The 144,179-nt window shown below is 39.1% G+C and overlaps 2 protein-coding genes across 7 annotated transcripts; one reads left to right on the top strand and one right to left on the bottom strand.

Moving 5' to 3' along the window:
• The first annotated feature begins 53,388 nt into the window (after positions 1–53,388).
• FBXO25 (F-box protein 25) lies at positions 53,389–85,428 on the top strand. Of its 6 annotated transcripts, none has more exons than XM_080614618.1 (11): positions 53,389–53,502; positions 55,965–56,106; positions 63,041–63,144; positions 64,258–64,307; positions 66,018–66,110; positions 71,683–71,776; positions 72,491–72,675; positions 75,432–75,614; positions 77,790–77,933; positions 81,466–81,492; positions 84,235–85,428. In XM_080614618.1, exons 2-11 carry the CDS (start codon positions 55,970–55,972, stop codon positions 84,322–84,324), a joined length of 1,107 nt encoding a protein of 368 aa, XP_080470744.1. In that variant the 5' UTR covers positions 53,389–53,502; positions 55,965–55,969; the 3' UTR covers positions 84,325–85,428. The 6 variants fall into 6 exon arrangements, with proteins under 6 accessions (XP_080470744.1, XP_080470742.1, XP_080470746.1 ...); XM_080614616.1 differs by having other exon boundaries at positions 65,997–66,110; XM_080614621.1 differs by lacking the exon at positions 53,389–53,502 and adding an exon at positions 55,780–55,846.
• A 6,536-nt stretch (positions 85,429–91,964) lies between these two features.
• Positions 91,965–118,426, bottom strand: TDRP (testis development related protein; the record flags this gene model as incomplete). The annotated part of the gene is made up of 4 exons (XM_080614622.1): positions 91,965–94,132; positions 96,341–96,444; positions 105,610–105,669; positions 118,304–118,426. The coding sequence occupies 4 exons, from the start codon at positions 118,424–118,426 to the stop codon at positions 93,787–93,789; spliced, it is 633 nt and encodes a 210-aa protein (XP_080470748.1). The 3' UTR covers positions 91,965–93,786.
• Between the last annotated feature and the right edge of the window lie 25,753 nt (positions 118,427–144,179).

Raw genomic sequence — 144,179 nt, 5'->3', positions numbered from 1 at the left:
CAGCTGAAAATTACCTACTGTGTCAGCTGAACCCCTGAGTTTCTGAGTGTGCAGCCACATGTACTGATACTGCTGTGTCAGTCCCATCCCATGCTGGAGTAATTTCAGAAAGGTCATTCTGTCCATTTGGTTAGTGAAGTATTCCCATCATATCTTTTCTGGCACAAGACAAGCATTTGGAGCATGCTTTAATAACCAAGCAGCAATCAATCTTTAGAAAATCCCACTGCTAACATTTCTGTATGCCTAAGTTGCTGTACCCATATATAGCCAGTAAAATGAAATGGCCTGATTTTCAGAGATGCTCAGCTACTCCACATAAGTGCCTTTGAAAGACAGATGATTTACAAGGCTGTGCTGTTAAGCTTGTTAGCTGCTGGCTGTAAAGTTTAGATGGCTAATCTAAACTGACAGAAATAGGAATTTTGCAGAGGGACCATCTTAGAGGAGAAATATTTTAAATGACTACACACAGAATCTATATAGAGATTGTTACCTGTCTGGACTATCAGCAGGTTGGTTCCACCAGAGAGAGAAACCGATAAAGAAGTCAGGTATTTCTTATGTGTGGTTCCATTTATTCACAACAGCAACGACAAAAATGCAAGTACTCATGTTCCCTTCATATCACTGATTTAGCAGGAAAACCAGTAGACCTGTCGTCACCTTTCCAGTAGCCCATCCAGTAAAATGTGACCTCTCTATAACTGGAGACAAGGAACTGCTCCTTCTCCTCCATCAAAATGCCTCTACTTTGGAGCCCCATATGTGGAATTAAATAGTGCAATAAAGTTTCTTTCTCCTTGGCAGAAAGCCCCTTTTCTGCCTGCCCAAAAGCTCCAAGTCTCTCTTTTTCTTAGTACCATGCAACAAACACCTTTTTTTAATCTTTTTTTTACTGATTGCCTTGCTTTGTTCTCACACAATCAAACATGCCTTAGCATGCACCTTTTTTATGGAGGCTGACTGTTTCCACTGTTATCTCCACAAAGTATAGTTCCTTGTTATCTGAAAGAAGCAGTGGCTGTTCTGTCCCTGCTTGTGTGCCCACAGAAATCATAAAAAGAATCTCACAGGCTTCACTGTGCCCTGGATGAAGACCTCTAACCAGATTCTTCCTCTGTGTGAGATGTCCTCCCTCCCACAGATTTTACAGGCAACATTCAGAATATTCACTGACAGCCACAAAACCAATTCAGCGGTTTTGCAAAACCCAAAGTCAGTGAAAAAAATAATTGTGCTGAAGCAAGAAATGAAAAATAAATAATAATTCTAAAATCCCAGTTTGGGCCCAGTCTCTAAATCAGAGGGAAAGGCAGCAAAAATTATGGCTTGAGTGGGGCATTTATTTCTTTTTAATGACTAAGCGCAGAGACTGATGTTCTCTTTGTGATAAGGGAAGTTCAGAAAAATAGCAAACTGATGAGTAACTTCACTATCATGCCTGCATGCTCCTCAAAATTTTAATTATTCCAGTGAGTAGACAATATAATTTATTCTTCCCATGAGACAGAAGGCAGAGAGCAAGCTCTGTTCTTTTAATTCATTAATCTTGTAATCCATATTCCATATTTTTGCAAATCAAATTTATCCTGCATAGAAAATGTAGCCTGGCAAGACTTCACTTCAGTGTATGTGATTTTACCAATCTCCTTTCAGAAATCCTTGATCACTCCACTTTTCTGCAAACATCAAAGCAGTGATCATGGCAACTGCCTTTTTTGCTTTCGTTAGGCTGGGACTGAAATACCCCATGAGTACATGCCATGAAATAAAGATGTTGATTTGGTAGATTTTGAGATTTTGCAGCTATACAGATTCTGTGATTACTAAGGTCACCATAACTTCAACCATCTTGAGCACAGCTTAAGATCATGCCGAAGACACATTCACAGATGAAACAAAACTGAGCCTTATCGGGCCACATAGAAGCATTTATTTTCCGACTGAACTCTTTTTCTGCATATGCATTGAAAGCACTATGTATTTTCATACGCTGTCATCTAGGCAAGATCTTTAGATAGCTAGATTGTTTTAATTACCTTTCATGCTCAGGGAGTCTAGGAAATTATGATTCCCGGGCCTCTTTTCAGAACCAGGCAAAGACAAGAATTTTATTTTCATCCAAGGTTTAAATCCCATGTTCTTCTCATTTCTAGAGTCCTCCATACATAACTGAAATTGGATTCTTGTTATCATGCAGGATGTGAGTAGTTACATGCTCAGCATATCTAACATATTATGAAAATTGTTTACAAGCTATATGGTCAAGCTATAGCAATACAGTAAGTAAAAGAAGAAATTTCTGTTGGCCTGTGACTAACAATATCTTCTGGCATACCAACATTGTACTAGATAATCTACTGATCCTCCTATATGAAACATTATTTAAATACATTTTAAATGTATTGCCTTTTTTTAATCATCAGATATATGAAGAAGTCTTAATGGCATTTGTATATTGTAGCTCCCGGTCCACATTCAGCTTCTTGCTATATGTGCTAATCATATGTAAGTTAAAAGGCTCATATGTACTGACATTTCTGCAGATGGTACAGTTGAGAGGCCAAGACAACAAATGGATGTAAACATACAAAGAATAATTCATACCTTAGTTATTCTGCTTTAAATAATTCATCAGCATTCAGCCATGGTAGGGGACTTCTTGCCCATTAAAAAGATGTGATGTTTACCCTTGCCACACTGGGGCTCCACAAGCACCATAATCTCCCTGTAGATAAACTGGATAAAAAAGACTGGGCTAGATTAGATGTAAGAGATTAAACAAGGATACGAAGAAAGAAAAGATTAAGCAAACAAAAAAGAAGAACGTAATAACTAGAGGAGGACAGGTACCTGATGTGATGGTCAAAATAAGTCTCACTTTTGATATATTCTTTCCAATAATGATTTTAAGTGACCAGAACATTTTAAAACTTAAAGAGAAGATGCACCTCTTAAAGGTCCTCCTATCTTTCCTATCATCTTGTCTGGTTCTCCCCTCTTCCCATTGACATGCCTTTTCTCTCTTTTTCCTCATCATATTCAACTTGAAGCATAAGTCCCATTTCAACTTCTCTCATCAAATACAGCAAATGCACAAATATGCATTTGATTAGTCTTATTTTGTATGAGGATAGCTGCCTGAGTTAGGATTGTGAATTCCTTATGGAAACAACTATACTGGTATATATCCACGTAAGAAAGAACTAGCATAGAGATGCTGGTATAAGCAGTTTTAAATAAGCATGCCAGTCTTTACAAGGCCAAAATTACTGTAAGAAAGCAAAACTAATGTGAAGAGAACTATTGATTCCGATGGTATTGCTTATGTGAATAAGCCTCTAGATTGAGCAATCTGTTGTGCAAAATGGACCTGCTTCATCCTGACTGAAAAGAGAATGCTGTGAGTTGCAGAGTTTTAAAATCTCACTGGACTGTCCTTACAAATCATGCAGGTTTTAGAAGAAAATCCAGCAGTGATCCTTTGCAAAATACAACAAGAGAAACATCTGATTGTGTTCTTTTGGTGCACTCTTATCACTTCCAATTCTAAATTAATAGAGTTGCATTCTGTACAACAGCTACACGTTCTTGTGTTCCTAGCAGAAACCAACACTGTTAACTTAGGAACTATGTGATTAAAGTGAGAAAAAACAGTTACTTTGGAAAAGAAAAAAAAAAAGAATCACATTTATCTGGACTTCAGTTGTTGTAAGAAATGTTTCTATTTCCAGAAGTATTAGAAATGGTACTCAATACCACGGGTAATACCCCTGTATGTGAAATAAACCAAAATCATAGAATCATAGAATAATTGAAGAAAAATGGAGGAACTGGCAAATTCCCTGTCACTAAAGAAAATATCTCTAATATATCTCAAGGTATTTTTGTTAGATTTGGATACAAGAAATAGATTTAATTAATATAAAACTAATGTTACACAGAAGTACACAAAGTTTCAGAATGTAAAGCATGTTATATATGTACCATGGGCATTTAACTTACAGGTGTTCCATCCTGTTTTGATTAGGTTCTTGGTGTTTGATTTATCAGAGAAGATCATTCTAACAAGGATACAAAATCTGCCTACCATTTCTTCACATGACATTTGTGCTTCTCATGTGCAAACCCTGGGATCATTATTTATAGGTAAAGGAACTTTGGATTATCCCACAAGAATGAGACAGTTCTTCATCTGTTCATAATTTATTCTAGTCCTGCTGCTAGTTTTGACAGTTCAACCATTAGACATAGTCAGATAATAAAAGCTCACAGCATGGTGCTTATCTGTTGAGTTTAGCTCTTTTCCAATCGAGGCAGCAATATACTTCTGTTAAGTAGGTGCAAAATTCTGTGTACTGTACAAACATGTTTTTAGGTCATCTATGTGCATTACCTGCTGTTGAAACAAATATAAGCTATATATAACCAGTGACAGAATCTGGCATTTTATCTCCAAATAGTTTATGCGCACTCAGCTTCAGAACTATATTTATATATGAGATAATAAGTAAAATACAATTCACTTTTAAAAGATTAAAGGTATTATAACCCTTATATATTTTAGCATTTTGTCCTTGTAATCACAATTATGGTCACAGGTCCGAATGAAAATTAACTGTGTTAACCGACATGCTGACTAGAAGCTGACAGAAGTTATCAGTCAGTTATCAGCCAGTCTGATCTGCACAGAGGTTAACACCGCACTATTGTGCTGTTGATCAGTCTGCTTTTCCAGTTCCTTTTTTATCAAAGAATTTATAGGGAAATTTTGACAGACAGTTCAACCAACTCTACTAAACCAGGTAATGCCCATTTTTGTCTCTAAAAGAGAATACCCCGTGATTCTGGTCTTGGTCCGTGGACAATTTTTCAAGGGAGGGTGTATAGTGTGTAGGCAGCTTTCCCAATTCCCTTTCTGACAATGCTGATACAACCCCTCTTGTTTTCCCTTTTGCAGAAGTTAAAAGTACTTCTAGTACTACTCAGCCTGACAGGTACAAGACAAAGCTGGAATGCTTGATTCATCGCAGTAAACTGGGATATAAGATCATAGGATCATGAATGGTTTGGGTTGGAAAGGACCTTAAGATCATCTAGTTTCAACCCCTATGCTGTGGGCAGGATATCACACCCGAGACCACGTCACCGAAGACTCAATCCAGCCTGGCCTTGAACACTGCCAGGGACGGAGCATTCACAACTTCTTTGGCCAACTCATTCCAGTGCCTCACCACCCTCACAGTAAAGAACTTGCTCCTTACATCTAACCTGAACTTTCCTACCTAAGTTTGAACCCATTACCCCTTGTCCTATTGCTACAGTCCCTAAAGAACAGTCCCTCTCCATCATCCTTGTAGGCCCCTTCAGATATTAGAAGGTTGCTATAAGGTCTCTCTGAAGCCTTCTCCAGGCTGAACAACTCAAATTTGCTCATACTGTCTTCATACAGGAGGTGCTCCAGTCCCCCTTATTATCCTCATGGCCTCCTCTGGACTTGTTCCAACAGTTCCATGTCCTTCTAATGTTGAGGACACCAGAACTGCACACAATACTCCAAGTGGGGTCTCACAAGAGCAGAGTAGAGGGGCAGGATCACCTCCTCCAACCTGCTGGTCACACTCCTTTTGATGCAGCCCAGGATACCTCTGGCTTTCTCTGCTCAAGTGCACACTGAAGCCAGCTCACATTCAGTTTCTTGTCAACCAATACCCCAAAGTCCTTCTCCACAGGGCTGCTCTGAATCACTTCTCCACACAACCTGTAGCTGTGCCTGGGATGGTGATGCCCAACCTGATTACAAGAAGTGGAAACTCAAGACCTTGCACTTGGATGCTACTACCTATTTTTCTTAAAAGATACTGATCCCTTTCAACACTAAATGCAGAAATGCAACTTCTCTTGACTTTTTACACATTAAAGTGCTTTAGAAATGCAGAAAGTACAGGCTTGCAAAATGCGTTAAAATTCCACACACAATGTTTCCCGGGGGAAAATGGCTAGCATTTTTGCTGGGACTTTTACTGAGCAAGGCTAACCCCACTGTGATAAACTTTCATGGCAGTAAGAAAGATTCAGGTTAGGCGTTTGGGCAATTTTTTTAATGACAGGGATAGGGAAGCACTAGACAGATTGCCCAAGGACGTTGTTGAATATCCATCTCCAGAAATCTTTGAAAAACTACAGTTATACCTGATCCTATCTTGAGGCAGCCAGTTGAACTAGATGAACACTTTAGGATACTTTATTCCCATCAAATACTCTGTTCTGCAACTTGCTATGAGGAATATCAACAGAGCAAACTCCCTCAGCCTGACTGAAGCATATCCTTTGCATCTGACAATGTGCTGTGGACAGTGGAATGGAATCCAGTGCAGCAGTGGTTGAGATCACATACAGGCACCTCAAGCAGCCATGCAGGATCTCGAAGTCACATCAGCCAGGGGGGATTTCCCCTATTGGTGAATCTTCACCCTGATAAGCACGAGATACAAGCTACATGGACAGATAAACTCAGTATCAAATGGGGAGGAAGTATTGCCTGTAGATTTTGTAAGGAAAACACTGACAAATTATTTGCAAACACATGCTCATTCTGCACTTTCTGCACAGCTAGAGTGCAAGACAGATCTAGACTTTGGCTTTTTCTCATCAGCTTCTTGCAGGCTTCATTCCAACATGGATTATAGAATTGAAGAGGAACAGCAGGCTGGGAGACATCTATTAGGACTAAAGAGCAACAATGACATTTTTCAGAGGAAGCATGAGAAATGCTTCATAGGATGCCAGTAATGAGTAGGAAGCCTGCACCATACTGCAAGTTCTTCAAAACAGTGTCCAGAAAGTGCTTATTGCATAACTTTTGTATTACAATTAAATATAATCATGATGATGGCAAGACAGTGTTTAATTTTAGCACCACTAGATAAAATTCAATTGACAAGTGGTCACTGTTATGTTGAAAATATTTAGTTTTCTTTATAAATGGAAATGCTGTGCATAGTTTCTACTGATTATGTATTTATATCCTGAACAGATAGATTCCTTTATCATCCCAACTGGTCATCTTGGCAAGGACACTAAGATTTGAAGAACCCTAAATAATTAAATATTAGGACAAATGAGTATCACTTGTGGAGACTGTCATTTCCACTCAAAGTATAATATAATTTAAAAAAAAATCATGCTGGAGTATATTTCATATGCGCTGAAAAAGAGAAGAAAGGAAATATTGCCTGATCCCCATGCTGCTGCAAAAGGGAGACAGATAAGAAATATCAGCAAATATACACTGCCAAGGCAAACACTTTAACAAACCCTCTGATGCATGGCCAAAGAATTATTTATTAAAACCAAAGATGCTCTATATGAATACGGTATCTAACATCTAAATATTAAACATAGTCTGGTTTGAATACAGCATTTGGTTTATGGCAGGCACCAAGGAGAATTTTCCATTTCTTTTCCAAGGCAGGATTTCTGACCTGTCCAATGACTGATCCGAAGATAAAAGACTGGATAGTCAAAGGAGGATTAGAGTTACATTTCATGAAAACTGAAGGAATTTCTCAACACTAGCAGAATACATCTTGTATGACCAAGTACAGCAGTACAGCTCTGCCATGAAAGACTCCTTAATCCAGAGAATGTGGCTCCTTCTCTGACTCCTTGCTCTGATCTCTTTGCTATTTGCACTAGCAATTAAACTTAAAAAAATGCATTTTAATAAACCGTCAGAAAACAAACATCTTTCAGTGTCCTGTATGCACTTTGTGAGGCCTGTAACCTTCCTGTTGTCAAGGTCAGCAGCCTCATTAGCATCGCAGTGGCTGAGCTGTAGCGAATAAGCCAAGTTCACAGAACCTTTTACAAGTGCAGCTGGCTACAGCACTTCAACATTTAAAAAAGAAAAATAAAAAAAGAGGCTGATCAATAATTACTGCTCCCTCAGTAAGGCAGCCGTGAATTATATTAAACAGGCTAGAGTGCACTCAACCTAAATATTTATTTTTGCTTCATTCCTTTTGAAGCCTCTAGAGGTTGTGCTGTTGAACAGAGTGGGTTTCTCTATTTTAGACTAAAATTTTAGACTAAAAAAATAGCAAGGGTGGGGGGGAAATCAAGGAAGCATAACATATCATTTCTTGGAGACTAACTGCCTAAATTCGTTAGCTGGGCAAATAAGAAATAAAGCTGTGTACTTTTGTTTTTGGAATTACAATATTCAGTATGAACACATGTGACTGTGATATCGATAAATTGAGCTATATATGGACAATGAATAGAGATAAATAACCTTCACTAGAAATTATGTAAATCCAAGTAAGTGAGCAAACTCTGGGGACAGCCGATGCCATGAAAGTGCAGAGTTGCAAAAATGTATTTAAAAGATGGAAGGAGATGCATGTAGAGACCTGGCCTGATGGAGCAAAGTCTGCTTTACATAGTGGGCACTTTTTTTTTGTTATAATTTTGTACTGTAATCCACATGGGTGCAAACTGTACTAATGTACTGGAATACTCCAGTTTATCTCAAGTAGACTTTACATAACAGTTTTCTGCTATCTTTTTCATTTTCAGAAAGTTCGGTATTTAAAACCATAAACATTCCAACCTTGTTCTCCAAAAAATTGTCCACATTGGTTCAAATTTTTTGTTCCCCCCTCCTCCCCCCGCCAACAATAATCAAATTAAATTCAGCTTTAGTGTACTCAAGCTACCCTTTCTCCTTTTTCTCCTTTATAGTAAAGTTTGCCTCAAAGCTTTCCATGCCTCTGGCTTGGGGCTGAGCCCATACTCCAGATCTATGGCAGAGTGAGTCAGGTGAAGTGATGCCTTTCTCTGAAGAAACTCTGCACTTGTCATTCTGCTGACTCAGCAAGGCTGCAAATCCTAAAATTCAATATTATACAAGAGAATATATCACTTCACAGAAACATTTTAATAAGAGTTTTAGAAAAAGGCTACTAAACTAAGGTTCTAATAAAAAGAAAATAGAGACAAGAAGACAAAGCTATGACATATAGAAGTTATCTTTAAATTTACTATTTCATCATATGCTTAGACATTATTCTGCTGCAATAATGTATTGAACTTTTCCTGTTATTAACTCCTGTACTTTAACAATGACAGTGGCTATTTGCTATCATTATATATATGCATACAAATGAATAGAGATAGGAATTTTCTCCTTTTTTCCAGTTTGAAGTCTTAAAGCTTGTATAGCTTCCAGTTTTCCAAAGACTGAGCTTTCAGCACTTTCAGCAGTAAGCATTCCTATCAGAAAAGGCTCAGAAAATGAGGGACTGAGTTATCTTTTAATGTCAGACTGGCTTCTGTGGGCAAAACAGGTTAGTTTAGGGCCCAGGAAAGAATTATTGTGTAAATCTCACAAAGAAGGAGTATGCAGATGCTTCAGCTCACACTGCCAAGTGCATATGCTTCACCAAGAGGAGGAAAAGGAATGACGTCCTATAAAACAAGGAACAATTGTACAGGAGACATCTGAGTGTGTTTCACTAGAAGCTAGCTGCATGTTGTCCAGCCATACCTACGTGTCAGTCAGGAAGATATTTAATATCTTACATGATTTCAAAAGATCATTTGCTGAATTTGGTATTGGATAATTTTCAGTCTTTTTTTTAATTCTTATGAGAGAAAACACAGTTATGTCCCTGAAGCACAGGAATGGGAGTATAGACATCAGGAAATTCCTACTGGCTGTACCTCAGTGGTTTTATGACAGGACAACCATGCACATCATAGATGAAGCAAGAGCAGTTGTTCTTAAGATATCAGATTCTTATGAGCTTCCACTATGGTAAAAGTTTTGCTTCTTTCCATCCTCACACAGCATTTTAGCTCACAGGATGCATGGCACAGACTCCTGATAAAATCACATTGATTTGTTAAGTATTAGGTTTGCCAAACACTAACCCATAAACTTGAGATAGAATTAATTTCTTCTGCCAAAGCACTTAATCTAAATGCTGCCACAATTTAATAAGGGAAATGTTGATTTGAAGGTTGCCCAGAAAAAGGATACACATAAATATTTATTCCATTAATCTAAAAGATATCAATATTACAAAGTTATTCCAATAAAATACTTGCCAACTGTGCAACCGTTTCCCCTTCTCTCCTCCCTCCCTCTCCCCCTCCCCCCCCCCCCAAGTGTGGTGTCATAGAATCAGTAGAAAAAATCCTCCCAGCCCAGAATGGAACATCAACTAAGAAAATATGAAATCTTTAATTACAAAATTCCTCCTTCAGCATTTTGCTGAAATTATTAAGGGATTTCTGTGAACTGCAGTTGTTTTCTTTGGCATGCAAGCTGAATCTGGAGGCTTTACACTCCCTGATAGAAGTGGCTGTTGAAAACAGGGCAGAAATAATGAGGACTAAAGCCCACGAGTTGTGGCAGGCCTTTACACTGAAAACTGAAAGGGGGAGGCAGGGAATATCTTATGAGCAATGTGTTTCTGATGTTTTGGAGTAAAAGAAATAATAGAAAGATGCTTGGAAATGCCATGACAGATCTCATCAGAACTGTGAAAACCACATAGCACTCTATTTTGGAACATGAAAAAGATTAGCAAGAAAAGAAAAAATTCTGCAAAATTTGGGTCCAATGCCCCAGTATCCAAGAGCACAACCCAGAATACATACTTTTTAGTACTGCCTGGTTACTAATTCCAGCAGACTGAGAGGTGCACACAACCCCTGTGACATATAGACACCAAGACAGCAGCAGGCAATGGTCCATGAACATGAGCAGAAGCTGGGAACCAAATGTAGTTCTGCTCCTGCAGGGGCTCTGTATGAGCCCAAATCACAAGGTTTCAGATTCTTGTTTTATCTTTGCTTCTGCCCATGCACTACCTTCATCATACAGATGGAGGCTACTCTTCCTTTATCTCCTCTCCCACCAAGCTCCACCTTCCAGCATCATCTCCTCAGAATACCCTTAGGCTGAAATTTAGGGTACTGTCTTGGGAAGAGGAACCACAGCTCAGGACCACCTGTACAGTTATCACCTCCCACCATTTTTGCCACTTTTAGCTGAAACTTAATGGAAATGCATTAAGCTAATGCTGTTCTGAGGATTACCCATAGGCCTTCAACTGTGGTTTTTCAGACTTCTTAAGGATGACAGTTTGGGAAGTTCTTTTTATTTTCTTGTATTTTTAAAAGGAAAATTTGTATTTTTCTTATTTCCCTGCATCACAAAGAGCAGCATAACTGGAAAGCCTGTAGTGTGGTCGCTGAGAATTAAAATCAAATATAGCATAAAATAAGAAGAGACACAATAATAAGATACAGAAATGGAAGCGCTGGGAGGTGGGCAGAGAGTCAATTCCTGAATACTGACTACTGTTAGGTCAGCGTCTTTCTTGAGGTCATGTCGTGGTTTAAGCCCCGGCTGTAAATTAGAACCATGCAGTCTACTTCCCCCCCCCCACTCCCCAGAGGGATGGGGAGGAGAATCGAAAGAATGTAACTCCCACGGGTTGAGATAAGAACAGTCCAGTAACTAAGGTATAACACAAATCACTGCTGCTGCCACCAATAATAATAATGATAAGAGAAATAACAAGGGAAGAAAATATGATACCGCTCGCCGGAAATGAGCCCGACCGAAAAGAGGACGTGCCCTTCCGGGTAGCTCCCAGTTACATCCCCGGGCATGACGTGCTGTGGTATGGAATACCTCTTTGGCTAGTTTGGGTCAGGCGTCCTGTCCCTGCTTCCTCCCGGCCCCTCCTCCTCCCTGGCAGAGCATGAGACTCACAAAGTCTTTGGTCAGTCTAAACATCACTGTTATCAGCTTTGTTCCGAGGCTGAAAGTCAAAAACACAGTGCTGCAACAGCTACTAAAAAGGAGAAAAACTGACTGCTACTGCTGAACCCAGGACAGGTCAGAAGCCCCTGCTCCAAGCTAGCAGCTCTCCTGCCTGCAAACAGTGGATTGTGTCTGCAGAAAATGTTTTCGCTAGAAGATGGGACATCAGTGACACCAAGCCCAGTGACATGGGCTCAGTGATATCAAGCAGACAGGCAGAGAGCAGCAGCAGCCCTTTCAGGAGCATGTGTCAGAAATAGCAGAAGACAGCATTTCATCTACTTGGCTCTGTGAGCCCTATCTCCATGGAGAGGAAACCAGTCACTTTCTAAGATTATAGCCACCCCTGCTTTGTATTCCCTGCACATGCTTTGAAGAATACACATACAAGATGTCAAATTCCACATGCTGAATTGACTTGTCCTTTTTCAAAAATAAGGATATCATGAACTGCGTGCATGCTGATAGTACTTGTGGAAAGCAGAGGTATCACCCAGAGACTACTGGGATGTTCAGACATGCGCCAAGCCACAGCCAGAGGAGCACCTGGCCAGGCAAGGGAGAGTCTGGGGGTCTACACCTCCTGGGATGCTTTTCCTCCCAGGTTCAGGATGCACACATGTGGACAGGTTACAGGTGCAGAGCAAAGCACCTGCAGGTCCTGGTACTCTGTAAGAACATCTAGCATTTTCAGTCTCCATTCTACCCCCATGCTTGCTGGCAGCAGAATCACTCCAAAACACGGTACTAGCAGTGTCCATCAAGACTAAGGACAACAGCGGGCGATGTGCTGCTCTGTGAACTTTCTGCTGTTAACCAAACCAGCACAAAGCAGCACTGTTAACATAGGGTTAAGCTTTTATCCCCCTACCCTCCCAAAATGTCAGCTTACCCCATAATTGCCATTTCTATGAAGCCTGCAACTTAAGAGTTCAGTGCTATCCATAGTGCAGTAGAGGTTAAATCTCTCCCAGAATGATTTTCTTACTACTTGAACGAAACGACCACTCTCTGTTTCCCTTTACTGGCTGCCCTTTTATTGATGAGAAAGAAAACTCATTTTTAGAGTGACAAGAGAACTATTTTTCTCCCATTTATTGTAGTATCAACCTGAAGAAACTATTGACATCAATAATGTTGAACATCATGAGAGAGGAAAATCAGGCCCCAGTGGTTCACAAAGGATTTAAAGGGATGACTGGTTCAGAAAAGATATAATGCAATTTTCTATGACACCAACAATTGTACCTCTCCACCAGCAAGGCAAGCTTCTCTTTCAAGAATGGATTTCAAAATGTCTTTAAAAAGGTCAATATAGCTCAGCCATCTCCTGGTGAGTGCTAGTTAGCAGGTATTTTAGGTTAAGCAAATGAGCTAGAAGAAATCAGTTTGTCTTCTCATCTCTAATTTCAAGAAAGGCCATTTAATTGAAGTCCAACTTGTGAGGTGCTGTGATGCTGAAATCTGCTTATTTGTACAAAATCCTGCTGATGTAGCTCATATGTTTAAGCAAAACCGGTTCACTGGAACATTTTTTAAACTACTGTTCATACACAGAAGTATTCCATGAGAAAAAAGTGATTTTTCTGGTTCACAGAGTACATTTGAACTCATTCTTGAACTGCAGAGTCTACAATAGGTACAGCCCAGAAATGATGAAAAAATCCAAGGGATTCTAGCGTGACATGCCGAAATAAACCCAGACCTTCAAGAGCTGACATTAGTTATGTGTATTGTGAAGAGCTGTCACATAAACCATTTCCAATCTTTCGTCTTAATCCCACATTTTGTTCCTTTTTAGTTATTATATTAATATATTAATATATTATTATTATTTATTGACAAAATCACTTGGAGCACTAGATCATTCACCAAAATTATTTCAATGAGTTTAGTTGTAAAAAAAAAAAAAAAAAAAGAAAGAAAGAAAAGAAACCACTGATCTTATTAGGTTCTCTTTTTTCTTTTTTTCCATGCTGTGGAGCTTTTCATTAGTCAATGTGCGGGGACAAAATATATCTCCATCTATCCACGTATAAGCCTGCTTGATCCTGCCAAAGGGAGCATAAATATCCTATCACTCAAGAATGAGAACAAGTGGTAAAAATAATAAAAAAGAAAGCCTACTCTAATAACAGAGGACAATGGACTAAACGTTTTCTTCCAGAGCTTTGAGCAAAAGTCATGAAACACTTCAATTTCATATTACCTCTCTGAAAAAGGAGCCTCTCCTTTTAAACTTGATATTTCATAATGCCTCACCAAAGGGAAGCACACACCGCTATTTCCCAGGCAAGCACCTGCTGCAGCAGTTCTCATATCCATCCACCTCAGGATATGACACAAGTCTGTCACACTCCCTCTGACAGCCTCTAGTTTAGCCATCCCTCCCCATACATACATGCATGCACACATACTCCTTCCTGCCCAGGTTACAGGTAGAGTAAACAGCAGTGGCACGAGATATTTATGCTTAGGCAACTAAATTCTCCTTTAACTGGCTTGAGGGTTGGGCAAGCTATCCTTTGGCTCTGCACTAACTAGATCTCCATTGATTATAGTGGAATCCTTAAATATTCAGTGAGTTTGTACATACATATAAGTGCCTTAACTTCTGAACTGAATCCCAGTATGCATTCTTAGGTGTAAAGCTCTGGACAAAGTAGTCTCATCATTAACTCAACTTATACCTTTGAGGTTCTAAACAAAAGCATGATTCAGCTTTAATTATGCTATTTTTGTAATGTGTTTTGAAATAATTTGAAGGCAGAATACTTCTTGGTTTTATTGTTAAGAAACAGACTGCAAACTAAGAAAAGAAATTAAGATTCAAGCCAAAAGCAAAGGGTTCACCATTCCTTTGTGAGACAGACATGTTAAGAAAATAAACAGCAATATTTGATGGTAAAGAACAGCTAGCAGAAAATGGGCAGATTTCCCGTCCTCTCTGGTATAAGTTGCAGGAGATCAGCTGTGAGCACCTGAGCTCCTCTCCTGAAGGGTGCTGTTGTTCCTTGTCCTTGCTGCAGCTCATCAAGGTACCTTCAGGAGGCTAACATGCGAATGTGCTGTAACCTCCTCTGGCCCTCCCTTCAAAATGCCACTTGGTGTAACACCAGCAAGTCAGACTACACCTTGCATACTGTCTGCTTTAGTTCTTTCCTGATAAAACCAATTTAAAGACCAAGCCCCAGCTTGTCAATGAAACTCAAAATAAAAGGTATGACTATTGGGCAGGAACGGCAGCTGCTGTGGGTTAGCCAAGAGGGCTAGCCTTTGGCTCTGGTGCCACTTATGTTTGTGTGGGGTCCAGAGATGGTGATGCCGGTGGAGCCAGTCCTTGCCTACCACAGACACCTAGGGAAGCACAGCCCAGACGTACGTGTTTAGATCTGACCAGTCTGGCAGAATGCTTCCCATGGCAGGACTGTTCTCCTGTAGGAATTTGCATCTGCTGTACTTATATAAGTTGATTAAAGGAACTGTGATTCACTTGAGTTTTGTTCCATTGTAAATAAAGCCAAAGCCTTAACCACAAACACTTTACATGTGCTATTTAGCAGTGTCTAAGCTGTATCTCCAGTCCCTTCTGGCTGTTTGCAACTAATCCAAGATTCATTTATTACCATTCCATGTGCCTAACACTATCCTGCTGATCTATAGAAAAAAAATACATAGTAAGCAACAACTGAATATTATAAAAGGCTCCCACTTTTGCTGTTTAATGCATTATCTGACTCATATATCTTTGGATTACCACAAGGTTTCTAGAAATTAAAGTGCTGGAACGTGACTTGCATGGTACACAAGGTTTTCTGGTAGGCTTACAAGGTATCAAAGGATCAACTCAAATTTATGTAAGATGTAGGACTAATAAGTGGGAAAATGAGTGTCTGGTTGTTTAACTGCTTACAGCTGGTGCATGCATGCTCTCATTTCATGTACAAGCACTTTTTGTACTGCTGTCGCAGGCTGAGAGATTTGGGGTTGTTCAGCCAGGAGAAAAGAAGGCTCTGAGACCTTGGAGCAGCTTCCAGTGCCTAAAGGGTGCCTACAAGAAAGCTGGAGAAGGACCTTTTACAAAGGCATGTAGTGATCGGACAAGAGGGAATGGTTTTAAACCAAAAAAGGGTAGATTTAGATTAGATATGAGGATGAATTTTTTCCTGTGAGGATGGTGAGGCCTTGATACAGGTTGTCCAGAGAAGCTGTGGATACTCCATCCCTGGCAGTGTTCAAGGCCAGGTTGGACAGGGCTTTGAGCAACCTGGTCTAGTGGAAGGTGTTCCTGCCCATGGCAGAGGGGGTGGAACTAAATGAGCTTTAAGGTCCTTTCCAAGCCAAACCATTCTATGATAAGAAAATATTTCTGCTTTTTATCCTTTACTGGTAATGTTAAAGTCAAACAAACAAGACACAAAGAAAACTTTTAGCACTTCATCATTCATAAATGAGACTGATTCATAAGCTTGAATTTCAGTCTCAGCACCCAAAGCGTGAAGCAGAAAATTCCAAGGGCAAGAGGCTTCAGCCCCACAGCCTGCAGCCTTAGCACCCGCTGCTGCCATCTCTGCACATCATGCAGCAACATGTGTCAGATGCACACAAGAGAGTTGCCCTAAGCCCTACCAAAACCCTTTAGCTGAACAGATAAACTATGTTCAAGCACAAGTGAGGTATAGTTGATTTTGGAAGCAACTGTCAACCTAAAGACAGCACTGTGGTCGAAGGTACAGGATTCATTGCCCTGCAATTTGAAATGTTTGTGGAATAACCTCAACAGAGGCATTGACTAATACAGTTTCCATCCTCCTTTTTATTTAGATTTTGTCGCTGATTAATTAGAAATAAGCAACATCAGAATTACTCAATACACTTTTCTTAAAAAGACATGATTAAGTAAAGCATTTAGCATATCAACATCACAGACATAACACATTGCATTTCAAGCAAATGCAGGACAAGGTAAAATTTTCAAAAGCGTGCAAGTCTCACAGAGATCTGATAGGGCCAGTTAAGAAATATAACTGGAGTTCCTAAAATTATGAGTGCCAATTTCCCATTTCCCAAGGGATTTCACACCAAACCAAATAACTTCATTAAAGACAAATAAAAAGGATACAGAGACTGGAATTCGGCACTTTGGGAAACCACTCTGACAAGCATGTAACTTATTGCTTCACTGCGGAAAATTATGACCAAGGTTGATCTGAAAGCAATATTTTGAAACAAAATCTTTGGTTATTTCAATGGCAGGCTTAATGGGCAGGTTAGGGGAGAAGCAGGATGGTGTACATATGAGGAACTGAAGAACTTTCCCCTTTTAGTTACTAGGGCTACCTATGAGGGACAGACATTAAAATACACAAAATTCATAGCTCCTACCTAAAAATCTGGAAGACTTGTTTAAAGATGTCTTAATTCTTCTGATGTTATCTTTTGAGAAATCTCAGAACTCTGGGCAAATTCCAGACACGTGGATGTCAAAAGGAGTCAGGTATGAAAAAGGTCTGATGAAGAAAGATAACATGTAGGCTACTGCTTCAGAGTAACATAGATAATTGGCACAGTGGTTTTTAATCAACATTTAATTGAGTACATACTTGGAGCTTTTCAGGTTAATTTGAACACTTCTAGAATTTGTGGATCCCCTTTTCCCATTCTGTCTAGTATTTTGTTACCTTCAGATCTGAAATAATTTACTAAAACAAATCTTATAAACACAAATTTGTTATTGACAATTATGTTGCCTACAGGACAATTTTAGCAGTAACCTGTGGCAGTGGTAACTTAATTCACTCTGACAAGGGGGAAAAAAATGATGCATCTGAATCTCACCACACTTATGTAAGGTTGTCATGGTGTCTCTGCTCCCTGAAAGCCAGATCTGAGGGAGGGCTCTCATCCCAAACATACCATCAGTCCAAACCTACTTCGCTGTCATCACTTTCAGTCTCTGGCAATAACTAGTAATAAGGTGCTTTTGTAATTCTCCTTTCCGTGTTTATATAAAACATATTTCCGATGTGTATGATATAAAGGGTTGTGCACTAAGATTTATACCACTCCTTAGCAGTTTGCAAAGAACACAATTCTCAACAGATAAATGATCTGTTTATTGTCAAGTATCAAGCTACTCATTCGATGTTGCCTCTAACAAGTGTTTTGTTTACTGTCTGGCTAAGTGCTAACTCTGATATGCCCTGGGGACATCAGCATTTCCAAATCCAGCTCTTTGGAATATGGCTTAAAACTATTTTCCTATAGAAGATAACCAGGTGAATACATTTGATTTTGAATGGAAGCCCCAGAGAAAAGTGCCAAAAAGTAAAGGCATGATCTCAAATGACATTCTGATCCTTCAAATGCAATTGTGAAGGTAGATGTTTTAAATATCTGGGTCCCAGCTGGCAAAGCTGCATGAGTGTCAATAGCTCTTTGGCCAGTGGATCATAGGACACCTTGAAATTACTAAGCAAATTATCAGTAACTGGAAACACCTGGGGTTTTCTTCTGTATCCTTGTTCCAAACACACTACTTGTCGGATCTTACATTTTAATATGATAATTGGTATATTCTACTTTTACTTATAATCTCCCCATTTTTTCAAAGCATTATCAAAGCACCTGACAGGCCAGAGAGATTGTATTCACACAAGGGGGACAGCCCCAGACAGGGTTCACCTCTGCGGTGTCCAGGGTGCCAGGACAGGCTAAGGGTCAGAGACCTTTCAGAGCTGACAACAGAGACTGTCAGATGGGACAACTATTCCTATGTCTCTTTCCCATGGGCCATTTGCTGACCACTGCACCTTCCACCATAAGAATTTTAGAAAAAAACCTTATATTTCAACCTTATATTTCAAAAAACCTTATATTTCAAATTCCTTTAAATTTCAACAGGTATCAAATCCTGGTTTTGGCCATTTATCCTCAGCTACTCAAAATCATAAGAAGTAAGTTAAAGTGTTTGGGTGACTAGCTTAAAAGCATGGTATTTTCAAAATAGTACTTTGTTTCTTGCCTTTTTTATATTTGTCATCTGAATTTTGAGACTTGCGACATACAGTTGAAACTTTTTCCTGTGAGAGCTTTCTTTAATGTCATGTAATCATGTGGATACAAGTTTTGAGTTGGTGCATTAAAGGTATGCCATTAAAACAGAAGTAGCAGGGAGGGAGGTTTTCTTCATTTTGAAAGCTTTCAGCAGTGATGAATCTTCTCCCTGTTCCAAATCCTATTCCTGAATGAATGCCTGTCTAAAAATAGTGTTATTCAATGGTACCACAAAACATTGTGAGAGTCTTGTGGACTCCTAACCCTTCCTTTTAGTGGGAGTTCTTACATACAGTTTAAATATAAGCAATACTAAACACATCCATGTTTCCACTTCCAAAGTGCTGTTGTTTATGCTAATTTTTGCTTTCTGCAATACATTATAAAAGAGACATTCTTCCTGTATTATCTCCCAGAATTTTTATTTTCTCTTCTTTCTTGTTGCTTTGCCCTTCTAGGCTATCTCAGTGGGGTGCACTGTGACTGCAATGCACCAAAAGCTCTCTGAAATTAAAAGCAAATAAACAAACTGGGTTTACATTGAAGAAAACAATGGAAAATTCCTATTAATATGAGAGAGCGAGCTTGCAGAAAAGATATGTTACCTGTTATTTGCCAAACTTCACACTTTCTTTTCTGCTCAGCAAGAAAAATAGCACTGTGCTTTGTTTTCCTGATCGGTGACCATGTTATCATAATAATACTTTCTTTTCTACCATCATAAAATGTTACAAACAAGTAACTTAGAAAATTGGTAATACTGCAGTTGCTCCTTGCAATTGCTCTCACATCAGAATGTATCACTACTAGCCACATAACTAAGCCCCAATGTTATAGTGGAAATACCATTAGCCTGAAATTATAATAAAAGTTTTCAGGGTAAAGGGACATTTTCATCTCCCACAGCTGAAATAAGTGTGATCACTGACTTTGACCAATAAAATAATAATTTCAGCTTCATCTGTAAGCCTTTGATAACATAACAGACAACTCTATTCTATTTGCCTTTAAAATGCCGGCACAGACATCAGTCATAAATCAGACCCCTTTTTCTACAAATATAGAACAAAAATTATAATCCTTGCCTCTAAGTTCCCATGTTCTAAGTATAGGTATTACTTAGTGATGACAAATATAAATTTGGCTTCCTACGTGCTCTGCACGACACTCTCTAAAATATATAACCATGGCAGTGATATCAAGCTACATCTGTCTGCAAAAGGAAGTCCCTAAGGTAGGAAATTAAACACCTCCAGATTTTCTCTAAGTGCCTACCAGCCCACCTGTGATTATTTCTCCAAGTTGAAAAAGAATGAAGACAAAACATATCACTTCCATTTCATTAAATGAGGAAAATTACCACAAAATAAGTTTAGATGACCAGAGAGGTTCAGAACATCCATGCCACTCCTTTAAGGGCTTGCTGGGTGTCCTGGGTTTAGCAGTAGCAGTCATTTTTTCTCCTTAGTAGCTGGTGCAGCGCTGTGTATTTGACTTTCGGCCTGGGAACAGTACTGATAAAACCGATGTTTTTAGTTGCTGGTCAGAATGTTTACCCTGACCAAGGACTTTGTGAGTCTCATGCTCTGCCAGGGAGAAGGGGAAGCCGGGAGGAAACAGAGAAAGGACATCTGACCCAAACTAGCCAAAGAGGTATTCCATACCACAGCACGTCATGCCCAGAATGTAGAACTGAGAGTTCCCAGAAGGGCTGGATCACTGCTGCATGGGGCCAAGGTATTGGTTGACGGGTCGTGAGGTGTTGTATTCTCTTCCCTTGTTATTTCCTTTATCATTATTATTATTGGTGGTAGCAGTAGTGATTTGTGTTATACTTAATTACTAAACTGTTCTTATCTCAACCTGTGGAAGTTGCATTCTCTCAATTCTCCTTCCCATCCCTCTGGGAGTGGGGGGAGGAAGGGCGGGAGTGAGTGAGCGAGCTGCCTGGTTGGGTTTAAACCACGACACTGGGTAAGCAAAACCCTCTTTTTTTGTTGTTGTTGTTTTGGGAGTTTTGGAGTTTTTTACCAATGAACATGTGTACCTGAAGTGACCCATATGGAAATTCTCTACCTTTATAGAATGGTGGTCCAGTGGCTTGCAAAAGTCCCCAGTAGCCTCAAATTTGGAACACAATTTACACAGTAGGCCAGGCCAAATCCTGTCACATCTCTGAAAGATTTGCAATAGCAATGGTACAGGTAAGGAATTCAGCACGAGGGAAGAAATATTTTATGCAACTGTGCATATCAGCATCTAGAGCTTTCTTTTACCTAACTGTTCTTGTGCAGCTAATCCAGTGCCTCAGAAAGCTTTATTGCACTTGGAAGAATAAAAGGGAAGGTTTCTTATCTCTTTAGTTTGCAATTAGCTCTCTCTTTTCTAAAGTCTTCTGCCTTAGTAAGTTTACACCTTCACAAAATTGAGTTTAAAATAGACATAAGATATAGAAACACCTGCTGAGATGCCAGGAATTAATCTGTGCTCAGAGTATTTCTCATGAGAGGTTTTCTTTGATCCTTCCCCTGAAACCTCATTGTGGCTAATACTTGAGCTACGGTGCAAAGGAATGCAGGACCCAACATTTCCCAAAGTTCCATAACAACAAAAATGCAGTCCACAAACACATTTTTGTATAAATTGTTTGAATACTCACAAATATATCATGGAAGGTGCTTTGTCTACAGGTAAGGACTGCAGAGAATGAGTTCCCAAAGCTGAGCACCAGGAAAATTATAATCAAGTTCCTTCCGCAAGTCCTACTGTGTCTGTATGAATTTCTTTTGGGAGTTACGTCACCTCTGAGTGATGTTTTAACGCAGTGCTTGTCTTACTAGAATAACTTCCATTTCTACGTGCAGAGAAGTCACTTTTAATTAATCCCAGACATACAGATAAACTTGCTCAAAATGAAGTCATTCCCCAGGTTTGGCAGTAGGTTTCCTTAAATAGTGATTGAGGTGCTCAGTGAGGGGCAGAAACCCACTGCGTATTGGGGAAGTGGACCAAATATTGCATTACAATAATTAAACAGGTTCAATGAGCCCAGTATTCTAATTCAACAGAAAGTTCGATGCCAGTTTCTGTTGCAAGGTAGCTAAGAGCTTATGTTAGATACTTAAACATGAATTAGCATGCCTGAAACAAGACATCTGTGCTAGTAAACAAAATGAGTCCACAGACAAAACCATGCAGTAAGCCTCACACCCAAAGAGAGAAGCTTTCTTCCAATCCAAAATTGGGTCTTAGTTGCTGGGATGTGATGGTGTGGCCTGTGGTGTTCCCTGAACTATACCTCAGTGTCATTTGGAAGAGTTAGATGTCTGACTGTGTCCAGTCCTTGGAGAGTTTACTAACATAGATGTAGCTTATGCATCTAACTTCAGGAAGTATATTTTTCATTGAATCCATTTGTTGGTAAGTGTTTCTACAGAGCCACAGTACATGTTCAGGTCTTTGCTATTTTAAGGTGTCTTATGCCGAGAAGGATGTGCTGACTCTGAAATTGTGTTCAGGAATTGCCAACTACTACTTGGTCTGGGTCAAATATTGCCAAGAAAACATTCTAAGAATTTAAGAATCAGAAGATCTAGTTGCTATAGCCAGGAATATACTCTGGTATGGCATAATTTATAAATATAGATGTAGCCAGAGACGCTGCTTTTATCCATACATATACACCAATACTAGGTACAGGCAGTTAAACGCTACACAAGACAGGCCTTTGTTAAGTGATCTTGGTCCCTATGTTCAATTTCTACAGAAAAATTAAATTCAAGAATGAATTATATGAAAAAAAAACCAATCATAGAACATAATATTTTTCTGTACAGGAAACTTTCTCTAGCCAGGGCTTTGCATTAGCAACAATAAAATTACATAACTGGTCTTTTTTAAAGCTAAATATTTGCTTGTACATTAAAAAAATAGATGGTGTACATGACATCTATCATAACAAAATATTTTGAACACAATAACATATAAAAAGAACATCTTCAGATTTGGAGATGTCAAATCAAAGTATAATGAAATCTGTGGGAAGACCGATACATACTTCAGTAAATGCAGGTGCTAGCTTGCAGTTCCAGCAATTTTAAATATCCAGTAACTCTATTAGCTAAGTGGGAATTTCTCCAGACTTGAAGAAGTGTGTTTGAGAGCTAAATTCAGTCCAAAGTATTTTTTATACTGTTTTTATAATCATGCCAAAATGCCTGGCATGAAAAGAATCAAGATATAGGAATTTCCTACCATTATTACAGACATTTATTTAAAATATTATATACACTGAAGATAAAAGCAATATACATTGTCTCTGGTTTTGGCATATGCAGTTTTGTCTTGAGTTCTTACTAATTTTAATATAAAAAATGCACAGTTTCTAGGCCAAGCCTTTTCTATACACTATATCATATCAACCAACAGGAAAAAAAAATAAAGATATAAGTTACAGATTTTGACTAGCACATTTTAAAATTTCTGTAATAAACATTGTGGACTGAGAAAGGATCTTGAAAGATTGATTGATCGGATCATCTGAGCCAGTAGAGTAAAACAGGTGAGAGCTTCCAAAATTAAGACATGAAATTGTATTTCAGAACTGCAGCATTGTAAAGGTCACTCCTATAATCTACCATAAACCCTATTATAATATACTACAGGCTATCTTTTCAAACAGTGTGTAACCACTAAGGGAGTACTAGTCAGCTGTCCACGTTCAAAATAAGATGATGTATTGAGTAAAACTTTGGAGTGGTTTTTCCTGGCTCTAGCTCTCTTCAAGGGATGGAATATGCTTTCTAGATGTGCGATTTCGTATAGCTGAAAAGTTTTATTGCAGGACAGAGCTAAAATCCAAAATGGGTTTGACAAATTGGAGAAGTGGTCTGAAAACACAGGTACAAGTGCAGAATATTGCTTTTCTGAAGTAAAACTCATTTGCAAAAATACAGGTATGTATGTAACCAAGTACATACTCTTTCAAAAAAGGGTTTAGCACTGAAACCAACATTAAGATGAAAAATCAGAAGTGCCATGCTAGTGGAGGAAAGCTGTAGTGGCATCTATAAACAGAAATATGCCTCTAAAGATGTAAAGAAGTAATATTTCTGTTCTACTCTGCTTTGGTAAGACTTCATTGGACAACTGTACCTAATTTGCGTGCCAGCATTACGGTAAAAGCATAACAACAAGCATGCAGCATAAAAGCTACCCACTACAGTTGCTCCACTGGGATGCCTTTTTGAGTGTGATATTTAACTATTTTTATGACCTTAATTTCATAGTGTTTGCCTGGAAGCTGAAGAGGATGTGAAGAACCCTCACTGCATCAGTAATTTCTTGTGGCCACTGCTTTTTATGAGAGCAATAAATTGCATGAACATATAAACACTGCTTCCTGTCTTAAGTATTCCTCCAAACTTGAACTGAATAGCCAATATACTGCCTGCAGCAGGATAAGGCTAGAGCTAAAAATGAAGCAGACCCAAAAATGCTTTCATTAGTCCAGAAACCCAAATCCTCAAAAACTTTGGTTAGAAAATTCAGCATTAACTAGATTGCAAGTCCTTCTCCTCAGATTAACTCACTTCACTTTAATTTATTCCATTGATATTTATATTGAAGATAGCAATAAGGAAATAATGCAGTTACTTTGAATCCTATTTCTTCCAAGAGAAAGATTTATCTTTCTACTTGCCAAATGAGCAAGTTTCTGATGGTTTTTTTCTTTGTTCAGGGCTCTGAAGCACCCTTGATCTGTGGGGCAGTGATAAGAGACTCCACATTCTTACTTTTTTTTGTGTAAACCTTTGACAGCTTGCAGAGAGAGGCAGTTACAATGAAAAGCATGTTAGCACACTGAGCATCTCTCTCTATTGTACTGTCTTGAACAAGCCATTTCAGTTCTCCATGCTGCAGTGTACCGATTTGTACAAAGGACAGACCATACTGTGTTGTTATACAGGCACAAATGCTTGTGGCTTCAAACATTCAGTAATGTCATAAATTTCACTGAACAACTGCCAACTACTTCTATAAAGTCCAACTGAAGCACTGAAAAGGAAACACACATTCATTTTGTGTTTGAAATGTAAATGGTGTTAAGTTCTCTTCAGGTGAAGAGGAAGATTATTTCCCTCTCTCCCTCTTGGGAGTTTATAGATGCTTAGCATTTTTCAAGTTTTTGTCCAGTAATAGCACGAAAACTGTAAATACAGGGGAGTGAGCAAGCGAGCGGCAGCGTGAGTCTGAATTGCCAACGGGCTTAAACCACGAGAGTTTCTGACCATCATGTGGTCCAATGCCCCTGCTCAAGAATGAACAAATTATATCACTTACCCCTGTTCCGTGCAGTCTCCAGGCTTGGTCAGAAAGGGGAAAAACTAAGATGCTTTGAAGTGCCCTGAGCTTAACTGTGGCCACAGTTCTTATATATAAATGAAGTATATATAAACCAAGGACAGCCATATATATATTATATATATATACTTATATATATATACATATATATATATATTATATATATACATATATATACTGGATATATATATATCTCTATATATATACATATATATACATATATATATGTATATGTATATATATATACATATACATATATATACATATATATACTGGACTGTATAAACAAAAGTATAGTCAGCAGGTCAAGGGAAAGTGGTTATTCTGCACTCAGCACTTCTGCACCTGCATCTGAAATATTGTGATTTCACTTTTGGCCCCCAATACAACAGTGCAAGGACAAGTCAGATAAAGCCCAGTAGAAGGTTACTTCATTGGTACTTCAATCCAAAGATCTGGAGCAACTGATGTACAAAGAAATGCTGAAGGAACTGCAATTGTTTAGCTTGGAGAAGAGAAGGCTGCAGGGGGAACCTAGTAAAAGTCTTCTGCTTTTGAAAGGAAGTTTATAGCGAAAATGGAGCTACACTCTTTTTGGAGTTGCACATTGAACGAACAAGAGAGGATGCGAGCTGCAATAAGGGATATTCCTAACACATATGAGGAAAAAAAACCTCTGCAGTGAGGGTAACTTGAACAGGCTGCCAAGAGAAATTGTGTAATCTCCATCCTTGGAGATACTTAGAACTCAGCTAAAAACAGCCCTGAACAAACCCCATCTACCTTCAAAGATAGCTCTGCTTTGAGCAGGAGTCTAAACTAGATAACCTTTGAATGTCCCTTCCAAAGTGTGTTTTTCCATGAGGCTGGTTTTAAATATTTACCATGAAAATGGGCACACGTCTAACAATCATTTGTCTATTTACCTGCCTAGCAACTACTATGGTGCAGCATGAATGTCAATGCACAGGCACAAAGAACTTCAGAGGCAGGATCCTGCCTACGGCTCACAAAAAAAGTGTTAGGCCTTGATAATTACTAAAACTCTACAAGTCCATCATAATTATAACCTACTGTTAACTGATACTGTGCAAAATGTCTGACTAACAGCAGAAGTCCTTAAAATTAACTAGAAGTGGACTAAAGACAAAATAAAAAAGCTTTGCAGAACACTCAGGTTTTACAGGCAGAGAAATTTATGGCAGGGAGCAGCAAGAGATGAGGCCATTCCCTAAGGAAAGATGAGCTAGGAGCCCAGGAAGACTGCACCTCCAGCAGCGCCTCCACTAACCAGGGCACAGCCCCAGAGCATCACTGCAGCAGTGCTGGTAACAGGGTGCAAAGGCAGTTCCAGACAGTGAGGACATGAATCAGGTCCATGTCCCTCCAGGGACTATCAGGAGACTAAGGACACAGACAGTACTGGAGACAAGGCTGTATCAAAGGTCCAAGATCCACCCAGGAGGCAGGAGCAGAGACACAGCCTTTCCACAGCACAGCTGGGGCCAGGACTGGATGCCCAGACCTCAGCTGAAATGGAGCCCTCAGGCAATGATGGGTATTAGGCTGAGCAGGGCCAATACTGCCTATTAGTGCTCTCAGAGCTCAGACAAACTCATGCTTTAAAGGTACATCTTGTCTAAAGCTATGTGGCTTCAGTCTGTAATTATCAAATCATGTTAAGTAAAAAAAGAAATGCTGGGTGGATCTGAAGGCCATTTTTCACAATGCAGCAGCAGGTGAAATATATTTCTATCAACAGAAAAATAACAACAGTGTGATCCCATTAAATAAACTTTCCTACTGCTCAGTAATAAATCAATCCATTACATCTAATATTGACAAGATTCCTAAATCCCTATGTTTGCAGTGGTGTCTCACAAGTCAGACCTATTCACTCTAATATTAGAAACTGATTGACATCTTGATTTTTTTTCTCCATTGCAGCTTGTGCACTGTGGTCACACAAGAGAAATTGAAAATGCTGTCTGGGCCAGATTCATTTCAGTAGAGTACACATATGATAAATTTGACCAGCTGTCATAGATTTCTCAACTTATTTTAGAGTAACTTCAGCAATGTTATATAAGCTTCCTCAGAAATCAGAAACACTCCATCAATTGCTATACTTAATTCCAACAGATTAAATGTTGAGCACCAGCTCTGGCACTGGTTGGAAATGTGACTCTTACTGTATCCCCTACACATGTCAAAAGAACATTTCACATATCATAGCAGCATCATCCCTAGCAGTAGGAAGTTCCTCCTACCCTCCATACTATATATAGATTTCCATGTTCATCTGGTACCTGAATCTGGTCTTCCTTGAAAGCACCTTCACTTTTTATTGACATCCTTGAAATCTCTGTGCTATGAATTTCCATGACACAGCCCCAAACCCCTATCTTTAGGGATGGTTCCTAAATGCCACAAGATCAGTGAGAGAGTCCTTTCAAGAAATCCTGAAAAATGAAAATTTGAATGAAAATTTGTTAGTTTGAGTCTATGCAGAACTCTTGCCATGAAAATACAGCAATGCTTCCCACCATGAGATAAAGTTATTGCCTGTAAGGGTGAGCATATGGGTAATGAGCTAAGAACTGCTTGAAGTTTCTTTTAGCAAAGATCACAAACTGAACCAAATCTTCTATAGTTTAGCAAATAGGAAAACTAGTTTGTTGTTTCCTAGCTACTTAAAGCTCCTCTATGGCTTACTGTTATTATTGTTGTTACTGCCCCATGGACACGTATAGCCTCCCACCAACTTTCATCTGGAAGGTAGGAAGGGAAGAAGTCTGCACTGACTGTGGGCACCAGCACTTCTGAGTTTCTTCAGGTACCAGAGAACACACCGGTTCTAGAGTCCCACATATCACAACTGCACAAGACCATTCATCAGCTGTCTGAAGTATCTTGCCTCCATGTTCAGGTCGGAGCATGTAAATAACAAGCCCATGTGGCAGAGTTTCCAGCCCCACTATGGACCTCAGCGCTGAGTTTAAAGTATGCTAGAAGCCCTCGCTCCTCTGGGAACATTGGTGCTGCTGCTGCTGCTTTTCCTTCTGGGCTTCCAATACACATGACATTCATTCACTAAAGGAAGTTTGCAGCAGTGCAATTAAAAGTTAAATTTTAACCATTTAACTGTTAAGCTTCTTGTCAACTGAAATCAGCATCCTTTTTGCAAAATAATTTTTCACTCATGCTTCCTTCAGGCCACTGGCTTTTCTCAGTGGAGGTACGTTATCATTCTGTGATACAGGTATGCTGGAATCCTGATTTCTACATTTATTTACAAGAGTGCTTGCAGTTTCCTGAGAACAGAACCCAAGGCACATGGCCGGAACACAGTTAATGACTTATCCTCCACTCTAACCTCCTTTCAACAAGTCCCTTTTCAAAGTGACACTTGCCATTCTCTGGGGAGACATCTGTCTTTCCTGGATCCAGCCACTCTCCCGTGCAGCCAAATTTGGAGTTATTCTTTGACTTCCTTCCCTACAAAAGGAACAAAGATATCTTAATGCCCATGTCACTCAGCCCCCCTAATTTCTTCATTCTTTAGCAACTACTCCATTAAATTTGTTTTTGCCAGTACTGTAAAAATCTCTGCTTATCTTTTGGAGAATTTTGTGCTCTTAGCATCAGGGACTGTCTGGAAAGCACAGGTAAAGTCTACAAAAATGAATCAAACACATTATTATTCATATTAGTCTCATAGAATCACAGCAACTATAAAAGACCCTAAATTCTTCTATTCCACTATCATACATCAAAGAAGGATCACCTGTTCCTGGATTATTCCTGGTAGACATCTCTCTAACCTATTCTTAAAGTTCTTCAGAGATAGAGATGCCATGACCTTCCCTAGGCAACTTTTCCATCCCTTTACTATTCATATGTTATAAGCCTTCCATGGTGTATCACCTGAATTTTCTGATGTAATTTAAGCCCTTACATCTTGTTGCATACATGTATCATAGACACAGAGAACAAATAATTTCTTTGATCTTTGCTGAAGACCCTTACTTATTTGAAGTTTGACACTCATTTCCCTGCCTTTCTCCCCTAATAATCTCTTCTTTCATCTAAATAACTCTTGCTTGTCTAGTATTTCCTTGTAGGTTATATTTTCCAGACCTCTGGTCCTTTTTTGTGGATCTCCTCCTAAATTTCTTGTTTTCTTCTCCCACTAACTGGAAGCCTCTGCTTCTGCAGAAACCTCACTAATGCTGTGTAAAGACAAAGGATTACTTCCTATGTCTTGCAAGCTGTACTTCTCTTCATCTGGACATCTTCATCGAAATGAGGTGCATTAAGTATGTAGCTATCATAGAATCATAGAATCATAGAATCATAGAATAGTTAGGGTTAGAAAGGACCTTAAGATCATCTAGTTCCAACCCCCTGCCATGGGCAGGGACACCTCACACTAAACCATGTCAGCCAAGGCCTCATCCAACCTGGCCTTGAACGCCGCCAGGGATGGAGCATTCACAACCTCCCTGGGCAACCCATTCCAGTGCCTCACCACCCTCTCAGTAAAGAATTTCTTCCTTAGATCCAATCTAAACTTCCCCTGTTTAAGTTTGAACCCGTTACCCCTTGTCCTGTCACTACAGTCCCTGATGAATAGTCCATCCCCAGCATCCTTGTAGGCCCCCTTCAGATACTGGAAGGCTGCTATGAGGTCTCCACTCAGCCTTCTCTTCTCCAGGCTGAACAGCCCCAACTTTCTCAGCCTATCTTCATATGGGAGGTGCTCCAGTCCCCTCATCATCCTCATGGCCCTCCTCTGGACTTGTTCCAACAGTTCCATGTCCTTTTTATGTTGAGGACACCAGAACTGCACACAATACTCCAAGTGAGGTCTCACGAGAGCAGAGTAGAGGGGCAGGATCACCTCCTTCGGTGAGTCACGAGCCTGCTGGTCACGCTCCTTTTGATGTAACCCAGGATATGGTTGGCTTTCTGGGCTATAAGCACACACTGCAGCCAGCTCATGTTCATTTTCTCATTGACCAACACCCCCAAGTCCTTCTCTGCAGGGCTGCTCTGAATCTCTTCTCTGCCCAACCTGTAGCTGTGCCTGGGATTGCTCCGACCCAGGTGTAGGACCTTGCACTTGTCATGGTTAAACTTCATAAGGTTGGCATCAGCCCACCTCACAAGCGTGTCGAGGTCCCTCTGGATGACATCCCTTCCCTCCAGCCTATCAACTGAATCACACAGCTTTGTCATCTGTGTGTGCAAGGGAGTAGCAGGATAACAGGTCACTTTCATTGGCTTTCTTTCATTAGCTCTTTCTTAGCCTCAGGTTTGTCTAGCATTCCATTATTTGAATTATGAAAGAAAATCACAGAGTGAAGTGCTGGACAAATTCCAGTAAAGATGAGAAAAGTTGTAGCACTCGATACTAATACAATTGTCAGAGGCTTTTTAAAGCCAATAATAAAAAGACACAGAGAGGTCTGAGTTACAATGACACATCCATAACTGGAGGTTTTGTTAAAAAAAAACTGAACTTGAGTTTCAAAGATGCCTGTTCCCTTCTGGGTATGTAAGAATTACATGCAAGGAGTTCTGTTGGGAAAGTACTAAATCATAGAATTATAGAATGGTTTTGGCTGGAAGGGACCTTCCAAGATCACCTAGTTCTATCACCGCTGCCATGGGCAGACACACCTTCCATTAGACCAAATTGCTCAAAGCCCCATCCAACCTGGCCTTAAACACTTCCAGGGACAAGGCAGCCACAGCTTCTCTGGGAAACCTGTGCCAGTGCCTCAACATCCTCAGCATAAAAAATTTCTTCCTTATGTCTAACCTAAATATACCTTCTTTCAGTTTAAAAATATTACCCCTTGTCCTGTCACTACAGCCCTTTTAAGTATTGACAGGCCGCAATATGGTCTTCTCAAAGACTTCTCTCCTCCGGGTTGAGCAGCTACAACTTCCCAACCTTTCTTCACAAGTAGAGGTGTTCTAGCCCTGTGGTCATCTTTGTGTCCCTCCTCTGGACCTGCTCTAACAGGTTCACATCTTTCTCATACTGGGGTCCCCAGAGCTTGACTGCAGTAATCAGGGAGGTCTCAGGAGTGGAGTAGAGGGGGAGAATCAACCCTCTTGACCTGCTGGCTACAATCACTGCAGCTGCAAATGAAATTTAGTAGAATCCACACCTGGCTAAGGCCCTTTATTCTAGTTTATAGTAAAGAGAATTACCTGAACACATCATTCCCATGTGACTAGAAAAATAAGCCCTTAGGATCTGGAAGACCAAAAGAAATATTGCTAATTGGACTAAATAACCAACAGTAATGACAGAAATCTTGGCAGCAGTTGAATACAATTTCCAAAATGAATGCTATGAAAAGACATGTCCTCTATTATTTTTGCCAAGTTTTTAATTAAAAAAGTGAGTCATACTTCATGTAAATGTGCTTCCTAATTTTACTGACTCACTGGATTTAGTGAGCAGGGAAAGAAACCCGTTATCTGAAAAGTTCTCAGACTCATACTCTGGCTTAAGGCCCCTGGGCTAGACCTGTTAAACGAGACTGGAACCTAAACATTTGATAGCAGGTTCTGAAAATAGGAACCTACATTTTAAATGCATAATCTCTATGCAGGGAGATAAACATTTATAAAGGGTATTTAAAATTAAATACAATTGCCTATAGCTTATCAGTAGGACTTCATCAGGGTAGATCTTCACAGAAGTCTCCCTTTTTCTGGAGCTGGATCTTTGCTTTGGGGCCATAGGGATGTAGTACCAGGGATCCACACCTCAGCACCATCTCTTAAGCACAAGTATAACTATTCTTCAAATACTAGGCAGGAGTCACTCTTTTCTTTCAAAAAAAATGCCAAATTAGGAAGGGCCCAGAAAGCAGGGAAGGAGGCTGCACTGTCTACGATTCCTTGCTTTATGGGAGTATTAATAAGGATACGCATGTTGGTGAAAAACGCTATTATGGTACTGAGTGATGTGGAAAATTCTTCAAGTAATTAAAAGTGAATTTGCATTTATTTTCTTCCTTTCAGCTGAAGTTTAATAGCTCAGTTGTCAGCCACAATATTTGTCAGCAAGTGAGACAATAACCTAGGAACCAGAGATTTACAGAAACAGTTTAACTTCCACATTCTGTGTCTGCATTTGCATGCTTCATACTTTCTAGTAGCTTGGCCAAGTGACAGATATGAACAAAGGAAAAGTTGTTTCAGTGGAGTTCTTTTCCACTTCTGAAGAAAGCATTACCTCTTCTGAGCACTGAATTTTCAGGAAGGGCAGACCTGACACGGAATTTATTTGCTTGAGTTAACTCAACAGCTGGCAGGCAGCTAAGGTACATTTTGCTACCTACAGTGCTAGTTCATGTGAGTCAAGTGTAACCGAGCTCTATTTGTCAAAGGCTGTAACAGAACAAGTTGCAGCACAGGAAGCAGACATATAAAGCCATCAACAAGAAGCTGAAACAGGTAACCCCATAACCCCATTGCTAAGGGATACTTCTCAGCTGGAACTTGGTGACACCCTTTGGGAAGACAAAGTGAAGCTAAAGATGAAAGATGGTGTGAAGATGCTTTTATCCTTAGCTAGGTCTGAACTGCTCTATAATGAATACAGTTCTTAACATCGATCAGAGCATCCAAAAGATGCTGAAACTAATGATTTCCTTATTTCACAGCCTACAGCAGACAAGATACCATGCAGCTATACACACTATGAGATAAGCATTTTCTTCCTGAAATGTCCTCTTCCCGTCCTCTCTGCCCTAACCTGACTGCCAGCATTTGTAGAAGGTTCTGCATTGAATATTACATGCTTTTGTCTCTTTATTTTATTTTTTTTTTTCAACTTTTGAAAAAAGGTAGAAGGCATTGACCAGAACTGGGGGTTTGGAGTTCCTGCATTTTCATACAGGCATATTCAGATGCGGTCCCTCTCTTGGACTTACAATTTCAGAAATTAAATGGGTGATGTTTCATGGCTTAATGGGTAATGGTGAAAAGTTTAGCTGATAACCTGCTTCACAACTATAGAAAAACTCCACATGATGTGAATTTATTTCCCAAACTCACCAGAGACTTGGCTTCTGAACCATTTCTTAGTCTAAGAAATATGGCTTGGGTTTTGCTTTCCTCACTTTTATTCACAATGGTAGGAAGCCTTTAGCAAACAGGTGGGTCTTGCAGTCTGCTCAAAAGGAAATCTCTCCATGGCTGTATCTAATTTCTTTTGGCTTCTCTGTTTTAACTGAATCACAAGGAGACTTAGAAAAATGCTCTGAAAATACTCTACTACATTTTACAGTTACAGGAAGCAATAGTTCAGCAGTCCACACAGCATGAAGAAAGCAACCCATATTCTTGTACTCAACACGTACTCATATTCTCAGATATTAGGCATATCTGAGGCTGAAAGAGCAAGGAATGGAGTAAAGCAAGGAGATTCAGGATTTTTCGTTAATGGAACAGCTTGGATGCATGAAGATGAAACCACAGATTGAGCATCAGAGCAATCCTGTTATCACAGTGTTTGATAAAAATCCTGCAGTAATCAAGTTACTTTAATGCTGGGACTCTCATGGAAAAGAGAGCTAGTCACAACAAATGTTGCCTAGAGTAAGAAAAGCAGTGTCAACAGAGTACACAACATCGTGTGGATAACATTATTTCTCTCTCTTGTATGTCTGCTTTAATACAATGCTTAATTACATACCACATACAGTTCTTCTCAAGCTGTGCTCAGGGCCAAATCAAGGCAGAATACTGAAGGAGGCTCTTATCTGTAGCAGCATCATTTTTTGAGGGAGTAAGAAGGTCTGTAGTGAATGAGGCAGGGTACTTCTGGAGGAAAAAGGCTGATCTCTAGCTTAAGGCAACTGAGTCTTTTGCTTATCCTTTTTGCTTTGAGGCTCCTGGCAATTGTTTTGTCTTCATTTCTTCCACAGAGTTCCTGTGTGATGCCAGGCTCCCTCTTAGCTAAGTATTTTACAAATTATCACTATGTTCTTGTTTTCTGTTTTTGTTACAAGGTAGAGGCTTGCCAAAAACACTAACTGCCCTTTTTCCCTTCCCAAGCCAACCAATTTAGAAGACCTGCCTCAAAAGATAAGAACCTTATACCTTTTCAGAAAAAAATGCTCTTGGTATGTTCTGCCTTGAGGGGACACCTGTATTTCTCTTATACATCATTCTTCGTAAAAAATTCCTTTGTTTTCATTGAAAATTTCCAAACAAAAATCAGGAGAAGGCTGACACTCAACATTTACGCTATGACTGTATTAGTAAATCAAATACTCCAGAGGCAGTTCTCTAGCATTGAGAAGCCAAGTATCACAATATGGTTTGCAGACATACCAGTAAAGTTTCTTACATACAAAACAGAATGGCCACAGCCTGAATGTTTCTCTGGCATGGGCTGACTGAACTATGCCCTGACATCATCTGAGAGACTGCTGGTTGGCATGGAAAAATATCTTTTGCCAGGATCCAGGCTAACAACAGTATAAGCAGCCAAGTGCCCTGGCTGTAAAGGTTTACACCTTCAGGTGTAAACATAGTCTGCAGGTTTCAGCTTGGGTGGGTACAAGTAGTGACACTACAATCATCTGAGAATAGCACCTGATCATGGAAGTATGATACATGGAATCACAGAATCATAGAACAGTTTGGCTTGGAAGGGAGCTTAAAGATCATCTAGTTCCAACCCCTTGCCAAGGGCACACATTCCACTTAAGAAGGCTGCTCAAAGCCTCATCCAGCCTGGCCTTGAATACATCTGCAACATGTGTTACATATTACAAATGCAAGTATTGATCATCCTGCCCTAAGTTACTTCTTTGGGGGCCTTTTTCAAACGGCATTTCATATTCTCTTAATGAAGTTGCCATACACGCTTTACAAATTTGAATTGAAGCACCTTAGGTCATTCACTATTTCTATTTCATTCAGTTGTTTGGATTTGGTTTTTTTAAACACACAAATTCATAAAGTAGTAAACCAGTTTGAAGTCTGCCTTCCTGTGACAATGTAATCTGAAGTGCTGTGGATGACTTACATTGATTCTGCATTTATATAGTGGTTCAGTACTGCTATAATTAGAAGGATTTATTCCATGAAATAGAGTAAGCTATATCTGAATTAAGTGCTTGATTAAATCTCTTCTGAGAAATTTGGTGTTTAGACATGCTAATAATAGGATAGCAGATTTAACATTGTTCAAGCATTGTAATTCCTACACTGCTGTTCTTAATACACAAACTGCACAGACCTACCATAATAAAAATACCACACACCTAAACAGCACTTTTCTCTATGAAGGATGCCTAAACATTTTACAAACTATCCATCATTCCTGAGTACAGATATAAAGGTTTTCTGGAGTTGCCTTTAGCATTTGATTAATGGTAACAGCTCAAGTCAGTCTGAGTCCAGAAATAATATCATACTACCCAAAATGGGCAACAGTTTACACATCCAAGATAAAGTTATTTGAATTAGACTCCAAGGCAGTCAGTCTCTTGAATTTGTATTTCAGCACCTTCAGAAAATGGCATGGATTATTTCATATGTAAAATTATTTAGGACTATGCTTTCTATCAGCCATTCCTCTTTACTGGCACAACAGCCTTCCTCTCATTTTGGGGGTCTCATTCGTTGCTAATGAATTCGAATTCCTGGGCTGTATTATCATTTCTGGGTTGGACAGTACTCACAACTAAAACCTGAATAAATGGCTACTGGAGCTGCACTGTTGGCTGATTCATCTGAATGAGCAGGATCAGACTTGCACAATCACCAGCGCTATCTACATTAGTCCAGTTTCTTCTCAATGTGCTGGATGGATGTAAACAACTTGGTTGCTGGGAGTTGTTAATAACACAGTCTGAAGTGACTTGTAGCAGCTACAAAAAAAGTTACTGAAAAAGATAGCTAATACTACTTTAGAGGTCTGGGTTTTGTGGTTCTTTTTGTTTGTTTGCTTGTTTTTAATTTGAATTCAAAATTTTTAATGACAATTCCTAAAGAGTATAACATGCTTGACACTTACATGCCCTTATGCTAATACATTTCTTAATGCATACGGGAAGTGACATCACTAAGAAAGCACATATGACAGTTATTCCAGAGGAAATGCAGCTTTAAAGCAGAATACCTATGCTAGATCAAGCCATGTGATGATGGCCCATGGAGGATTAAGTAACTTAACCATGGACAATCAGTAAGATAACAGCAAAACGAAGAAGAAAATACAACACTGTATATATGATAAATGCAAACCAGCCTTCAAAGAGGTAACTAAATACAAATAACTGATTAAGGATAAAGAGTATTACGTATCTTTCTGTTGCAAAAGTAGACCTGGGATGCAACATTTAATTTTAATGAAAAATCTGGGACTGTATTTATGATTTAAAAAAAAAATCACAGATCATTAGAAATTATTTTCTGAGGACATCAAGTTAATTAGCTATGGTATTTGTATGCAAGCAAGCCAGTGCAGATTTTCTTGATAAGTATCTGCATGAGCTCATGTCTGCAAGTCAAGTGAAAAACCTAACAACAGAAAACTTATTTTTGTTTCTATATGAGAGAACATGGTGGGACATTTGTCTGAGACATCAGACACCACAATTACCAGTCATTTCAGAGCTTACTGAATCTGGATGACATCTTACTGGATCCCTTTTATATTAATGCTTACTTGTGATTAAGGCTGTGTGCAATATGTTATATTGTTTCTCTCTTCAAATTACTTTAGTGCATTTCACTCTCAAGTATGCAAATGTCCTCTGTAACCTATAAAGCTTCAGGACTGATTCTTCAAGGCCTTGCACCCTTCATAGCAATAATTCACTTCAAATATAACAGACAACACTACAGTCTTGAAGACATTTCTGTGCTAGTCCAGACACTGAAACCTCTCCAAACCCATCTCTGCTATCTAATCTTGACTCCAGGGAACTATGGATTACTTGAGGATTACCATCACACCCCATGCACACTGGAAATCTGCCTTCTAATCTAGAATTGCCAAGAAGCTTATCATGTTCAGAAGGAGACAAGACCAAGCTATTCAGTAGAATAAGAGACTGTATTTTCCAAAATTTCACTAAAATCATCAAGTCATCCAGGTAAGTGAGTTTGATTGCAAAGGGAACCTCCCTCATGACATTTCTGGCCTGCTTCCTCTTCATACACCATTGTGGTACCATTAAGAGAGTCATTCCTGATTTACTCCAGTAGGCAACCTAAAGAAGTGTGACTTAAATTCACCTGGTTTAGAAGTTGTCAACCCAGGTGATCCAGGTGATCTTAAACAATGAGAAAGTAACTGAAGCCCATGGCAGGGAGGTTGGAACTTGATGATCTTAAAGTCCTTTCCAACTCTAACTATTCTATCATTCTATGATTCTATGAAGCAAAAGAAGTTCCATGGGCAGAATTTTCAGTCCTCACAAGCAATTACAGCACTAGTACTGTGTAAGTGTAAGCAAAATCATCTCCTTTCAAGTATACACTGGAAGTAGATGCTCTTCAGAACTTCTTAACCTTCTAGAGGCAATACGAGCACAGCTTCAGAACAGACATTGCTGTTTGTCCTCTCTGTTCACACCTGCCCTCTAAACAGCAAACCGTCAGTTCTGAACTAGTTGAATATGTCCATAGAAAAGCCCTTTGAGGAACACTAGCAATGCTGCCACAGCACAGATGATCTCTTATTTCCTACCTCCTCAGTTTGGAGTTTAACTTCCAGATTGGTTCCTTAATTCATTGTAATATATTTGGTTCCATGATATATGTAATTAGACAATTTGACATTAAGAGAGCAGTTTAATCATCTTGTGCCTTAACATACTTCAACAGTTCAGGCATGAGGTGTTTGGGTTTACTTCTATTTTACTTTCAAATCATCATATTGTAAGCTTTAATCAGATGTGTAAAACAAGACCTGTGATACTGTCAAAATATTTTCTTCATTTCATCATAAATATTGTAATCCAAGTCCTTAGGTCCCAACATATAGCTTTGGGAAGCCAGCTATACCCTGCAAGATTTGGGAACTGGAATATTCTCTGTAAGTTGTACAGCAACAATAAAATGCCTTATACAAGTTATGCAAATGAAGGCTTCAAATAAGGCAGGTACATTAGTATATGCTAATATCCCACTTCTGAAGGATTTGCACGTGATTTATGCCAAGCATGTTTTTCGTTGAATCATTGTCCTTGGAGATGTACTAGCCTAAGAGTTAATGTACTTCCTACACCTACGAAGAGAGTAGCTCGTGTAGACATGTATTCAACAGGTCTGCTCTTGTTCAACCTGAAAAATCTCCTTCTGCATAGACATAGAAAAATTTCTGGAGTATAGCTTTACATTGCCCAGGAGAATCTTCCTGCTATCCCCAGACATCCTAGATTCTCTTCCTTCCCCTACTAAAGGGATCGTTTGAGCTTTACCATGAGTCTTCTGCTCTTTCTGGAAGTGAGTGTGCAGAACCTGTCTCATATGCAGACACATTATTCACCAGACAGGAATAATAAAATTGTTCATATCTGAAGGAGGACAGAAAATAAGCAGGTATTATCATTCAGAATCAAATGGAGATGTGTCCTGAAATACAAAGGCTCACATCAGGATTTTATTTTTCTCTCTGTGCACCATTGCCACCAAGAAGCTTACAATATCTTATAAATACCTCCTAAGGACTGAAAAGAAAGGCATTGTCAGGAAACAGACATGACTGCAAAATCATTTTGACAGGCTTTGGAAACTAGATTTTGAAAAACAATAATAATAATAGGATTTTTTAGATAGAAGCAAATCCAAGGACAGTCCTGGGAGGGCAGGGTTGACACACCACATGTTTTTGCTGGATTGAGACTGTGAATGCTTTAAATATGAATAAATGCTTATAAGAGTTAAGAATTATTATTGTTGCACATTGATAAAGAAGTCCTTTTCTTCTCAACAGTACTAATAGCATCTGCAGTGCTGAGACTCATAAAGCATTACTGTTGGCTTTTAGGATGATTCATAGGCCTATTTCAATAGAGAGAAGTATCTTAGCATAGCATTGGGAATCAGCAGTTAGTCCCTTCTGATCAGGGCTCTGATATTATAGCCTTAAGCAGTTCACTTCATCTTTCTGTCTCATACTCCACATCCATGAAATATGAAGTTACCATATTCACCTAGCAGTAAAGAAACATCATTGTTTCTCTCCTCCAAAAATATTTCCCTTAGGACATACCTTACCTCAAAGTCACATGGGAACCAAGAGTTATCCTGTGGATTTTGAACCTTTGAGTCTGGGTTAAAAGTTTTCCTGTCCTGGATGCTACAGAATTTTTCCCCCACAGAAATACCTAAGAGCAAGCTCAGAACCTGGATCCTCATAGCACAGACCTGAATGTACATAATATGGATGCTTAGTGAGCTTCTGCTTGAAGGTAGAAGAAGAGTCCACTTAAAAGACAATATAGATGCAGCTCTTGCAGCTGGGAAGACTGCCTATGTTCCTATGTGCCTATGTTTCAAATGACTGTATGTATGTATGTATGACTTTATACCCAAAAAGCAGGTAATTTTCATTCTGCCCCCACAAAAGATCTCTTTATATTCTTTTATTGTGAAGCCACAAATACTGCTGTGGTTTTAGTCCTGTAGAAAACTCTACAGTGTGCTAATTCAGTCAATGCCCACTTTGTTTTACAGTAAACTCATCCATAGCCCAGAAGCATATTCTACAAAAGAAATTAGTATTCCTTTCTAAATCATAGCAATATTAAAGGGTCATATTTATGAATAGTCTAGGAATTTTACTCCACATTTTCTTAACCCTTAAATAGTCCATTCTTCTATTCTTCAGAGTTCCAATGTTTCCATTTACTGCAGAAATCATTTCATAGTAACACATATCTAATGACTCATCAGCAGTCATGGGATGTTGACAGTTATGGGATGCTCCACAAGTGACACCATTGGGAACCTGGCAAGTTCAAATGAGAATATACTGGATCTTGCTGGGAGGGAGGCATTTATCTAAAAACTAATCACAATGAGAAATATATATATATTCAGAAAAATTATCCTAAATCAATGAACAGTGAGGATTGGGGGAAGTTTCCCTGAGCAGCTGGGAAGTTCTATACAACTATATCCATGCTATCTCCCTGACCTGGCATCTCAAGTACATCAGGAAAGAAAAGGGAATGGCCAGCATCAAAAATTCACATCCTTCTGTTCCTCTGCAGTGGATAATGACACCAACCAAATGGTCTAAAAGGTTTAGACTGCTGTGAAAGAAATGCAGCTGCGATCTCTGCTCCCAAACTAAGACTGCAAATTCATCTCTCTGCAGTCTTTCATCCTTTTTTGTTATTTTTAATTAAATGAGTCATACAGCATAATGTCCCTACTACTCTGCTTCAGAGCTGGAAATGAAAATTTGATTCATAAATTCTACAAATGTATTTGATCATAAAACAAAACTGTTTTCAAGCCCCACAAATGCAATAATTTGTTTAGGCAGCTGAGGAGCAAAGGAGTGGAGCCTTTGACCTTCAGACCATCTGTAATCAGTCAGGAAAAGCTAAATTTAGCCTTTGTTTAGATTTATGAACCTCTAATATATATTTTTTCATGGGAGGGCAGATTCTACCTCAGAGTAATTATAAGCTTTTTCTATTAGATTTAGTTCCATTTCTCCAGGTTCTGTATCTTTATCATAGAAACACATGGCACTCTAAACATGCTTCATTTTTTTTTCTAATTTCATGCAAAATCTATTTTAAAAATAATCTCTGTGATTCTCCTTCATTCAATTCTTTGAATAATTATTTTTACTGGTTGACAATCCACTATTTCTAATGTATACTGTTGCCATCTAGTGTCAAAAAACAGTGGTGCATTTAAAGTTCTATTTTCCATTTTACGGGGCTAAGCACATATTTGTGTATCTCCACTGATCTTTAAACTAGTTTGATTCTCTCCATATCCATTCTTTTCACCTTATCAACCATTTGTGATAAAGGCTACCCAGCTCCTACCATGTCTACTGCACAACTTCTCCAAGGTCAGATAGTGGGAATCAGTGCTTTAGCTTCAGTTCCACTGGGCTACCTCGGCATTGTAACAGCTTGGAAACTCAGTGGGAACTGAAATTGTTCCCCAAAAGCTGGGAGGAATATGGGAGGCCCTGCTGGAAAATGAAAGATGATCACAGAGGAAATGAATGCCACCTAACAAGACATATTTACAATGTAGACATTTACCTTTTAGGCTCCCTGTCCAGCTATTGGAAAGATACAGGCACTCTCTGGGAACATCTAATCTCATCCTAAAGTAGACGTGTAAAACCAAATTACTGACGTGCCCACCAGTGTATAGCCAGCAACAGGTAGCAAGCTCAGGTGGAGATATCTAAACTAGAGATGGCTAAAGCCAGATGAGATGAAACCCTCCTCAACTCACTCTCATGAGGTCTGGAAAGAATTTACTAACTGTTCAAATTTGGACTTGAGCCTGTCATTTAATAGACCTGTTCTGAATATTCCTCATGAGTGGTAATAAGATTTCTGAGTTATGTGCTCACTGAGGGCATCTAGTATCCTCTAAATCTTTCCTAATCATTTCAAGAGAGGGCTAGAGAACACTGGAGGAGGAAGGACAATTTGATTACATTATTGATTGAAGTGAAGATACAGCAAAGCTGCCAAGACAATCCCTTTAGACCTGGAACCCCAAAGCACAATACAACCCAATAATTCATCATAATGGCAAGTAACTAGAGAACAGGGATCCAGTTGTGGCATTTAGAAATATTTAGAAAAAGTATAAAGGGTTTTATTGGGTTTTTTTGGTTTTGTTTAGTTTGGGGTTTTTGTTAAGCCATCAGTTTTCATAGAATTGAATCTATACTAAAAGAGAAATTTTGGCTCACCCTAGCCCACTGGAGTCTTGCCACTGATTTTAGTGAGATGACGACTGCATTCTCAGTGTTGCTGCTGCCTACCCTATGAAGTAGCTAAAACTTATAGAGCACATGAAGGACAGCATACAAGGTGAAAGCCTAAGCCAAAAGAGAGAGTGTCTTGGAAAGAGTAAGATTCAAGAAATGTGCAACTTTTTCCTCTCTTTTCTGTCAAATGTTCCTGTCTGACTATTAAATGTACACTCCCAGGTCTCATAATTCCCATGACTCTCCCCACATGTGTTTAAATTTCTGTTAACACAGCTAGTTCTGCTTCCATATGGCACAGCAGTGGCACTCAGTTGCTGTGATTAACGCTAGGCATTGGCTGAGAAGTTAAATGAAAAGGCAGGTTTTCTGCTGAAGCAATTTGTCAGTGAAGTACTGCAAGCCATATGTTTCTCTATCTTCTTCCAAATATTTGTGCTGATGTTGCTAGAAGGCAACTCCATCCAAGGAAAGAGAAACACATGATAGATTGTCCTGTGATAGATTAGTAGAAGTATATAGTACTTGTCTAATGCATTTTCATCCTCTGAACTCAGTGCTTTACAGCCACTGAACTGCTGCTGCTACTAGAATTCATCAGGCTATTCTTCCCATCACCAGGACAGCCAGTTTGTGGGGCCCATTACAATCCTGCAGTGCTGGAAGCTGTGAAGGTTTTGCTAACATCTATCTCCTTATGGACTTGATGCTCAAAACATATATACCCTACATTAAATTGTATTTAAAAAAAAAAAAAAAAACAAACTTTAGAATGGATGGCCTCAAGTAAGTGTAAATAATTTCAAATTGGTTTAAATTAAATACATTTTCTGATATGAAATAAAATAATAAAAAAAAACAGACTTACTTGAAAAATCCTGTCTTTATCTCTTTATGCCTGTAATTAACCTGCTGCCTCTCTTTCTACCACACTTATATCAGCTAGGATACAATAAAAGGTGAGGATAAGGATGTGCTGGTCTTAGATAAGGAGGATAAAAACCATACAGAGTACTCTGTCATCTGTCTCATTCCTCCTTCTTCACCCATGGAAAGGTTCTGTCAACTTCTGGATTTGTGTTACAAGCAAATGCAGGTAGCTTAATATCCTTAACACTGAAGAAGGCTGCTAGATCAGAACATTCCAAGCACAAGGTGAACCAGGTCTCAAGAAAATCATGCCACATTGCTAGCCATGTTGACTAATCAGTTAGGGCATGATTATGGGTGGAAACTCCCTTCAGCATCCTCATGGGAAAGCAGCAGATTCACAACAGCATTGTCAGTACTAATTTACTTTCTGTAATCCTAATCATATGGAGACAGGCTGAGAAAGTTGGGGCTGTTCAGCCTGGAGAAGAGAAGGCTGCATGGAGACCTCATAGCAGCCTTCCAGTATCTGAAGGGGGCCTACAAGGATGCTGGGGACGGACTATTCATCAGAGACCGTAGTGATAGGACAAGGGGTAACGGGTTCAAACTTAAACAGGGGAAGTTTAGATTGGATCTAAGGAAGAAATTCTTTACTGAGAGGGTGCTGAGGCACTGGAATGGGTTGCCCAGGGAGGTTGTGAATGCTCCATCCTTGGCGGTGTTCAAGGCCAGGTTGGATGAGGCCTTGGGTGACATGGTTTAGTGTGGGGTGTCCCTGCCCATGGCAGGGGGGTTGGAACTAGATGATCTTAAGGTCCTTTCCAACCCTAACTATTCTATGATTCTATGATTCTATCCTATGAAAAGTATTAAGAGCTGGATGTTCCAGAAGTGCAGCTGCTGCAAGAGCTGTGGGATGTGATTGAGGCCGCATTGAGAAATAGATAGGAGCTATTTCAGAAGTACATAACCCAAATCTCGCACCCATATCTGCAATCACTGGGCTCCATAACTTGGGGGTTTCACTAATTCTGGGTAAATGTATTTTGGCAAATAGCTTTTCCAGTGTGACAGAGACATAACGTTACAGAATAACATAGCCTTTATTCAAGAGATGATGCAGTTCCTACTTCTTACACAACAGCAGCAATTTGGGGACAGTCTTCAAGCCACCAAATTCTGACTGAGGTTACTGAGCCCAGTTCATCTCAGAGATGTAATCTCTGCAGCACCACTGTATTCCAGTTAATGTCATAGGATTAACACTCCCTAGAGAAGGTCGTTTCCATAAGAAGCACGGAAGTGATCAGTAAAAGAATAAACATCAAAAATGGTAGTTATATCCATATCATATATGAAACGTCATCTGTCACTAGAAGAACTCAACACAGTCCAGCTTTAAGGATTGAAAAAACACTTTTCCCCTGACCCTCTTACCTCTGTTATGCCAAACACATTTTGGTCAAAGCCCAACTCTGGAGCTGAAAGCTCTAGTATCTCAGTTATAAATGACTTCTTCCCTCATATTTTTTTATTAAATTAAATGAATAAAATATAACCATGTTATAAAATAGAGACACAAAAATAGTACATGGCATGCATTTACATTTTAGAACTGTCAGCAAATTTAATCAGGAAATTATCTGCTTAATATAAATGAATACAGGAAAGTGATTAACTGTTTTTAATTTAGCAACAACAAGTTGTAATATCTTTCAGACAGGTAAATCTGAATTATGTGCTAACTTTAATGATCAATAAGTAACTGATGCATCCTCCCAAAGCTGAATAATTAATGTAAGGGTAGAGGTTAACAGCAGCAATTAATGATTACTACAAGCATTAATATGTTCTTTCAAGCAGATTGATTTAAATGTGATGAAGATTCCACAGAACAGAATTCTATGGGGTGCAATCCTGCTGCCACTATCTACACAAAATTCCTTGTATTTTCTGTTGTTTTCACAACTGCTGAAATCACAGAACTGGATCTTTATAACAAACATAGAATATAAAGGATCTGACTGGGCCACCTTTAAACAAGTTAGCTATATCTTTAAACAAATTGGCTACATCTTCACTGTATTTTATAGAGTGCTCCAAATTCCAGTTCATCCCAAAGACACACTGTTGGTGAGTAGGAGTGACTGCTAACCTCCCCCATAATATGAATTCCTCAACTTTGGGAAGGTGAAACAATTATGTAACGATAACTAGAAATAGCCCATTGTTTCTGATTTACATACTGCCTTCACATGCAGCCTGCCTTCTGGTTGTTTTCTATGAAGGATACTTACAAATTGTCCTTCAGGTTGTCTTTGCAGCTGGAATACCCAAAGCCTGCATAGTGTCAGATTCACATAGCAGGTGATGTGTTCTCCCTGACGTTTTAAGCACTCTACACACTCAGCTTCCTTTGGGGGATACTAGTGGCATACATCTGAGACACTTGTACATTACACTAGATGTAAAAGAATGCCACTTCATCCTAAAAATCATTTTCCAGCTGCTTAACATGACATTGTGGATGCAGTGATTTGGTACCATTTTGTTTTCTCAAAGGTCCCACAGGATGATCTAGATGCTAAACACCATCTTTTCAAAAGAGCAGAGAATGACAACAGTCTGGAAAGAAAATATTGTCCAGGGCAGCCTTTTTCTCAGATCAGAACTGGAAAGAACAAAAACCTCTACAGAACCCAGAAACCAACTGAAAGGACACAGACCACCAGCCCACAGCCATCTGCTGTGTGCGCACAAGTCCTTTAGGATTTTACTGAGGAGCAGGGTGGGATATACACTGCCTGAAATTAAGAAAGTCACAATAGGAAGAAAGAATCAGAAGGAAGGGAAGAAAAAAATGTGAATCAAGGAAATGTGGTTCCTGTTCCATTTTCAGAGTTTTAAAGACATTTATTCATCCTTTGGGTACAAAGAGGTGATCATCACTGCAGTAAACGTTATGTCCATTTAACTATGGTGTTTGCAGGAGAAAAATGTGTAAGTGATTCTTGCCTCTAGATGGTGGGATGACTGTACACCTAGCTATGCAATGCCAGTCTAAATAGCATTCCCAATGCTATCAGCAAGACTATTCACATTGTTTACTGGTATTTGCTAACATAAATTCCCAATTTGAAAGGCATATTGCTCACTTCCTACGGTTTCTCTAGTCTAATATGGGTGTTAATGAGTCAGTTTCATCTTAACTTACCAGGTTTTAAAAATTATTTAATTCTTTGCATAAGGAAATCCACATGTCTTCCAGCCCTATGTACTTCTGAAAACGACCATGTTTAGTTTAGTTTAATTATAATCTTCCTTTTTCTATCAAAATGTGAGGAAAAATAATTTTGTTACACACAAAGCCTTTAACTGTTTCCTAAAAATTCCTGCCCATTTCTCTACATTTTATATTTAAACTATCTAATAAAATCATAATCAATTTCCATTAAACGTGAAGAAATGCACACTCAGATGTGACTCTGAATAAAATGCTGCCTTTCTTTCTTCCTTCTTACAAGGCAAAAAAAGAAAAAATAAAACCAGCAAGAAAATAAACCTGAAATCTGCGCAGATCTTTCATGACTGTTTCTAGTACTAAACTGGCACTGAATTTAACTATGAAGTTTAGAATTGTAGTTGCAAATATGCAGTTGCTTTTCTTCTGTATAAACAAGCCTGATTCATTTCCTTGAAATAAAGGTCAAAATCTTCCTTGACTCCCTTGGAGCTTGGATGGCATTCAAGGAAGGCTGTCATACAAACGGGTATTCATACAGTAATCAAAGAACAAATAATCAAATGCAATAAGTGCAACCTATAAAGTAAACCTATTTTACTGGACAAACTCACAATAACAATAAAAAGCTACTATTTCATATTCTTCAGTGGGAAATGTGAATTTAGGGATTGCAATTGTGACCAATACTATGAATAAGATTATAAAAGTATATTGTGCTCCTATTTCACAAAATGTATTACTTTTTCAGACTTCCTCTGGTTAGTGCTTCCACAGGGAACTCCTTACAACTACAAATCACACAGGATTACTAATCATGAGGACTACTAATGATGAGGCATAGAATTACTGATCATGTACTAATCTCAAATAGATTTTTGAGTAGTTAAATAAGCTGTAAATATACAATATATACACCACATATTATAGAGAAACCTCCATAATAGTCGACTTTCAGGTTTGGTTTCACTCGTTAGAATCACTTATCTTTGCATCTTTCCAAGAAAGGAGAAAATTATTCCAAATTCCATCACTCTAATACCTTACCAACAAAAGGCTTTGTCAGCTTGCTTGCTGTTTCATGTCTGAGTCAGACTGACAATCCATTGCTGCCACTCTCCTTCAGCAGCACTGCAAATTATTCTTGTAAAACCAAACAGCATTATGTTATTTATAACCGCAATGCTTTTCTAAAAAAACCCTAATAAGCAGGCTTACCTGTGCACAAAGATTAGAGAAAAACATTAACTTCCAGCTGCTGCGAGGAGGTGGTGCATTTTAATATGACAGTGACTCCCTCTGGCCAAAGCCATGAACAGCCTTGAGCTTAATAATGAACTCTCTCTCTTTGAAGAGAAAGCCATCACAACTCAGAACCTCCTGAAAAAGGAGAGAGTAAAAATGCGAGGTTTCAAAGTCATTACAGGTCACCTGGAAAGGATGAAAGCATAAACTGTATCTATCCATCTATCTTTCACTATTAATGGCAGCCATAACATATCTCAAAGAAAGTAGCCATTAAAATCCAATCTGATACACAAATGTTGATGATGACTCAATGCCCCAAAGCTGTTAAAACTTCTTGTCAAAAAGTCATGCAATTTTGTTCTTGTTTTAAATCTTAGAATGAGGTAATAAACATAACCCATGCTACTAACTACATTTGTAATAAAAAAGGAGCATCAGGGCAAAGGCTCCATCCCACAGAAGCAGACACACACACCAGTAGAATTTACAATGCTCCAGTGCTCATCATGTGATTATCCCCAAATCCTAATTCTGCTACCTACTTCTACAGAAATAACAATTTTTATTTCAGCATCTCCCCTTCTTCCTTGTGCCCCTACCTCCCACCATATTCTTCCTCTCTTTCACATTGTCAAAACTGCAAGAATAAACGACATGGAAACTGAAAATGACCGAAAGCTGAAGAAATTAAGCTGCTCAGTTCAACATGCAAAATTTACCAGAGATACATTTCCAGTAAGAAAGGAAGACTTTGCAGTTCTCAAAAATAACAAAGGTATTGTATCAAAGTAGTCAAGAAATTGATTAGCTGGTTTTAGAAATTACTCTGGAGTCTACTGTGTCAGTGGAAAGAAACATTAATTTTAAGGGTCTTCAATCAGGCTTTTTATTATACAAGACATTTTTTCTTTCCTTACTGTGCATCTGCAGTTCACTTCAGAAAGCAAACCTGAAACACAATGTTTAGGAAGCCAGAACCACATTTCTTTGACATCACTGAGCCGAAGTGCAGGAACTGAATGTATGTGTAAACCACAAACACATATATTTTTATCTTGAATTGCTGTAAATTAGGATTCTGCATCTCACATAGATGAAACATTTAGATAAAAATGTGATTGTTGGCTTTCTTTACAATTATTGATTGATTTCTCACATTGATTCTTTTCTCACACTACCATAAACAAGACAACATAAGTTGACTAATAGAGTTGTTATTTAAGGACGCTTTACCAGTATAAGCAAAAGCTAAGTATAGTTCACATTGGTTTGGTTTTTTTTTTCTTCAAAATGCTTTAGTTTTTATTTCCTAAATGGTCAGGTTTATGCTAGTAGTGTTACTGTTACATCAGATATAGCTTCTGCTGATGAGAGAAAGACATTATCGATAGCATTAGTAATTGGTTTTACACAATTCCATTAAGCAGTGGTTATATCACAGGCATAGCTAGACGGGATAGAAGCACACTATAGACAGATGTTGCAATTACAAGTAGATATACAAAACAAGGTTTGTAGGGAATTTCATTCTGTTTTTCAGACCACTTCTACAAGGTAATCTTTAATTCTTAGTGTATCTTTTCACATTCCTAAAGATCCTGCCTGTTTTCTAACATCTACGAATTTACGATACACTCTATTCACAAGAGAGATCATGTTAGTTCCAGATTTTTCCACCAGAAGTTAAAGTTAAATTTACAAATTATAATTTCTTGTTTCTATTTTTCTTTTCTTTTTTTAATAGACACTCTATTTGCATTTTCTCAGCTCTGCCACTTCCGCAATCCTCCACAGGTTTTCTGCTAGTATCTTTAAGATGTCTTACTGTCTAAGTAACCCGATTTATCAGGTCCAGACAAACTGATGAACATGAACATCTAATTTCTCTGTTGTCTAGTTATCTTTCACTGGAAACCCCTATTTCTCTCTATCTCTGCCTGCCTATGGAAACCTACCTTTCGCAGCAAGCAGTTCTGTCAGCCATCTCCTTTAGCTGAGCATTTTAGTAAACACCAAGCATATCACTCTGCTGAACAGTAGACCGATAGTTCAATACTTTTCTAAGCCTTCCTAGTACCTCTAGTAGATTTCATTCAGTTCCCTGCAGTGAGATTCAACTACACCATATAGCCCCCTTCATATACTGATTAAGCTTCTCTTTCAGATTAATTAGATTTCTTTGTTCCAACTCTTCCTATGGGAAAAGCTGAAAGGAAGAAAAGAGGAAAAGGAGAATCTTTCTCCTATTAATCCTACAGATTCATTTTATATCTATTTTAATTATAACAATATTGTCTCCAGTTTTGATCCATTTTGTCCTTGAGCTGTATGTCTCTAGCTTATGCTGCAGCAATCACTTTCTTTGATGAACATATTTGAAACCACTGATCCAAAACAATTTATTGGTTGTATGGATGCATACAAATAAGGCGAAAAGCTGGTAAGTTATGAATAAGACAAGTCTGCTTCTAAAAACTGCCTTTTTCTCATGTAAGGTTTCAAGTAGAAGGTTAGAAAATCTCTTGCCATCCTTCATTAGCATAAAAGCAATGAACCTCACTTTTATAAGTAATTTCTTGCTGATTTCTACAGCATGAACTGCCATGAAATTCCACCTCATACAGCAGATTCCTAAACGAGTTTGTTTATTTTCTCTCTCATTTATACAGGCAAAGCTCATATTCTTTGAAACATGAAAATTTCTTTTCCACAACTTAGTTCTGACCTCACATTTCCCCCACTGTGAGTGAGCTAGTTGCAGTATCCAACCTGTCATTGATCAAACAGTGTAATTTCTGCTGGTGTCCCAGTGCTTTCAATTAAAGATTTATCTCAAGATATGGTACATGCTGCTTTTCAGATTGTTTCTCTGGAGTTTAACTAAAATCATGCTTTTCTCTCTTATTTTGCCTTAATGTTATTTCCCATCAAACTGTAACCTTTTTTTTTTCCTAGAATAATTACTAGCTTTCAAAATTCTCTGCCCTACACTATATAGTGTTTCTCCCACCCAAAATAAATGTTTTTTGCATTTGCCAGCGAATTATTGTAATAAAATATATCTCATATTAAAATTCTACATCCAACATTGGTTTGTGAATCTGCTGGAAATAATTACATCTTTGAATGCAATTGTTAATAACCTACTGTATATCTGTGAATTCAGTTTTTTCACAAAGCTCATGTAAGAGGTTTCTTTTCATAAAGACTTTCCATTTCCCAGGGTCTTTGGAGAGCAATTTGTCTTATTACTTTACATCTCTGTGGACCAGGAAGAGCAAAGAGGGATCCTGGGACTGTCGAGGCAGGGGCCTCACCATCCAGGGGCTGCTGCATGGAGCAAGCAGGTAAGTGCAGGCTCACAGATGGTGGCCAGGTTCTGCCAAGGTCCAAGGTCAAGCTGGGAAGTCAGCATGCAGGTCTAGTGGGGGCCCAGCTCAGCAGGCTGCATGGCCAAGCCAGGATGGGGAATCGCTCTCCACTGTTCCCATGATGAAGTGGGATGCCCTGGGCTGCACCACCTCTGAGCTGTTCCTGAGCCCCAGCAGCCAAGCCTCCAGGAAGGAGGATGCTCTTGTATGCACCTATAGTTATCCTAACACTCTTAAATACTTATCTTCTCACAGTCTGGGAGAGTGATAAACCTAATGAAGGAAGAGCAGCACCATTACCTTTTGTTTTGGCAGTACTAATGATAAAGATTTAATAAAAATAATGCCAACCACAAATGAAACTTCTGAAGAACTGTGTAATACACGGGAAATCACACATTGAGCAATATTTTGGCCAATGAGACTTTTGTCCAAGCTTTGCTCTTTCTTCACAGATTGGGAGCTCTCCTGAAAAATGGAACTATAAAGCAACTGGCTCCTTGGAAAAATGACAACTGCTTGAATTATGTGTTCTTTTCCATTTGTTTTTTTTTTTTTTTTTTACCTATAAAATATTATGACTTCCATGTTCATTGTAGCAATTAGCTCCTTTCTGCTGTCTAAAGATTTTATTGCTGCTGTATCGCGTTCGATTTCTTTTTGTTAGCATTAAATGTTGCTAAGTAACTGAATCAGGCTGTGGTATTATACAGCATAAATACTCCATTCTTTGAAATGTGTATAGAGACTACTCAGCAAAATGAAAATTACTCTCCTGAGGGAGAGAAGGCCATTTGCATTTATCACAAGGTACATTTTAAGAAAAAGTGAAAGGGAATCCTATAAACATGATGCCTATTTCCAAACCAGGTATCTCAGGAAGTACTAATACTGACGAATATTGTTTCACCTTCTCCATGAGGTTATCCTAAGCCACACTAAGTAACACTGTTTATTTTGCTTTTAATCATGTGTCTCAGCACTTACAAGCAAAGTAACTTAAAATCAAAATAGATCGCCTTCCTATCAGTGCAAACTCATTTAGGGAATTCACCTTTGCTGTGACTTATTAAAAAGAAATCATACTCTAAATAATTTAATAGAGAAGATGGAATTTGCCATTTTATTTAGGTCTTCTAATTTCATGTCAATGTGGCAATGATCTGGTGTCTCACCTGTACTACTCACATGTACCTGCTATCAACAATAAGGGCAGTTGCAGAACAGGAGACCATAAGGGTTTAATGTAATATTGACTTTACATTCCTCTGAAACAATCAAAAGTAATTAACAGCCACACTGCAGACCAGTTTGTTCAATTTCGACTGCAAAGGCTTAAACTGCTTTAGCATTAAATAAAATGTAACAGAGAAGGTCCAGATGAGGACTGTGGCACCAGAACAGAAAAAATCATATAAAATTTTATGAAGAATATCTGAAACAGAATGCTGTCAATCGTTATTAAATTACTCACAAATTGTTTGAGCTGCTGAGATTGATTAGAATAGTGGTCAAAGTTTCCTCTTTTCCTCTTCAAAGTTTCAAGTTTCTATTATGTTATTTTAATATTTCACATCAGCAGAAAATAACACATTCTCTTTTGCACATTTTTAACATAGACATGTGCTACACATAAAAAAATATTTCAAAATAACTTTGTCAGTCTGCTTGGAACCTAAATACCCCAGGTGAATTTTTTATAGGTAGGAGCTTGGACTCTCAAGATTGCAACTCTTCTTTCCATGGGAAATATGTCTAAATGCGTTCATTTGAAAATGTATCAGCTTTTGTTAAAAAAAAACCCACAAAACAAAAACAAAACAAAGAAACCCAAACAAACAAAAAAAAAAACCCACCGAAAAATCACTAAATATAAAATACTAAACAGCAAAAATGCTTCTGTTAGAGAGTACAGAGATCTTAAATTACACTTGCCGTAGAGCGGATGGCTTCACACTAACTATGGGCAACAATCACTTTACATCTGCTTGTTGATTAGCACAGGATTTCTAGACATTTGGATTGAAACCACATGTACACAAAGTCTTATAATAAATGGTTGGGTACTAAAAAGCAACACAAGTAAAATCCACATTGTTGCAGTTTTCTTTATGTGTAACTAATATGAACATGCTGGAGCCAGCAGGTAAAATCCTGTAACAGCTGGGTATGAGCAGCAGTGAGTATTCACGGAAGAGAGCTCTCAATTATTAATGTACCTCAGCTATTGATGACCAGCATAGGTCAAACACAGGGTCACAGCGGTCACAAGCCCCACTCAATCCCCGCTCCCCCCGACCCCGCCGACCAAAACATTGACACGTGCGCCTCTCCCCCCCCCCCCGTCACGTGACGCCTCCGGCCGGGGACGCCACCACACCCCTTCCGCCAATGGCGTAGGGCGCTGCCGGGTAGCAACAAACGCGGCGGCCGACAGCCAATCAGCGTGGTGTGGGGCGGGGCGAGCACAGTCCCATGTTACTTCCGTCAATAGCGGAAGCGCGGTGGGGAGTGGTGTTGCTGTACTGAGGTGAGCTGGGGCGGGGGCCGGCATGGTCGGGGCGGTGGGGTCAGCGGTGAGCGGCACGGCGTGCGAGCGGGGCGGTGGCACCGTCTGTGTGAGAATTGAGGCTGAGCGTGGGTACGGCCTGACGGGTTTGGGATTCGGTCTGAGGGGTGTGTATAGCTGGAGTCGTGTGGGACGAGGTGTTAGGATCAGGGCGGGCACAGGGGTTTTGGAAGGAGCTGGGGCTAGGAGTGAGGAGCAGTACGAGCTGGGGAAGGTGTCTGGAGCCTGCCTGGAGGAGTGAGGTGGTGGCAGTATCGATAGGCTGCAGGGGAACTGGAGCAAACATGGCTTCACTAAAGGCAAGTTGTACCCGTCAAATTTGGTGGCCTCCTACAGTGGTGTTACAGTATTGATGGATAAGGGAGGAGCCACTGATGTAATCTGCTTGGGTTTTTGCAAGGCGTTTGATACTGTCCTGCACGACATCCTTGTCTCTAAACTGGGGGACATGGATTTGACAGAGGGATGACTTGGTGGATGAGGAACTGGCTGAATGGTTGGACTCAAAAGAGTTGTGGTCAACGTCTCGATGTCCAAGTGGAGACCAGTAACGAGTGGCGTTCCCCAGGGATTGGTACTGGGACTGGTGCTGTTTAATGTCTTTGTCAGGGACTGTCCCGGGTTCAGCTGCAACAGTTATTTTTCTCATTTTAGCAGCTGATGCAGTGCTGTGTTTTGGCTTTAGCCTGAGAACAATGCTGATAACACCAGTGTTTTAGTTGTTGCTCAGTAATGCTTACTCCAATCAATGACTTTTCAGTCTCGTGCTCTGCCAGTGAGGAGGGGCACAGGAAGCCAGGAGGAAGCAGAGACAGGACACCTGACCCAAACTGTCCAAAGGGATATTCCATACCACAGCATGTTATGACCAGCATATAAACTAGGGGAAGTGTCGTGGTTTAAGCCCCGGCTGTAAATTAGAACCACACAGTCTACTTCCCCACCCCCCAGAGGGATGGGGAGGAGAATTGAAAGAATGTAACTCCCACGGGTTGAGATAAAAACAGTCCAGTAACTAAGGTATAACACAAATCACTACTGCTGCCACCAATAATAATAATCATAAGGGAAATAACAAGGAAAGTGAATACGATACCGCCCGCCGGAAAAGAACCTGAACCCAGGACAGGGAGTTACCTGGAAGGCCCAGGTTGCTGCTTGGGTTGGGCTGGTGTCAGTTCGCAAGTGGTGTGCAATTGTATTGTGCATCACTTGTGTTTATTGTTGGGGTTTTTTCCCTTTCATTTTTAGTTTTATATTATCTCCCTTTGTTATTTCCCTTATCATTATTATTATTAGTGATAGCAGTAGTGGTTTGTGTTATACCTTATTACTGGAGTGTTCTTATCTCAACCTGTGGTAGTTACATTCTTTCAGTTCTCTGCATCCTGCTGGGAGCAGAGGGGAAAGTGAGTGAGCAGCTGCGTGGTTCTGAGTTACCAGCTGGGCTTAAACCATGACGGGGCATGGTTTTCCCTCAGGAAGTTTGCCAATGACACCAAGCTATGTGGTTTGGTTGATACACTGGAGAGAAGGGATGCCATCCAGAGGGACCTTGACACACTTGTGAAGCTGGCCAGTGCCAACCTCATGAGGTTCAGCAAGGTCTTGCACCTGAGTCGGGGTAATCCCAGGCATAGCTACAGGCTGGGTGGAAAATGGATTCAGAGCAGCCCTGAAGAGAAGGATTTGGGGGTATTGGTTGATGAGAAGCTCAACATGAGCCAGCAGTGTGTGCTCGCAGCCTAGAAAGCCAACCGTGTCCTGGGCTGCATCAAAAGAAGTGTGACCAGTAGGTCGAAGGAGGTGATCCTGCCCCTCTGCTCTCATGAGACCTCACTTGGAGTATTGTGTGTAATTCTTGGGAGAGGTGTTCTAGGCCTCTGATCACCTTCGTGGCCTCTCCTGTGAAGAGAGGCCCAGATAGTTGGGGTTGTTCAGCCTAGAGAAGGGTCTGGGCACACCCTAGTACCTAAACGGGGCCTACAGTAAATCTGGAGAGGGACTTCTTACGAGAACATGTACTGACAAGACAAAGGGGAATGACAGAGGGTAGATTTAGCTTAGATATTAGGAAGAAGCTCTTTCCTGTGAGGGTGGTGAGGTGATGAACAAGTTTCCCAAAGAAGCTGTGGCCTGCCCTGTCCCTGGAAGTGTTCAAGGCCAGGTTTGATGGGGTTGTGAGCACCGTGGTCTAGTGAAAGGTGTCTCCACCCATGGCAGCAGGGGGTGGGACTAGATGATCTTAAGGTACCTCCCAACCCAAACCGTTCTGTGATTCTACAGAGAACTTTCTTTCCTCAAGGTAATCTTTTTTTATTTTTAAGGTTAAAGAGAAAATTGAAACATCCACTGGTTTTGCAACTTCTGCATAATTGCATACACAATACAATACACAAATAATCTTCTTGCTGCTTCTACAGAAACCATGCCGTTTCTGGGGCAAGACTGGAGATCCCCTGGATGGAGATGGATTAAAACAGAAGATGGATGGAAACGATGTGAAACCTTCAGTCCTGCACTTGAGGATGAGAGTAATCAGTTGAAGGGTATCAGTCACACTGTGTAAGTTTATTTTTTTATTTTCTTAAAAAAAAAAAAAAAAAGAAAAAGTGATTCTGCATGAGTTAATAGCAGGTGGGAAGACAAAGATTGACTTAATTTCAGGCTGCAGATGTTTGTGGTAGATGATATCATCTGCATATGCTAGAAGTATACAAATGCAACCATGTGTTTAGTTTAGTTAGACAGACAGGAGACCCCTATGGAGATTTTCTGCCTCTTGTCATTGCTTTGCAAGTTGCTTATTTTATGCAGATGAATCCCATCTTATGTTGTATATCTTTAAAAAAAAATCCAACCCTGTCAAGTATTACTTAAAGCTAAGTGATACTTACAAATTGCAAGTGCAACAGGCATATTGAAATGTTACCTGGAAATAAATGAAGACTTTCTGTTGACTGGGTGTTGGATTAGGACTGTTTGCTTAAGGCAGTCCAAAATACACAGTAATCATAATTTTATGGTAATTCTCTAACACAAGATATGACTGTGTATGCTCCTGTAGAGGAGGTGAGAAAAATACTAGTTAAATAAAGTAATAGCAGATGCCCACAGACTGATGTGATATTGTGATTATCAGTAGCTCTGTCTGAACAAACTTCTACTTGGCTTCTCCGTGAAGAAGTAACTCTCAAGGATAGCATTCTTGATCTTAAACTCCAGTGTAATGTGCTCATAGTGAGGAAAGGGAACTTTCAGTGTTTTGTTGTTAGTCCAGTAAATGATACAGTAACTGATCTGATTCAGAGGGAATTTACTGGCAAGCTAGGACTTGCTGTAGTTGTACACCTGTGTATTCTAAATTTGTGAAATAAACTTCAAGAGGGTTGTCAAGCAGTGAAGAATTATTAATCTCTTCTTGACCTACTGTTAGTGCTTTTTTTTTCTTTTTTTTTTTTTGCCAATGGTCTTACTTGGACTTCTTTTTCTACGTAGTCTAGCCACTCTGGATACAAAAAACTACATTGTCTGGAAGACTGTTTAGTAAGCCTCTGACACAAAAGTGGCCTTAAATACGCCTGAAAAAATCTTTTCTTTCCTCTTTCATATATCTTTAATAATATGGTTGGCAAATGAAAAGAAATCTAATTTAACTTTCATAGCCATTTGCAGTTACTAAGTAATTCCATCTTGTAGGTTGCTTCAATTAATATTGTTTGGCAATTCAACATAAGTGATCAGTGTTTTTATGGATAACATTAAGACCTTTGCTCTTCTGATACTAAATAAATACATATATATGTTTTCAGAGATCAAAATGAGGTATTTTTATTGCTTCTTCAAGACAGAATGCTAGATTATTTTTTTCCCCCCTCTTAGACTTGAAAGAACTTACTAGTGATCTCCTTTGGAGTTGTCTTGCTAGAAACAATTTTAAGTTAGCTCTTTTTTTTTTTTTTCTTTTTTTTTTCTTTTTGTTTTCTTTTTGGAAAGATGAGCATTAGAGTTCAGGACTGAAATAGGGACTGGCCATGAAGTGCTCTGTCGGTGGGGTGGAAAAGCTTTCATGATTTGGGTGTCTTAGGCTAGTTTGCTAGTTTGTCAGAATCTCAGACTCTGGGACCAACCAACTGCATGGCAGATGCCCTCGTGTTTAGCAGTTCCCCATTTTCATCTTACCCACTGCTTGCTTAGCTAAGCCAAACCACACCATTGTCTTTAGCCCTGTTTTAAATTTTATGCTGCTTATGTCTATTCAGTTAAAAATGTATATTGTCTGAACTTAGAATACAGAATTGAAATTGGTACTTCTTGACAAAGTAGCATTACTTAGGAGTAATGTCACTACCACTTGAACTTTGTATCTATGACTACAACTTGAACTTTGGATCTATGAGTTAAACTTTGCTGCTAAACAGCAATTAATGTCTATTTGCACAATATTATAGAACCTTTTAGGGTGGAAAGGACGTCTGGTTATCATTTGGTCTAAGCACAAAGGAGGGCCAGTTGAGGCTGGATTGTGTAAAGCCTTGCCCTGTTGAGCTTCATGCATTTCCAAAAATGGAAATCCCTCTGGATTCATGTTCTAAGTTCTATTACTTTCACTGTGATTTTTTTTTTTTCCTTTGTTTGTTGTTGTGCTGTCTCCACCCCGCAATCTCAAAAGAATTTCTCTTATTACACGTTGTGTTCATTACCGCTTGACTTATTACTGCCCACCTCCTCTAGCCTTAAAGTCTAGCTCTTATTCATACCCTTATATTAGATATTGACAGTGATCAGATTTCCCTTCACCACCACCTCAACATTGAACAAGCTCTCTTCTTACCCTCATGTGTCATGTTCTCCAGTACTCAATCACCTTGATAACTCCCCACTTGACTTGTTCCAGTATGACAATGTTTTATTGTATCATTGAGAACCAAACTAGACACAGTACTCCGGATGCCGTTTCTCATGTCAGATGAAGGAGGGTGATTACTTCTTTCAGTCTGCAGGATAAGCTTTTGTTAACTCCGACTAGGGTGGAGTTGGCCTTGTGCAACACAAGGGCACACTGCTGACTTGTGTTCAGCTTGATATCCACAAGACCCCTGGCTTCTTTCCTGCAAACCTGCTTTCTATCCAGTCTATAGCCAGCATATACCTGGGCATGGGATTCTTCTATCCCATGTGTGGGGCTCTGTATTGAAGTACAACAGTGTACTGTGTCTTGCTGGCTGGTTCTGTGTACCATTTTAAGCTATTTGGGAACAGTTATCTGTGTATATTGGATAGACAGCTCAGCTTAGGATATTTATTAACATGATGTAGCACTGAGTAAGAATGAGGCTTGATAAAATTCTTCCTTCCTTGTGAAAGAAGCATAATAAACAATACATAAATACTTACTTGTCTCTTCTTAAACTGCTCTGTGAAGAGGGATCATGGTGTAAGCTAGTCTGGCTGTCCTAACCCATTAATAAATAATATTTTTCATCAAAATATTTTGTAAAATCATTGCTAAAGGTAGTACTTGAGTATTTCATTCTAGGGAGCAGTTATGGCAGTTTTCCTTTAAAAAGAAATAAACTAAAGATATGTTGTTGACTGAAACAGTCTTTACTTTTACTTCTGTTGTCTCTTGTGGGAGAAAATATAGCTACTTAGTTAGTTGCCAGACTTTCTTTAAACTATTGCAAATACTTTCTTTTCAGAAATTAAGAAGATCGTATCACCAACAGATTCACAGATTAACCTTCAAGATGTAAATAACTTACTTGAAAAATATGTTCCTATTAAAATAGACATTTTTACCTTATTATCTCAGTTATCCAGTGATGTGATGAATTAATCAAAAAAGGGTGGATCCCATGATAACCATGCTTGAACAAACAGAATCACTTGTGTAGGAGCAATTCAAATAATTTGAAATAATGCTGCAATATTTGCACTTTAAATTAGTTCAATTTATGGCAGCTGAGGTGGGAAAAAGGTGACCCTCAGTTCTGTAGCTCTTACTTGGATAATTAATGTTATGTAACAGGTGGAGAGTGCCTTGTATTCAGGGTATGCAGGAGCTGAAAATGTGGTTGAGGCAGTGCTCGCTTGAGTTCTGTGCGCTGAATTCTGGGCATGACTACCTGCAATTTGTGCCTATAAATTCTAGCACAGGTATTTATTTCCAGTGCTGTGGCACTGAATCCTTGAAGCTTGGTGGGAGAGAGAAAACAGCACTGCCTTACAGAATTGTATATAAATACTTCTCAGTAGCCTGCAATTTAGGAGTAAAGCAGTTTTATGCTTTCTTTTAAGGTAAAAGAAAGCAATAACCAGACTATTTTGGTTCTATGAAAATCTATGACTAGATTTCCATAATGGTGATAGTCCTCTTTTTGCTTGTCAGGCTCATATGAGATACTTGGGCTGGCAGGGTAGTTATTTAAGCCTGGTGTCTCTTGTCCAGTTCTGTGAGACAGTGTTCACAAAAGTGGTTTTGGCACTGAAAAGAAGTCCTCAGATTTGAATCTAGTTTTAGATAATTTTGGCATTTAACAAATATTTTGTAAGGTTACTTTGTGCAACTCAGGATTTTCTATGGGTCAAACTGTAAATGGCTTTCAGTCTCTTCTAAAACACTCAGTGTGCTTCTGTAGGTAATTGCATGACTTGAGAGCATTCCTTTGCTCCAAAAGACGCAATGACTCAGAACAATTGAAAGGTCAGATAGCCCTGTCTAGTTTTCCAGCATTTTAAGTGTCATACCAAGAGGTTAAATACTGCTATGAAATTACTTTTTTGAAAAAGCCAGAATTCTTGGATGCTTTATGTAGGCTACTGTAGTCCTAAGGACACCAGGTGCTTTGCTTTTGTAAGCTTTAGAATAATTTAAGTGCATTATCAAGACGAAAGTGAGAATAGCTGTGAATTGGCAGTATTAAGGATGTATTTAAGTCTTTCCAGGTGCACTCAGATGTCATGTGTGGTATTATGGTAAAAACATTAAATTAAGGCTTCTATTATACCATATGGCAGGTGCAGCACTTGATTTGGTTTCTTGTAGCTTAGCTTGATGTTAAGGGGTTGCTTGTGGAAATGGTGGAGCAGCTGTGTTACTCATCAAGCAGCTTTCGAGGTTTCTGAAAGGAAGGCTTACAGATTCTGGGGATGTGCCTGTATTTCCATCCCGTTCTTCTGATGTCTGTGGCACCCTTGTTGCCATGGTGAGAGACTCAAAATTTGTTGAGAAGAATGGTGATGGTTACAGGTAAGTAGGGAAAGACTCTTCACGTAAGGTGAGACAGAACATGAAGTAAAGCCTTATATGAGCAGATCCTCAGAGAGAACAGTTAAATTCATCTTTAAAGTGACATGAAGAATTCCAGGAATGTCACAGGTGAATTTGAATGTCAGCAGAGGTGTTTGAAATAGCCCTCTTCATCCTCAAAAGCCCTTCTATTAATTGACTGTCCTTAAGCTGCCTTGTTTATTTGATGCTTGAGGAAGTGTATATTATTGGGGGTGGGGAGAGGAGCTTTAAATCACTTCAGGAATGTTACTGACCTGGTTTGCTTTCTAGGGACACTTCCTCTCCTCTTTGGGAACAAAAGAAGGAATCCTGCCAGTCACTTTCCTCTTGTAATGCAGGCTTTCAGGAGTGCTGCCTCCCCCACTCTCCTAATTGCACTATATCAATGCTCATGGGTGTTTCTGTTCTCCCTGCATTGTATTGCAGAGTATCAGGCCGTAGCTCTCCAGTCTTTTCTGTTGTTAGGATGATAAAACTCTTTGGGCTTTGGACTCTATTTCTGATTCTTCAGCAACTTCTCAGTTCTGCAGTAACTTCTCACAATGCATGGTGATTCAGTCAATATGCAAAAACATAATTAATCATTTATTGAGCTTTACAAGAGAATTAATTTGTGATAGCTTTGGAAAAATCCTAATGAATTGGACTGTTATGTAATCAAAGTAACTGTTAGTGTTGATGGATTTTGTCAGTTACCGGTTCCTTTTCTTCAAACTCTTTTGCTGTTTGACCGGATACAATATTTGGCAGTGTTGCATAGAATAATGAAGTTGAGTCATTATCCTCTGCTTTAAAAATGGTAAGACATGAACTAAGGCCCTCTCTTTGTATTGAGGTCTGTCTGGAAGCAGAGGTATGTTAGCTTCTTTCCCAGGATTTAAACCGAAGACGAAACCAATTTTCTATTTCTGAATCTTCTTAACTTGTGTATTTTTGAGCTGAGATAGCATTCACTGGTTAGAGCAATGAAAAAACCAAGGCTTTTTTACAGTGTTGTTTAGTCATCCTCTTTAACAGATGGTTCAAGCCTTAAAATTTTAATTGTAAAGCTAGTAGCACAGGCTAATAGAATTTGGGTTTTTGCCACTTAATGCCCAAATACAAGTTATTTCTGAATAAATGGGTGTCCTTCAGTTTTAGTGTTCAGCTGTTGCTAGTGAAATTTGAAGTTCTAACTAACATTGATAGGTAGATTCATCTGACAAATTCAGATTAAAAAGATAGTAATGAGTGGGAGAATTTTTGTATAGAACCTTCTGGTCCAGGAATAATAATGGGGAAATGAAATAGTCCTACAATACCTCAAAAACTTCACTACTTCATATCCTTAGTTATGTTGGTTATCTGTGCAAGACTGTGGCCTTCATAGGAAGTATCTTTCTTCTCAGTGCTAGAAAAATGAGCACCCATTCTTATCTGTATTGCTGGTCCTTCTAATTATCTGCAAAAATGGAAAGCAAAACTTTCTGAAACTGCAGACATTATGTAGCACAGACAGCTTTTAAGCGTATATGGATTTTGGAATGGGTAGTTTATCCAACTAAACCTTTTTAATAGTTTCTTTATGTGCGTTTGTGTGTGTATGTCTATATATATACACTATCTATGTAATCTTTAAGTATAGTCCTCAGTGTTAGGTTTCAAGTTACCTGTCAGTGGCATGAGTAGGAGTCTGACATCTATGTTACGTACAATGTTGCAATTTAGGCATTTGTTAAAAGAAAGACTTCCTTTGCCCCCAGGTTGACAGTAGTAAGAGAGATGTCTGTCTTTGCTGGCTTTCTGCCTGTACAAGGATGTGCAATAATTCTGCATTGACTTTTACCTGTGTGCACAGTTTTTCAAGGCTTGGTCCATTTCACATAATGAATTTTTGTACACCAGAGCTTCGCAGACAGGCAGTTACCCACTTAGTGCTGTCTCCTTAGTAGTCCTTCCTAAATGTCAGTAATGACTTATTAAGGTGCTCATTAGGAAGATACTGTTGTGTATTTAATAATTTTGACACAAAATTCAACCCCACTGAGAAGAAAAGAACAAGACAGCTTCTTGTAAGATAAATGTTGCTATAGACCACCAAGTAGGACATGATCATTAAAAATATAACTTTTATTCCAGCTGGGAGACTTTAATGCAGAGAATTATGAGCCATATGCATCTTATATATGTAATCACTGCTGGTTTAATTAGATGTGTTTATTTCAGCATCATAACTGGTGATGATGAGGATGAAGCAATATACAGTACTGAAGATTGTGAGTTTGCAGCCAAGAAAAGGAAAAAAGATCATTGTACGAATAACACACAATGTAAGGCTGGTTTTTCATTTATTTTAGGAGACTTCTGTAGGTTCAGCAAAATTGTATAATAGCCATTAATTTATATTCATCTATAGAGTAGCCTTCTATGTGTACTTCTGTATTGGGAACAAGTTCTGGTGTCACAAGTGATACATTTTATTTGAACTATGTCATTGATCATCTATGGTGTGGTTTGGGTGGGTTTGTGGTTTTTTTTTTTTCCCAAAGAGCCAAAGGTAATTGATTTAAGAGTAGTCATTCTTGAATGGTAAATGTCTTCTGATACTAACCACTATTTTGTGGACTAGTTTTAGATTAAATTATTCTGGATGCTTTTGGGAGCTTCTTACAAAATCAGCTTTCTGATTAGTGATACAACTTCAGAATCAGTTAATACATAAATGCATTTTGTAGTAACACCTGCAGCTCTTGGTAAAGACTTCATCCGTATTTAACGTCTGGAAGAAAAATTATCTCCATTATTTATATATTCCCAAAATTGTAACAGAGATGGTCTTACAGAAAGCTGCAAGCTTCCCCAGGCTTTTCTAAGCTTAAAGTGTTTTGAAAGATTCAAGTGACTTATATTTTAGAGCATGCTTTCATTTGATGCCATGCTAGACTTCTGCAAGGTGAAGGTCTGCCTAGATTAGTCTTGTATAATTGACTTCCCTGCAATATTCTGCAACTCGTTCAACCAAGTGAGTACAGAGCAGGCACCTTTAAAGAAGAAAAGAGATTAGAGGGTTGGAGTGGTCAGGAGCAAAAAGGTTGTCTATTTCTGTACTTTAGTGGTTTAAGTGCTAAGGAGCCTGTTGGGTTAAAAAAGATCAGGCATTTTGTAGAAGAAATTGACTGTTGTTGGTACACAGTTGACAGAAGTTGTGCTACATCTGCCAATTCTGTGCCAATTCTGATTTATAAAATTACTTAATTCTTCCTTTATTTTTTGAAGTACATAACTTTTGAAAATTTCTAATCATCCTCTTCAGCTTTTATAAACTTCCTGCATTAAAACTGTTCTACCATCACTCATATCTTATGAAGCATTTTATTGAGCATGGTCTGTTTTGTTCACCTTTCTAAAGTAGAAGCCTAAAAATGCTTATATTTTTATTTTAGGTTTTTATCGTGAAAAGTGGATCTATGTTCATAAAGAAAGCACCAAGGAGGTAAGTCCTGCATGCAGTGGGTCAATTCCTACGGTCTTTGTGCTTCTTAATCAACAAAATTGGGATGGTTACAAGTAATCATTAAATCTTTTCCAAGTATTTGTATAAATCCAGAAGCTTAGAGTAAAAAGTTAAAAGTTAAGTAGCAGAATGAAGAGTAGCAAGGAATGAGCATACTTGAACCAAAAAATTCAGAGCAACAATTTAAGCTAATCTGAAACTAATTTAGAGGTACTGTAATTTTCCGTACAGGTTATAATCTTTCTTGATTTTGAAATGGCTGTTTCACAATGAGGAAAGTTGTTTGTCAAACTGGATACTGAATTTTAGGGCAAAATGACAAAAGTAGGAAGGTCTTGATAAGAAACATGTGAAGCGTGCCATGGGAGAGCACTGAAAATAAAGAAAATCAAAACAAGCTCGGGTATATAGCTGAAATGAAATAGGAGATGCTCTTTGAGTCATTTTGTCATAATGCGCCATTGAGAAAGGTAGAGCTGAAGTTTCATAGAAATCTGCTTCCAGCTGTTCAAGGAAATGTACCTTATGTTAATGTGTTTAAGCATAACAGTTCAGCCAGAGAACAGCCACAAATATTTAAATTTGAACATTACTTTTGTTTTCTGTAAGTGCTAATTCCTGCTATTAGCCAGCCAAGTTGTGCATGTTGTAAGTATGCAGCATGCTTGGGTCTTGGGTGTATTAACTTGGATGAGCAAGCAGTGCAATCATGAATTTGGTCATTAACCAATAGACAGCAATTACTACCACTCTGCAGTGAATAGTTAATTGTCTCCTGTTGCTGGATTTCATTGGGTTAAGTTGTACTGCTGTCTTTTCATCACATAATTTACTGAGGAAGTCTGTGTAGGAATAAAGTTCAGATAATTATTTATCCCTCTCCTCCCTTGTGCTGAGGAGCCATACTAGCACACTGCTCTGCAAGTATCTGTATCACCAATTATAGGGTTTTTCTTCTAGTCTTTTTGTGTTCACTCCAAGTCACCCATGTGGCTTCGTAGCTCTAACTGTACTTGGCTTATGTGACCCCATGTCATTTCAGGCTGCTGCTACCACCTTAAGTAGTTCCACAACTCAAGCCTCTGAAACTTCCATTTTCACCTTAAGACACCTGTGCGGAAGTATCAAAAGAAAATGCAATTGCTCTTAGTACCTAAGGAAAATTGTGCCTAAAGTTTTAGCGCACAAAATAAATTCTAGATGTTGAGACCATTTGTTTTTCCAGCCCCAGGAGCAAGTAGCTGTGTTTCTACCCTCAAATATGAGCATAAACTCAGACAGTTAATGCTTACAGTTGTAAACTCAGGCTGTTGTACAAACAGCTCTCCCTTGTGCCAAGGCAAATAGAGAATGTGATTGTCATGAAGAGAGCGCCAGTGTGTGCCCATGCAATAGTAGAGTAGATTCCCAGGGCACTCAAATAGCAGTGATTAGAGATTGCATGATTAGTATGAATTTAAAGGCCTTGCTGTCAAGTCATATTGCCTACGCACCTGTTAGTTCCAAATAGTGTATCTGGTTTCATTTGTTCTACAAGAAAATAAATAAATCTTTAGTCTAGATCCATTATATTTCCAGGGAGCATAGTATACATAAGCATCCGTTGCATAGCAGAGTAATTAATAGAATATTTTCCTCAATTTTGTCTTTGTTTCTCTCCATTTAAAGTGTGTTTATTCTTCCTCTCAGAGACATGGCTATTGCACTTTGGGAGAAGCTTTTAACCGCTTAGACTTTTCAAGTGCAATTCAGGACATCAGAAGGTTCAATTACGTGGTCAAAGTAAGCTCTTTATTTTATATGCCTGTTTTAAAAATGCTTTTGCTGATGTGCCTATGTGTACAAAAGAAATAATTTTGCCCTGTACAGCAGATTATTTGTGACTGTAATACCATGTTCACATGTAATTTATACTGATGACACAACTTCAAACTGAGCAATTTTTCTTTGGAGGAAATTCATTATATTGTTCTGTGAAAGCCTATAGCCTGCGGAGGATGGTGATGGACATTGTGATGTGTATTTACAGGGAAACACTGGTGGTAGTTTCACTTGTTGTTCATCAGTCTGGGTGGTGAACTCTCTTTAAAGGCAAAATAATTCCTATATAACCCAAAATAGTAAAGCATAATTCACCTTAAATATACTTTACTACATTTTAAATGTGTTTAAAATAGCAATTTCCAGAAGAATCTTTGATTTGTAAGTATTCTGCAATTTGTTTCTTCTGAAGCTTCTTAGCAGTCCTGTGATTCATGGCACACTTAAGCTAGGATGAGATACAGATGCTGTTGCCTTTCTTGATATCCCTTAAAGTTGAACCTCCAGCCTTAATTTCCTCAATGTCTAACCAGTTACTCCTTGGAAATACCTGTTGTTGGAGATACTGATCTTTTTCTAGCCCAAGTTTTTTGTCTTCTAACTTGAAGTAGTAAAGTGCTTTTTCCAACTCTTGGAGAAGCTCAAAATGTGAGAAGTATCAGGACTACAATTCAGTTCAGTGGTAAGGCTGTTCACAAATTATGTAGTGATTGGAATGCATCCATCTTGAAGAGACACAAATTAAATAAACACAACCTTGCCGCTATGTTGTAGAGTATTTGGAGAGAAAACACTTTCTACCCATCCTTGTAAAGCTGGGACAATGTTTCATACTTCCAGAAAAACAAGAGATGTGGGACTGTAGGAAACAAAGCAAAAAGGATTTATTTCCAGGCCAGTGGTTAGGGTGCTTGCTTGTTTTATTCCCTTTGCAGTTTTGTTTTTTTTTTTTATATATGTAGCATTGTGGTTTAGAACATTGCTTTGTTTAATGCTGTTTTGAGAGCAGAAACAAGAACCTTGATCTTTCCCAAGGCTTTTCAGCCTCAAACAGGAGTAATTAAAAAAGGCACCTAAAGAAAGTGATTTGTATTATAACTTCAGTGCCAAGTGAAGATGCCAACCTTATGAAGTTTAACCTTATGAAGTTTAACTGTGCCAAGTGCAAGGTCCTACACCTGGGTCAGAGATTCAGAGAAGAGATTCAGAGCAGCCCTGCAGAGAAGGACTTGGGGGTGTTGGTTGATGAGAAAATGAACATGAGCCGGCAGTGTGCGCTCGCAGCCCAGAAAGCCAACCATATCCTGGGTTGCGTCAAAAGGAGCGTGACCAGCAGGTCAAAGGAGGTGATCCTGCCCCTCTACTCTGCTCTCCTGAGACCTCACTTGGAGTATTGTGTGCAGTTCTGGTGTCCTCAACATAAAAAGGACATGGAACTGTTGGAACCAGTCCAGAGGAGGGCCACGAGGATGATCAGGGGACTGGAGCACCTCCTGTATGAAGAAAGGCTGAGAAAGTTGGGGCTGTTCAGCCTGGAGAAGAGAAGGCTGTGTGGAAACCTCATAGCAGCCTTCCAGTTTCTGAATGGGGCCTACAAGGTTGCTGGGGAGGGACTATTCATCAGGGACTGTAGTGATAGGACAAGGGGTAACAGGCTGAAACTCAAACAGGAGAAGTTTAGATTGGATCTAAGGAAGAAATTCTTTACTGAGAGGGTGCTGAGGCACTGGAATGGGTTGGCCAGGGAGGTTATGAATGCTCCATCCCTGGCGGCATTCAAGGCCAGGTTGGATGAGGCCTTGGGTGACATGGTTTAGTGTGAGGTGTCCCTGCCCATGGCAGGGGGGTTGGAACTAGGTGATCTTAAGTTCCTTTCCAACCCTAACTGTTCTATGATTCTATGAAGTGCCAACTGTAGTGCCTCACTTGAGTGGTGAATATGTAGAATGAATCCAGAACTAGAATTTTATGTGGTTTTCAGATGCTGCAGTGCTTGAGCTGGGTTGCTCAAATGTTTTGATTGGAACAAAGTGCAAAGTCTAACATTGACCAGCACATTGACTGGTTTCTCTTCTGTTCATTAGCCAGGCTTCAGATTGTTGAGAAAGGTGCAATACTTTAAAATTCAGAAATTTGGCTTTGTGATCCAGACCAGTCCTACAGTCGTGGCAGATCTGAAGAAATGAGGATGGATTTAAAATAGCAGGCATGCTTCCAAAATCCATTTGACATTTTAGAATTTATTTGCAAATTCTTAAATTTTTGGGGTTTTATGGTTACAAAAACTTAATTATGTCTTTGCCTTGATTTCTCTGAGGTGATGCAGGCCATCTGACAACAGATGTACAGAAGCGGTACATTTAAGACCTTAAAAGTTACTGAGCTGCTAAGAAATAGGATCAACATGAATGACAGCTGCTGCTCATACTGTAGCCATAGAACTTGTTGACTTGAGAAACTTTCGTGGTGTTGTATCTAACAAGTTGCAACATCTGTAATCCAGTCCAATCTGTAGATGTCAGTAATATGTGAAGTTGCAACAGATTTATAAAATGGATACTTAGTCTGCTCTATCAGGTTTTAAGCCAGTCTGCAACTGAGAAGTGGGTTATCCCATGCCCGTCTGCTCTACACAAGTTCTCATTACTTCACTGAAGTTTTCAGCGGTGGTGATGTTTTCTGTAGATCTCATTTAATGCACTGCAGCAGTTACTATTGCTTTTCCTCTGAGAGTTATTCTTAGTTATACATGAACACGATGATTACTTCTATGTGCATTCTGCTTGTTTCAGTTAAGATAGCAGGATATAAATCAAGAAGGCTTCTTTTAAATATCAAGCTGTACTGGATAGCATTTGTTTGATCCCAGACCACAGAGATGATCCATTTTGATTCTCTAACTATTATTAAATCATTACTAAAAGTTAAACAGACGTCTGTCCAGTACCCTTTTAGGGTGCGATGTGGGGGAAGGAGGTGGGATCAGCTGTTTTCCTATACTTGTTTGTGCTGCAGTACAGAATCATAGAATGGTTAGGGTTGGAAAGGAGATCATCTAGTTCCAACCACCCTGCTGTGGGCAGGGATGCCTCACACTAGATAGAGTGATCATTTCTTATGCCTGATACGTTAAGTTTCATATGGATGGTCTTTTTAAAAGATGTTGCCATTTGAATAAACAGTTGATCCAATCAAAGTTAAACTCTCTAGTAGACAACATAAGCCGTGGCTATGTACGGTAAGACTGAACTCATGTCGTATGCTTGTACTGTGCACTTGCTAAAATTGTCTTAATCCTACCATATTAACCTTCACTGAAAAGGTACTCTTCATTAAAATGAGCCAGGTGGAATTTGTTTCTTTGATTTGAACTTTAGTCTGAGTCACATAACTGAATTTTTTTAAATTAATCAAGAGAAATGTACGTACTTGCTTGAACTGGCAAACTGCCAGAGACCTCTGTGTGTGCTCCAAATTATTAATCAAACTAAAAGGCTTTGAAAATGCCAAGATAAAGGTCCTGATAGCTAGTCTCAAAAACTTTATAAATGGATTGCTTGTATTTAAACACATCAGGAGAATTATTCCCTCATTTCATAGCACATAACGCTTTGTCAGGGATCACACAGAGAAGCCAGAAGGAGCGTTATTAAATCAGGGAGAGAACAGGTGTATTCTCTCTTCTTCCAAAGGAAAATTAATGTTGAGTGTACTGTCAAAGCAATGTTTTAGAAATGAAGATACAAAATAATTTTTGGCAGGCTTTGTCCTTGTCTACCTCTGTGCCAGTAGTTGATGCTACACAACACAGATCTGCAGGTTAGTGTTTTGAGCACTCTGTAGGGGATGCTATTTTCTGCTCTCAGCTTTCATTTTCTGATGTATTAAGAACACTTGTTCTGAACTCTGTGTTATGAATAGCAATTGTAAAGCTTAGTGCCACACTTCTAAATAGTCCTTATCAGCTGAAAAACTGAATCTAAAATGTAGAAAGCAAAGATGTCTGAATGGAGCAAGGGCTGCCTCTAGTAGACATAGCTTGAAAGTTGTGGCTGCCCCATCCCTGGCAGTGTTCAAGGCCAGCTTGGATTGGGCTTTGAGCAACCTGGCCTAGTGGAAGGTGTCCCTGCCCATGGCAGAGGAGTTGGAACTAGATAATGTTTCCAACCCAAACCAGCCTATAAGTCCTATGATTCATGTGCAGCAAGAACTTAAGCTATTCTGGTTACTTGCCCCTAGACCATTCCCACTGCTCTCACTGTTCTTCTGGTCACAGTGGTTTCAGAAAGAAATGTGTGGACAAATAGGAGATCCTTATTATATAATTAAGGGAAGGTTACAAATTCAGTACGTATACTGCTCGTTATTAGATTACTGTGGTTTCTTCTACCAGCGACCTGAATGTGAGAGTAATACAGATTTTTTTTTTTTTTTTCCCCAGTTTAGGTAAAATACAGTTTTACCTCTCCATTAGCAAAACATAGTGCACTAAGTCCATCACACCTCAGTTTGGCCAGTGTGATAGTTTTACTCTGAAGTTGAAGTCTGGTAGTTGGTATCTGTTCAGAGTGATGCTCCTCGTGACCCAATCTGTCAGGGGGTTGTCATGGTTTAAGCCCACCCAGCAACCCAGAACCATGCAGCCGCTCTCTCACTCCCTTCCTTCCTCCCCCTGCTCCCGGAGGGATGGGGAGGAGAATCGAAAGAGCGTAACTCTCACAGGTTGAGATAAGAACAGTCCAATAACTAAGGTATAACACAAATCACTGCTGCTGCCACCAATAATAATAATGATAAGGGAAATAACAAGGGAAGAGAATGCAAGCGCTCACCACCCGCTGACTGATACCCAGCCTGACCCGGGCAGTGATCTAGCCCTTCCAGGTAACTGCCCCCAGTTTACATCCTGGGCATGATGTGCTGTGGTATAGAATACCTCTTTGGCTAGTTTGGGTCAGATGTCCTGTCTCTGCTTCCTCCTGGCTTCCCCTCCTCCCTGGCAGAGCATGAGACTCAGAAAGTCCTTGGTCAGAGTAAATATTACTGAGCAACAACTAAAAACGTCAGTGTTACCAGTGTTGTTCCCAGCCTGAATGTCAAAACCACAGCACTGCACCAGCTACTAAGAAGGAGAAAAATGACTGCTACTGCTTAACCCAGGACAGGGGTTCAGGATCCAGCCACATCAAAGAACACATTTTTATTGTGAGCCTCCAGAAAGAAATCCCTCCATTGTTTCATTACAGCTTATAAGGACCATACGTGTGGCGCTGCATCACAGACATAAACAGTAGTATTTGTATTTGAACATTTTGAAAATGTATATCTCTTCATGAGTTCTAAATGGGCTGCCAGTGGGAATGCCTAAAACTTTCCATGTTTTTCTTACTTTGTTTTCTGAACTCTGTAGTCATGTTTTCACAAAATAGGGTTGCAGTGCTCCAAGCTGTTGTAGGTGAATGTACATACTGAAAGTGTGTTTTGAAGACCTCCTTTACTTCTGTCATTCTTCTGACTTAATTCTTTGTCCTAGCTTTTGCAGTTAATTGCAAAATCCCAGTTAACTTCGCTGAGTGGTGCAGCACAGAAGAACTACTTTAACATTTTGGACAAAATTGTGCGGAAGGGTAAGACCTAAAGTTTTGTTATCTGGTTATTCAGATTTAATCACTGTGACTAAGCTATCAGTTCTTTTTTTTTTTTTTTTTTTTCCCCTCTTTATTACTATTTTCACATTGTAAGACAAAGAAATAGCAATATTTATGTAGTGAAAGGTTTCAGTCTCCCATCCCTCAGTTGCATTAAGTTGTTCTTTCCTGATTATTAAATCATGTCTGTTAAAACAGATTGTTGCTGTTAAATGACAGTTAGATTCTCTTCAGAAACTATTAGTTGCAATTAAATTATACTCTTTATTAAATGTGAAAGTTTTTAAATTAGATAACATGGGTTTTTTTCAGTTTGCATGATGCACTGAGATTTAAAGTACATAACTGCTTTTCTTTATTGGTTGTTTAAAAAAACTCAGCTATTGCGTAATATTGAAAAATTTCTGATAACCACACTAAATGGAGATGTAATAACTATCGACTTTGAACAGATGAAATCAGGTTTGTAAGTACTTGTTTAGCATTAAGTTTATTAAATGTGTAACATGAAATGTTAATTATTGGAACAGCACTAATGAATGTCATGGTTGGAGTTAGGGCAGCTGTTTGTACAACAGCTGAGTTGTAATGATTTCCTCTTAAAAAAAAAAAGTGTTGATTAAACTTAAGCTAACTATATTAGCTGGGTTAACTCAGTTAACCAAAATTGTATTGTTTTGTTTCATTTTCCAGTCATGGAAGACCAATATAATCCACGATTAATCAAAGATCTTCTACAGGATCTGAGTTCTACTCTCTGTATACTGATTAGAGGAGTAGGAAAATCCGTGTTGATAGGGAACATCAATATTTGGATTTGCCGATTAGAAACTATCCTTCTGTGGCAACAACAACTAAAAAACCTTCAGATGAACAAGGTATGTTATTAAATCCTGCCAAAAAAGTAATTGGAGGGGGGGAATTATATTGAACAGTGTTCACTCACAAATCATAAATCAAAGTTTCACTTGTTTTATTTGGTTTTACAGAAGTAATATGGACTTATTGAAGTGTAATCAACTTCATTTTTTAATGTTTTAATAGCTCTCTTCTAATGAGAGCTGCTGCTATAGTGCTGGTTTGTGGTATAGATGTCATTGGTTTTTTTCACCCAAATGAATTTCAAAATGATTGTCTATGGTTTACTACTTCTTAGTAGAGAAAATATAGAGAAAAAATACAGATTTTTAATTCCAAAGGAAATGTTGTACAACTAAAAAAAAAAAAAAAAGTAATAGATTCATAGAATAGTTAGGTTTGGAAAGGACCTGAAGATCATTTAGTTCCAACCTCCCTGCCATGGGCAGGGACACCTCACACTAAACCATGTCAGCCAAGGCCTCATCCAACCTGGCCTTGAACACCGCCAGGGATGGAGCATTCACAACCTTCCTGGCCAACCCATTCCAGTGCCTCACCACCCTCACAGTAAAGAACTTCCTCCTTTTATCCAATCTAAATTTCACCTGTTTAAGTTTGAACCCGTTACCCCTTGTCCTGTTACTCCAGTCCCTAATGAAGAGTCCCTACCCAGCATCCTTGTAGGCCCCCTTCAGATACTGGAAGGCTGCTATGAGGTCTCCACACAGCCTTCTCTTCTCCAGGCTGAACAGCCCCAACTTTCTCAGCCTGTCTTCATACTGGAGGTGCTCCACTCCCCTGATCATCCTCGTGGCCCTCCTCTGGACTTGTTCCAACACTTCCATGTCCTTTTTATGTTGAGAACACCAGAGCTGCACACAATACTCCAAGTGAGGTCTCACGAGAGCAGAGTAGAGGGGCAGGATCACCTCCTTCAACCTGCTGGTCATGCTCCTTTTGATGCAACCCAGGATACGGTTGGCTTTCTGGGCTATAAGCACACACTGCAGCTGGCTCATGTTCATTTTCTCATTGACCAACACCCCAAGTCCTTCTCTGCAGGGCTGCTCTGAATCTCTTCTCTGCCCAGCCTGTAGCTGTGCCTGGGACTGCTCCGACCCAGGTGTAGGACCTTGCACTTGGCATGGTTAAACTTCAGTGTTACAGGGGAATGAAAAAATCAGAAATAAAATATTCAAGGGGAAATTTAACAGCTTTATTCATTAGCACAATTGCTTTTTGTAAAAATGGAATAATGACTTCAGCATCTGGAGTCTGATCATGTGCTGTTCAATGCATGTGGTATGTGCTGTTCCAGCTTTTTTTATTGGAAACTTCTGATAATAAGCAGGCATTCTTTTTAATCTGTCTGGGTTGCTCCTGGAGGAAGAAATGGTGCATGATACTGCTCACAGTAAAGTCATAAACCTGTTTGGTCCGTTTTCTTTCAGCTATGAAATTTTGAAATTGCCCTTGTGCATTCCAGGTATCTGAATAAGACAACTGATTTTGGAATAGAAAGGAGAAATAGGGAACCCAATCTCAGCAGTTTTCATATGCCAAGCAATGACTGCATAGACAGTTTTGAGACACTGCAGTTGCTGTGTTTGTTTCTTTTCAGCATGACACTTCCATCTGAGCTTTTTTACATTGGTTGAAATAACCAATGAGAAATCTTGCATCTGTAATACTCACATATTCCTGAACAGAACGACAGTCCCAGAGATGTGTATAACAGATAAGTGACACAATGGAAAGTCTAGTCTATAAGTGAGATGAATAGTTGTGAAATAAACTGATGGAAGTGAGAGCCTGCTGGAGTATGGTTGCTGAGCTGCCAGTGCCTAATGATGGGGCAGCTCTGCTGGGTGGGGCTGGCAGCTGCCCACACTGCCTCCTGCCCTGCTGGGCTTTGTGCCCCCTGGCAGTGTAGGCTCCAGATTCAGTCATGCAGGAGTTGTGCTGTAGGTTACACCCTTAAAGAGAAAGTTCAGCAGAGTTTCACTCCCAATGAAAACAGTTTCTCAGATCTCTGATCTATCACCCCCCACCCCCACCTCAGAATTCTGCATTTATGTATGTGGGCAGCTATCTCCAGACTTCTCTGCATGTGACTTTCATAATGTTTTCATTCTGTATTTCTGTTCTTCAGCCCTATATAGAATCCTAGAATGGTTTGGGGTGGAAAGGACCTTAAAGATCATCTAGTTCCACACCCCCCACCCCCACCCCACCCCCTGCCATGAGCAGGAACTTCTTCCAGTAGACCAGGTTGCTTTGTACTAAATTCTCTAGTCTTAAGGCAAACTGGCATTTGCTCTGTTTCATAATAAAAATTGAGAAACTGTAGTTAGCCTACAAATTATAAATGATTGGTGCATACCTTTATAGTTAGGGTTTTAGCATACTTCTCAAGAGTCAAATTGAATATATCATAGTTTTCAAGACCTTATACTCTTGAATTATTTTGAGAAATGTTTTAAAATTATTTGAAACGTAATAATTTATTATATGTCTATTTTAACAGTAGAAAAGCTATAAGATATAAGATACTGCAGCCTGTAGCTCCTTCTGTACCTTGAATCATACAAGTTTTCAGCAACAGCAGTTAGAGAATAATGGTAGCCAAGTGATAAAGTATCAGAGAATTAACCATAGATATCACTCAGTGGTTTTGTGCTAACTGAAGTAAGACCTGAGATACCTCTACAGGGAGGATCTTATTTATACCTTACACTGAAGTTTTTGTAATGAAAAGTCTTCTTACTTCCAGCAAGTCAACAATGGTCTTACGCTTATTGATCTCCCTCTTCATACACTGAGAAACATCTTACACAGGCTCTCTGATGGCTGGGACATTATTACTCTGGGTCAAGTGACCCCAACTTTATACATGCTCAGTGAAGACAGACACTTATGGAAAAAACTCTGCCAGTACCACTTTGCAGAAAAGCAGGTAATAAACTCTATCAAAATGCATGAATGTGGCCCTTACCTTTGCAATATAGTATACTATGAAGTGTGAACTTGCACTTTTTTGAGATAAAAATGTAACGGTGTGCAGTAATGGTGAAAATGTTCTGGTTTGGGGGCTTGTTTCTTACTGAAAATGATATTCAGCATGTCTGTGAGGTGAGGATAACTTTTGGGCTCTTTCTTTACATTATTTAAAAGATTGTCTACTGTAAGATGTTTTGTTTTAAACCACACAGTCCCCAACAGGTGCAGTAGAGGATTATCTCTAAGGTGTTTCTTCTTTTAGTACCTAAAGTAGAACTTGTTTTACTAACCAAGGTAGGCAGACAGACTAGCTCAAACTTTTAGACTACACAACAGTCTGGTCAAGCCAACATTGTATTTTTGCATAAAAGAATAGAACAGACACTTGAGATTTTGAAATTAAGGGCAAAAGGGAAAATGGTACTTTTCTGACACTTCTTCAAAAAAAAAAAAAAGCATTGAAGTAATCTAGGAATGCCTCCAAAACCATTTTCTGATGGTAATATATGCTGGGGCAAAATCAGACCACAACATAGTTTAGAGACAACTGCAGTTGTTGTGTTTGTTCTTTCCAGCGTAACATTTCTATCTGAGCTGTTTTACGTTGGTTGAGGTAACTGATGAGTTAATCATCAGTTCTTCCTCATCAGAGCTGGAGGAAGAACTTCAAAAACCAAGGACATTCCAGACAGGAGGAAGTGAAGATATACATTCTTAAATCTGACAGGTTAAAATGGTACCGTTTGTTCAGTGGCCACCAGCTTAAGTATTACTGTAACAGGAAAGATGGAAGTGAGTATCAATTAACCTAATGTGCAGTTGACCCAAATAAGAATTTGGTTAGATGACAGGCTTTGGAATGAACTTCATGGAGAATATAGACAGACAAAGGCAAACTGAAAATCTTTCCTTCAGAAGCAGCTCAGAAGAATGCAAGGTGAAGTTATAAGAAGTTTAAGTTTAATGTAGCACTTGAGTAGATTTTGAGGCTAGATGAGGTAAGCTTTTTGAACAGTGACAAAACTGGTGGAGAGGTAGCTGGTATACTCTGGTAATGCTGGGGAAAAGATAATTTAAGCATTTCAGTAGAAGCAGCTAACCTTGTGCCTTATAAAGGGCACTTGTACGTGGTGTTTTCAATGTATTTGTAAATATCCATATTCCATTTCTCATTAGGTTATTAATGATGGGCATCTAATGATTTAATTTATTTTCCAATATAAAATTCTGCTTTTTCTGTGTAAAAGTGTCCTACCTTAATAAGCTACAGAATCATGGTAGGTTGTTCTTCCTGTCCTCTGCAGTATATTGTTGAACTATTGTAACAACCACAAAACCATACTTAATAGCTGAAGAGCACTTTTTCTGGGGGAAAAAAAAGAGGACTCTACAGAAGGAAGCTATTATGAAACAAAGTGTATCTGAAGTCAGAAGGGCAATGCTATTATGCCCATCTAGGAGTTGTCTTCTGAAAAAAGAAAGCCTTTAATGTATGAGTATTAATCCACTGCAAGTGGAACAGAAGCCTTTACAAATACATACTTAGTAAACCTTGGTTGTGTATTAAGCTGGGAGGAAATAGCTCAATTATGCATCTTTACATGTAGATTATGTCCTCGAAGTACATGTATCACTGTTATCTTCCTAGAAAGATCATAAATAAATATGAAAAATAATCATTTATTTAATATGAAAGAAAAAGCGTTATTTAAATCCCTGGTTACTGTCTTGACAGAAACCCACTGTTTGTAATGCACAGTCATTTTTTTAAATCTCACTCCTGACTTTTTTTTTTAATATAAAATTAATTACTTACCAGCTCTAAATATTGTTTTTGTTATTTGGTTCTTGACTATAATTAGAATCATTTCAAGACAGTGGAGTTGATCAATTGTGTATGGTGTACGTTTTTCTTGGCAAATATGAACCCTCCTATTTTTAGTGGTTTACTTTTTTTTTTTTTTTTTGTGGCTAGGTATCTTTCACTGCTTTGCAGATGTGTGATGTCAGATCACTGACTTCAAAGAATTCTAGTTACAAAACTCCTGTTTAACCACCTTTTTTCAAAGAGTTTTACCTGATTTTACAATTTTTTTTAATGATTTAAAAAATATATTAATTTTATGTCTAGTTTTGTAGGCATTTGATTCCATCAAAGGAAGGTCACATTGACTGGAAGCTGATGTACTTCGCACTACAGAAATATTACCCAACAAAGGAACAGTATGGGGACACCTTGCATTTCTGCCGCCACTGTAGTATTCTGTTTTGGAAGGTAAGAGCTTTGAAATAGATAGTCAGAAATAAGTTCAAACAGCTACTGGTAATCATCCGAAAGGAGAATTAGTAAGATCATCTTGTCGGCTTTCTCATGTGAAATGTGATCAGACAACTAATATCTAACTTCTAAATAATATATAAAACTTCCATATAAAATCAGTATTAAATTCCAAAGTTGTTCTTTATCTAGCATTCTTATCTCTTGGTATCTGATAACCTCAGTACTTAGAATTGCAAGGAAAAGTGACATGTGGAAAGAGTTGCGCTCTGTGTCTTCTTGTATCTGTTTAACCTCAGGCAAAGCTGTTAAGAACTTGTATGAAGTTAGCAATTTTATGACATCTGTTTTCTAATGATGGCATTGCAATCCATGTGTCTCTAATGAGAATTTATTACTATGCTACTTCTAGCATATTGATGTAAAACTATTTCTGTAGTCTTGTTTCTATCCCTTATGAAGCTTGAAGGAATGTTTGAAACTCCATTCAAAATGCAGTGATTTTGATGTTTACCATGCAGCATGTTCTGTCTTATGGGATGATTTTAATTTCTGTAGGGCATTTTCAAGTTTAGCTGTGTGTGAACACATAGTCCTGCTTTCGCTTTGTGTTACACCATAATCTAGCCTTCTAGTTAGTGAGACTTCTTTAATTTTACAGCTGAAAGACGAGATCTCTTAGTGCTAAGTGGACAGCAAAGAGAAATAAATGTTTGAGAAAACTTCTATTTTAATTGACAGAAATGAGTTGTTCTAGTGTTGTCTTTCTGTGACTTTTAGGAGGAGTTGCCATGTGAGTGTGGGGCTTTTTTTTTTTTTTCTTTTCCTGTAGAAGAAACCCCTAGGCTTTTTTAACAGGATGAGCTGGCTTTCATACAAGCAGCGTGTTACTGAATGATGTTATCTTTAAATTGAGTGTTCTTGACATCATAGGAGCTCTTCCAGGTACTAATATGTTTTGCGAAATTAATAGTAGGAAGGTAGGTAGTCAGAATTGGCTTCTTCTGTGAAAGGCCTGGGCATTTGCTGAAAAACCTGTGTCAAGGATGACTAAGAACTATTGATGACAATGAAATAAGTCTTTAACGTGTTGCTCAATATGTAAATTTTCTCTTTGAAAATGGAGAAAGTAGCACAGAGCATGGATGCAGGTGAGGATTTCTGGTATCAGATTTGTTTGGCTCATCTAGCTTTGCTGTGTAAAGGGATAATGCTTTCTAGAGTAAATTTCTCTCTTCTAATTTTGGTATAATTGAAAGCATAGCACTTTCCTGTTAGGAATGACTAAAATGCATTTGGCATTAAATGTTTCATTTTGGAGGTGGCGTGTGCCAGTAAGAGGCAGTGAATCTGTACAGGCAGATGTCTCATTACCTTGACTACTCCAATCTACTACTGGAATAATAGCACTCATTTTGTGTTTTTATATTTTTAGTGAAACACAACACAGTATGTTCTGAAGGTACTTTGTTTGGATTGGTGAGCAATACCTACTAGATCACCATTCCAGTGCTGACTGCCTCATCCTGGAGATTTGGACAGGTCTTAAAGTGATGGTGTGGTTATAGATTATGTGCTTCTGTATTAAAATTATGTAGCAGGTTTTTAGGATTGGCTGTCTTAACAAGAGCACAGGCAGCAGGTTGAGAAAAGTTATTATCCCTTTTCACGTAGCACTGTAAATTAGACTGCACTTGGGATACTGCATCTGACTAGGGGTTCCCGGTACAGAAGACATACTGATAAACTGGATGATGTTCAGGTGAGGGCCAAGTAACCAGGGAGGCTTGAGGACTTGTTCTGTGAGCAGAGACTGGAGAAGACTACTTCAGAGGAATCTAAGAGCCTGCCATGAGAACAGCTGAGCAAAGGAATGGTTTGACCATAGAGGTTGCGCAGTTTCAGTGTCATACTTGATTAGATAGATTATTAAATACATATGAGTGGTTGATATATAATTATATTTATAATGTACAGATTGTTGTTCTCAACTGAAGATTCTACTCTGTCTAATTCCCTTGGTGTGAAGCAAACCAAAAAAAAAAAACAACCAAAAAAAAAAAACCAAAAAAACCTAACTTTAAAAAAGAAATCAGTTACTTTACAGGGAAAAGTAGCAAGTGTTTGAATCTTTAAAAGAACAGAAGCACTGGGTTCTTCAGGTAGTTTGTGATATGTAAAAAACCAGTTTCTTCTTTTAATGGCACACTTCAGAAACTGCAACTTTGGCTTTCAAGGGCATTTAGAAGAACTTCAGAGAGCTGAGCACTTCTTGGTATTGCATCTTCCCTCTCCCCCCACCCTTCAAGAACAAAGTAAAACATTGGAATAGCTGCAGAGGAAAAAGCACTTAAGGGATCAGAACATGGAGAAGACTAGCAGAGGTTAAAAGTAATTAGCTAGCTAATAAGAAATGTGACTGCTCTCCATAGATTATTCTCAGAGATGGAGAAGGGATGAATAAACATGAGACTACTTAGAGAAATTATTTAAGCTAATGAGCTTCCTTGGTGCAAATAAGTTGTAGAAACTAGTAGGTAAGCTTAGGCTGAGAGTTGAGTTTCTAAGCAGTGAGTTTCTGAAATAGCCACAAAGCACAGGCCTAGCTGGTGATGAGAAGCCTTCTCATAGGTTTGTGAAATAGATAATATAATTGCTGGCAATATGAGAGGGCTACACACAAGAAATTCTTTCAGTCCTGCATTTTGTGTCCATTTAAAGAAGGCCTTGAAAAAGAAAGGACTGGTGGCTACTGAATTGAATTAGCGCACAGCTGAAGTAGAGAAATGACTTTTCACATTCCAGTTGGCTATAATAATGTTACTGTTACTTTTAACAAATCTGTAAGAGCTTTTCAGGAAGTGGCATTTGTATTCCTGTATTTGTATTCCTGTATTTGTTTAAAACCTGTGAACATAGTAATGCTAAAAACAATATGGAGACACCTAAATTCACTGGGGGAAATAAAATGATATAATAGAACATCTTGTTCTCTTGCATGTTAAAGGAGGGAATGATTATATAAACCTCTTCGTATTACTGTCTTTCAGATGTAACTTCTTGGATTTGTCTGTAATGAAATTGTGGAAAAATACGTAATTTCAGTAGTGTGAAAGTGATGGCAGACTGATTATTGACTGATGCTTCTGTGAATGGTTTTTTGTGTATAATATTTCTTCTGTTCCACTAGGCAGCATTACAGTTGTGAGCAGTTCTTTTATTTTCTTAATTCACTCAGTAGTACGGTTATCCCAGAGGTGATCACAGACTCTGAAATACCTTTTCTTCATTCAGTATCCTGGGCTTTATGTGCAATAGTGGGATTGTTTTTCATAAGTGATAATGCTTCACACTTGGTTTTAGTCTTCCTGGGGCTTGTGCTGGTTTTGGTTCTCCAGCTGCTCGTGATTTGCCACAGGAATAGAAGACTGTTTCTAAATGGTGTGTGAACATTAGCTTCAGTAAACTTTAACTCTGCTTCTTTTACTTTATGGCTCTCCCTCCTGCTTCCTTGTTCACGATCTCAAAGGACTACCACCTTGCTTTGTTACTCAAGGTATTTCCTGTGTGTCTCATCTGTTTTCATTGCTGACTGTTCTGTCATGTCAAAATGAATAATGTGTCCATTTCTAATTGTTTATACTGTTTTTGCTTTGATTCTTTTTTCCCCATGTCAGTTTAGCAGCAGGAATACTTTTTTTCCCTGTTAGATAAGTTAATGCTGGCTTCCCATCTCAGTTATTCATCAGATTTGGTTTTTTATTATTGCCATATTCCCTGTTGATGCCATTTAAGCTAGGGACCAGAATTCAACTTCCAATTAATATATGTGCATAGCATCAGTGACATCAGCCAAATTTTGCTGAGAAGTCAGTTTATCTGCACTCAGTGTTTAAAAACTCTTTCTGTGCTCCCTAATGTATTTCATTCAGTATTTAAATCTCAAAAGAGTAACAGGAACCTCAGATAACTTTCTTTAATGCAAAGGTACTAAAATTGATTTTATTCCATTTGGAATGCTGCAGTCCTACATACTTTTAGGAAAGCAAGTCCCCAGACAGACTGCGTGTGACTTGGGAGAGTGGGGAGAAGCAATTATAATGTTGCTTTATGAATGAAGAAATGCTGGAAATGATTACACAGCAAAGGACTATAGCTCCAAAGGTGTTATGGGAGCTTCTTAATGTCCAGTTATGATAACATTTGAGGAGGAAAACAAACTACATTTACCAGTAAACACTCCTGGTGCATTCTCTTGTTAATTTAGAAGAGTTCCATTTTAGCTTTAAGTAGATGCACTGAAAATCAATATTATTTGAACACTATTTATGAAATGTAGTTTCAAGGGAAATAACATCCTTTGTAATTACAGGGAAGTTGTGCTGCTGCTTTTCAGTCATTATAATTTTTTTTTTCCCCACTATAAAATTACTGCTGTTCTTGGTAAGTAAAACCCCCCAAGAACTGATCTTACTGAGATTTTTATTTGGCCTCTAATTGCTGACTGAGCAGAGCTTTCGGAAGTGTTTTTATGATGATGTGCAGAGTGAAGCAGATAGCATATTACAAATTCTGTCTAAAATATTTAGGAGTATAAGCAAGCACTAAAAGCAGATAAATCCCAGCTTCTTTTCCAGAATCCTGATTCTAATGGTGGTTTTCCCTGGAAACTAGGAAAGTAATGACATGACATTCATGTGGCAGCAGTTAGAGAAGATGATAGTTCATTAGCAACCACCTTTGAGCATGTTTCCTGCTATGGTGAATCTTCCTTGCAGAGGTCTTCTCAAGATGAAGGTGTTAGCCTTCACGCTTCTGATCTTAGTCTTCTGTTCTTTCTGATCTGCAACTTCCCCAGATAGGCAGTTCTACCTGGGGTCTAATCTATTTGTTCTCTTGTTTCCTTGTTTGTTTTTACCTCTGTCATGAATTTAACAATTGGTTCTCAGGTGATGTTAAAGCAATTACGTTTAAAATGTGGGAGGCTGAGGAGGTGATACCACATGATATTTTCATGTAGTATAGACTTAATGGCCAAATACAGATAATACATCTATTAAAAAGCTGAGTAGTATTTAGAATTTATTTCACCTAGTGTACTTGGTGTTGCAAAGACTTTGGATGGGAATGTGGCATCTTTGACAGCACTTTCTCTATGTAGGTTTCCAAGTGAGAAAACAATTTTGCTTACAGGTTCTTTCTTTCTATTAACTGAATTGCATGTAACTTCATTTCCTATGGAAATGAAAGAAGTGAAGACTGCAGTGGTCTGCAATCTACTTACCATGTATTTAGTCTAGTTTTCTTGCCCCATGTGGTGAACTCATCAATACTGGTGGGAAAAGGAGAGAAACCCTTTAAAGGGGGCTATTGTAAGGTTCAGGAACTGTCCCAGGAAGGATTATTGTAAGGAACTGTAAGGACAGTTCCTGAGCCTTAACAACATTGCTGATCCAGCCATTCAACCTCTCCACTGAACTGTGTAGGACCCTGTTAATACATCTGTAGCATTTCTTTCCTTTAGAGGGTCCTTTCTAACATTTCATTTGATGGAGAATTTGACTTAAATAGACAATTGTGCTGAGTTCAAGTTTCTGTAATATTAAAGAAAGCACTGCAGGCTTAGTGAACTTGTAATGGCAAAGCCTTTCCATCCTGTCTGTTTTCTGTATTCCCAACTTGCCTGGATGCAAACACCTGTTTTAAGGCAGTGCTGGCAGGGTGGAAAAAGGGAGGAGTTAAACAGGGAGCCGTGGGAGGAACAAGCAAAGCAGAACTTTCATGACTGGGACTTCAAAGATGCTGTTCAGGAGTTCTTTCAGGAAGTGTCTGCTACTCTTCCCTTTGAAAGCACAGAGCTCATTTTCTCCCTGAAGTAGCAGTTGATTGCAGATTTTCATTAAACAGATAATTTAGGTTCAACAAAACAGCTGCTTTTTTTTGTTTTTAATCAAAAAATAATGGATAGAGAATATGAGAGATTTTTCCAAGTGCTCTAACTCAGATATTCTGGTTCTGGTAGGATGAGAGAGGTTGGGTTTTCTTCTGACATCTGAAACTCCCCAGCACTACCACAGTCAAACTGGAAAAGCCTGTTTTCTTAACAGCTTAGTCTAAAACAGTTATAGACAAATATGGTGAATTCTTAAAAAAAGTGAGTTCCTATCAGTTTGTTTCTAGTGGAAGTAGTTGCAACTGCCTATATGTGAATTTTTACCTTTTTTTTTCTTTTAATTGGGGGTGGGGGGAAACTGTGGGTGTGGAAAGAGAATTTACTGTTTTCTCCTTTATTCTGCAGGATACGGGACACCCCTGCACAGCCAGTGATCCAGACACCTGTCTCATGCCAGTATCTCCTCAGCATTTCATTGATCTCTTCAAATTCTGAGATGTTCAGTAGCTGTTCTCCTGTGTTTGTGGCCATTTCTGTGAAGAGTCAGGCAGGATGCATTATGCTTTTTGTGCAATATATTTAAGTGTAATGTTCTATTGTAGTTTAAAACAAAAAAAAATGATGTGGGGGGAGATTACCAGATAGGTTTATTTGGTGTATTGCTTTTGGGTAGAAAAGAGCTGAGGAGAAGGAGACACATTAAATAAATTTCTTTGTCAGGAAATCCACAGTGGACTTCTTTTCAAGTCCAAGAAAGATCATTTTAATCTCAACTTTAAATCCATTCTCTTGGCGCCTTAATAGTTAGTTAAAATTATGTGAGGGAGTTTTGAAAATGTGGTGGAAGAGCTGAGCTACTTTTACAGGGACCAAAGGAGGAGTTTTCTGTTAGTCCTTCTTTAAGCTGCTGTTTTCAGAACACCTCCATGTAATTTGCACTATATTAAGAATAAGCCAATATTCTCTTGGATTCTTAATATATCACTTACCAAGGTGGCATTAATCATTGTGAGCTAGTGAATGAAATATAGCTGTGCTTGAATCTGTTGTTGGACCTATGAATGAAGGAAATCAGCCAGTCTTTGTACATATATTACACAAAAGCATTTATTTTTCTTAAGGACTTTAATAAACATATAACCTATCTCAGCACACCCTGTGTAACTCGAGATCTGGGGGTACTGCAAAGTGATTTTTTTTTTTTTTATGGTAGCTACAGCCTTCATTTATATTGTCTACAAATGCAACTGCATTAATTCATCTTCTAAGAAGAAGATGTTACTGAAATTTATTGAGAATGGAGTTGCTTGTTTCTAGACTGGTACCTTGGCAGGACATTTTACTACCACCAGGCACCCTGACAACTCTTTACAAGTTCTGGGAAATCCTGAGTGTCAGTCTGAGCTGAAGCACCTTTGGCCAAATTAATCAGATGCTAAATTCTCCAGGAAACTATTTTATTCTATCCTGTAGAACAAAATTAATTGCTTGACTCTAGGCAGGTAAAGGAAAAATTAGGGAAGTTTTGGGTTTGTCTATGAAACTTAACAAATAATATGTAATTTACAGAAAAAAATAAATCATGTACTGTATTCTGCACTTGCTTGGTCTGAATCTAGTTTTGTACAGTGTAATAAATCACATTTTTATCTATTATTCTTAGAAGTTTCCTGTGCATAGAGATGAATCAACTTGAATGTGGTAAGATCTGTAGTAGTTGGGAATGGAATGAGCAGCATACAGGCAGTCCATGTGAGACTGTTGTGTAGCAATTGGCTGAGTTAGCACTTTTTTTAATAGGATAGCTGTACTGTTATTAGGCTGTGCAAGAGGAGGAAAATATTTATTTCTTCAGGAGAGGAAACTACAGCCTTACCATTGGTGGATTTTTCAATACAGGGTTTTACGTGTTCTTTACTTTTTTTTTCTTTCTGCTACGGCTACAGTAATGATCAGGTGTGGAACTAATGACATTCATTCTTACTCCTGTTCATTCAGAACAGTGCTACATGCCTTACTTTCTCAAGCACTGTGGTAGCCACTGGATGTGGCTTACATGTAGACTTGCTTTCCTGGCTACCCTATATGACCTAGGTAACCTTGACAATGGATGGTGATGGCTGGCATCCATTAATCACTCCTTTAATATGGTTACAGTTTTGCTACCCTTAATGAAACTTCCTGTAAGTATTATTTATATAGATGCTACCTGCTACCTTTGAGAGCTTTAAAGAAAGTTTCTAAAGTCAGAATCATCTCCCTCTACCGTCTGATGCAGCCCAGGATACCATTAAACTATTTGTGGCAAGGGCCTACTGGTTGGCTCATGTTCAACTTGGTGGTCACCAGGGTGCTCAGGTCTGAAAGCCAGCAAGATGAGTTTTTATACCTTTCTTCCACATCAGAAACCTGTGCACACACGCCAAACAGCATTTCAATGCAGGGCTTTTACAATTTATTTTTAATCTTAAAGATTTTGAGTGCAGAATCACACTGTCATGAGCACTGTTACAAGCTTTTAACACTGGGCAAAACCGAGCTTTAGGAGTAGTTCCACAAGCTGCTTAACTATTTAGTGAATATATTTCTTAGGTTAGGCAAATACCAGAGCTTGATTAAAAGTGACTACATGGTCTGAAGTTACTGGATGCAAAGAAGATAGATTTTACTTATGTCACCTAAGCAAGTCATGTTGATGGATTGTTTTGATCTCTTCAGGACAATAATCTTGTTAATGCCTCACTTGTAGTAAAGAACATAATTTGACAACTCTTTACACCAGCACTTACTCATGTAACCCAAAGTGTTTGTTGCAACCAATGAGAAGGGTTATGCCTTAAAGTAAAACGTCCACTCTGGCCTCCTGTGTGCTGGTTGTTACAGGCAGAGGCAGGCATGTGCCCTCTCCTAAAGCAGTTGCAGTCAGCCAGTCAAAGTCACCAATCCAACCAAAATGAGAAATTACTACTTCTAGGGATAATTTTCATGGAACCATTCTTCCTTGGGCCTTTCAGCTCACCCTGTGCCACTCCCATAGAATACTTACATTTTCTCCAGTCCTCAGTCCCTATTTAATGTTCAGGTACTCACCTGAGAGAAGCAAAGGGTCAGAGCATCACAGCCCACTGCAGGCAGCACCTGCCCAGCTGTGTGGCAGCATATGACCATGTGCAAGTACTCCAGCATGTGCCTCTCTAGGAGAGGTTGCCAATTCAGTAAAAAGATACCACCATTAAATAAGGCAAACAGTATCAAATATTTGGAAATGGCTGGTAAATTACAGTATTAGCTGTAATAGGCTCACACATGTATGCTGAGGCTAAGTCTGCAAGGCCCCTTGGCACAGCTTCTGAGTGCTCAAAAGAGGAATCCAGGATAAGGTCTCACTCATTCCAAAATTGGCAACTTCTAAGTGATGCTTGAATTTCCAGATTTACAGGCTTAGAGGTAATAAAACAGACAAAGAAAATCAACCTCTAGCATGTAATTCCTCCCCTAAGGGGAAAAATAATGTCCTGACATTAATGGGGAATTATCAGGGATTTCAGGGAAGGGGGAAGGCTTTCCAAGATCTCAGGAATGTGTGAGAGCGCAGCGAAGAGGAGGTGACTGAGAGTACAGTCTCTGAAGAAGCAGGATACTGGTTGGAGCTGTTTAGTTCAGCTATAACTTCACTAGTTTAATCCCACCATCACCTAAGTTCTTGCTGCAAGCTGACCTACTAATCCTATGTTTAAAGGCACAGTTTTCTACCACCTGCACTTGCCTAAGTTGCTAAATTTCTTATCAATTAAGTTTAACTTGTAAGCATATTAACATGGAATAGATCTGGAGAAGTGCTTGCTGTGAGTTACAGAACATCAACGTTAAAAGCATCCAAACCCTTCATTTTGTCCCTGTGCACAGGGGACATTCTTTCCAGTTGCTCATCACAACCAAAAATCCTGTTCTTGAATAGGGTAGCTACGAAAAAACACTAAGAAAGAGGACTAGCTGTGTGTTAGTTCTGATTCTCTAAACTCTAAACCCCCAGCCTAATAGTAGATACTGAGAGTAATTCCACCCGTCATCCCCTCCCCAACACCCTCAGATGTTCTGGACTCCTTAACTTTTCTTTATACTGTGCTTCATTCCTTCATGCCAGAACATCCACCTGATTCTTCACATCTCTTGGAAACCTCCCCCCCATCCCCAGTGCAGCCGAGTCTCACCGCACAGGTCAGGAGCCCAGATCTTCCATCATGGCTGAAACTGCCAACAGGCTGTCCACCTCGACCACAGCACTTGGTTCAACACACCGCAACAGCCATGCCATGCAGACAGGGGAAGACGCTTCAGGAGACAGGTGAGTTTAGAAAACAAGAAAGAAAAGCAAGTATATTTCACTAAATCCCTCATTTTCAACATAACCCTGTGTACAGCATTCCTGTGTGTGTAGTATGATTCTGAGAACCTTGTGCTCCATCCTATCACACAATAGTTTACTTCCTAATGGGAAATGATGCTTGACTTTGTTTTCCTTTGTTTGTCCTGTCAAATGTTCAAAAGATAAACTGTTTGCAGGCATTAAACTGAAGGCAAGTCTGCTTCAGAGTAGGTGTCCATCACGAGAGGAACAGCAAAGATTAGGTCCCTATGTACATCAGAGAGGATGTTTGCCTGTGTGACCCAGAAAAAGTTAATAGGGGACAAGTACAAAAACCAATGCAAAGAGTAATTATATTAACTATTTTGCACATAAGAACGCTTTAGCAGCAAAAAAATAGTAACATACCAAGTACAGTGTTTAGATTCTAGATGCATGAGTCTCCCCCTTCCTTTCTCCAGCACAGACACACCAATGTTTTCTCTACTGCTCCAATACCAGCAGCATTTTGCAGTGTGATCTTGTGGAGAATCGTAAGGCTTCTGGACAAACAAGTTGTCAAAGACAACAGCATTTGGGGGTTTCATATGGAGCAAGTCCAGAGGAGGGCCACAAGGATGATCAGGGGACTGGAGCACCTCCTGTAGGAAGAGAGGCTGAGAAAGTTGGGGCTGTTCAGCCTGGAGAAGAGAAGGCTGCGTGGAGACCTCAGAGCGGCTTTCCAGTATCTGAAGGGGGCCTACAAGGATGCTGGGGATGGACTATTCATTAGGGACTGTAGTGACAGGACAAGGGGTAACAGGTTTAAACTTAAACAGGGGAAGTTCAGGTTAGATGTAAGCTCTCTACTGTGAGGGTGGTGAGGCACTGGAATGGGTTGCCCAAGGAAGCTGTAGATGTCTCATCCCTGGCAGTGTTCAAGGCCAGTTCGGATGGAGCTTTGAGCAACCTGGTCTGGTGGAAGGCATCCCATGGCAGGGGGGTTGAAACTAGATGATCAGGTCCTTTCCAACCCAAAACATTCTATGATTCTATGTTTCAATGACAGAGATAAAAGCTAAGGTAGCCCAGTAGACATCGCTAACTTAAAGGAATGGTTCTGTATTAAATCAGAGCTGGTTTACTACATACCTCAAATAATTAAACCAGTCAATTCTCAGAAAAATTCTTTAAACTCAACTATTCAGTCTTCTCAGTACAAGGGGTTAGAGCAACTAAAAAGCCAAACATCACTGATTAGTTTCAGTAGTGGACAAACTTGTCTTACAAAATACAGCTGTGTATTTTTCTCTGCAGTGAGTAATGCTTTTTCTTTTCCAATAGCAAACTCACAGTTCAAAATGTTATTAAGCTTTCACTAGTGTAATCTGGGTCTCAAAAGCATAAAAATTGAAGTGCCAGCCAAGCTTTTACCACATTATTATGGACTTGAAAAGATTATAGGTGCTTTGTTGCATCTTTTAGTAAATACTAGACAGAGAAGGAAAATTTTCTTCCCAACTACAGAGCAGGTATTCCTTTATTCAGTACTAGTGCTAAGATTTAGTAAATATCATCTGAAAAACCATCTTCTCCTTACACTTTTGTTTACTGTTACATATTTCATGTCATTTTCTATTATTTACACCCCTATTTTCTGATTGTTTTCATACTCATTATTTTGAAACTATAGAAGCAGCATCTTTTCCTGCTATTATGCTGGTTGCACTTACAATAAATGCAACTCTTTCCTTTCAATTTCTAAACTGTATTTTTTGCCTTGCTGTCTGATTTCCTGTCTTGTATGGTGCAGAGCAGTCATGCTACAAGAAATTGAGAGACTCAGACAGACATCTAATGATACACACCTTTGCAAACTACCACCAGCAACTTAAGTCTTTTAGGACATTATTTTTCTACTTCATAGTGCTGGTTTCATTTCCCAGGTACTTCAGAAACCAACTATCAAGCATGCTGGGGGAAAAAAGTGAAAAACAGTAAGAATCAGACTGGTTTGGTCTGGAAGGGACCTTAAAGCTCATCCAGTTCCAACCCCCTGCCATGGGCCGGGACACCTTTCACTAGACCAGGTGGATCAAAGCCCCATCCAACCTGGCCTTGAACACTTCCAGGGATACAGTTCACACACTCTGGTAAGGAACATTTTGCCTAAATGTTCCCTGCTAAGTCTATTTAGACAACAAGAAAGCCAGCAGACCAGAGTGGAAGAGCAAGAAGCAGACAATACACTTCTTTCTATAGCGCTTGACTGGTAACAGGGCTGCATTTCACTTTTGTCAGAGTCCAGGACATGCAGGTCTCACCTCGTTATGGGGTCCGCATATGCAAGACAACAGGTCTTCCAGTTTACATGTAGCTGTTGAAATTTAGGGAAGGAATGCTGCTCTGCCCAAGCTTTCATAACAGCCAATAAATGAAACAAAAATAAGAGTAAAGTTTAAACCAATAAATACCAGTTAAACAAAATATTTGTAGTTTGTCAAAACCAATGAATTCTTCCCACTGTGAAAGCAGTGTGTGATGCTTTAAGTCTAGGATGCTGCAGCTTCTGAGACAGCATGATTTGGACAAACATAGCTATTACTCCCTTGGCTGTATTCTACAATGATGCAAGTAACATCTATGCAGATGGAAACAGATTCATACGACAAATAAAACAGGACAAAAAAATTACCAAAGAATAAGGCATTTCAGTTCAAACTAAATCTTTATTCATATGGAAAATACTACTTTTCTTTTTTGCAAATGATGCTAATAAATAAAAATACTCAGAAAGAACTTTGCTTAGAGTTAAGTGAAGTGACTAGTTACAGCCACACAAAGCTTTTAATTCCCGTTAAAACCACGCCAACAATCATGCAGATTGGCTACAAGAAAGCAATATAAACTCTATTTTATTCTGTGCAATCTTATCATACAGTCTTAATGCTACCTTCTTCTAAACCATTTCACAAAGATTGAAATGCAGTTTCAAAACAAATATTAAGGGACATATTCTACACTTATTCCACAACGGAGCTGGGTACAGCTTAAACCCATAAATGTATAAGAAGTTAAGCATCTAAAGAAGGTAAAAGAAAGCAGACCCCATTCTGAAAATTCAGACACGCTTATAGACATAAGAGAAGGAAAGCTCACACCCGTGAGTTCTCAACAGACAAATACATTATTAAAGCATAACAATAAATTATATTAAATTTTATAACGTTCATCCTTAGAATGGTTATTTCTGAGGAAATCACACTTAAAAAGCACACCAAAATGTTCAGCACTAGGAGCTAAACTAACTTTATGTATCTCAATTTCCCACTTGGATGCAATTTTGTTTTATAACAGGCTTCAGCTTTGTGGTCATATTCTTTATCATATCAATTTAAAAATAAACTGAAAAATGTTGCTGTGCATCAAACACATCATCAAGGTGAGAAACAGGCACTTAACAGTATAATGTGCAAGGCAAAACCTTTACTGGTCACAGTATAAATAGTTTCTTCAGGAGGGAAATTAAAAGTTCTCAGCCCATCTTTGAGAACAAAATATTGGAGGGCTGTTTGCAGATTTTTTCCTGTTCTTTTATGTCAGCACCAAGAACCAAACTAAATACTAACTTATGCCTTAGAGGGTATTCCATAAACTATAAAATGCAGCATACTTTACCCAAGAATAATAATTCCTTCCTATAATTAACCTCAGCATATGTACTTGCCAATGGCAACTACAGAGTTTACTCACAGACTAAATGATGCAAGATAAATGCTACCCCTTTCTCCTCTATTAGTATTTTTTCTAATACATAATGCCAATTTTAGAAATATATTTGCCAGTTACAAGATCCTGTTTTGCAGCACAGAACACTGATGTTCCTTTACATAAACTTAAGAACAATGTTTTTTAACATCCTACTAATACCAGAAAAAATAACAAAAACATTTTGCTACCGTTTCCCTCCAGGCACATCTCAACAGGAATCTCCAAAAAAAATAGCTATGCAGGAACTGCAAGGTGGAAAATTAGACATGGATTTGAAGAGAGAGGAGAAAGAGAGCTAAGAAAGGAGTAATGTGGCAGAAACAGAAACAAGGGACAAGCTCAGAAGAAAATTGCATGCATCCCTTTTCGTCAGTGTAAGCTTCTTGCAAAAACACATGTAACAAGACATCCATTATATAAAGGTATAGGCTTTCCTGAAAAATGCTGATTTTCTCTGAAATGCTAACCTGATCTTCCAACCGTACCAGCCTCGTTGCTAGGCAGTCAACAAGTCTTCAGTTCTGTTACACCAGTTTAACAATCAGAAGAGAAAAGGCCTGCTGATCATTTCTTATGAAACTTTTGGTTTAATTCTTTTTCATAAATGTTAAAGTAGTATTTATATAGGATATAAACAAAATGGAAACCAACTTTGGATCTGGCATCAGCCTCACTGCTAATGAGAGACAATATGCTAGAAAGAGGCACTTTTAGTATTCTTATATACATTTCAAACCTCAAGTTTAACACTTCTCCTTCTTTTACCAAAAAAAATAAAATAAAGTATCAGTAGCTAACAAGACAGAGCTTTATAACAACGCTTCGGAAGTTGTGTGCATGCACATAGTAGTAATGGCTCAGTTACTCAGTTACCCTGAAAACACCAGAGTATAATTCAATCACTGCTTATGGGGCAGGGCAGGAAGGAACAGCACAGTACAAAGCCAGAAAGTTGTTTGTAGCACAAGGACCAGCTACAGTAAAAACGAAAACATAAGCCCTCCATAAGAAGCAACTTATCCCTAGATTCGGGACTACAGATACTGAATTATCGAGATCTTCTTATACTCTACTCACTGCTGCTTCCCAAATTTTCAATCATTTTTGGCATAACATGCATCTTAAAAGCTAAGCAGCTTAGCTTTGTCAAACAACGTTCAATATCAAAGCAAAAACACCAAAACAAACCTCTGGAAGACCCCATTTGACCTGACTATTGGTGAAGATCCTGTGATGGAAGGAATAACATTAGAATAGTATTTTCCCATTTCATACACAGTATAGCACATTGTGACAGTTGAGCATCTCATGTACACAAGCTGAAGCATATGCTGAGGCTGAAGATTTGAAAACAGTCTACTATACAGTCTTAAGTATAAGGATTCCCCCTGCAAGTGACAGATCAGTATTCTTAGTTAAAAATGGACAGCATCAAAACTAAAATTTTGAGTGGCCCTCAAACACCAGAAAAACCCCAAGACATCAAGCCAGTAGAAGCTCCTACATAAGGCAGTCAAATTTACAACCAGTGTATACATTCACTAAGGAATAACATTTAAGGTTTTTTTTGGTAAAACCAACAATCCAACATACTGCAGAGTCTGAATGTGAAATATAGGCACAAAATAGATTCTCTACTTTTCTTCAGTGTGTAAAACATAGCTATTTAACAATGTAATAAGAAAATTTACTATCAGGTGAGCAAAAATTTGTAACAATCTGAGTAAAATAAAGTACTGTATAAAGGTGCAATATTGAGCAGATTTGATTTTGGTTTAAACATACAAGTAAATCATGGAACCCTTCTCTTCTTATCTATAAAGTATTTCATACTATCAGTATCATTCTAGTTCTTCCCAATTGTCTGTAAGGTTACCTTTGCTTTGACGTCTAATACTAACCAGCTTGCCAGCTGATTTGATACTCCACCTGGAACTGTTTCCTGAGCTGGCCAGGTTGGTGTATTTTGTGGAGCCTTTGGTTTCATCTTCCCAGCCTGACCAGGCTGTATAGTCACTTAAAGCAGTTGCTGCATCACTGGTAGAGTCAGCAGCGGTAATCTGCGGTGGTTCCCATCCCTCAATCTCATCCGGTTTCCTAGATGGGACATTCTGCTTTATCACCAAACTGTCCCAAAAACCTGGCTTCTTTTCAGACTTCATCTCTTCCTTTAACTTTAGGTTTGTTCTAGAAAGTAACAATGATGAGGTGATTAATGCCTTCATTTAACAATGCATGTAATAGTTATTAATAAACATTTGATTGATTTATTATGTTTTACAGTAAGGAATGCTCATCACACAGCTTATGACAGCACATTCATTACTGTCAACTTCAGGGAAAACTTCATGCAAACCTAAACACAGTAGAATCTTACAGTGATAAATCATAAGTGGCCTGAGTATGGCTGTTTCCTATTATAAAAGAACTTATTCCTCACCACCACAGGGTGAATTGCAAAGAACTGCCTTTGGAAATGTATGAAGCATTTTAGCATGCATTAAAACAATTTAGGACTTTAACCAAAAAAAACCCAACCCCAAAACAAACCCAGAGGTAGGACAGTAGAAGGAATATGAAAATGTTTTGTCTACCACTAGCTTTAACAATCACTTACTGTGTTTCTCAGTTTCTTCTCCTGTTATCACCTTGCCAGTCCAACCTTATACCCTAAAGTAGCTGATGTACATAGTATTAAGACTTTAAAGATACCAGGATTTTTTTCATAATGAGTTGCACTGTATTTTGAAAACAGCTATTTCATATTTCCGGTAAGAACTCCCAAAATTCTCCCCCCGAAACCAAGAAAAAACAATCTTTGTTGCAATTTATCTCTCAAAGAGACATTTGAAAGGCTACTTATATTATTACATTTCTTATCCCATTAATAACCTTCAATCTGAATTATTTCTTATCTGCAGTGTGGAGTATTTAACATACAGAAGGTAAAATGTTTATCCATAAGTTGATATGCAGGGTTGTGTAGGTAATCAAATAATGGACCACAGGGAAAGGCTGAATACCAGTGGTGAAACACACAACCTTCAGGGTTCAATGAACTAAACAGCAAATTGAAAGCATTATCTGCTGATAAATGCCTCAGCCACAAATAAACGATCACTTAAGTATTTTAAATATTTCTATTACAAGAGCTTTATCAATTAAAGCATGATGCTATCATATTTAAATAGAAGCAACTGAACCAATACCTTTAAAATTATTTCTCCTTTACTGAATTTTGAATTTAAGATTATTCAGAATTTCCATCTTGCTAAAGCCAGTCAGAGACTCTGAATGCTTTTCTCATATTGTGAGTAGCACACATGAAAAGTTGTATTTTTCTTTAAAATAAAAGCCCTGGTATATAGTTACAGGAAAATACCCCCAACCTTAAAATACAGGCAGTTTTCATAGTAATGCTAAAACAGCTTTCCACATTTGTGGTACCTCTGTTTTCATACTTCTGCTCTATTCATTGGTTTACTTGATTCTTACGTTCAGCATTAATTGCAAAAGACCCTTAAAGCAACCTAGCATCTTAGTAATGCTCATAGCATTGTACAGGCAAAGTAGCTGGCAACTTCTGGGAAGTTTTATTGAACAGGTTCAAATGAAAACGGAAATGTTTGTATTTACATTCTAATTTGTTTATACATATCTACACACACAGCTGCACGGATGTATACACTTGCACTCTGAAATACATAGATTTCAAAGTAAACTGGAAACAAAATACACTACAGCAAGTCTTATCAAAGCTAATATTTGGCTGGAACAGCAATACTGATAGGGGGCACATTTTTTTCCTGATTGTAACCAAGGTAATTAGGTAGCACATGTAGGTAAAGCCTACCTATACTTGTAACAGCAAAACATTCTGTCTTGGGGAGGGATCTGTGCTGTAGCAGAACTGTTTCAAGTAAACACCTCAGTTTTACTGAGGAACGTGTGCACGTCCTGGTATAGCTACTCCACTTAAGCTTTTTAGGTGTAGGCAAGACCTCAAAATAAGAAGTAAAGCATGTAAAAAAAGGGATTTGTAAACTCACCAGAATTAATCCTTAAAAAGAAATAAGGAGGTTATGACCCTCTTACTCAGAAACCTTTACTCCTTTTCTACAGGAAAAGATTATTATGCAGCTAAATTCCCCTTTCTTCCTGACAGACCTAAAAACATTATCAACAATATCCATCCTTTCCTAATACAGCATGCCTGACTTACTGAAAGCTTAACAGACACATAATTTTGAAATGCTCATAAATCCTGCTCTGCGATTTAACTTCCAGGAGTTGAACACTACTTGTTCTCAGTGTCTATCTTAACTATTTTGCACAGCTATTTCCTATTCCAGTTTCTGTATTTTAATAGCAGAGAGACCAATTGTTTTTACTCACCCTTTGGATTTTGGAGATTTGCGTCCTGCTAGCAATTGCTGTTCATCATCTTTATTGAACATAGACGTCACTTCCTTCCAACCCCGGAAACTTGCACCTTGAACCTACACACAGAAGTAAACATCCTCATGAATGTGAATTACAGAGTTACAAGCACAGAGTAGGGCTACCCTTGCTGACTCTAGGTGGCTAACAGACAGCAGTGGCCCTCTTATCTCTGCTGGGCTATGCTGCTAGGAACACAGTGGCTCTACACAGATTGCAGAGGTTGGCCAAAGAACAGGCTGCGTTAACTGCAACAAGAGCTCTTTCCTGCTGAGCAAAGAGTATAAAACCTTGCTAGTTTGCAGAGGCTGGCAAGTGATGTCGGTAAGGACAGCTGGGCTCCTGGATGCTATTCTGCAGGCACAAGCTGCTGGCTTCATTTTAGTATATGACTGCAAGAAGCGAACCTAGGCAGCTCAGGAAACAGACTAAGGAGCTGTGCTAAACAAATGAAACAAACAGTGCTAGAAAGGGCCACAACAGCCAGGACTGAACTATGAAACTTTTAAGATTTAACCTGCTTTTTACTCAACACTCCTATTTTCAACTCACCAAAACTATATCTTCTGGCCTTGCAAGCAAAAAATCGCAAGAGCGCTGGCTCACCAGTGACATATAACACTTGGCACTGGTGCACTACAGTGTGTTCTCTAAATTTACTGAGACCATTAAACATGTAGCATAAATTACTTTTTCAGTTTTGTTAGAGGTTTGATTCGCTCTCCCCAAAGTGGAAAGAAAAGGTATTGGGGTTTGCATTCTCACAGCACACTTAGGGACTCTAATAGAAATGCATGCATGCATGCTGCCCACATGAATATGAAAGCTGCTGTTCTATCAAGCAGGGTCTAGTAAGAATGGCAGGATGACAGTCTGTCAGTGGTACTTGATTACATTAAAAAAAATGCAACAATATCTTATGAAGTATAATAAACAATCAAAACAAAATTGTAGTTGTCAACACGAGTGAAGGCTCATTCATCACCTATTATTATGCTTCATTTTTTTTGAAGAACTTATTGGTGCATATTAGTATCAATTTGACATTTATATTTTAATTGATTACAGTTTATAAATGGTACATCCACACAAACGTGTGAAACATCACCTGCAAATTGAGCACAAACACCCAATAGGAATACAGTGTTACTGCTAACCCTTCACTCTTCAGAAACTCGCAATCTCTACCACAGGAGTAAACCAGCACCCTTGTTATCACACGTTAAGTCATGGAGTATTTCCATCTCTTGTTCTCTTGTTTCACTATGTCCTGTACCTTCACTTCTCACCCACCTTTCCTACTCACACCTGAAACACCTCAGCTGATCTGACTCAGGAGACATAGCAGGTCCATTTTAGGATCAGGAGGAAGGTCTGACATAGTTTCACTTTGGTTAGATACAAACATGTATCCATCTTTGGGCAAAGCTCTGGAGAACTCTGAAGATGAAAGGCAGAGCAAGATGAGAATAATTCCCAGCTCTTGTTCATGGGATATGGACAGACTAGGTACACGAGAACTAGGTTCACCACAACCCAGGCCTCTCTTAGCTGCTCTGCGCACCTCCTCCTAAACTCATGCCTAATCTTACCATAACCCACAGCATTCCTTGTGACTTCACAAGAAAAGCAACACTTTCTATATATATTTTTTCACTATGAGAATAAAGTGAGTGCAGATTATAATAAGCAAACCCTTATGTTTAATTTAAAGTTTATTTTTGATTAAGTTAAAAATATGTAAGCAGTGAACTTCAACTTAGTGTACCTATGGCAGACTCACCATACCCATCTCACAGAAGACTGGTACTGTCAATTGTATAGAACAGAATCACACAAGCTGCTGATGATACCTTGCTATACAAAATTCTTGTGCTTAAACTACCAGCCCCTCCAGGCAGTACTCAACATTTAATGCTTCTGTGGTGTAAATAATGGTCTAAACCCTCAGTCAAGGCCTAATCCCATTATCTGGTTTTGTTGTTTGGTTAAATTCTGTAACAAGTTTAACATGAGGATTTGTAACTCCGATTTGGCTTCGTTTCACTACAAGGCACTTCATCCACAACAAACTTTCAAAAACAGGAAGAATGCCCAAGAAGTTACCTGCTGAAGCCATCAGTTTAAAGAAAGAAAGAAAGGGGGAAAAAAAAGAAACTCTAGAAAGCACTTAGCTTTTCATCTGTTAAAAAACACTTCATCTTCCGTTCTCTTACTCAAACTCTACTATTTCAGACCTTTTGGGAAGGAACATTTGCTACCGTAGGCAAACCCACAGTTAAAAGCAGCACATAATTCTTACTGCTTAAATCCTTTAGGCCTTTAAACTGGAAAAAGGCCCAAATATACCTCAGTGATCTAATTTATACCGAAGCATGTCTTTCTTCACTAATGATGTTTCCTCAAACCACTGAACACATAATAAATCTGCAGATTAAAACCAAACCAAAACAAATAGCCAGCAACAAAAAAAAAACACCCAAACAAAAAGGGCCCTAACAACAAATAAACACCTTGTTACTGTTTTTCAGACAGCAATTTATTACAGAGAACTAGTTTATTTTAAATTATATGTGCCTTTATAGAACAGCATTGATGTAAGACTATTTGGAGAGAAGCATTCATACATACACTTAGTGTAGAAAAAGACTCAGTGTAAAAAAAGAATATACCTACCCATACACTTTCTTTTAATCTAGAACCTCATACATACTTCACTGATACAACTCCAACCTTTGCTGCAGTGCTTCAGACACACAAGCAATCCTCCAGCCAGAAAAACAAACAAACCCCACCAAAACTATCTCATAATAAAATCCTGTTAATATCTTGCCACAAGCTTTCCATATTTTTAACTTCAGATATTTTAAAATTTAATTTCATTAAGTCTGATGCTGACTAACAGATATCTTTAAGAACAATTATTAGAGAAGTTCTATTCAGCATCAGGCAGACAGTATGTGCAGGTCTCCAGATAAAATTTACAAGCTCTGCACTCTTTCTCCCTGCATGTAAATCAATATGTATGTTCCTATTGTATCATTCCTTCAATATTTCCATAAATAAGTAGGCCCACAATGGATCCATGGCATTCGGTAGGTATATATACAAGGGTAATAACCACGTAGCAGATTCTGATATATTCTTCTCTCAACTAGTCCTTAGAGGAAATGTATCCTAAACCTTTAAGACATACTTCCACTGTGTATCTACTTGAGGTTTCCAAAGCAAGCACTGCCAGGTTTATCTACATAAGAGCATCAATGTCTAAGCAGACCATATTTTGCTAATATCTGATAAAGCTCATTGCACAAAGCCTATTGCATATTAAATGTACTAGTCTGAAAGAAACCCCATAAGTGCAAGAGTAAAACCAGGACCTCTGCCTACCACACCAGCACGGCTCTTCTGAAGCATCTTTTCACTCAACTGAAAAGGAGCGAACAGCTCACTCTTGATAGTCTTCCCAGTGGTACAATACTTAAGAATATAAACCTTAACAAAAGAGGAGGTCAAATACTTAATTTGCACTTCCATCAGCTTTCTTCTAACTACTGTTTACAGAAACAATCTTTGTGACTACAGCTGTCATATAACTTTGTCATGTGCCAAAAAAAAAAAAAATAAAAATCCCTCAAAACAGTCTGCTGCATTTCTGTATCTCCTTTCAGTATCCTTAAAGACTTTCAACCTTCTGACAAGCACAACCACCACCAATGCAGCTGGAACACCTACAAACGTATCTGCTGGTAGGTACAGGTCAGGAATGAGATCTTCAAGTCATCATTCTCTAAAACCATCATTTTGACATGCAGCAGCTGCATAGCCAGGGAATCATCACTAAAAAAGGATTAAGTGATTTCAGACAGCAGATCCATAAATGGATACCCTCTATTTAGAAGGATGCACCCTCCAGTATCTCAAAACAATGATTCTTGATGTTAGGGAAAGAGGAACTAGAGACTAGCCAAGCTGTGCTTTTCCTCGAGCAGCATCTCCCACTGCCACAGCCAAAGACAGGCTGCCAGAGCGGATGGGTTAGTCTCTTGATTCGGAGAATTTCTTACATTCTTGCAGAGCACATGGAGAAACACCCAGATCCCAGACCAATTAGCTTACTTGAAATGGATGTCCAAGAAAGCTCAGTAAGTAAAGAAGAGATGATGTTTTGGTAAGCTGACTCCTCACCACCCCAGAGATTTATTTTATGTAAAGAGATTGGAAAGTTATGCAAAGTATGAAAATACAGTACTGGTATGGTGTAAAGCATCAACCATTTGCAAAAGTTCTGTATGTCATTTTTATGATGGAACTGTTTACACAAAAGTACTAATCCTAAATTTTCAAAAAAGTTTATATACATAACTGACTAGCTTGTATCCTCAAACCTGTAAAGTGTTTTTCCACGTGGCAGTGGAAAAAGAAATAATTCAACATTCAAAGTTCACAGACCTACAGAGTCTTTACAGCTGGAAGGACCTCTGGAGATCATACTGCTCAACCATACTGCCCAAAGCAGGGTCAGCTCGAGCAGATTGGCAAGGATCACATACAGGCAGGTTTTGAGTATCTCCACAGCTGGAGAATCCACAACCTCTCTGGCCAACCTTTTCCAGGGCTTCACTGCCTTATGGTGAAAACATTTTTTCTGATGTTTAAGTGATATTTCTTCTATCTCAGTTTGCAACCAAGAAAAGAGCACTATTAAGAAGGACTAGATTTGTTATATCAGATGTTAGAAAGTCAAAACGTTTAGAGGACCAGGTTGAATGCTGCAGTCTACAATTTTTCAAAAATGCCAATGAGAAACAAAGCAGAAACTTCTGAAGATGACATATCAGTATTCTGTGATGTAGGGTTACACACTGGTCTCATACCAGTTTGACTGCGAGAGCATAAAGTATGCGCATCAGAATAAAGTTTCTCCCATACCTTCCATTTCAGATTGTGAAAATCCATGCTGCACAATGCCATGTGCAATCACCTAAAAGGATCAGTAGAAGTAAAACTGCACATATATTAATCCATCAACTCATAGACTACTGCAAAACCATCATCATCATCTGCACCAACAGGTACCTAAAAAGCTCAAGCCTAGAGCACAGATTCTTCCCTTCAGTAGAGGAAATTCCAGTTTATGAAGTACTCATTCTCCACCACGAGAAAGCTGCCATTTAATTAGCGTATCTTCTGACACTGGGAGCACAAGTAGTCACTTCTAGAACATCATGTAAAGGATGCAGTCTGTATCCCTAGTCTGCTGTTTCTCCCCCTCACTCCCCATCCCTCTGCTTTGCCAGTATTTGTGCCCATCTGTCAGGCAGATTCCCAGAGAGAACTCTCACAAGGTGACAGATCTGGTTTTGCTGCTGAAAAAGGTTAATCCAGTCCATCACCTGCTCACATTAATACTGCCTTACTTACCCTACTGTTTTGTACTTCTGCGATGATGTGAAAATAAAGTCTAACTCACTAAGCCAGCAAAAATTTAACACATTCATTTTAGCATTCTTTTGGGTTTGTGATAAGAATCAGCTCATAAAAGATGTCAGAGTCAGTCACCAAAGAATGTGGGAGTGACGGGCAATAGTACCTTTTTGTAGCGGCAACTACTCTGTCAGCTCAAGCACCTTCTGGAAGTTGCAGCCATCTATTCACTTTCTTCCATACACGTCTTAGTACATACAGTATGGCTTCCCCTAAAAGTTTCACTCTGTAAGCTCAAGCTTTATAGTGAGGCTTTTCTGCATTTTTTACCTGTACTAAAGTGAATCAACAGTATGTAAATTATATATGTTGACTACAGTTTTTCTTTCTTTAGCTAAAACAGGGAACAAAATGTCTACTGACATTTTACTTTATATATATACATATATATTTTACTCTATAAACTGCCCCAGAAAGGGACAGCTCCTCTTAAATTGGAAGTCTCCTACAGAATTGAAAGGTATTATTACCAAAAATTACTTTAGATGTACCATTTTTCACCACATCAACAAATTCTAGTATTTTACATGACATTCAGCTTCCTAAACTAGGCAAAATGGCAATGAAAGTCAAAGTCAAAGAGTCTACTGGCAAACAGTAAAGCATCACTAAGAAGACTTTTCAGGTAATTTTACTGTCAAAGGTACATAGTTCCTTATTAGAGCTCTACTGGAGGGCAAGAAGGTTCATGGAAAATTAGGCTAAAATCCAACAAACAAGGAATACTAACAGTTTGATATAAACTAAAACAGATCAGTCCTCAAAGCAAATTTTAAAAGTACATTGCACAAAAAAGCATGTAGATACAGATGAACATAAACTAAAGAGGAAGACTAGATGTAAATTAACTGAAAACACTTAAATCTGTCTATCAGGTGGATGTGGTTAATATACACAAACACAGTATAAAGGGGAAAAAAACCAACCAAACAAAAAAACCCACAGAATTCAATCAAGTCAAAGAATAACAGCAAGGATTTGGAACACCATGTTACAGGTACAAGACAAGCTGTCTACATTTCAAAGCAAGAGATTCAAGTGAGTTTGAATTTTACTCTGATTCTAAAATGGTACTGCTTTATGTGTGGGTACCAGTACTTTCAATATATTCCTGTTAGACTTTCTTACTTTCCAACTGCCTGGCCAGGAGGGCTCTGGAGCACAGAAGTCGTTCTCTGTGGGCTAGAACAAGCCACATAACAGTCTTAGCAACCAAAAAGAGAAATTAAAGGGGATTCTTGCTGTATACCTGCAGTGAGAATCAGCATGGTTAATGCCATTGTGCATTTAAGCAGCTAATCCCTAAAAAGTCACTGCTCAGCATGTATGAAATGAGATTTCCAGAAATTTATATTTTGGCCAAGTTTTAGCAGAGCTTCACAAGTATTTTCACAGAGGATTGACAACTGGTGAATCAAAACCCTCCAGCAAAGCAGCAGCACTCCACAAATCACTTGCAGAATTTTCTTTATAAAAGTAAACAAAAAGAATGGATTTTCCTCTTGACCTTGACTGAGAAGAAACAGTTGTTCTACAGCTTCCCTCCTTCCTCCCCCTGAAAAAAATCAACCTAAAATAAAAAGATAGACATGGAATTTTCCATCTATATACACCTCACAGCTCAACGAAGTTACAACTAAGTGGTTTGTAATTAAAAAAATGTCGATCAGCTTGTTACCACATTATAGGAAACCTGTTGCTAACATGCAAGAATTTAAACAACAGAAAGGTAAAAAAACACCACTTCCTTCCCCCTCCTCCCCCCCCAAAAAAAAAAAAAAATTGTCTTCCAGATATCAAAGCATTTGAGAGGGGATTTCTCAACCAGCTACTGGTGTGCACGCCAACAGTTACTCTATTCTGTGGTGTGCATAAGCTGAAACTCCAGAATCTGGCCCTACCAGAATGTCCCAACATCCCCAATTTCATGACTAAAATTATGTGTTTTGTTTCTCAAAACTCCCTTTATCTTCTCAAAAGCTGGCTAATGGCAACTGTAGATGTAGTCTCTGCTGTACTTTTAACTCAGAATGCAGGTGAGACCCCCAAGATTAGCTTTGCAGAGGCCAAAGGGCCAGGCACAGCATGAGGATGGGTTCCAAATCTCTCTATTTTGCGGAGCACCACTAGGGGGTTCACAGTTTCTCACTTCGAGATGTCATGAGGCTTTGTAACCAGCTATACCAGCCTTTCAGGAGAGCTGTGAAGGAACTAGAAAAAAAATCAGCACTGTGGTTAGCCTGTCCTCACTGGGCAGCTTCCTGCTTGAGCAGAAATTAAGACTATTTTCAAACCTCCACCTCTAGCCATTAGGACTAGCTCCCACTTTTGCACCTCCAAATCTAGGCCAAAGTCTTTGCAAATGGGCATCATGACTGCCTTAAAACTCAGGTTTTAAGAGACCAGGAAGGCTGTCTCCCTGAAGGGCAGATATACCTTTCATCCACTGCCATCTTCTTCAAGAACTTTGTTGCTCTTCCCCATACTCCTTAAAAATGAAGACTATTTTACCCAAGACATGCATACTGAAAAGGCCACACATGTAATTCATCGGTCTTCTATTAACATATTAAAGATTTTGGAATTTCTAGAATACCACTGTGCTGACAACTTCTAAGATGACAGAACAACCAAATAAAATACAAAAGTGCTTTCAGAAACAACAATAAAGAAAGGATGAGGAGAAGGTGCTTTTTTGTGAATACATTTTTAAGACAAGAGAACTTTGCTTTAAAACATAAAAATATCACAGCTCAGTGGTCTGCCTAGTAACTTTTTAAAGTCAAGACACACTCTTTGCAAGCCTTCCTGAATGAATGACTAAGTAAAGGCCAAAAATGTTTCCATATAAAATAGATCACTTTTAGAATTCTTTTCCTAAACATTCATCATCCAGCATAATTTATGTTTTCATAAATAAATAATGCATTTCTTCTAAAAAGAAAAAAGTATAGAACAATCTGTCTTCTATTTTCAGTGAAAATCATGCTGCAGCTGAAGTAGAACAAAAAGAAGTAACAGAGACAGATGTTCAGTTTATACATATTAATGTAAAGTATCCTATTACACTAATGAACCTATTTTTAAATGCTTTTCTCTTTACCTATGGAATTTCAAAACAAGCTCTAGCATATCGTAACAACTTCTAGTTCTTTCATCTTCTACTCATGTATTTAAAGAACATTAAAAAAAATTCCTGGACGCATATCAAGGTAAAAAAAAAAAAAGAAAAAAAAAACAAACAAACAAAAAAAAAAAAAACAAACCTTGCATATCTACTTTTCTTTTCCGAAAGTGATACGAGATAAAGTCCTTAACCTGTTGTGGTCAGAGAGCCAGCTGAGCTACACAGAATGGAATAAATAACCCAAATCTCTTCTAGTTTTCATGTTTTCATTGTTGGCTACAGCTAAAGTTTAGTGCTTCCTTAGACTTCAGTTATTCCTGTGGCATCTTATTTTCATTTTGTGTTTCAATATCTATCATAGGGAAGAAAAAAATTAAGATACCTTCCCTTCCCCATTAATGAAACAAAACAAGGCAGCTTTCTAGCTAATACTGCACTGCTGATACTACTTCAATGAGAATTCCACAACCAAGGACCATACTTAATTATAAAATCATCAGTGAAGAACATAAATATACTCCTTAATCAGGCTGTAAAGACAGGTAACTTCCTAACATCCACTGACTGAAAAATATATAAAATGTTACACTTCCAAAGAACATGTAATTACCTTTGTTGCAAGTTGTGACACTGAAGATGAAACTTCATCATGAAGAAACTGGTCTTTATTCTCAAAAAAGGATAAAGACAAAAAAGGCCCAAAGTCAGTTTTGGTTGGACAATTAGCAGTGACACATTTTAGAGTATTCATAAATGCTTTTGTTCAGCCCATCATAAAAGAAAATTGACAAAATGTGATCACAACGAGAAACTAAGTGAACACCACTACTAAAACAGGAAAAGTTAACAAAACTACACTTAGAATGATGAAAAATGTCACACCAGATGCGAAAACCAAAATCAAACCCTTACAAAACCACAAACCCCACACCCCAAAGAGAGATCAAGAAAACATCGTCATAACAATTTTAACACAATTAAAAATAAAATATCTACACTGATTTTCTGAACACCATACTAGGTAATGGTCTACACAGTCTCTGTAGGCTGGGGGGAGATAAAGCATCACATTTACTGAACTCAAGGACAGACTTTGGCCCACATCCTTTCCCCTCCGTTTAAAATTGAAGATTTCTGAAGAAAACTAGAGTACTAGAGATGCTCATGAAGGTAACTCCGTAGGGTAGCATTTCTGTCCATCTCTAAATTAAGCCGGTGTCTTAGTACACTCAGGCCATTCTATTACTATCAATGTTCTTCTCGAGACTGGCCAGGTAAGATCAGTGTCAGGAGTACTTTAGAGGCCAAAGAAAGATACAGAAGTGGGGTATAGCATGCAGAAATGATGTAATTTTCACTTTCTTCAGCCTGTGTTTTCATAAGAAATACGTTACTTTTTTTTTTTTTTTGCTTTACATATAACTGCAAATGCAAACAGTCCCCAAGTACAAAACAAGGCCAGCTATCTATAACTGAACCGAAACACATAGTACCCCAGCTCCTACACATTACCACGTAGCTCCTTCACTTTGCTAACAGCATCAGAAAGAAGTGAGAAAGTCAGCATGAGAAGCATTAGATATTTCTAGTCATGTGGGGGCTCAGAGCTTTGTCTAGAACAAAAAGCTTCAAATCCCATGCATCTTTTTTTTTTTGTTATATTTATTTTTTAATATTTAAAAAAGTATTTCTATTTATTTGCCTACTAATGTTTCCACTTACTTTACAGGCAATACTTTATGTTCTAAAATGGACAAGGATAGAGTTAGGAGCATTTCTAGAACAAGTATGAAGACCATCACACTATAGTTCAATAATAACTGTATGTTGAAGCAATCTGTAGATAGATAGCTTTACTTGTTGGGGCGAAACACAAAGTCAAGAACTCCTATTATCCAAAATGAGACTATTACTTCCTGTGGATCTTAACAAGTTATTTAACTTCTGGATTTTGGTTAGCGGTCTTTAACAGAGGATATTATTGTAGATGGGATACCAAAAAAGAGTTAAGATCTTTCTTCTCTAAAATGAAGTTAAATTAAGCCCACCTTTCCTCTCTTTAATTTCTTTCACTTTAAGGAAATTGTTGGCAATGCTTTAGACAGAAACTCACACACATACCATTTCAGAAGTTTTCTTGTTTCTCCTCAACTCTGTTAGCTCTCAAACTTTTGGATTAAGTTGCAAAGCTTTAGACTTAACACGATGGCATCTCTGCTTGGACACAGGGTGAAAGCTAGAGAACACTTCATCAGATTTGTACAAATCTTTCCAAGAATTAAAAAAAAAATAAAATAGCAAGAACTAGAAAAGCGTCAAGAGGAAGCATGGTAAGAGGATAATTCATCTCAGACATCCAGAGCTGGCAGAGCTACCATTTCAACAACCAACAATATCATCTCCAGAACACACAATACACTGTTGGTACCTCCCAAAGACATAGCACTTCTCATTTTAATTCTTCAAGCTCTTCAAATATCTTAAGAAGGATAATAAAAATATGAAAGTACATAGAGACTTCATGCTGTGCTCTTTCATATTGTGCAGATGTACTACAAAGAAGAGAAAAAATGGACGTGTGAAAGCATATAGCCTCTAGCAAGCCAGAGCACAATGAAGTAAGAGCGTGAAGCAACTTTCACAGTGAAAATTTATAGGGGAAAACCGAGAGAGGCAAAGAGGCAATGAGCACCTCATAATATAATGCCAGCATAATAAAATGTGAATACCATTGTTGATAAAAGAAGCAATTCACAATAAGTAGATGACAAAAAGAGGTATTTATTTGTTTTAAAAGTGTGACAACTAAGGCTGTGTTTCCGTGCTAATACACTGCTGCTTCTCATGGTCATACAAGGTGCTGCCCCATAAGGAATGAGACAGTAGTCTACAGTAACTATGCTTGTGCAGCAGAGGCTGGTGGTAAGAGACAACACAAAGTTGAAAGATACAAAACACAAAGATTAAAAGATATGAAGCCCTCAAGAAAGCAACTGGTGTGAATGCAATACCTAAAATGCATTTTTTGGAGCAGAAGACCTATTATGTATCCATAGTATTCTTTTAAGATACACTGCCTAAGAAAATGAGACTTGGACAACAGTAGTGTGCTTGTGATGTCCATCTTTACATTCCATGTCCTCACTGGGAAGAGTCAAGGAGAAAAGGCAAGAAGTCATATACCACCCACCTTCACTTGTTACTCACAGAATAATTTACATTTTTTAGTGATACACATTAGTACACCCTCTTCCGATACATATTCTCTACTTTTGTTGCCATTCTGAGATGAGGGATGCTACGATTTGGTTTTTCAAATTTTATTAAGGGGGCAAATTACTGTACAGCTACACATAAAGAATGTAGATGAATTTTCTTTATCATGCTGCCTAACATGCTGACCTTCAACACTTACAAATTATTTCAGTATATTTTAGTCTGGGAGGTTTACAGTTCATTTTTTACTTCAACTTAAAAGAAAAATATAGACCACATTATAGTATTTAGTAACTAACAGATGAATAAATGCTAACACTAGTAGGAAATGCTGATCATCAACTTGAATAGCCTTCCAGTTCTGGCAGGGGAAGGTTGGTATGCACAGTATGTTTTCATAAGGAAACAAGTGCCCTTTTGTTGGACATACTGCAAACCATAAGGTACTCAAGGGATTAATTCAACTAGCACACAAACCTTTTTGTACAGAGATCAAAATTGTAATCTACTTCCCTCAGCTTCCTTTGTGGTAAAGTAATTAATTTAGTCTCTTTAGATCATTCACTTTCATAATTCAGGCCAAGATAAGAAACACTGGACATCAAAGTGTTAAGGCAAATAATAGCATCACCTCACCCTGCATGCCCTTCTTTTGCTATAGTACATAAAATGGTGTATTATTGATTTTCTCTACCCAGTTGTGGAACCTTTCTATTGTACACACACTAGCTGTCAAAGCCAAGCACATGTAAGAGTAAACAAGCTATTATTAAAAGAGTAGGTCCTTTTGGTACAGATTCTTGCCCTTATACTGACCTATTACATCCTCTCTGCCTATCATCACATCCCACCAAGGACTGAGTGTAATTTAAAGTCTAGGTTATCATGCCTGTAAGTGAAAATTAGATTATGAACCACAAATGTATCATTTAAGTGGGAAAAACCCCAAAACAAACATCACCTCAAGAGATACAAGCCAGGGTAGAATTTAACAGAATTCCCAGTACCCCACAAACCTCATTAAGTAATTCAGAAATAGAAAGAGGAAGGTCAAAAAAAAATTAAAAAAAAAAAAATCACTCAGGAAATCACAAACCTGAAAGTTAACCTCTGAAGCTGGAAAGATTCCCAAAACACTGATTACAAACCAAACAGTTGAACAACTATATATACACAGCCTAGCCAGAAACAGGACACATTCAGAAGAGGAGATCACACTGCCAGATCACCATCTTAAAACACAGCTAACAAAAGAAACCTTTTCCTTGGGTTTGAGTAGGATCTTGCTGTAACATCAAATGAAATGAGCAGATGTCACTCTGCCTAATTTTAGAACTGAATCAAAACCAATGCAAAATACTCTAAAACATGGGTGAGAAGAAAGACATCAGCTGAAGATCAGTGGCAGTGGGCCTCGTTTTCTTCATTGCACCTATAATACACACCTGGAAAAGATCAATGTGTGACCATATGCTTTCTAAGTCAGGAAATTGAGGCAGCAGTGATCAAATATAAATGGGCACTGAAACCACCATACTATTTTCAACTTTTCTTTTAACATTACTGAAAAATAAAGCTGAACTGTTCCTGAATACTCACACAAAACTGAACATGCTCTTTAAGGAAAAACAAATTTTGCAATTTTAACAAATAGAGGATGCATTACGCAGTCATACCTAGCTTTCTTCTAGGACACAAGACTAAGTGTCCAGTAAACATAACTCCATGCTAAACTGTGAATTGCCTCTGCTTCCTTCTGGCAGAGATAGGCTCGACTGAAATCAAGATTATTTCATTAGTCTTGTCTGTATTTCATCTACTGCTAGATTTCAATCTTCTATTTTTATGTCCCTAAAGCAAATGAATGAATCAAACTAGCCATCAGGGCAGTTGGCGTAAACTGAAAATTTCTTATTAACGAAAAATGTTAACCTGGGCATTTCTGAAGTCTGTTCATGCTCAAGACTATTTCAGTATTTTAAAATCTTTTTTCTCTTTGATAGAAAATACTTTTCCACTCCAGACTGCTCACTACACTTAAACCATCTACATTATGACAACAAGCCATTTTAAACGGCACTATGACTAAATAGTGACAGTGACTCCTATCCTGAATGTTTCTTCTGCCAGCCTTGGACAAAACTGAAAATGCTTTGTCCATAAATTAGACATTAGGAAGAAATTCTTTACTCTGAGGATGGTGAGACACTGGAACAGGTTGCCCAGAGAAGCTGTGGATGTCTCATCCCTGGAAGTGTTCAAGGCCAGACTGAACGCGACTTGGAGCAACCTGGTCTAGTGGAAGGTGGCCCTGCCTGTGGCAGGGGTTTGGAACTAGATGATCTTTAATGTTCCTCGTAATCCAAACCATTCTATGATTCTATGATAAAGAAAAGGAAAGTGTAAAAATCTAAGTATGTTAAAGAATTACACTTTCATCTTGGGATATATTTAGTAGACAATAATAATTTTGAAACATGATTCTAAAAAATAATTCATCAGACCACTGACTTTAAAAGTCTGGATCGCTATTTCAGATACAGCCAACAACACATCCAATGAATTTAAAAATGTTTCCATCTTCCAGGCCCTAATCTTTTTTAAGTACCTATTATTCACCAGACTGACTGGAAGATGAAAAACAGATTTCATATATTTACACCTTGAAATTAGTATTAATACTGAATAAATCAAAATTAAGAAGATGTTCTTTCCTTCAGCATCCACAGCTGTCAAGAACTCATTTAGCATTTTTACAAACTTTGTTCTATTCAACCACTTCAGTTATTGCTTCAAATTCCACTACATTTTAAAATAGACTAAATTATTTCCATATTTTTACTGCCAATTGATACAAATGGGCAAACATACTGGAGAAGATTAATTTCAGAATGTAAGTATTTACATAAGAATACTTTTGTAGTTCTGTATTTTATTGGCATTACAAAGAGAAACATCAGAACACCAGATTCCAGTGCTCTCTGTTTCTACATCAATACATGAGGTTATTCTATTAATTGTTCACATTATTGTGCATCTCTGTAGTAAGTGGTTATAATACATCTTATGCAGACTTTGCTTCTCTGAAATATTTTTGGAAGAATTTTACTAAAGATTAAGCACCTTAAAAAATTTTAAAAAGCTCAGCTCATTAAGAATTTAGTTTTACCCAACGTACAATCTTTCAAATATGTTTCAAGAAATGGAAACACCTGTATTAATATCAAAATACCATCGGTGTCAATGACAAAATAAAATTAAAGTTAAATAATAAATTTTACTTTAGTTGCTGCAACAATTCAAATATTCTAGTGAGGTTTTCAATTTTTATGAGATTTCTGACTGAAAAATCTGAAAATTATTTTTAACAACTTATTCATACTAGAAGTTTGTATTTGCTTTTTTCTGATCCAGAAAACAAACCAACAGATGCTAACTCAAAAGATAGTACCTGACATACATTTTTTATTCAGTCATGGCATTTTCAGTTAAATTATGCATCTTTAAAGGTACTTGCATGAGTATATGGCAATATTTTCATAGTATAATTTCTGCAAAACAGGTTGAACACATTATTTTTGCTTATAGTATTCACACAGACCCATCCTGGAGCTCTTCACAAAGAACCAGTGGCAAAACTTGTTGGTAATGTATCTCTGATGATGACAGAACTGAAAGATAGTGTACCTGGCAATGTGTTCAGTAACTTCTAATAACTCTACTTATGTTACAGATGTCCTCATGCAATCTGGCAAATAGTTTCTATCAAAGCAAGAAAAAAAAAATATAAACCTATTTTGCCAGTAAAGAATTAACAAGATATAAAAGATATATAATTTTTTTTCAAATAGCACATTTTTTAGCTCGCATATAAATAGTAGCAAGTCCAGCGCTGCTAGGAGAATATGGCTCCAAAACACCTTGCAAACCTCCATGAAGACGCAACAAATAGCTTAGGGAGAGTGGATCTCAAGCAGTTATGTGGAGAAGACAGTGGTTCTGTGGATCAGTAAAAGGGGATAATTCTGTATTAGACTGGAGGAGAAGACAGCCATGGCTCATGACAAACTGAGGCAATCAGAGCTGGTAAAGCAGAACTGGCTGGAGGAAAGATACAAGAAATGATAAAAATGACAAATGGGGGAGAGGAAGGGGATGTACTAAGGAAAACCTTGAAAGCAAGGACAGAGATTTAAATGTAAATTTCCTGAAACAAATGGAGGCCAGCTGAAGAAACAGAAATCAAAAGATGAGGAGGACTTAAACTTCATGCCATAAGCAACAACATTAATATCAGCTATGGGATCTGCAGCGACTAGGGGATAGGGAAATGCACCGTAAGTATTAGGAGCTGCAGAGGAAGTAATCACCGTCAAGATGGGAAGTGAGGGTCTGCACAAGAATTTCTTCTGTCTAGACAGAAAGAAAAATAACAATGTTATAAAAAAATAAAAAAAAACAAACTTGGATTTTATAGAGGAAACAGCAGTAAAGTATCAGACACAAATTCTCTTTTGCACAACAGATAAAAACCACTGACAACCTCCAGCTTACAGGCTTGACTGAAAGAAAGAGATACTGATGCTGCCTATAGCTGGAGACCAACCATACAGTAAGTGCTTTGTAGGACTTCTAAGAGTCAGGATAAACCCACAGCAAGAGGATAAGAGGTGAGAAGATCTGATCCAGGTTAACTGTGTAAAGATGATGGTATAAATGAGGAAGTGAAGCATCTCAGAAATGAAAGAGATTAAAAAGAAGAAAGCCTAAAGCCCCAAAAGACACAGCCACTTCTGTAAATCTCCAGGAAGACTGTAAGAAAGAAACAGGACCCACTCGAGAAGCTGCTGAAAGATGAATGTGACAAGAAGGAGGAAAAGCAAGAAAGGCAGGCCAAGGGAGGGCTCAGGAAAGTCTCTGCTGTCAGTCCCACAATCTAATGCTCAAGACTGATGACAGAATACAGGTGATGGATTTTAGCCAGGAAAATGTCACTGAAATGTCACAAGAACAACTCTGATGAAAGTTAAAAACAGGCTAGCAGAGAGAAGAAGGTATGAAGGAATTACAAAAGTACTGCAGCAGAGCCTGAGACACACTGAAATGGTTAGAACATGAAGGAAAGGCATTAGCTGGATTAACACTGACTGCTTTATTTTTTAATTAAAAAATACCCTCATTCAATGTATTAATAGAACATAAGAAAGGCTGCTCAGCTCTCATCCATTCCTGCAGGGCCTGTCTGAGTTCGACTCATTCCAAGATGAAAGCCAGTATTAAAATTGTACCAGAGACTTAAACATCTTCATTAAAATAGGTAACTAACATTCTATATAGCCAACTTTAAAACATCCACTGAGCAAGTCTAAACAAAATTCAGAATAAAACATACTTTTAAACATATTCTCTTTGAACATAACAAAAAATGCTATCAGGGAAACAGATCAAGGCTAAGGATCTGAAATATTTTTACATGAAAGATAAAGTTGCATTAGATAATATAGGTCAGCCTAACAACCTAATATACAGATGTATTTTGAAGTTGAGTATCATTTGACATCAGAGCTACGTGAAATATTGACACAGCATTGACATCTTTCTGAGGACTGATGAGATGATAACAAGGTTTCATGAAAGAGAACTTCGCATGACTGCCACATCGCCTTCCAGAAGCCAAAACTCAACATTTTTCCCCTTCCCAAAAATATAACTAGTTTGAAACATAATGATTATATTACAAACTGAATGGAAGTTTGGTGTGCATCACTGCACATTTCTAGCATATTTTGAGAGACACACACACACAAAAGCCACATTAATTTCATTTCATAACCTATATTAGTTGTGTGTGTTAAGTTGCCTTCATATATTAATTGTAACTTCAGCCATTAAAGCACCTTCATTGCATGAATTAAATACTACTTATGCTTCAAAGCATAAATTAAAATTAACTTCTAAGATTCAGTCTAAAACTGTCTGGTCTAAAAAAAAATATACAATAATCCACACATTTATTTACACAAGTACTGTTGCAAAATTTACTTGTCTTTCTTATCTCAGGAAACACCTTACTGTTTTAAGTAAGTGTTAACAATTCAAAGCACTTGTATGTATGCAGGAACTTTTGCTAAAAAGTGGCCAGAGGCTGACAATTCCCTCCCATTGCAATTTTCATGTTCTAAAATTTGTTTTTGTTCTCCCCTGGAACAAAATCAAACCATTTTGTATTCCACAAAACCAGAACTGTCAAAACTTCTCTTTTCAGATCAAACTAAGCTTTTCTATTTAAGAATTATAAAATTCTACAAATTCGAATGTCTGCTTGAGTAAGCCCCCATCAGGCTTCATATCTAAGATGATTAAAATTTCTGTAGAGTAACAAAAGGTGCTTTGGGTTGTTGTTTCTTGGGGCTTGGGTTTTTTTTAACTTACAGTAGCCTAGCTCTTTGTTATTGTCTGTTCCTGCAATGTCCTAATTATTAGGTTGCACAGTGAGAACTCCTTCACTCCTTCTCAGCTTTAAAGAAACAGCTTATAGCACCAACATCTCATTACTCTGGAACACTTTTAACTTGGTCTGTTTTAATGGCACAGATGTAACTATCCGTTTTTTTCTTTTGAAGTAGAAACTTTCAGCATTATTTATAGCTTGAATGGCACAAGCTTAAGGATTTTCTTCCCATTTGCCCATTAAAAATGAAATAAACACACAATATATCTGTTGAGGAAAACAACATATCGTAAATCAAAGTAAAAATGTGATGACTGTGGTTCATCTCTTTTACCAAATGATGTATCAGAAAAGAATCTAGAGGAAATTAAATCTAACAGTAGACTTCTGCATGAAATCTAATGCTGGGGTTTCTTAATTTACTAAAAAGCACTCAAATTATCTGGATTTTGGCTTTCAAGACAGAAAATTAGGAAAGCCCTGGATTCTGTTCCTCTTCATGAGGTAATCCTCCATTCACAGTTTAAGCAGGCTGTACCATGACAGCTTCAACAGAGCAGAGGCTGAAGAAGACTGAAACTTTCTCATGTATAGCTAAGGTACCAAAAGAACTCACTCACCAAAACCCTCACTCCTCCAAGCTCTGGTGGTGCTACTGTCCTCCAAAATTAGGGGTCTGGACAATGCAGGTCAGGACATAGCAGCAGCGAAATGCAGATCATTACCAAATTCCCCTACACATTACCGGATTTCACTCTCTTGCAGTCATTTTACTGGGAGCAAAACCAGGTTCTGATTAAACCTCAAAGATGTCAAAGACTAAAAGGAAGGTCCTAGAAATGAATCAGCTATAACAAGTGGAACAAGCACCTCATGCTTTCTCCTTGACACCTGTCCAAGCCATGTTTTAGACATACTGTACCTATGGCTGACCTAGAAGCTGCCTTTGATAGATCACGAGTATTACAATGACAATCAAGTGGCCATAGTTTTCCATATAGTCTATCCTTTCTTAAAGTGCACATAAACTCTAAGATAACTACTAATTTAAATATTTTGAGGAGAGGGGTTGGATTTTTTGTTTTGTTTTGTTTGGGTTCCCCCCCCCGCCCCCCCCCCAGTTATCCAATCTTCTTGACTTTAACAGACAAAACAACTAATAGCTTGTGGTCTCCACTTTCTTTGCCAAACTACACTACAACCTCTCTAACTTTTTCAAATCCTTTATCTTAATATTTCACTTAGTGCCTTAGAATAATTTATTTTTCCCCTGCCACCTCCAACACAAAATCAACATCTTTTATTTTCAAGTGCCATTGGTAATAGACATTGAGGGAGTTGGAAAGGAATTTTCTTAGAATTTAGGAAAATGGCAAATCATTTGCACCAGAAACTATTGTCATCACCACTATAAATTGAGACTGCCGCTAATGGAACAGAGGCCCTGGACAGTAAATACAATTGGACAGGACAAAACCAAGCAAACAAACAAAACCCCCAAACCCAAAAAAAAAAAAAAAAAAAACCCAAACCAAAAACAAAACCAACAAAAAACAAAAAACACACCAAATCAACAAACCAACAAAAAAACCCCAACCAACATCTGTTACTAGAGTAGAGGTTTGGGAGAATTGTCAGAATGAGACATGATTCTGAAGAATCATTTTCTGACTGGGAGGCTAAGGTCAAGGAGCCTCAAAGAGGGTTTGGAGTATTTGCAGTAGAGAAGAGCAGCAGTGGGATTTACTAACTAATTTAACTAATTTACTTTTAGTGGGAAGCTAACCTTTGGTGTGCAGGGAGGTTTTCAGGAGGTTGGCAAGTCTAGGAGGGCTGTGGATAGCAAAACCCAGCAGCTTAGTAAAAGCAGTGGAAGTTTCCAAGCACCTGAGGATAGGAACTGTAGTAGAGAGAGGTTAGATGTTGTATGAGAGTCTGCAGGAGATACTTCAGGTGGCCTCCAACACCACAATCCCTCTTCAATCCCTCAGGGGGGACTCCAAAGTTAGCATCTGTTCTTCCACTCTCATAGGAGAAGATCCCAATCATCCATATGAATCCATATGACAGCTGCTGCCACACAAGTAGCAACAGCTAGAGCTCTAATGCAAACTGTGCAGGGGAAAGGACAGTGCTGAAGAATGGGGTTGATTGAAGAATAGGGTTGTAAATAAGTAACCTCAAGAACGTTAGGCTTTGTTAGCCACTATAGAGAAAAGGAAATTATTAAGATAAGCTTTGCCAGAACCATCTGGTGATTACTGGTATGACAACGATCTTCAAACAAAGTGATGAAGAAATAATCACCAGGGGTCCGAATGCCCACTACCACATTTTTGTATGCATACAGGAGGCATTCTCTAAAAAGTATGATGTAGTGTATGTAATCTAATGAATATGTATGTTTAAGGACAATGTAATCACACCCTGGTTGACGCTTGCGGGAGACACGCTTGGAGGAGCTATCCCCCGTGTCTCCCGGCGCCGCAATAAAGAGTAACTGCTTGTCAACTTAAAACTTTGTTGGCGAGTTCCTGGAGTTTTCTCCGAATCAGTGCAAAGCAGGACTAGGGAGCAGACTGGTGATTTTGCTCACTGGAAGATGGAGAGAATAACAGCTACAATTGGGAGCGGCAGCTGCCACACATGCTGACAACCCATAGCAGCTATCAACCAGAAATTCAAGTAGAAGATAGATTATCCAGATGCCTACCTTGCTTGGAAGAGCTGGAGTGTGGGACAGTCATAGGGCAGGAAGCTAGGTGGGTTTTTGTACTTTCTTTTGAATACAAACCTCACCAGTTTGTGGCCCTGGGCAACTGCTTGTGCTATATAGGCAGGTCTCCTGCAACTTCTCATACATCTACAGATACTCCGTGGCAACAGAAGATCAGTTTGGCAACAAAGCAGTACTGGCCCATGTAACAGTCTTCCGAGCTGGACTGATGCCTACTTGTTGTTAAGTTTTTGAAAGCAAGTCAACAAAAATTCTTTTAGCCGTTTTGCCTGATACTCAACCGATACCTTCTTTATCAGGCTGTATTTATTAGGCAACCAGTACTTTGAGAAGGTCACTGATGATATTTATCATTTAACAATGAAAGCTTTCGAGTAAGATTACGGCTATTTAAAGATAACCAAGTACCACTATTGAAACTATAGAAAAAGCAATTCTGCCATAACACCAGTGCTTCACACAAACACGTACGCATCTGCAAATGAAGATCACGTTCTTGCAAATCACTGTTTAATGTATTGTGCTTAACAGATGGATGGCGGAGTCCCTGCCTAAGGCTGGGAGAGAAAGTACCCTGCAGTATGAAGCCACTGGAACGAAAGACAGCAAGTCTCAGCAGTGCCGGAGGCCGGCTGCTGGAAGAAAAGAGGGCAGGATAGACCAGTGAGCACCCCAAATTATGGGGTGACAGTTGCACGCTCCGAGCAAGCACCCCGTTCTCCAGCCACGGCCAGGCTACCGGCACATCCAGCGGTGGGAAAAGTGATTACTCATGCAGCCGTAGAGGAGCGGAGCGGGAGCACGGCGTGGGGCCGAGCCTCACGACCCCTCCCCGGCCGCCGCGGGGCTCTGCTGCCGCCGCCGGCCGCCCCCACCCGCCGCCGGGCTCTGCGCTCCTACCTGAGGGGCCGCAAAGGCGGCGGCGGCGCAGGCGGCGGCGGGCGGCGGGCCGCGGGGACGCGTCTCCTCCTCCTCGGGCGAGTCGTCCAGCAGAACTTTGCTGCTCTTGTTGAGCTTCCACATGGCGGGCGCGGAGGTGGCGGCTCCCGTCTCCCTTCGTCCCGGCAGCGAGAAGGCCAGGAAGGTGCGGGAGATGCCTCCGCGGCCCCGGCCGGGGCGGCTCGGCTCGGCAGGGTTGTCACCCGGCCGGGGGCTCCCGGGGCTAGAGGGAAGGAAGAGCGCTGCCTGGCGGTGCCGGGAGCCCGCCCCCTGTGAACGCCTCGCCCGCCGGCCTGCTAACGGCCCCGGCCCCGCCACCCGGCCTGGCGGCTAAGGGGAGCCGGGTGTGAGGAGTATCCCGCCCGCGGCGGCAGGGGCGGGGGCGCCTCCTCCCCACTGCGCCGCTCCTCACCTGCCGCCGCCCCCCGCCCGGGCCGCCTCTCGCCGCCGTCGCGCTGCCATGTTTGCGGGGCGGGGGCAAGGGGGGGGGGGGGGGAGGGCTTCCCCGTCGCTCCGGCAACCGGCGCGGCGCCAGCCGAGCTCTGACAGTACCGGGCCTCGGGCGGGGGTCGGCCTTCCTTTACAGTCGGGCCCTGGCAGCACCCCGGGCCTCGCCCCGCAGGGGAAGAGCCGCCGCAGCTGGCACGGGAAGGAAGCCAGGAACAAGGTCCCGCTGGGGACCCGTCCAGATCCCGCCGAAGAGGAGCCGCAGGGTGCAGTGGGTGGTGCGGATGGCGCTGCCCAGGCAGCGGTGACCGGGGAATATCGGAGCGGGGTACTCAGAGGTGCAGTTCGTGGTGCTGGGGCAGCGGTACCCGCACGGCGCCAGGGGCGGCCCGACACCACCTTAGCTAGTCCAGGAGTACCTGCCGAGCCCCCCCCGCCATGGGTTGGTATGGTGCACCTCAGGAAAGACAGGCTCCTCAGCTTTGCCTAGCAGTCTGGGCCGAGACAGGCATCACAAGTCTTCCCCTTCCCGCCTCCCTCGTCACGCGGAGCTCTGCAGCCAGCGCAGAAAAGCCTGGTGCATCCGGCTGGAGTACAGAATGTCCCAGTAGCTCCCAGTTCAATGGCTGAACGATACAGATTTAATGCCCTATGTACCACCTGGTATTTTCAACAGGTCTCATTTTCAAACAGGTGGAAATGGCTTCAACGGCTTTGAGCAATCTGGTCTAGTGGAAGGTGTCCCTGCCCATGGCAGAGGGGTTGGAACGAGATGATCTTAACATCTTTTCCAACCCTAGCCATTCAGTGATTCCATAATTCTATGTGCTACCACATTTTTTCGTAAAAATCCCCACCCAGACACTCATTTATCCATAATTTTCAACACGCAGTTAAGGTTAGATGCCCAAAGAACCATGGAAGTATGCTAAAAAGACATTTTTGGTTGTTCTGCTTGCTTAACATTACTGTGATTTAATGAAAGACCATAACCCTCAAGCATCCCTCAAGAAAGACCTGCAAGTCTTCTCTGACTGCCTGATCTGCTAGAGGGCCACACAGCAGCAATTTAGCCACAGCAATGCTTTGCTGAGGGTGTTTTCAGCTGCAATGCGCTCCTACCTGCTAAGCCAGAAAAGGGCTTACCCCAGGGCTGGAACGCCAGCTCCCACAGGCCTGCTGCTCCATGTGCCACCCGTGCATAAGGGAAGTATCTTTAACTCCCTGTCAGTGGCATATGGACACCCACAAAGTTTACAAATCAATGAAAAAACACCACTTTTTCTGTAATAAAACACCCTAATCCATAACCACGAACTTCAGAGGCATCGTGGCTTCAACTACAATCTAGCTTCTGTACTGATTAAGGATTTCTGTAATGGTTTAGGAATGCTGTGTAGCTAACTATAATTTATTACCTAACTGCACAAAAGACACATTCACTTCACTTGAACCTGAAGTCATGGAATTTACACCAATTCAGTTTTAGACCTCGGTCTTGAAAATGAACTTTGCAAAATGATATTGATGTGCATAAAGCAAGTGTACAAGTGTTTGAAGGACTGGAAAAGCCTATAGTTTTACAATGTTTACACACAAAATCCTCTTCATCTCATTTTCAATTCCTTCTTCTGCAAGACTAAAACCAGAATTCCCTTTCACATCTTGTGTTAATATTAACTACATCTCAAGAGGGTAAGAGATGAAACACATTCTCAGTTATGAAAGACAGATCAAGTTTAGCATGGTTTTCTTCTAGAAGGCTGGGTCAATTTATAACCAGATCTTTAACCTCTCGCGCCTTCTTCAAATTTATAAACAGAAATATTCAGTAGGCTGAGCTGAGAATTTATAATTTTCTTTGACACTTTTGAGTAACTTTAAGTAGCAAACCACAATTTCATTTGAGTATTGTATTTAGAGCACTGAAAAAATCAAACAAGTTATCAGTCACCAAGTGACTATTTCAATCCAGAGCCTCCCTTATGTTATTTTTTTTTACAGTTACCTGAAACACCAGCTCTACCATTAGGCTTAAATCCTGCAAATACTTATGATTCTGCTCAGTTTTGATCTCACAAATAAATCCATACAGCGCTCCCAATACACACAAATAAAAATTAACTACATGGTCTTTTTTAGTTTTATTAAGTTTTTAATTTATTTCCTTAGGTTTTCTCGTAAGATTTGGATTTCAGTGTGAAATCTTGGCTTTACTTTGGTCACTAAAAATCAGACTGGTTGACCTGAAAGAGGTCAGAATTTCAGTCCACATTTTCTATTTGTCTCCAAGACCCAAGGCATGGTTGAGCATTACCTCTTGTTCTTATAAAAAGAATATTACTTTCTGTTCTATAGACTTTGTGCTTACAAATGTATTATTTCCTCTTAAAATTAATTATACACATATAATCCAAAGATTTTTCCAGACTAATAATCTGACATCCACAGACTGGTACTGCCTAGGATGAAAAAGAATACAAAACAAATACAAAGTTTCTTCTTCTAAGCAATTACATTGTCATATTTCCCTCAGTTGCATGCAGCGAAAGGCCGTGAAATCCCCTTTTAGAAACTCCTTGCGTGGTGTTTGAAATGTTAAGAACATCTTTAGAAATATCATTATGAGGAAAAATTGATGATTTTTTTCTGAAGGCTCATCCTGTCTCCCTTAAGACATGCATAAATAGAGTAGGGGTAAGAAAAAACAAGAGAAGTGGCAGAAAATGCAGCCTTCGTCTCTGACTCCCATGTTTCATGTTTTTGAAAATGGGAGACTGAACTGTTTTGGAAGCAAAGCCAGACAACGTAATTTTAGCAGACACTTCATGACCTGGCAAAACATGCTACTGAAAAACTTGTTCCTCCTTTCCTCTTTTATGCCAGGCTCTAACCGAGGGGAGAAAGGGTGGAGTTCTTTTGGCGGACTACACCAGGCTTTCAGGAGACAGAAAGTCAAAATGGGAAAGGTAGGAAAGAGCAGTAAAAAGATGATCCTCTGCATCATACCATGTAACTGCATGACTTTTAGTGGCTTCAGTGTTCATCAGTGACTTCAGGCTGCAGGCCCTTTGGATGCTGCTTACAGGTATACCCACAATAGTTTCAGGTGCTGTATCTATCCCGATAGCTCTCAGGGTTTGCCTTGCAAATCCTTGTTGCTATTCATGGTGTCTCTCACTCATCTGTTCCACAATCAGTATTTTATGTAAGGGTTCTACCACCCTTTACTTGACAGACCAACCTTGCCACGGATGCCTGTTCTGAAACGCTTGCAAGCTGTGCAGAAGTGACCACAGCTGCAGTGCTGCTGCTCTAAACAAGAAGTAAAAATAAACCCAGGGACAGTGAGACACACTGCTTTGGAGACCACACATCCACCATTGCTGCCCCACCAGCAACCTCTCAGCTGCACTTGGCACTCAGAGTGTTTAACCAAGCTTTTGGAGACTATTGGCAGCAAGATGAGGTTCATCGCTTCCCAGCAGTGCTAGGCATGCACCACCAGCATTAGAGAGACAACATTCTCCTCTCGCGGTGGCCCACTGTTAGCCATTTTATAGTGAAAACTCTCTTTATGGCACGTTTCTAGAACATAGCACGGGCATTGGAGTATCTGTATATCATTTCCTGGATTCCTACCACCATTTAGAAGCAAGTGTTTTTCACTTTCTGGAAGCTGAGAGTGCCAGCCACCTATGCTGGAATTCATCCTATGAAATTTTAAATGCCTAGATGTTCATACCAAAGTTCACAAAAATAAGCAACACCAGGGCAACATCTTCCAAAATGCAAAAGGGGAGGAGATTCAGCAACTAGGAATAACAGAGTCCAGGGAGGGCAAGACTTTTTAATTTGTGTTTTCCCCCCTACTTTCTAGCAGCTCCCTAGCAATACTTAAAGCTAAAACACATGTAATATGTATGAGAGAATACATACCGTGTGATATGATACGCAATTTTTATGCATATGAATTCTAGATTGTAGTTTCTCGCTACTCGTGTGGTGAGGGACGGAAGCAGTAGTTCCCTCCGAACTAGGGCTGAGACATAGAGCATTCATGGAATGCGGGTCATCAACGATTTATTGCGCAGTTAGAATTCCTTATATTTGCCGCCCAAGCACCTCCCCAGAGTCAGCTGGTTCCTGTCCCTCCTAGCAGCTTCCCATCCATGCACCAATCCCTACATAGATGACTACAGTACATGTAGTACAGTTCTGCAAGTCATCACAATGTCCAAGCTTACTCAAATAAAATAGTTCTATTTCACCCTTCTATACACATGCATAGGTCACATTTGTTACAGAAAAACTGTTCTAGAGCAATTTGAGGAAGGTTGCATTTTACATTTTTGGAACTTTGTGTGATTTTGGAACTTAAGTGCAACTCCCAATTAATGTAAGTGGCAAAATATAGCAATTTTAAGAGCCAGAAAGCACCCTAAAATGGTCTAATCTTATTTTCTAAACTCTTACACAACTATTTTAAGCCTTGCCAATAGAAAAGTGAGGCCCAGCCCTGTAAGGGGAAGGAAATCTTTTGTGCCTAGCCAAACTCCATTCTTACTGATGGCAAAACCAATTTGATTTAAAATACTGACAGGTACAAGAAAGCTGTTTGTGGCCTGGCATATAACTTATTCAATGTGGTCCTTTGTCCAAAGAAAATGCATAAGAGAGAAAAGCAACATACTTCTGGAAAATATATGTATTAAAATAATTGACAGCTGGTTGAATCAACTGGAAGTCAGTTCAAGAAATACCAAAAGTCTTAGAGGAAACACATTTAGTGCATTTAAATGCATGCTAAATTAATTTATATTCTCTCATTACAATTTATTATAGAGATTTTATGTCCCCAGGGATGACATAGCAAAAATAGAACAAGGTCAGAACTGATGATAATGATTTTTAGACACAGAAAAATACTCCTATGAATATAGATTGATACTATGCTTTAAACCAGAAATCAGCAAGAAGAAATGGAATAAGTATATGTAGAAACAGACTGGAAAGGTAAGTAGACCTAATAGAATTGCTTCTTCTTATCAGATAATAAACAAGGAGGTATACATTTAGTTAAAAAATAGTGCATTTATAAGTGAAGAGGAAACAGATATTTTTCAACTGCAATTTCACACTTTCTGAACTCATTTCCAAAGGATGTTATCAAATTAGCATTCTAGAAACAGGAAGCTTATGGGGGTAACAAGAACATTAGGTAACACAACTAAAACCAAAAAAGCGAACACAATGTATAAGACTCAGATTTCAGGGAATATACTAATTTTCACAAGCTAGATATTAATAACGAAACTTTATGAGAATATATTCTATTACTTTCTTCTACAGGATTTCTTGCAATAGTGTAAATCAATTCTCTACTGGAAATAGGATATTAGATAAAGTATACCACTGGGACATGCAAACTCTCTGGTATTGCATTCCTTTTCTTTTCCACCAGTGTTTTTCCAAACTTTTTCCTAGGAACAGAAGAGTTCAATCAAAATGACCTGAAACAGTGCTGTTCTCTGCAATGCGTACACCGGATTGAAGTGCACTCAGAAGATTGCAAGTACTAAAATTTCATTGTCCGCAGGAAACAAATGTGATAGTCTGATGCGGGTGCAGTTTCCATTTTTTGGAAGTGCACTGCATTTTGTATTATGTTGGTGTCATAGTTAAACCCAGCCATTGGTCAGAAACAGTTTTTCAAGACATTTAGTTCATTGAAAGTTTTGACTTATGAAAACCTAATGAAAATGCAAAATTGCAATACTAACTTTTGAATATTGAAACCTCAGGGTATAGTGCTCATGAGAGAGATAGCCCAGACTCACACAAGAATAGTAAATGTAATAGAACATGCATCATCCTCTAGATCCTCAGTGATCTGCTTTGCAGGAGAACTAGTAAAGAGTTAAACCTAAAGAAAACTCCCTAGCATTTTATTTGAGCCAGTAGTAAAACTTTGGTAGCAGATTTAGGCTTTGTCTGCCTGGAGAAGTGGTGATCTCAACATGATACACCAGCACTCCAAACAGGCAGAGCTCTTCTACTGCAGATAGGGCCTTTTGTTTTGTAGTTCCACTGTTATCTGAGCAAAACAAAGTGTATTGGGGGAAAAAAGGGGACTGATTTGCCTACACACAGCTATCTTAACAGTGCAGCTGCTCTGGCCATGACTGACATCTTTGTACTAAGGGGGTATGACAGGCTGTAGCAGAGAAAGACTCAGTTTTCTTTGGGGACATAGTTCGTACCTGTTGCCTTACAGTTTTGGTCCAAATATACAGCACAAGGACTCCGAAAAGAGCAAAGCCAACCTCCATGTTCTTTCTTTGCTCAGAGGGTTGTGAGGCCAGTTCTCACAAAAAAAATTTCTGACAGACAGAAGAAAGTGATTGGCAAAGAAAAATACTCCAGAAATATTCCAGTTCAATGCTGCTTCTGCTGGTTGACATCGGCAGTGGAAAGATGACAAAGGAAACTACTCACTGTGGAGGGAGAATCTCGAGACACCAGTATATGACTCTCCTGGGGCCAATTATTCTGCAAATGTTTTGCAGTGATGCAGCAAGCACATAAGCTCTCACTAGACCATGCAGGAAGGAGCTAAAAAGTTTTCATTAAGTCCTATTTAAACCATGTTAGCTGTCATTCTCCTTTTTAGAGCCAGGTGCTATCCAACCATAACCAAATCTTCAGGCCCTCTGAGCAGAGAAAGGGTTGGAATAAAAAAGAAATACAAGGAGAATAGAAAGTTGGTTTGGGGGGACAAGAAAGGTTAAAGGAAATGTGTGGAGAAGGGCAGCCTCCGACACTATCAATCGCTCCTGGAATGTGTCCAGGGAAGTGATGGATGCTGCCCGCCAGTGCTCTCTACGTTGACATGAGAAGATGAGAGACTAGAAGCAGGTGACGCAGTTGGCACAGTCACCCCTTTGAGTTTTCTTCTAGTGCCATGAAAGGCTACTTTGGCCATGATCGGGAGGAGACTGATGAATAGGTCTTGTGTTTATTGGCCATTGTGTAACAAACATCCCAAGTGATCATTAATGAAAATGTGTTGGAAGAATACGTGTTCTTTAATCTAGCCAAGACTGAAATACTGTTCTGCAATAAGAAAGCCAGGAGTTTTTATAACTCACATGTGATTTAAGAAGAATTTTGTTTACTTGTAACTTCTACCATTTCCTGACATTTAAAGTGTTCTTTATTTGCTATATTAATAATGGGCTTTGGACATGAGAAAACAAATAACATGCTTCTTTTATAGTGCAGTTTCAGTGCAATGATCTGAAAGTGCTTACTTATGTATTAGTGAATTAATCCTGAAATATGTATCTCTCAAATAATATCTTCATAGTTGGAAACTACATCTTATCTTTTTCCTCTTTTTCAAAGTTTGCTATTGCTGTAATCAAACAACAAATCATGATAAATAATAAAGTGCTATATATACTGGAAGCCAAAATACATAGATTTTCCTAGCGAGGTTTGTGAAATCTGTTACTAAGCAAGCAGCAATTTCCTGACTTTGCATTCTTGCTGTTTATCCACTAGCCCACTTTCTTTCCCAGTACCACAACTACACTAGCAAGTATTGTTGCAGAACTGCCAATAAGTAGTCACAGACTGTATACCTACAAATACCTTTCTTTAAGAGATCAAACCCTCAAATTATTCTCATCTGAGTGATGCAACCTCCCCAAAACCACGTAAGCTTTTATCCAGCCTACAGCAGTATAAAAGCATAGATGCTGCCTCATTTACATTTTTCCTAACAACCTTCCAGTTCCACAATGTCTTGTTCCCTCAAAGCACTTTTCCTCTTGCAGGTTTGATTTATGTTGCCATAGGATCAATGTGATATGAAAATTTAATATTTGAGAAATACACTTTATTTCTCCACTGCTAGCCCAGACTGCAGGCAAGCAGACATTGCTGACATTGCCTCACATAAATTGGGAAGACACTTAAATACCATGGTTCTGTCGGGAGAGAAAGAAAGAGTATTAATCTCCTCACCCTAGAGAGAAGGGAACGTGTGAAGCTATTTATGGTGCAACTGTAGAATAGCCACATTTATGAGGAAAACAGAAGAGATGCAAACCAAAAGAATGAGAAGCAATATTGCTAAAAAAGACAAACATCCTTTTGAAACAGTTAAGGAATACTTTCTTTAATATGGCTGAATCAGGCTAAAAGTCCATTTGCCCCAGCATCTGGTCTCTGACAATGGTGTTCAAGAAAAGAAACAAGGTGCAGAGCAAGTTTAGGGTGATACTTGCCCTGGCATATCCTGCCAGCATCAGCTTCCTATTCTAGAGGCCATATCATCATCTTCAGTTTTAATAAAACCTCGTGGACTTTTCTTTCATGAGTTTCCACTATGGATTCAGCTTTTTACAATGATGCAAGCCTCACACAGACAACTTAGCTTGTAAGCAACAGAATGAAAGGAATGTTAATACCATGATAATGCAGGACAAGGTTACCTCAAAAGACCTAGTCATAGTCCTATTGGTGGAACAATGCTGTCTGCTAGAAATGTTTCCTGTGTATTGCCACAGGACAGCCCTGTGCCTATCTGAACAGCCCTCTAGTTTCCACCTACCTCTGCATACAGCCAGAGTGCCCAGTACTCAGCTATGTGCTTGCTTTAGCAAAGACTTTCAAAATATGATGGAATTTAGAGTAATTTAACTTTCTATTGCTGGCAAAGGATAAAGGTCTAGTCCAAACTACTAAGCATCTCAAGTCTTATTGTCATTATAAGATATAGACATATAATCTCTTACCCTATTAAACATTTCACAGTCTTTAATCTGTGAATATGAGAATGCCAGTGGAATACAGAGTCCAGAATTTGAGAAATATGCTTGGTTTCTAATTTACAGAAGTATAGAATTATACATCATACATAAACATATTATGGAGGCATATAATTTTAGCTAAATCATAGAATTAATTGTGGAATGGTTTGGGTTGGAAAGAATCTTAAGATCATCTAGTTCTAACCCTCTGCCATGGGCAGAGACACCTTCCATTAGACCATGTTTCTCAAGGCTTTGCCCAACCTGAACTCTGCCTGTCCTTGAACTCTGCCAGGGATGGGGCAGCCACAACTTCCTTTGGCAGCCAGTTCCAGTTCCTCACCACCCTTACAGTAAAGAACTTCTTCCTTGTATCTAACCTGAACTTCCCCTGTTTAAGTTTGAAAGAAAGAATGCAGTCAAATGCACTGACAAATTAAAAGTTTGAAGGAACTTGTAAAACTTATCAATATACTAGCTGAGCAGGAAAACTGAGCCAATTGTGTGGCAGATGGAGTTACAGTTATGGTTCGTGAAATTGTATCCATGTATTTTCCATAGAATTCAGTAGCATAAGACTTGCTATCCATGGGAGTTGAAAGTTCTAAATAATTTTAAAGCATGTTATTATCACCTCAATGTGAATCTCTTACTCAGAAGAAAGCATTTTGCAATTAAGAATTTTGCTTACTATACTTTGGAAATCTTTAAAAAGTAGATTAAATGGTATTTATCCCTCATATTTATAGTCTTGGTTTCACTCTGTTTACTTTGCTTCTGAAGTAAATTATGCAAAATTGAATTAAAAGTGCTTTAATTCTGGACCAGTGTCCACACAGTATTAAAGGGAGCTGTATTAATATACTTCAAAGTCACACTTGTAGTTAGTTCAAAACATTTTCCTGAATGTGCCTACATGATCAAGGCTGGTGTGACACACAAGTACAGTAAACTGATGTAGCCCTGGATAATGACAGAGTAAGAAAAAGGCCTATAAATATTTCCACAGAAGTTATTACCAATTTTTTATTATTAATTAGTTTTCTAATAAAGTATGCAGGAGTCAGTAGCATTTGCCTAAATTTGCCTAGAGTATTTGCCATTCCTACTAATTTACTTTAGCATGAAACAAAAATGTTCCCACGCACAGGCCAAGATGCTTTTATTCTATGCTTAGACCAACTTGCTGGAATCTTGGCTTCATTGACATGGTTAATAAAAGTTTTCATTGACTTTAGCAGAGGTGTGTTATAATTCAGAATAACTTGATACAGAAGGGAGAGAAAAAAAACATATGTACAGCGTAGGAATACCAGTGTAGTCTAAACAAGTATTTAGCAGATTAGCTCTTGGCAAGACTTTTCTCTATGGATAGATCAAGACATTTGCAATTTGCAGTTTCCTAATCCATTAATAAAAACACTGATAAACCACCTAAGTAGTTTTATTCTCTCTTATGCCTTTGAGATTGATATTGAAAAACAGATTTTGTTAACCAGTTACATATCAGAAGAGAAAGATTCCCTCTAGTTGGTTCAAAACCTAGCTAAAGGAGTTACCTTTTTTCCTCTCTCTTCCCTCTTGATCATAGCAGTAACACCAGATATATAACATGAAAAGAGAACTTGCATTTGTCCCATTTCTTCTGGCGGAGACTTACCTAAAATGTTTCTGAAGGAATGAATGTTTGAAATCAATGATGCAGATTTTAGTGGATGCTGGACCAGGCTCTTAAGTTTTCTTTTGGTAAAATTCAGATTATTTTGTAGTTGGGTTTTTTTTCAATAATTTGACCTGAATAGTCCAAACAACTCTATAAATGGAAAAAAACAAAACCAAAACCAACCAACCAAACAAAAAAACCAACAAAAAAAACCCCACCACCAAACCTTTTAAAAATCCTGTCCGAACACTGAGGCAACTCGCACTGGAGCTCCAGCCCTCTGAAAACGCTGGTCCAGTTTTCTGAGGAGGTTTGGGTTTTCTGTCTAGTGCTGTAGATATAAAAAGTAACCAGGATTAGAGTTCATAGCAGAAGCATCTCCTAATCATGACATTTTTCTTAAAGTTAGTCCTTGGACACCATCTCATAGAAGCAATTCTATTGATTTTCTACATACTTTATCCATTTGTGTAGATACTCTACATTTAAGAAACATAGATAGCAGTTTATGTGGCTGTCTGCAGATTTGCTTGTCTCTAACCACACCTTTAATTCTTCTGAAACCAGAACTCAAATACAAAGGGCTTCCCAAATCATTGGGTTTTCAATAATCAGTTGCTGTTTGTCATTGTACTCAATACACTAGCATGTAAATCCAGTGTGGATCACCAAGGAAACTGGCAGCTTGTTGCCTTACAATTTTCATAGTGTACCTCCAGTGAGACATAAATCTACAATAACTGAGATTTTCCACTTTTTTTACAGCACTTAAAATTTTAGTTCCAAATGAATTTTTCCCCAGGTGTTCTCTTGTAAAATGCTCAGTCATGCTTGACAGAAAGGTTCACTGTAAAGCAGATACAGGTGAGATGATAGTTACTCTTTAAAAGCTTATAGTGCTTTGTGTGTGTTATGCTTAAGGTAGGTCAGGTAACAGAGATTTTGTCCCTTATGTTTGGGACTAAGGGAATATAGAGCTTGCTTCAGCCACAAGGGGTTTATTCCAATCTAGGAATTCAGTTTAGGCTAAAGCTGCATAGATTTATACTGGCTGAGAATTTGCTTATGCTGTAAGAAGCCTACGTTGATTTAGAGAGTTCAGAGATTTTAACAAAGGCTTCAATTACCTTCTGCATATAAATTTGCATATCAGTACTTATTTTTCATAAGAATTTTGTAACTTAAATTTGCATAGTTTTTATTTAGATTTAAAAGAATGTAATTTAATGGTTTTTTTCATAGCTTTTTGTTCATTTACTTGATCCACTCATGGTGATTTTACATGTTAAAATATTACAGTTATCCAGTAAAATCACTGTCTTTTTTAAATTCCACCATATCCTCCTCCCAGCTTTAGTAGTCCCAGTATGTAATTTGCATAAATCCTTTTGCTTTTAGTATCATGATAATTTACTATCTAGTGGAGTTTTACATTCGGTCAGGAACTTACATCTATTGCTAGCAGTGGGAAGCAAAACCCCTATCAGTTACTTGGGATCAAGAAATTCATATGCTTCAGGAAAGGTGAAGATCAATATCAAAGCTAGTAAGTTTACATTCCTATGAGGATAAATGTTTAGAGTTACGAATGGCATTACAAATAATTCCCTGTTGTGTGTTATGTGGCTGTATACAGCTGTAATCTCATAATCCTGCTTCAGCAAAACTGTTTTTCAATCTTCATGTTAGATTTGGCAATCGTTGATCTTGAAGATAAGCAGCCGTTATGTGTGTGTGCACAAAGTCAGTCATCCTGCCTTTTGCTCTCAAGAAATATCTAGTAAGTAAAGTTTCTTTTGTCTTTCAAAGCAAATAACATCTGGTTTTGTGGGGAGTGAATGCCACATGTTTTAGTCATCCTGTGCAAGGTTTCTGGGTGAGTTCAGCAGAATAGGAGCCTGCAGCTGATCAGCTTGCCACTGCCTTTAAAGGCAAATACTGAACTGTTTCAGATGGTGTAGGATAACTCAGCTATCAAGCCACCAAATTAATCAATTTATACATGACCGATTTTAATGCTCCTCTTTTGTTTTCTTTGCAAAGAAAGAATTGGCAACCTAATGCAGTATTGTACCACACCTTTCTTGTGTAAGCTGATGGAAACCCAGCAGTGAGATAATTTCATTGGGAAGGCAGCATATCCCATTAACCTAAGATTGAGAGCGGGGGTACCTACCTAAGCAGCAAACTCCCTAAGCACAGGGTCTGCAAGTTGCCTGCACTGCAGCATCCCTGGGTTTAGCAGCACATGGTTGAGGTGAGACCGGAGGCTGGTGCCTGCCTTACCTCTTTTGCAGCCTGGTATTAAGAAGGAAACCATCTTAATTCTGCTAAGCTCCTTCAAATAGGTTTTGGTTGTCTGTCCTGCAGTGTCTTTCCAGTCTGCACAGTTACAGCAAAGGTGATGCCATCGGATGGGTGACTCAACAAGGAGACCCAGTGGTGGTACAGCAATTCCCAGTTTGGTCAGTGATCAGTGTGCCCGTCTTAACCCACTGCCAGTATTCCTCATGCTGCTGAGGAGCGGTTCCTAACAGGCAGGACTTGAGCCCACAGAAATAAAGAATTGTTCCCATGACTCTTCTATAAACCTCTGCCTGCTGCCTAGCAGAGGTCATGCTGCCTCTGTCTTCACCACCACTGCAAGAAAGAATGACATTTTTTTAGGGGGCATGTACTTGAATATATAAAAAGTTACATATTTTTCTTTTGTGACTTGAGCCTTATATACTGCAGAGATCTGGGAGCATAATATTATTGTGCAATTATTTAAAAGTTGGCCATTATGTTGTCTCTGACAATAAGCATAAGAATAAGTAGGCAAGCAAAACAGAAGTTCTTAACCTAATTGCAAAAAAGTCCAAAGAATCCCTGCTAGTCGTACGTATGTGCAGAGATTTTCTCCATTGAATGAGCCTGCAGGGAAATGCCTAAGTAAATAAGTGAATTACACCAGCATATAAATCAATAGATCTCATCAATAAAAACACCCATCCTAAAGCTGACAACCCTCTACAAAAAAGTCACTGATGTTTGTCCTGAGGGTCTGTGGAAAAATTAATATGACAGTAATAAAGACTAGCTTTCACCATTCAGTACAATCCCAAGCAGGGGTTATAATGTGTGCAATGAGTCAGGGAATATATCACAGAGATTTCATGCTCAAAAGGTATTTGGGCTTTTTGTTTATTTGAGCTTGGTTGTTTTGTTTTGGGGGTTTTTTTGTGTTTTTGGTTTGTTTGGGTTTTTTTTTGTTTTTTTTTTTTTTTTTTTTTTTTGCGGTGTTTTTTTTGTTGTTGTTGTTTGTTTTTGCTTTCTGAAAGCAGGAGAAGTTACTAATGTTGCTTAGTCTTGGATGAGAAGCACCATGTGTAACTCGTGCCAACACAGCTGGAGAGTGACTTAGATGGTGAATATTCCTTACCCACCCTGTATTGGCAGGGCAGCTGCATTGCTAACTGGTTATTCCTAGATATGCTTACTAGAGATGCCAATTACGATGAATTACACTTTAGAAATGTGATATAGTCTAAATGAATATTGGTTCCTTGGGAGCCAATAGCCCACATGATGTCTGTATGGAAAAGTTTCTCATTATTCCAGCAGAATGACATCTCTCCAGGTTGTATTGGCCTTTCTCTGGGGTCACATGCTGCTCCTGAAGCAGTATTAGTTAGATCAGCAGTAGAAAATATCCTGACTGCAGGGTAAACACCAATTTTTATCAGTTTAATTAGTAAAAAACTGGCTTTGCCAGTAAATTTCCTACACTGATAAAGTGATACTTGGCAGCTTAGTCAAGTGCACTGACAGACAGGACGGAGTACAACCTGTAGTACCAATTTGTAGTACCAGGGTAAGACACTTCAAGGGTAAGTTTCACTTCTGACTCCAATTCTGCAACTACAGGATAATGAAGGAGAGTTATTGCAGCAATCCATAATTTCAACCTCAGAATGAACAAAACTACTATTCATACTAAAAGAAAAAAGTCACATTTTCTGTTTACTGGAACTTTTATTCGTTTTTTATGCCTTTGTCAGAATCATTGTTAGTGTGGTATTGTGCTGTAAATCTGCATGTTGTTAGGTTTAAAATAATCTGTAAGAAATCTGTCATGCTAATTACTATTACTCTTTTTGTTATCTGCTTTCTTAAAATTTCTGTGAATGATTAAGACATGAGTATGTAATGTTATAAAATGCATAAATATGCCAAGAAAATAGTTTTACACTGTGTCTTACTGTAGTATTCATCTCCTAGAAAATGGAAGTCAGTGTTTTAACTTTGGCATTGAAGAATGATTTACAGTGCCTTACAAACGCAGTTTCTAACAAAATGAAGATGCTCTTCGTCACAGTTAGAGGCACTTGTATTCAAAACTCTCTTGCTGATATTTTTGACTTCTGTGTGACCAGTAATGCTTCTTTGTTAAATATAATGTATGAAAAGAACACTTTATGAGAACACTGCACTGTCTCAAACAAAAGTCTGAGAGCAGAGTGCGTCTCCTATCTATCAGAAACAGCAGTCCCTCATGATTATTTTCGCATGAGCAGAAAACAAACTCTTTTGTAGCATTTGCTTTTCTGCTAATGAATATCTCATGAGGTTAGGCATGTTTCATGAAACATGACCCTACATGTTATTTTTCTTGCTCATTACAGTGGTCAGTAGCTCTTTCATATAATCACAGAATCATTTAGGTAGGAAAAAACCTTTAAGATCACCAAGCACAACCACGAACCTGGAACTGCCAAGTCCACCACTAAACCATGTCCCTACGTATCACATCTACATGTTCTTTAGATACCTCCAGGGATAATGACTCAACCACTTCTCTGAGCAGCTTGTTCCAGGGCTTGACAACCCTTTTTGTGAAGAAATGTTTCTTAATATCCAATCTAAACCTTTCCTGGCACAACTTGAGGCTGTTTCCTCTTGTTCTATCACCTGTTACTTGGGAGAAGAGATCAGCACCTACCTTGCTACAACATCCTTTCAGGTAGTTGTAGAGAGTGATAAGGTCTCCCCTGAGCCTTCTTTTTTCCAGGCTAGACAACCCCAGTTCCCTCAGTGGCTCCTCACAGGACTTGTGCTCTAAACGTTTCATTTTAAGCTATTACATAGAAATCTAAAGCTTACGATTTAGCACTGCCAGTGGCTATGCTGATGCTACCAGGCTGCTGCAACGTAAAATTTGAGTCCTTTAGGTATGTTTGCAAATTGTGGCTTGAAGCTATGACATTGCAGATGAAAACTGTATTGAAGTTTAGTGAGTTCTTACTAAACTGACATTGCTGAAAAGATTTTGGCTAATAATTTAACTTATGGTATAGTAACAGAAAAAAATGTGTGTTATTAAGTTTATGACATAAGCTGTAGCAAGCAAAAAATTTAAAAGGTAAATTTTGTATTCAGTCCAAAATTGCTGTGTATGGTGTATGGTATGACTTGCAAAGTGGCTGAGCTACAAATTTGTTATATTCAAATACAGTGTAGCAGAGCAAGGTAGAAATGTCAGGGTTGTATACCCTAGAGCTTTGTGTGGCCCCATTTTTCCTTAAATGTTGATCTGGGCATGGAATAGCAGGGGGCTATAGGGAAAAAAAAGTAAGAAAACCCACAGAGATGAGCTGTTATTTGATGTACCTTTTTCTAGGGAATCATTCAGTTTGTAAAAATACATCTTTCTGGTGATAAAAATACTACATTAGTCTAGGTGGGTTTTGATCCACTTACCCCTCCTTCTCCCCCCCATCTCCCCCCTACTTGCAAATACTATCAGGATGGTGAACCTGGCTTTTCTAAAGGTCTGCTGGGCTATCTCTTCAAAGCAGAGCTCCTGACCTCCAGAATCTCATAGTGGACCTGAGCTGCTCATTCCAGAGTGTGCAGCAGGCTTGCCTTCCTTGTGCTTAATTTTCCACAGAAAGCACCCCCAGACCTGCAGGCTATAAGGCAGACACAACATGGCCCAGGCAAGTTCCCTACGAAGTGCCCCTGAGTGTGAGTTCACCTAGCAGCACATGGAGACAGCCTTGCAGAAACAAAGCAGAAGTTCAAGATGTGTGCAAAGGGGGAAAAGAGGCTGAAAAAAGCCCTGGGCAATTTAATCAAAGCTAGAGAAAAGAAGGCAATCAGATTCTCAGTATTATAAAGCACCTCATTCTGCTCCCTTACAAAGCTGGAGCAAGAAATGGAGACGGAGCAAATCTAATCAAATCTAGAAGAATACTTGCTTAGTCCTGAAAGAGGGAAGAAAGCAGATCAAACGAACAAACATCAGAGAATGAAAAGTTCAGATGACAAAAATGAAATACAAAGTATTTATTTATGTGTTATTACTGCAGGTATTTATATCCAGTTTACATTTTGGTTTTGTTCTGTCACTCTTACGAAATCTTAGTTCACTCACTTGCAAAACGAGTGTACTACTTACTTAGCAGAAACATCGCAAATATTAGTAGCTGGGTTATGTACATTACCTGGATCAGTGTTTCAGAAGCGCTTTTTGAGATTTCTGAGTAACAGGCAGAGGAGAGCCTCTTTCATTGCTGTTGTTGCTACTCTGAGCTTTGGTGAGGTCATGTACTAGGGAGCTGACATAATGGAAATAATGACAGTGACCCACTTCAATCAAATTCTGTGTTTGTCATGTGGGAAGAGTTTGACTGAGAACTTGCAGGGTTTAGCCATAAATGTGAGCACAAGGAAGGACTGTGTTAGGATGTCGAAGGAGGGAAAAAAGCATGATGAATATTTTAAGATCTAAATATTATTTCTTAAAAAAAATAAAATAAAAATCCATGCTTAGACACCTAAAGGAGGTGAAATTTAAAGCCACTGAACAATTCCAGACGTCACTATTTTCAAAGGAAGCCAGGAATATTGTAGCCCCCCAGCACTCGGAAACAACTGGCCTGATACTTATCTATGGAATCAACTAACCTCAGACATTCAGTTTTGAAGATGCTGGTTGTAACATCTGAATATCTGAAACACCAAAAACCTCCTAAAATCATTTATTAGTAGCAGCTAGCCTTTTCTAAACCTTGGAAGATCTATGAGACAGCTTTCAATAAACAGCAGTAAAAGCATGAGGAAACAGGTTTCTTCTTTTCTACATCATGAAATAACTCCCTAAATCTCATTCTTTCAGATCAATGGTTGGCAATGCTCTGGTAGAAATACTGACTGCCAACATAAAAATGTTGGGCCAGAGTCAGCAGACCCAGCACACTGTAAATATTGAAACTCATGAAAAGAAATGCAGCGTGGGAGTAACCTTTTACTCCCTTCTGCATACTTCTAGGCACTTTCTGCCCTTTTGCACAGTTGTGAGGGGTTGAACATAAAGCAAAGCTCTGTTGGAGGCTGTGGAGCAATGCTGGAAGTGGAGCAGAGCAGGTGGCTCCGTTTGCTTTGCTGCCAAATAGTTTAAAAGGTACCTTTAGCCACAGTGTGTGGGGTGGGCATTAAATTAGATCTGTGTTTGTACTGCCCAGGGTATGGCTGAGCTAGGATGCTAATTGACCAATAATGCAAGGTGGAGGTTTTCAGCCCTAAAGAGACCCTAGACCACCCTCTTAACCACTGCAGAGACAGCCTGGGCTCAGGAACGCATCCATGCTGGGTCAGGCAGAGGGACTCAAATTAACTTTCAGCAAATCTTGTGTACAGGAGGCATCCAGCTATTGCAAAGATCAGAACAGACACTCCCTGAGATTTATATACCAATAAACAGAAAATACCCTTCTGCCTCACAGGTACGTCTGCGATGTGGTCCTTCCCTTCAAGGCTTAATAGTCTATGGAGAACAAAAGAGCCAGTGAAATGCTTTACTGCTTTCTCTTTAGTGCCTGATAGCTGGTGACTGAAGTAGATGACAACACCTAAGTGAGCATATTGTACCTCTGTACACAGATGACTGAATTAACAGCAGTAATAATGCCTCACACGCATCCATTTCCTGCCAAATCAAAGAGGAAATGATATGTGTTGGCTGTAGATTAAAATACCACAGCAAGCCAATCCGAACAGATCACCAGATTAACCCGACTACCAGTAAGATGTTTCCTTCTTGTGCTATCAGATCCCCTTGGTTTTAGCTTTTCCTTGGTTTTTTGCGGGTTTGTTTGTAGAGCTTAATATAATTTCCCAAACTGCAAAAAGATGAAAAAGAGAAAGCATCATGGATTTTGTCAGTATGATTTGTTGATGTAATTGTTAAAGTCTTGAAAACTGCACTCCTAGCCAATATTACCAGAGCATAGCATTTTCTAGACTCAGGTTTAGCCTTTTGTAGGCAACCAAGAAACTGCTGATCCACTCAGGTGTTCCTGCAGGAACAGGACATCCTTCCTCTCACAGTGCCGGCTGACAGAGCAGTCCTGGTGTCTTTGAACATAAGCAAAAAGGGGATTAAAACTTCAAAAATGAATATGATGGGTGACACAAACCAACCAGGCATGTTCTTTGCTTCATTACATGAAGCTAGGAAAAAAATTCAGTGGAGGTGTGTAAGTACTTAGTATTGAATTGCATTAAAACCTGAAAGAGCACCTTGTGTCAGTACAAAAGGATGGGTTACAACCAGGAACAAAAGAAAACACAAGGGTGTTTTTTTTATGAGATAAGATCTTTCTCTTGGTGGGGCGGTAGTTTTATTTTTGGTGAAGGTCTACAGGATATCACAGTATCACACAGTATCACAGTATGCTAGAGATTGGAAGGGACCTCAAAAGATCATCTAGTCCAATCCCCCCGCCAGAGCAGGAACACCTAGATAAGGTTACATAGGAATGTGTCCAGGCGGGTTTTGAATGTCTCCAGAGAAGGAGACTCCACAACCCCCCTGGGCAGCCTGTTCCAGTGTTCCGTCACCCTCACTGAGAAGAAGTTTCTTCTCAAGTTTAAGTGGAACCTCTTGTGTTCCAGTTTGTACCCATTACCCCTTGTCCTATCATTGTTTGCCACTGAGAAGAGCCTGGCTCCATCCTCGTGACACTCCCCCTTTATATATTTATATACACTAATAAGGTCACCCCTCAGTCTCCTCTTCTCCAAACTATAGAGACCCAGCTCCCTCAGCCTTTCCTCATAAGGGAGATGCTCCACTCCCTTCATCATCTTAGTTGCCCTGCGCTGGACTCTCTCCAGCAGGTCCCTGTCCTTCTTGAACTGAGGGGCCCAGAACTGGACACAATATTCCAGATGCGGTCTCACCAGGGCAGAGTAGAGGGGAAGGAGAACCTCTCTTGACCTACTAACCACCCCCCTTCTAATACACCCCAGGATGCCATTGGCCTTCTTGGCCACAAGGGCACAGTGTTGGCTCATGGTCATCCTGCCGTCCACTAGGACCCCCAGGTCCCTCTCCCCTACACTACTCTCTAACAGGTCGTTCCCCAACCTATACTGGAACCTGGGGTTGTTCCTGCCCAGATGCAGGACTCTACACTTTCCCTTGTTATATTTCATCAAGTTTCTCCCTGCCCAACTCTCCAGCCTGTCCAGGTCCCGCTGGATGGCAGCACAGCCTTCTGGCGTGTCAGCCACTCCTCCAGGGAAAGCCAAAACTAGAGCTATTAAGAGTGCGCAGGGCAGTGAGTATGGTTTTAGAGCAGGAAGAGAACCAGATACACTCGGAGCATGCTGATAATTAGTGCTGGATAGGAAATAGCATAACTAGAGGTTGTTTGGGTTTTTTATAAATATACAAAATCCAATGTGTGTTTGTGTTCCTGTTCTACCAGAGCTCATGAAGTCTCCATCTACCATTAAAAATTGTCCCTGTCCCTGAAGGACCGAAGAAGCCTTCATACTGTCATGGTTTAAGCCCAGGCCATCTGGGTGGGAGGCAGAGAAAGGTTGCTCAGCACAGCAACACCCATGGAGCTGGGATGGGACCCGGGTGTCCCCTGCTGCCACCCATGGTCCCCCTACCCTCTGGAGAGTCCTTCTGCACGTAGGTGCCGGTCAGGTAGCGGTGCACGAGGGCTGACTTCCAGGGAAGAGAATACAACCTCTCACTGACCGGTACCTTGCCCCCACCCCACCGTGATCCAGCCCTTCCTGGTGACTCTCAGTTCTACATCCTGGGCATGACGTGCTGTGGTATGGAATACCTCTTTGGCTAGTTTGGGTCAGGTGTCCTGTCTCTGCTTCCTTCTGGCTTCTCCTCCTCCCTGGCAGAGCATGAGACTCACAAAGTCCTTGGTCAGGGTAAACATTCTGACCCACAACTGAAAACATCAGCTTTATCAGTATTATTCCCAGGCCGAAAGTCAAAACCACAGCGCTGCACCAGCTACTAAGAAGGAGAAAAACTGACTGCTGCTGCTGAACCCAGGACACATACCCACGACAATCATACCCACGCAAGCTGCAGGGTTCTGGGATGACAGCTCTGAGCAGACAAGACCAAGAGAACAATTTCTCCCTCATTGAAGGTGTGGTGGCCTGACCACCAGCCTGGCTGGCAAGGGTGGGTTTCAGCTTACAGGGCAGCTCCACATGGCTTAAATAGTCAAGGTCACTGAGCTAGACTCCAAACCCAGTGATTAGAGAACCTACCTTGATCTGAAGGGAAGTAGAAATCATTCCATCCACTTTATAAATGTATATAATAAAAGTGCTTCTGTGACTGGGCAGATGCCTTTCATTCTGATGAAAACAGTAATTAAAAACCAAAACATCCCTGCAACCTTTCTTATCTCACATCTCCAAGACAGATCGCATTCTTTCAAAAAAGAAACACAATGGCTGGCTCTCTTTGCAATTTCAGGCAGTAACTGGGCCATATTTCAACACATACGCACACACTTAGATGCACTTTATCAAGGTTGGTATTGTTTCCATATAGTTTTGTCTGTATGTCACTGTATTGCTTTGGTACGTGCACTGAGTGCAAGGGAAACCGCACCCCTACAATGGTGTTACCATCTTGTGTTTTTCAAAATTAGGACTTAGTTACGCCTCGTGTGAAATGCAGTGTGAAATCCCTCTGAAAAGACAGGTACAAGAGCAATGGCCCATGGAGGAGAAAGAAGTGAAGAGTGCCACAGTTCAGTGATGTAAGAGATGCTTGTGGGTTTAAGTCTTTTTGTTAGCTGGTGTACCATCCCCCCCACTATTTCTACTACCCGTCATCCTCAGGATCAGTAAAGGGACTCAGAGAATTACAATATATAAACATAAACTTTAAAGAAGATGTCTTACAGGGTTTTTTTATGAAACTTGAGGTGAGTGGCTTGTAGCGTGCAGGCACTGAGATTCCCTTTACACAGGCAATAATTTGTGCAATAACAACAGTAGGACAATTGGTGTCCTGGGGCTGCTTTGAGTAAATTCACTAAAGAAAAAAAAAGTTTTTTTCCCCATCACCTTTAATAATAACTTTAATATAGTTCAGCTTTCTGTGAGCACCTCAGATGAAAACGGTTTATTGTTTTTCAACTAGTCTGAAGAATCTATTTCCCTTTTAGTGATCCTACATTACAGAATATGACAACCTCTGAAAAAACTTTTCTGCAGGAAAGATTCATGCAGCCACTGATGAAAAGCAGTTTTCCATCACAGAGCTAACGGCAGCTACAGTGGGTCAGACCAAAGGTCTATCCTGCTGTTGGCTAACAACAGCCAGTAGCTGTTCCTCAGGGGAAAAGTATTACAATATAGAGTGCTTTTTCTCCAAGTACCTTCCCTTCAGCTTCCAGCAATTTCATTCTTAATGAAACTGTTAACCCTTGTCCTGCAGCAATGCGCATTTATATTTCAGTTTTCCAGTGCACAAAAAAGTGTTTTCTTCTTTTATTTCAGAAATTTGCCTGATGACTTCAGTGGATGCTACCTATTTCTTGAATCCATGCTATTAATGGCCTCAAAGACTGCCCTCTAATCTGTCATCACTTTTGCCTCTTTCAAGATAACATAGTCTCTTTCGATGTTTCCATTTCTGCTTTCTATGGCATCATTGTGACCGTGGTGAGATGCTGCCGTCAAAGACACACACCATCTCCTGTACCAGGTTCTGTTCGATATATAAGATGGGAAAATGAAACAGCGTGTGGTATTCAAGATTCAGCTACACCATGAATTTCTGTAACGGCATAATGTTTTCTGGTTTGTTCTCTAGCTATTTCCTAGCAAGCCCTAATTTTTCATTTCTGCCTGATATTTCATTACCATTATGCACAATAAATCCTGGGGCTCAATTATCTCCTTTTACTGCTTAACCTTTTGCATGTCTGTGCTAAGAAGTGAATCAAGCAACTCACTGCCTAAAGAACTACAGTAGAACAACCTATATTAATATCCTAAGGAAACACTTTAATTAGTGCCTTAGTCTGTCCTCTGGCATGTACCCACAGATAGCACCCCATAACACTGCTGGTGCCCTCAGTGCTACCGCATCTGGGATCCGCAGCCTCAGATTCATCATATGCCATAAGCTATTTACTTGTGTCAGTTCTGCCTGCCTGCATTCAGAGATGCAAGGGGGCTATTGGACTCCTCCTAAGGGGGGAGAGAGGTATAATTTCTAGAAGAAAATATCTTCCAGAAAAATGGAAATATGGTAAAATTAGAAATACCTGAAGTAGCTACATGCTGGCCAAACCCACACTTTATTAAGTTTTTCAGAAATTATACATATCTTGGATTAAATGAAACTATAGACATTGTGTAGAACAAAAAAAACCTTATATATCTATAAGAAATGAGTATATTTTCATTTTGGGTTATGATAAATACACTTTGTATTGCATTCATAGCTATGAGGAATGTAAAGTTACTTACATATATACAGTACTTGCTAACATGTGTCTGCAATAATAGGAAAATAAAGAAACACTAAAAACAAGGCACAGCTGTTTGGCTGCGTAGCAAAAAGGAAAGGTATGATTGTATAGGTAAATAGGTTGCAATGCAATAGAGAGGAAAATTGTATTTCTATAGAAGCTTGGAAAACAAATATGCAAATATTCTAAACTTTCATTTATACGTTAATTATACTGTAAATAAAACTCAAATTATCTCATTGTTCGGTCTGAGAAAAATTGTTTATATAGAAGTTTGATTTAATTTTTTCTTCAAATCTCTGTGGCAGATGAGGAAAAAGAACAGGAATGGGAAAAGAAAATCAATTTTTCTCTGAGAACTTATCTCTTTGTCTAGACTCACAGATTTGTGTGGGATAACCTGCCCGTAGCATTCTTCAAAATAAACAATGTAAATTTAAACCGTTAAGGTACACAGTTCTAGAGTGAATGGTGAGGAAAATAATCCCATACTGAATTTTGACCTTATAAAAAGGGATTCAGAAGAGTTCTTTATATGTAAGGCATTACAGGGCAAATGAAAAGCAGAAATTAAATGTATATTTTCAGCGCATTCAGTATGTATTTGAGCTACTTCTATAAAAGTAACTGCAGGTCTGCCAAAACACTAGAGAGGGAGGAGGTCAGCCTCAAATATTCTGGCAGGACTGACGGCCATAGGCCCATTCAGCATCATGCATACTAAGATCTGTGAGATGGAGCATGTGTGTTTAAGGACAGGATCTGTTTCCCTGCAAGAAACCCTGCACATCAACCCCCTCCCAGGAGCTCCATGAAGGGCTGGTAGCAGCAGCTTCCCCTCTCTGCCACAGAGTTGACAGCACTTTCCACTTTGGAGATGTGAAACTTGGCTATCTTGATGCTGCTGGAAGACCTCATATTGCCTGCCCTCGGGGCTCCTCAGTGCTTGGAAGGTCTCTGAAACAGCTATTCCAGAACATTATTTGGGTGTACATCCTCTCTGGATGCTCCTATTTCAGAATAGGAGCTCTTTTTGGACTGACTGTAACCCATATTCAGAACTAATTCAGAAACAGTGTGGCTGTATGGAGACTTAAAACAGGTAATAGAAATTTTATATACATATATATAAAAAATACATATATATACTTTACATATATATATTCTGGAATAATAATTACAGCTCTCATTTCTGCATCAGATACAGTTATTCAGGAATACTTCTTCCAATGTATTTCCAAATGGAAGTGAATCCTGACCATTCTACCTGTATTTTCCTCAATCAGGTGAAGAAAAATCCTTTTGCTGAAGTCTTGGGAAATAAAATGAAAACCCTTTAAGATAAAATGCTGCTCTAAAATCTAGTTATTTTGACAATACATCAGTCAAAGGTATCACACTTTATTTCTGGGGCCTGAAGACATGAATTCTGAGCTGTAGCTTTTGTTGCGTCATTGAGTTACTCATTGCCCTAAACTTAACTAGAGATGCTTCATGGGCAATTAAAATATGGCAAGGAAGACGAAGGTCATTTAGGATGCTGAAATAATACAGGAGGTTATTTCTTTGACACTCATATTCAGATTGGGATTTGCAGGCGCTGACAGTGGGTGCTGGACCCTGGCTCTCAAGGGGTAATCTCAGACTGTGCACTTGGGTCTCAAGATCTCACTTAAACCGAAATTACTTGATTGTTCAAACACCCCAGTATGAGCCAGCAGGTTTCTCAGGTGGGGAAACCCCGGCAGCAGGCAGGCATTGGCTGAAACCCAGGCTCACCAGCAAGGCGGCATGGATACAACCAATTTAAACCATGCTGTGTAGCTCCTGTCCCCATGCTCAGGAACAATTTGCAGAATTTCTGCAACAGTCTCTAGGCAGTGCAAAGCAGACAGAGTCGGCTCTGTCCCTTTATGCCTGAAGGACACTGCCCAGGGGGCCCTTTGTAGCTTTTGTTTTCCATGTTTGCCCCATGCAGCTCCACAGTGAGATGCCTACAGGAACAAAAAAAACCACTAAAATGAAGGAGTGAACCTTTGGATATCAGTATCTATAGTTTGTTGTATGTATAACAGTAAGGACCAGTATCAATTCAATGCATTTTT

The sequence above is a fragment of the Psittacula echo genome, assembly GCF_963264785.1.
Source record: "Psittacula echo genome assembly, chromosome: 4".
In the NCBI taxonomy this organism is placed as follows: Eukaryota; Metazoa; Chordata; class Aves; order Psittaciformes; family Psittacidae; genus Psittacula; species Psittacula echo.
The sequence above is the reverse complement of the archived record's forward strand: the minus strand, read 5'-3'. Positions and strand labels throughout refer to the sequence as shown.

Bases quoted from the DNA above. Each gene is read 5' to 3' on its own strand.
- FBXO25 (XM_080614616.1), top strand. From the start codon at position 55,970: ATGCCGTTTCTGGGGCAAGACTGGAGATCCCCTGGATGGAGATGGATT. The intron at 75,615-77,789 runs GTAATAAACTCT...TTTTATGTCTAG, and splicing joins ACCACTTTGCAGAAAAGCAG to TTTTGTAGGCATTTGATTCC. The intron at 81,493-84,234 runs GTATTTCCTGTG...TTTATTCTGCAG, and splicing joins ACCTTGCTTTGTTACTCAAG to GATACGGGACACCCCTGCAC.